This window comes from Ostrea edulis, chromosome 1, assembly GCF_947568905.1.
Source record: "Ostrea edulis chromosome 1, xbOstEdul1.1, whole genome shotgun sequence".
Taxonomy (NCBI): Eukaryota; Metazoa; Mollusca; class Bivalvia; order Ostreida; family Ostreidae; genus Ostrea; species Ostrea edulis.
The window spans coordinates 75,493,859-75,638,037 of NC_079164.1; the positions used below are offsets into that span (position 1 = coordinate 75,493,859).

General features: G+C 35.1%; 9 protein-coding genes across 16 annotated transcripts in view; 5 read left to right on the plus strand and 4 right to left on the minus strand.

The window, feature by feature from the left end:
* Positions 1 to 10,237, minus strand: part of LOC125681866 (von Willebrand factor D and EGF domain-containing protein-like) — a 45,242-nt gene extending 35,005 nt beyond the window's left edge. The window contains exons 1-9 of the mRNA XM_056144438.1: positions 10,077 to 10,237; positions 9,651 to 9,903; positions 2,094 to 2,253; positions 1,572 to 1,838; positions 1,381 to 1,428; positions 1,010 to 1,263; positions 748 to 843; positions 493 to 631; positions 183 to 373 (exon numbers count right to left, since the gene is read on the minus strand). Of these exons, the coding sequence (XP_056000413.1) occupies positions 183 to 373; positions 493 to 631; positions 748 to 843; positions 1,010 to 1,263; positions 1,381 to 1,428; positions 1,572 to 1,838; positions 2,094 to 2,253; positions 9,651 to 9,903; positions 10,077 to 10,237 (1,569 nt within the window). The remainder of the gene's footprint in view (positions 1 to 182; positions 374 to 492; positions 632 to 747; positions 844 to 1,009; positions 1,264 to 1,380; positions 1,429 to 1,571; positions 1,839 to 2,093; positions 2,254 to 9,650; positions 9,904 to 10,076) is intronic.
* Positions 10,238 to 14,284: 4,047 nt separating this feature from the next.
* On the plus strand, positions 14,285 to 17,009 carry LOC125681845 (uncharacterized). Its single transcript, XM_048922101.2, has 7 exons — positions 14,285 to 14,421; positions 14,637 to 14,945; positions 15,049 to 15,213; positions 15,777 to 15,956; positions 16,052 to 16,238; positions 16,377 to 16,591; positions 16,712 to 17,009. The coding sequence occupies exons 1-7, from the start codon at positions 14,376 to 14,378 to the stop codon at positions 16,861 to 16,863; spliced, it is 1,254 nt and encodes a 417-aa protein (XP_048778058.2). The 5' UTR covers positions 14,285 to 14,375; the 3' UTR covers positions 16,864 to 17,009.
* A 9,435-nt stretch (positions 17,010 to 26,444) lies between these two features.
* Positions 26,445 to 29,189, minus strand: LOC125681837 (uncharacterized). The gene is made up of 7 exons (XM_048922090.2): positions 28,994 to 29,189; positions 28,491 to 28,793; positions 28,228 to 28,392; positions 27,465 to 27,644; positions 27,199 to 27,385; positions 26,856 to 27,070; positions 26,445 to 26,749 (listed from the first exon to the last, which is right to left on the minus strand). The coding sequence occupies exons 1-7, from the start codon at positions 29,037 to 29,039 to the stop codon at positions 26,595 to 26,597; spliced, it is 1,251 nt and encodes a 416-aa protein (XP_048778047.2). The 5' UTR covers positions 29,040 to 29,189; the 3' UTR covers positions 26,445 to 26,594.
* A 4,374-nt stretch (positions 29,190 to 33,563) lies between these two features.
* On the plus strand, positions 33,564 to 60,985 carry LOC125681203 (calsyntenin-1-like). The gene is made up of 17 exons (XM_048921188.2): positions 33,564 to 33,775; positions 38,374 to 38,523; positions 41,614 to 41,806; positions 47,994 to 48,202; positions 49,317 to 49,463; positions 49,998 to 50,189; positions 50,544 to 50,810; positions 51,040 to 51,224; positions 52,867 to 52,996; positions 53,843 to 53,997; positions 55,775 to 55,926; positions 56,211 to 56,512; positions 56,955 to 57,131; positions 57,320 to 57,465; positions 57,867 to 57,990; positions 58,456 to 58,643; positions 59,144 to 60,985. Exons 1-17 carry the CDS (start codon positions 33,712 to 33,714, stop codon positions 59,294 to 59,296), a joined length of 2,934 nt encoding a protein of 977 aa, XP_048777145.2. The 5' UTR covers positions 33,564 to 33,711; the 3' UTR covers positions 59,297 to 60,985.
* A 1,468-nt stretch (positions 60,986 to 62,453) lies between these two features.
* On the plus strand, positions 62,454 to 67,997 carry LOC125681824 (uncharacterized). Its single transcript, XM_048922065.2, has 2 exons — positions 62,454 to 62,599; positions 63,999 to 67,997. Exon 2 carries the CDS (start codon positions 64,012 to 64,014, stop codon positions 65,665 to 65,667), a length of 1,656 nt encoding a protein of 551 aa, XP_048778022.2. The 5' UTR covers positions 62,454 to 62,599; positions 63,999 to 64,011; the 3' UTR covers positions 65,668 to 67,997.
* Positions 67,615 to 89,567, minus strand: LOC125681820 (mitofusin-2-like). 4 transcript variants are annotated; one of them, XM_056160707.1, is made up of 19 exons: positions 89,394 to 89,561; positions 87,913 to 87,974; positions 87,504 to 87,725; positions 86,306 to 86,423; positions 84,998 to 85,160; positions 84,393 to 84,514; positions 83,821 to 83,929; positions 82,636 to 82,749; positions 82,022 to 82,175; positions 81,820 to 81,887; positions 81,573 to 81,694; positions 79,969 to 80,095; positions 79,715 to 79,819; positions 77,842 to 77,944; positions 76,353 to 76,573; positions 74,445 to 74,564; positions 72,947 to 73,143; positions 71,433 to 71,567; positions 67,615 to 71,141 (listed from the first exon to the last, which is right to left on the minus strand). In XM_056160707.1, exons 3-19 carry the CDS (start codon positions 87,706 to 87,708, stop codon positions 71,075 to 71,077), a joined length of 2,250 nt encoding a protein of 749 aa, XP_056016682.1. In that variant the 5' UTR covers positions 87,709 to 87,725; positions 87,913 to 87,974; positions 89,394 to 89,561; the 3' UTR covers positions 67,615 to 71,074. The 4 variants fall into 4 exon arrangements, with proteins under 4 accessions (XP_056016682.1, XP_056016684.1, XP_048778007.2 ...); XM_056160709.1 differs by lacking the exon at positions 77,842 to 77,944 and adding an exon at positions 78,965 to 79,067; XM_048922050.2 differs by lacking the exon at positions 87,913 to 87,974 and having other exon boundaries at positions 89,394 to 89,567.
* A 236-nt stretch (positions 89,568 to 89,803) lies between these two features.
* LOC125681808 (tuftelin-interacting protein 11-like) lies at positions 89,804 to 105,540 on the plus strand. Of its 2 annotated transcripts, none has more exons than XM_048922040.2 (16): positions 89,804 to 89,924; positions 91,372 to 91,495; positions 93,899 to 94,056; positions 94,306 to 94,418; positions 95,221 to 95,278; positions 95,509 to 95,721; positions 96,406 to 96,550; positions 96,815 to 96,977; positions 97,458 to 97,580; positions 98,307 to 98,454; positions 98,711 to 98,895; positions 101,317 to 101,732; positions 102,690 to 102,896; positions 103,525 to 103,703; positions 104,866 to 104,931; positions 105,299 to 105,540. In XM_048922040.2, the coding sequence occupies exons 2-16, from the start codon at positions 91,390 to 91,392 to the stop codon at positions 105,473 to 105,475; spliced, it is 2,457 nt and encodes an 818-aa protein (XP_048777997.2). In that variant the 5' UTR covers positions 89,804 to 89,924; positions 91,372 to 91,389; the 3' UTR covers positions 105,476 to 105,540. The 2 variants fall into 2 exon arrangements, with proteins under 2 accessions (XP_048777997.2, XP_056016658.1); XM_056160683.1 differs by having other exon boundaries at positions 89,804 to 89,873.
* A 2,071-nt stretch (positions 105,541 to 107,611) lies between these two features.
* LOC125681021 (2-(3-amino-3-carboxypropyl)histidine synthase subunit 1-like) lies at positions 107,612 to 117,912 on the minus strand. The gene is made up of 12 exons (XM_048920907.2): positions 117,716 to 117,912; positions 116,072 to 116,145; positions 115,288 to 115,357; positions 113,946 to 114,009; positions 113,640 to 113,761; positions 112,239 to 112,393; positions 111,751 to 111,872; positions 110,400 to 110,468; positions 110,026 to 110,182; positions 109,304 to 109,404; positions 108,922 to 109,000; positions 107,612 to 107,848 (listed from the first exon to the last, which is right to left on the minus strand). The coding sequence occupies exons 1-12, from the start codon at positions 117,804 to 117,806 to the stop codon at positions 107,612 to 107,614; spliced, it is 1,341 nt and encodes a 446-aa protein (XP_048776864.1). The 5' UTR covers positions 117,807 to 117,912.
* Positions 117,913 to 117,940: 28 nt separating this feature from the next.
* LOC125681151 (eukaryotic translation initiation factor 3 subunit C-like) overlaps positions 117,941 to 144,179 on the plus strand; it is a 43,336-nt gene continuing 17,097 nt past the window's right edge. The window contains exons 1-23 of one of the 4 annotated variants that reach the window (XM_056160732.1): positions 117,941 to 118,024; positions 119,661 to 119,773; positions 120,610 to 120,675; positions 120,919 to 120,995; positions 127,666 to 127,781; positions 128,848 to 128,973; positions 129,166 to 129,199; positions 129,331 to 129,416; positions 129,901 to 130,031; positions 130,388 to 130,508; positions 131,390 to 131,652; positions 132,096 to 132,192; positions 132,676 to 132,788; positions 132,932 to 133,055; positions 133,231 to 133,260; positions 133,451 to 133,651; positions 133,949 to 134,074; positions 134,590 to 134,743; positions 134,907 to 135,100; positions 135,274 to 135,477; positions 136,259 to 136,427; positions 136,818 to 136,871; positions 139,130 to 139,202. In XM_056160732.1, coding sequence (XP_056016707.1) covers positions 119,676 to 119,773; positions 120,610 to 120,675; positions 120,919 to 120,995; positions 127,666 to 127,781; positions 128,848 to 128,973; positions 129,166 to 129,199; positions 129,331 to 129,416; positions 129,901 to 130,031; positions 130,388 to 130,508; positions 131,390 to 131,652; positions 132,096 to 132,192; positions 132,676 to 132,788; positions 132,932 to 133,055; positions 133,231 to 133,260; positions 133,451 to 133,651; positions 133,949 to 134,074; positions 134,590 to 134,743; positions 134,907 to 135,100; positions 135,274 to 135,477; positions 136,259 to 136,427; positions 136,818 to 136,837 — 2,550 coding nt within the window. In that variant the 5' untranslated portion in view covers positions 117,941 to 118,024; positions 119,661 to 119,675 and the 3' untranslated portion in view covers positions 136,838 to 136,871; positions 139,130 to 139,202. Of the gene's footprint in view, positions 118,069 to 119,660; positions 119,774 to 120,609; positions 120,676 to 120,918; positions 120,996 to 127,665; positions 127,782 to 128,847; positions 128,974 to 129,165; positions 129,200 to 129,330; positions 129,417 to 129,900; positions 130,032 to 130,387; positions 130,509 to 131,389; positions 131,653 to 132,095; positions 132,193 to 132,675; positions 132,789 to 132,931; positions 133,056 to 133,230; positions 133,261 to 133,450; positions 133,652 to 133,948; positions 134,075 to 134,589; positions 134,744 to 134,906; positions 135,101 to 135,273; positions 135,478 to 136,258; positions 136,428 to 136,817; positions 136,872 to 139,129; positions 139,393 to 144,179 lie in introns of those variants that run through there. The other 3 variants (XM_056160734.1, XM_056160722.1, XM_056160728.1) reach the window with 3 other exon arrangements.

A 144,179-nucleotide genomic window follows, 5' to 3' on the forward strand; every position in this document is an offset into this window, starting at 1 on the left:
TAATTATTTTACTAAAGTTTAGAGTAATTTATCGGTGAGCTGTTTCAGTTAAGAATAACAGGATAAGACATGAATTACATTATTTCTCTAAAGTTATCATTTAAACTCTACCATAAATGAAATTTAAACATACATGTATTTAAATCACAACACAGTCAGAGTAAAAGTACGTATGTGCTTACATGAACAGGCGGTACATTGTACCCTGTCCATACGAGGTGATTGAAATCGGTAATCGGCTTGAATGAAATTTCGTGTGTCCTGGTTCCATCGCTGACGAAGTCTTTAGTTGCTATCACCTTGAATGATCCCAAATATTTACCGGTCACAGGGTCCAGTTTGATGTCATAGTTACAGGTTGAAAACATGGTATCTAGATCAGATATTCAAAAGTCAAATATACAGAAAACTGTAAAAATGATGGCCGTCTCATTCCCGAATTTCTTTTTACAATTCTTTTGGGCCTGAATTCCTAGGGAAAATTGAAATAACCTTTGGTATGAGTATCCAGACTGAAGGTTATCTTGCACTCTTCAATATGTGCCGTATTACACGGAATTGGAAGTGTGGATTCTACAGTGACCATCTTCTCTGGACCCTTCTCATCCACAACAATTCTCTCTGTAAGGACCTACATATACATATGGCAGCGTCTTTAATCCAATTTAAAAGAAGTATTCAAACTGGTTTAAACCAGTTAAACTATAATACAGAATCGCATTTCTCATGATTTCCTTTACAATATACCTTTATTCCACAAAAGTACCCATCACTTGTGATACTATCACTACATGTCTGTATATGGGATGTGTTTGTGTAGTAACTACGGACCCTGCACTTCAACTGAAATTCAAAAGCAAAAAAAAAAAAAAAAAAAAATGCAAAGCCCAAACAATTTAATTAAAAGAAGGGCTGAAATATATAGTTTACTTCGAAATTTCTACCATAACTATTTTCATTATCATTTTCAATGAATGTTCTCGTCACAGCACTGAAAGAGCTGGCTCACCGTTTTACCGAGGTTGCCCTTCAGCGTATTGTAGTCCAGGTACGCTGTTCGAGAATCACCAGTTAAATGTTCAACAATCTGAGCACCAGTGTTGGGATTTACCAATTTTTGGCCATCAACAGTCCATATGACTTCGAATCCGACATCTGGTTGGCCGATAGGGTATTGCACCTCACACGGAAATCTGACCGTTGAATTCGATACTACTTCCGGTTTACCAAGGACAGGAAAGTTTGTCATCTTTGGGTAAGGATCTGTACAGAATAGTTATCATTGTTTTGAATTGTTCATTATTGATCATTATCACCAAACAAATTTCGTAGTAATTTAACAGGATAGAATCCTGTATATGGAGTAAAGTACCACTATACCTTTGTATTGTCCCCCAACGTTGCCCGTGTTACACGAGTAAGTCTCCCCTATATAAAATGCAAAACGTAGAATCCACCAGTCTTGGAATCATATTACAGACATAATGATACTTAAATAATAGTTTGTTGGTCACGAATTAATGTCTTCTTTTGAAGTACCGATGTAATTTCCTAAGTCTTCGTATAATTACCTGCGCAGTACCCAGATGGGCAAAATGGCGTCGGTTTTAGGTAATACACATAAAAGGTACCGCTGTTTTTTACCCTTATATCCATTGTGATATCGCAGCAAGAAGACTTATTGAGGGCGAGTGTAATGCAGCTCTCTCTGTGTACAATCCCATCCCCAACAGAAGGCAGACTTCCTTTCATCCAAACAGGAAACTGCGTGCCACAGTGGTACGCCGTGACACAGTGTGTGGGGATCGTGTCATTCCCGCCATTGAATACATACCAACCTGTTACATGGATACGGTGTGATGGAGATTAAATAAAACACATGCACTCCACATCAACGAAGACTAATGAAATAATGTCCAATTTGACGTTAGAAGTTTTTGATTACTCTAGTCTACTTTTAAACGAATAATGACTTAGCCGAAGAAAACTGTAAGACTCGGGTGAAATCCTCCTGAATTATATATTTCTTGAACTTATTTTGCGGAAGCTTCAAAGACGTGAAAGATCGACGAATCTATTTCAGAGCATATTACCTTCTGTTAAGTTGCGGTCGCATATTTTGCCATCAGTTGATTCCGGCTGAAATAGTGCGCTTCTGTGAGGTTCGTCAATTGGCTTATTGTTGCCATGGAGACATGGGTCAAGGGCTGGATAAGCAAAATGAAAGTCAGGAGTTTTTAACAATCTTTGTGGCTGAATATTATTATTATTATGCATTAAATTGGGTACGTTTTTATGGAGGAGCTAAAACTTACCAACGACCAAAGGTAGAAATAGTAGTTGAAAACCAACCATTTTGATCAATGCCTGTTCTAGGTCATATGATCGATAAGAAACGTTTGGAGTCAATGTCAGAAGACAATCATTTCACTGAGTGCATTACGACATGCAATGAAACATTGGAGATAAGCGAGTGACCTTAATGCATTCCGGTAGATATCGAGACTCACCGGTGTATCCCGAAAGCGGTGGTCGGTAGGTTGTAAATTGTTTAATTAAAGTCCCGCTCGAGATTTTTGTTTACTAATATGGAAACGTCACCATTGCCGGTGAAGGGCTGCAAAATTTAGGCCTATGCTCGGCGCTTGCGGCCTTTGAGCAGGGAGGGATCTTTATCGAACTACACCTGCTGAGACTCAGGACCTCGGTTTCTGCGGGTCTCATCCGAAGAATCGCTCAGTGTTATTCTATCTATCAAGCAATCTAAGTGAAAGATGTTTTCTCTTGGTGTGAAGTATTTTTGTTATTGGTCGATATAGATATGATAAAGAAACATTATAGTATTTGCTAAATTATTGGTCAGGTTAACGTGTCACGTCGCATAAACGAGCAATTTGCTAGCTATTGAATAGGAGGTACATGTAGACAGTTTTGATATGTATTTTTTGATTAAGCTGTTTGTGTTCCTTATCATATAACATCCTATACAACCAACACACCAAACCTCCACATGTACACATATACGATATTCAAAAAATAGGTCTCTACCTTTGTTTATCTCTTTTTTTATTTTTTAGAACTTTTTGACAATGCTTTCGAGTTTTGTTCATGTAATACTGTATCAGTTCCTTTGAGAATTTGTTTTATTCCAAATTTTACTAAGAATTTGTTTTAAATCAAGAAAGAATACAAAAGCAAGTGGTTCATTCTTAATAAATGGTAAAAGGGGATAGGTGTGAACACCAGTAATGCGTTTCAGTATACTCGTCAATGTAGATTTTTATTACGTTTGCGACTGTAAAATTTGAAGTTAAGATAACTTTCTATAAACAAATTTTTTTTTTTTTAAAAAGAAATGACGATTATATAAGTAAAATAAATAAATTTAACCACATGGAATGTTAATTTTTGACCACGATTTTTCAACAATGTTTGATACAATGGGAAAATTTGGTATAGAGTTATAATGGAAGGGGCTATATATCACAATTTTTTAACACCTTAGAAATATATAAGTACCCAATATTTCCGGAATTTAATAATCGTACTAATTACAATCAGAATAAGTAAAAAAAATATATATATCAACCCATGTTTGTAGCAAGTGTCCTTAATTGTTATCGCCTAATCGTTGATGGTCACAGCGAGAAAAAAGGAGATGTGTTTAGCAGTACAGTACTGGTATTTATAGTACTAGTCTAGTAATCATTTAGCCGTATAATTCTGACTGCGATTTAAACGTACTAAAAACTGGTTGCATAAATCGTTGCTATACAAAACTAATTATTATTCAGTGAATAATCAATTGATTATGTATGACATCACAAACACAGGCTTTTCCGCCATTTTTCTTTGACATACATGTAATCAGTATAAACGGAATTGCTATTTTCAGTACCTGCTTGACTTCAGAAAGTAAGGGTCACGTAAGTCGATCACGAATAAGATTGACAAATACGTAATCTTTATATGTGAATATTACACGTGTCCCATGATTTCAATACTTGATGACTGAAATGTTGGCATTTTTTTTTTTTTTAAGATAACGCACAATATCATCAACTTTGTGACGTCATATTCCAGAGGAGGAATCGGTTTTGAGACGATGCTATTTTAATTTCAGTTTCTTTAACGTTGTACATATTCAATTTCAAAGAAATCAAAGAATAGAACAATTATATTTTGGAACGCAATTCGCAGTTCACTATTCGCAATTCAATAGTGAACTGCATTCTAGAACGCAGTTCGCAATTCAAATGTATATATCCATAAAACAACACCGCACTGGAATTATAAGAATGGGGCGCCAGTTACCAAGCCCAAACACTGTGAAGAAATGGTGACGGTAATCTCTCTAGTTACATGTACGGAGATCCACCCCCTCCAATTTTTATGCATAACGCATTACACTTAGTGAATAAACATTGGGTTCGGAATCATCAAAGACCCTTACCCCGGGGACTGAAATTTTGGGGATAAGGTATTAGTCGTCCACTGCCACCACCAAGAAGAAAGGGTGATGGTACTCTCTCTACTTACTGAGATCCGCCCCTCCATTTTTTATGCATAACGCATTACACTAAGTGAATATACATCGGGCTCGGAATCATTGGAAACCCCTACCCCGGGGACTGAAATATTGGGAGTAAAGTTTTAGTGGTCCACTCCCACCAATGTGACGAAATGGTGATGGTATTCTCTCTAGTTACGGAGATCCGCTCCTTCAACTTTTTAAAATAACGCATTACACTTAGTGAATAAACATCGGGTTCGAAATCATCGAAGACCCCTACCCCGGGGAATGAAACTTTGGAGGTAGGGTATTAGTGGTCCTTTGCCACCACTATGAAGATATAGTGATGTTACTCTCTCTAGTGTCCCGTGGGGATTCGGGTTAGAATAGGTCCTCAGTATCCCTTGCTTGTCGTAAAAGGCGACTAAATGGGGCGGTCCTTCGGATGAGACCGCAAAAACCGAGGTCCCGTGTCACAGCAGGTGTGGCACGATAAAGATCCCTCCCTGCACAACGGCCGTAAGCGCCGAGCATAGGCCGAAATTTTGCAGCCCTGCACCGGCAATGGTGACGTCTCCATATGAGTAAAATATTCTCGAGTGGGACGTTAAACAATATTCAATCAATCAATGCTCTCTCTAGTTACGAAAATCCGCCCCTCCAATTTTTATGCATAACACATAACACTTAGTGAATAAACATCGGGTTCGGAATCATTGAAGACCCCTACCTCTGGGACTGAAATTTTGGGGGAAGGGTATTAGTGGTCCTCTCCCACCACTGTGAAGAAATGGTGATGATACTCTCACTAGCTATAGTCTAGTCAATCTAGCTAAAAAATGAGCAAAACCTCAAACTAATTGCAACAGAAATGAAATTTTGATTATTCATGCAAGAAAACACATGCAAACAACATATTAAAAATCGGCTTTTGTATTTCAATGGGAAAATTGGAATTTTGGGGTAAAAGGATGTGTTTTTTCATGAAAATCGCTAAAAACTGGAAATTGAAGAAAATGTCCATTTTATGTAACATACAGTAAAAACAAGTTTCATATCTCAAATTTCAACCTGGAAATGTTCGATTAATTTTTTTTTACAGCAGAATATATTCTTTCCTTGACTGTAATTTTTGGGTAAAATCTTGTTTTTTTTAATATAATTGTTAAAGATTGAAATTTTAAGAAGAAAACCCACATTTTGTCATACATTTGAGTCTACCAATAAAAAATTGAAGTTAGGATTTATTTTAAAAACTGCTCAACAGGTAACTTGTTGAGCAGTTTTTAAAATAAATCCTAGATTATTGGCAATATATATGAAAAATACCATTTTAGGTAGGAAAACCTACCTTTTTCTAAAACAAAAATAGTGAAAAACTGGAAATGATAGGAAATGACTGTTTTATAGAAGAGATGACATTGATCTTATAAATTTAAGAATAAAACGTCCAAATGCACAACTAAACTTTTCTGCACCAAAATTTATTATCCCTTGCCGAATTTTGGGCTGAAATCTTCATTTTCCAACAAAAATCGTTAAAAACTGGATTTTGGAAGAAAATACTTTTTCCTGTCCATTAGGCATATATGAGTTACCACACGAAGATTTATACAGTAAAATAAACTGTTAACACAAAACAAGTGCCCCTTCAAAAATGGTCAGTAAAAGATGACCTACATTTTTGCAGTTACTCCCCTTACATCGGAAGTTGGAGGCGCGCTTACCATTCCGGTCCTATGTTTCACATAAATACATGTAGCATTTTAAAACAAACAGTGTATAGTAAAGCTTACGTTACCAAATTCTTTATTCAGCTGAGTTTTAACAGTTTGTACTACATTTATGACGAAACAAGGTTCAGTTTCTTCGATTTTATAAAGAAATCTTTAATACGTGCACTTCGTCAAGTTCTAGAGTTTGGGAAAGAAGAGGGGGGGGGAGGGGGGGGGAGTTATAGCCGTATTTGATTTTTAGTTCTATCCAAATTATTGTGCAATTAATACCGAGAATTTCAGAAGTAATCTGTTTTAAAAACAATGGACACATAGAATTAAAAGCAAAATGAATCAGGCACGCAGCATCGTAAAAAAAAAGGGGGGGGGGTGAAGATAATTTCACAATATTGCCTGAAAATTGACAAGTAAATTTTAATCCAAAGTTATAAAAATCCTTGATGGTGTGTGTGGTGGTGGTGCGGGGGGGGGGGGATAAGGTTGTTCTCTCATTTCAATTTTACGCTTCCACTGTGTACAGTTCACGACAATGCTATTTTTAAAAAAAAAAAAAAAAAAAAAAGAGGAGGGAGGGCAACCAATCTGTCTAAAAATCGACCTCTGTACGTAAGAAATTATCAACTTTGCATGTAATGATAAAAGGTGTAGAGCCATTATTGCTACGTACCTGATAATTATATAAGTGATCATTTGAGTAATTGCAGTACAGTTCAGTCCATGTTTTTACAAGTACAACGGCTAGTGTCACAATTTGCCTTGCATTTACAGCGAAAAACGTTCAAAAGTTTATCTGGCGCGACTTGTAATTTAGTTTTAACGGATACAAGAATTGCTGAAAGCAGTGATAAGCCCCAATTCGAAGGATCCAAATTAATCATTTCTTTAGTCCACTCTATGACTTAAAAAATTCTTGCAGTGCTCCTTTTCTGCAGCTGTAGTTAGTAGTTAGTGGCAATGACTGAACTTATAAAAATGATATTGTGTTAGACAATTCTTCACATAGCAAATCTCCTATAAATGTCTCTATGGTATTCCATCGTACAAAGTCGATATGACATCGACACCAGAATATATCTTTTTCTCTATGAAATCCTCATATAGGAAGGTGAAGATAACGAACAGTGATCCATCTCGTAACTCCTACAAGCAATACAAAATAGAGAGGTGGACAAACACGGACCCCTGGATATACGAGAAGTGGGATCAGATGCCTATGGGCTATAAGGAGTAAGCACCCCCTGTTGACCGGTTACACCCGCCGTGAGCTCTATATCTTAATAAGGCAAACGGAGTTACCCTTATTCAATATCATTGTGCCAAAAACGGCCTAACAATCGATATGAAACAAGTCAGACAGATTTGACCCAATGATAGGTTGTATTGGCAAAGTAGATTGTTATAACGACCATATAATTCGCGAAATGCTGACTTTAAACGAAACAGTTGAAACCCCTTCACTATCAACTTGTTTGTCAGTAGCCTGCCTCCATTTAAAAACTAATCATTTACAGAATTTTTTTGCGATTTGTCTACATTTTGACTATACAGGACCTGTTCCGATGCCGAACATTCTTGACGTGTCGCATCCTGTGAATGCATGTAGAAAGGGAAAGGATTGACAAACTTCGTTTCCTAAAAAGACGTCTGGTTTTAACGATATTCTTCACTTATATTAGGGGCAAGATCAAAAATTCAATGTCTCACAAAAAAGTAAGTTCACATAGTTTTCACCAAGAACCCCCCCCCCCCCCCCCCCCCCCCTTAAAACTTAATATGACAAATGTTGAAACTAATCGAATAACAAGAAAAGAAACGTACGATTATAAATAACACTCTGTATACCTTTTCTACTGTTTATTCACAAATGAAAGTGTACATTAAATCTATCAAATGTTCATTAATATGTTTTAAATATGATGTGGTATTCAACAGTCGCTTGTCTTTTTCCTTTTTCCACTAAAGTATAATCGATGTCGGATGACAGAAACTTGCGGGAGTTTTTATTCCCTTCCCCCTAACTAATTGAATTTAAATTTTCATCCGACATTGATTTCGTCCCTTAAGGCAGTTATGTTTATTTCAGAGTTCGTTGCTATTTCTGTGCTTTATATATAGACATTTCAAACACAATGTGCATTTTGTATGATCCTCTAAAATGTACGATAAATAACTGTATCCCATTTCCATTCTCAATGATCGTGTGCCAGCGTGGCGAGAATTCCATCGTCATCGAAAACAAGTTTTGTCTTGAATAGATGGTCGGGCGGTCTAGCGCGCTGTTCGCATGCTGCTAGGAGATATGGTTCCGCAGGTCGTGAGCCCAAGACTAATTAGAAAGAGTAACTACTCGATTTTACATCAAATCATGATACTATGCGCAAGTGTTTACTTACATTGATTTTTATTATTTATAATATCAATGTTTTATTATCATTATTATTACCCATGAATGACTCCCCAAACCTGAATTTGAAAGAGAAAAGCAAAAATACTTTACTTACTTAGTTTTATAAAAGTTTTTAATACAAAACGCTTGCTCAAATGATGAAGATACAAAATAACTGAAACTTTTAACCCGAATGGCTTTCCATGCTTTCTTTTTTAACAACCGTAATTCCCTCTTGTAAATTGACACTAATTCTTTAAGATTTCATTTATAATTGATTATTCATAACTTCTAGAGTAAATATTGTGTTTTATGATTAAAATTAATTCAGTAAAGGGTCAAACAAAATATTTTGAAGCTTTATTCGCGAAAGTTCCCCAGGAATGGAAGTCGGCAAAGAATATGAGATACTGAGCAATATTGTATGTATATAGAAGGTCTTAAAATCACCTATTTAATACAACTGTTAAGCTGTTTAATCGTGTTTTTTATTACATGCACTTTAGATCGTCGTGTATAACTTTATTACGATGACTGTCACAGTTAAGTTACTCCCCTTTACGTGTACGGCGTGCCGTAAACACCACAAAATATCGATGGTTTACTAAAACATTTAAGTCTAAATTTTAAATATTTCCCATTGTCCGATTTTGTCTGATTTTTTGTATGTTGTTAATCACGCTTTTGTTTATTAAATTCCGTCGAGTTTGTTTCTGTTGCAATTACTTTGAGGTGATTTGCTAGATTGACTAGACTACTATGGATATCCGCTCCTCCAACTTTTTTTGATAACGCATTACACTTAGTGAATAAACATTGGGTTCGGAATCATCGAAGACCCTACACCGGGGACTGAAATTTTGGTGGGAGAGGACCACTAATACCCTACCCACATATTTTCAGTCCCTGGGGTAGGGGTTCTCGATGATTCCGAACCTGATGTTTAATCATTTACTTACCTAGCCCTTTGCTCCTCTAGGGAGCATAGGCCATTGACGAACTCCCTCCATCTGACTCTGTCTGGCGCTAATCTTTCTGCTGAGTTCCAGGTGTAGCCTTGCTCTTTTAATTCTGCCTCCATATCTCTGCGCCAGCTGCCCCTTGGTCTTCCTCTGTTTCTTTTTCCTTGAGGGTTCCATTTGAGGGCTTGTTTTGTGATGCTGCTTGGTGGTTTTCGCAGTGTGTGTCCAATCCATGACCATTTGCTTTTTTTGATTTGGATATCTATGGGGCTTGATTTGCTCTTTTCCAAAGATCCTCGTTTCTTACTTTATCAAACCATCTGATGTTCATTATTCTGCGCAGGCAGTAATTGATGAATTTTTGAAATCGTGGCATTTGTTGTTCTCCATGTTTCTGCCCCATACAGAAGCACAGACTTTACATTTGAATTAAAAATCTTGATTTTAGTGTTTCTCGAGATGTTCTTTGCATTCCATACTTTCCCCAGAATGTTGAAGATGACCTAGCCTTGTTTATTCTGGTCTTAACATCAGCATCGGTACCTCCATCCACACTCACAATGCTTCCTAGGTAAGTAAACTCCTCAACTTCTTCCAGGATGGTATCCCTTATTTTGATAGGCTGTTTACTCTTTGCCATTAATTTTCATAATTTTTGTCTTGCTTTCATTAGGTTTCAATCCTAGTTTAACTGATGTTGCTGCTAGGAGATATGTTTTGTCTTGCTTGTTGGGTACTGGAGATGAGGGCAATGTCATGCGTTATTTAAAAAAGATGGAGGAATGGATCTCCATAACTAGTGAAAGAATTATCACCATTAGGGGTTCTCGATTTACGACTAAGATGAAAAAAATTATTCTGTCTGATAATCAAATACCAATCCCAAGGTCACAAGTATGTATTCAACTTTTATAAACCATGGATGTACTTTACATATTAATTAAGAAAGTCTACAAGAAATGAAAAATAAGGAAATTACCGTGTTTGTAAATTTTGATCTTAGTCGTAAGATATTTTGTGAATAGGTGCCTGATGTTTATTCATTTAGTGTAATGTATTATGCATAAAAATTGGAGGGGTGAATCTCCGTACCTAGAGAGAGTATCATCACCATTTTTTCATAGTGGTGGGAGAGGACCACTAATACCCGGACCCCAAAATTTCATTCCCTGGGGTAGGGGTCTTCGATAATACCGAACCCGATGTTTCTTCACTAAGTGTAATCCGTTATGTTTAAAAATTAGTAGCCGATCTCCGTAACTAGTGAGAGTACCATCACCATTTCTTCACAGTGGTGGGAGAGAACCACTAATACCTAACACCCAAAATTTCAGTCCCCGGGATAGGAGTCTTCGATGATTCCGAACCCGATGTTTATTCACTAAATGTAATGTGTTGTTTAAAAAAGTTTGAGGAGCGGATCTCCAGAACTAGTGATAGTATCATCTCCATTTCTTTACAGTGGTGGGAGTGGATCACTAATAACCCTTCCCCCAAATTTTCAGTCCCAAAGGTAGGGGTCTTCGATTTCGAACCCCATGTTTATTCATAAAGTGTAATAGGTTATTAAAAAAAAAAGACGGACGAACGGATCTCCATAACTAGGGAGAGTACCATCACCATTTCTTCACAGTGGTGGGAGAGGACCACTAATACTCTACCCCCAAAATTTCAGTACCCAGGGTAGGGGTCTTCGATTATTCCCAATCCGGTGTTTATTCACTTAGTGTAATGCATTATGCATAAAAATTGGAGGGTCAGATCTCCGTAACTAGAGAGAGTACCATCACCATTTCTTCCTAGTAGTGGGAGAGGACTACTAATACCCTACCCCCAGAGTTTCTTTGTCCGGAGTGGGGTCTTCTATGATTCCGAACCCGATGTTTATTCACATAGTGTAATGCGTTATCCATAAAAAAAATGGAGGGGCGGATCTCAGTAACTAGAGAGAGTACCATCACATTTTTTTTCACAGTGGTGGCAGTGGACAACTAATACCTTACCCCCAAATTTCAGTTTCCGGGGTAGGGATCTTCGATGATTTCGAACCCGATGTTTATTCACTAAGTGTAATGTGTTATTTAAAAAAGTGGGAGGAGCGAATCTCTGTAACTAGAGAGAGTACCATCACCATTTCTTCACAGTGGCGGGAGTGGATCACTAATACCTTACTCCCAAGATTTCAGTCCCGGGGTAGGAGTCTTCAATGATTCTGAGACCAATGTCTATTCACTTAGTGTAATGAGTTATGCATAAAAAATGGAGGGGCGGATCTCGGTAACTAGAGAGAGTATCATCACCCTTTCTTCATAGTGGTGGCAGTCGACTAATACCTTACTCTCAAAATTTCAGTTCCCGGGGTAGGTGTCTTCGATCATACCGAACCCGATGTTTATTCACTAAGCGTAATCCGTTATGTTTAAAAATTAGGGTTCGATCTCCATAACTTGTGAGAGTACCATCACCATTTCTTCACAGCGGTGGGAGTGGATCACTAATACCTTACCCCAATATTTCAGTCCCGGGGTAGGGGTCTTCCATGATTCCGAGCCCGATGTTTATTCACTAAGTGTAAAGAATTATGCATAAAAATTGAGGGACGGTTCCGTAAGAAGTGAGAGTACCATCACCATTTCTTTGCAGTGGTGGAAGTGAACGACTTGTACCTTACCCCCAAAATTTCTGTCCCCGGGGTAGGGGTCTTATATGATACCGAATCCGATGTTTATTCACTAAGTGTAATCCGTTATGTTTAAAAATTAGGGCCCAATCTCCGTAACTAGTGAGAGTACCATCATTATTTCTACACAGTGGTGGGATTGGATCACTAATAACCCTTCCCCCAAATTTTCAGTCCCAAAGGTAGGGGTCTTCGATTTCGAACCCCATGTTTATTCACTAAGTGTAATGAGTTATTAAAAAAAAGACGGACGAGCGGATCTCCATAACTAGGGAGAGTACCATCACCATTTCTTCACAGTGGTGGGAGAGGACCACTAATACTCTACCCCCAAAATTTCAGTACCCAGGGTAGGGGTCTTCGATTATTCCCAATCCGGTGTTTATTCACTTAGTGTAATGCATTATGCATAAAAATTGGAGGGTCAGATCTCCGTAACTAGAGAGAGTACCATCACCATATCTTCCTAGTAGTGGGAGAGGACTACTAATACCCTACCCCCAGAGTTTCTTTGTCCGGAGTGGGGTCTTCTATGATTCCGAACCCGATGTTTATTCACATAGTGTAATGCGTTATCCATAAAAAAAAATGGAGGGGCGGATCTCAGTAACTAGAGAGAGTACCATCACATTTTTTTTCACAGTGGTGGCAGTGGACAACTAATACCTTACCCCCAAATTTCAGTTTCCGGGGTAGGGATCTTCGATGATTTCGAACCCGATGTTTATTCACTAAGTGTAATGTGTTATTTAAAAAAGTGGGAGGAGCGAATCTCTGTAACTAGAGAGAGTACCATCACCATTTCTTCACAGTGGCGGGAGTGGATCACTAATACCTTACTCCCAAGATTTCAGTCCCGGGGTAGGAGTCTTCAATGATTCTGAGACCAATGTCTATTCACTTAGTGTAATGAGTTATGCATAAAAAATGGAGGGGCGGATCTCGGTAACTAGAGAGAGTATCATCACCCTTTCTTCATAGTGGTGGCAGTCGACTAATACCTTACTCTCAAAATTTCAGTTCCCGGGGTATGTGTCTTCGATCATACCGAACCCGATGTTTATTCACTAAGCGTAATCCGTTATGTTTAAAAATTAGGGTTCGATCTCCGTAACTAGTGAGAGTACCATCACCATTTCTTCACAGTGGTGGGAGAGAACCACTAATACCTAACACCCAAAATTTCAGGCCCCGGGTTAGGGGTCTTCCATGATTCCGAACCAGATGTTTATTTACTAAGTGTAATGCGTTGTTAAAAAAGTTTGAGGAGCGGATCTCAATAACTAGTGAGATTACCATCTCCATTTCTTAACAGTGGTGGGAGAGGACCACTAATACACTACCCCTAAAATTTCAATCCCTGGGGTAGGGGTCTTCGATAATTATGAACCCGATGTTTATTCACTAAGTGTAATGTGTTATTTAAAAAAGTTGGAGGAGTGGATCTCCGTAACTAGAGAGATGTAATGCGTTATGCATAAAAATTGAAGGGTGTTCCCTATATTATCAATTTCAAAACTTTGAATATTTTTCTCGCACTATGTTATTTGTTTTCAAGCGTGTATGTATACATAGCGTTTTTTTTTTTTTGGATTTATTGATGTGTGTAAATTCTCGTTTAGATTTGTTTTTGTCCAATCAAAACAATTGTAATAAATAACATTGGAATTATAGGCCTATCTACAAAAGATATATTCACTTTCATCTATCTTACATGTATTTATAATGTAAATGTTATAAAAAAAATTTCCGTTGTAAGTTGATGAGCAGCTCAGAGCTGTACCAGGGGCGGATCCATAATTTTTTGAAACGAGGGGTTCTCTCATTAATTTTGGTTTTCAAAGGGGGTGTCCACCCTCAGAATGCGCTATTTTACCTTCATTTCGCAAGTTTTTCAGACGAAAATGTGTACGAATTAAGACAATATAAAGGAACGTGGACTTGAAAAAAATCTTTCAGCCAAAATGCAGGTGTCATCAAATTTTAACAGCCAATTGTTACACAGCACGACGTCGGGTAGGTATAAAAGGACTGAGCGGGTGAGTGCGTGTACTTCTAGGCGACAGGTATCATCGACATCACATCACAGGAAGAAAGCATGGAGTTTTTGAAAGCCCTCGTGATTTTGCTTGTAGTTTTGCACGGTAAGACTTTTTCAAGGAAAGACTTTTTGTATTAACATTTCCATTGTGAATAATAATGATATTTGAAATGTATTTCCGAGCTCTAGTGGAATAGATTATACTATTCGAACACGCACAAAATCTTAAAAATGGAGTGAACGTATGCTAGTGAATTTTAATAACATACAGATTATTTCTGTGTTCACATGAATTATTTTATGTTAATTTTCACACAGGTTCGCTATCAAGGCCAGCGAGTTCTGGGGATGAACTACGTGTCATCGTCGGAAAACTAGAGAGGCTCGCAGCAAGCTTAAGACAGTATGTAGTTGACGGTAATAGGCCCGAGTATTCCATGAGGGGTATCGGACCACTGAGCGGGTCTACGTCAGAATTCCTTGCCCCCGGTACCAGACCACTCGGACCTTGGGTGCTCGATAACGATGAACTTGACCCCTCCTCTCCAACATACAAATGGTTCCACAAAATGTTCGGAAAGTTTCTGAGACCATACTTCCGAAGTTTCCCAAGTGGACCATATAAATGTAAGTATATTGTTTGAGATACCAGGTTGGCATGAAATGCTTTAGAATGAAAGTGAAGATTCATAACATTTCAACATGTCACTGACGTCCCTTGAATTTTCAGCGGAGATGCCGTTAACGCCACGTAATGTTGTTACAATGCTGAATGCGTGGTATAACGACGCTGACCAAATGATGCTCAAAGAACATACTTTTGTTAACGTTGCCAGAGAGCTCTTGGACGCCCATTTCCAGTGTGCAACGACGAGAGTCAACCAAATAGTTTTCTGTGAGTATCTATAGAGAATTGATATTTGACTTAAACCGAAATATATTCTCTAAAAAATTTGGTAGCTGTAATTTGTAAAGTGCATGATACTCGAACGAAATAAAGGATCAATGTACCTCTAAATGGCTTTCATACGATGAGAGAGGAAAATATATTGCAACATTTTCAACATTTCATCGGGAAAAAAAATTAAGTTTATGAATTATGAATATTGGATGCAAATGTGCAAGAATTTCGTACTTTACAAATTTCTCAATCAGACACCAATCTTTTGACAACCAAGTCCACAATACAATGACAAAACCTTGGCATTTCAAAACGATGCACATCAATGGAATACAAAATTTGAAAGTTTTATTTTTCAACCCCGATTAAAAAATCTTAGTTTTGAATATAAACATTTTATTACATCTTTTTTTTAATTCCTTAATTATATCGGCGTTTAAATAAAATCATACGTAGTGGTAAATTTGTTTTTGGAATGTTGCAATGATTTTGTCATCGTTATGTAATGTCAAAAATTGTTCTGTAAGAACTTTCATATACATTGAAATTTTATCCAGATGTGTTCAAGGACCAAGTACGTACCATGGCAGAGGATGACTGGAAAATGAACACTCGCATGAGAAACGTTTTGGAGAACTGGATAACGGACAAGGCCGTTGTGGACGACGTCACCCAGAAAATCGCTATGGCAGCGCACGGGGACATTATGGAGCACATTGAATATTTCCAACTCGATGGTATTTGTAATACTTTGCTAATTACATGTAGATACTGTATACAGGTATTGCTAGGTAAGCGTGGTTTTAATATTCATATTGTTACAATGTTTCAGATATCATGGAATTCCTTGCAAAAATGAAAATGCTCATGTGGAAAGCTGAGCAGGATAACTGGACACCAGTCATGTTCGATGAGAAACTGAATCTACTTTTGACGGACAATGTCTTCGCCTTTCAATGTCCGAGTGTGCATGATCTATGGGAATTCCACCAAAAAGTTGTTAGCCGTTTGCAAGAGAGGTAACACTGAAAGCTAAAATTGTGCAATTAACGTTTTTCGTCCTTTTACAAATTTCTGTTGCTAGATATGATTCACTAGTAACAGCTTCCGGTTGGAGTTTTTCAAACTTAACTGAAAATGGCTTACATTTGAAACAGGTTATCCAAAATCAAACCCTTCGCCGAGACGGAGGCTTGGCTGAAGAAAATCCTACCCACATACACGACTTCAGACGCCACTCCCGCCATTACTGCCATCCTCCAAGTGTACACTGACTTCATCAAGTCAGCCATGTTGCTCCTCGAACAAGTAGAGAACCACGTAACCAGCGAAAATACGGCCGACATCACAAATTTCATGTCACAATTCCTCGGTAAGGATTTGCATAGTACTGAATATACATAATTGTATTGATTTTACAATCGGTTATAAACTTTAGCAGTCTTATCAAATAACAAACGTGTAACTTGATGATTATACATGACAATTGCAGCACCACGTCAGCTCCAGTATTTGCAGTCCATCTTTGAATTCCTCAATTCAGGGGATAACCGCGACATGATGGGAATGGAACAGATGAACGAAAATACCGGTAACGGACGTTCAAAGTATAGATGCAGCGAATTCAACGGGGAATGTAAATGAAAATGACGCCTGGACCGGATGGTGCATGGGATATCCACATGGGATGTCCAAACCGTGTGAAAGGGACTATTCCTAACAGAAATCAGACCCTTTGTAGTGCTTTCAAAAACTTCTTTGCTTTGAACAATAAAATATACAGAAAGATACTGTTTCTTGGAATTTGCAACTTGATATTTTGCCATGTAGTCTAGTAATCTCATAACAGATGGCCCAGATGTTCTCATATGCATGTATTGATCTTTTCCACTTATACAAGAATTTCTACTTTTGTTTGGGCAAAATGATACGTGTTTTGGTGCCAACAATCCTTTTAAAGTTGTAGACAATTTGTCCAGAACCTGGCCTGGAGTTTATAACTTTTGAGCACGTTTTCATACTAAAACTCGTCTTCTAAATTGTTCTCGTACTCAAACTTTTATAAAAGATGATTGAGCTTGGCGAACAATAAGCCTATTCATGATTGGGCACCGCATTGATGCTACCCGTAGTTACAATAGATACAGTCTTTAAACGTATTTTGAATTAAAAACAAATACATGGATATTTAATCAAAATCATCAGAATTTGTTTCACGGGCAGCATCATGTATATCGGACATTAAGCGGTTTTAACACGCATAATTACATGATGCCTGGTACCAAATGACACTGCATATATGCTCACAACATCCAACAGTTCGTGCTCCGCATTTCCTATGACATTAACTGAAGATTTGTGTTCCCGCCTCTTGGTCCCGTTTTAGAGTTACATAACGCACATACAAAGGGCACAGAAACAGACACTTGATTTGTATTAAACTGTAGTTCACTGTGCCTTTGAGACAGTTTGCACTGGTTGCATATTTGACCAGGGGCTCGATTGTCAGATATTGAAGTTTTGCATGATTTGTGTCGGATTATTAAATTATATAAATAAAATCCACCACCAAAATCCGCTTTTTTCGAGGTTTTAAAAAAGGTGTATCATGTGTAAATTTAAAAAAAGCCGGGAAAAGAGATGGTGCCAACAGGCGCTTGCTTAATATTTTTATCAAAACTTACTATGCAAAATATTAAGCAAGCGCCTGTTGGTACATTCATTCACAAAGCACACCGTGTAAAAATACATAATTATAATGCATTAGTATGAGGTACATGTATCAATATGAAATGGTGGATTCTGAGGATGGCTTCCTGTTCTCTCTGTAATTTCTGCATTCCTTGTTCAAAATAAGCTTTTTGATTTTGCAAAATATTGACTTCCTCATAACATTATTGCATAATATATTTTCCGTTCCGTTCCGTCTTCCGTTCCATTTTCCGTTCCGCGTTTTAGCAACAGCCCAGCCATCATGATAAGATTTGCTTTGGCGGGCTTCCGTTTTAGGGAGAATTACTCAAGTATTCAAACTAATAAAAATATTGGAAGAGATATAATTTATCTCTTTCTTTTTGAGAGATATCTCTTTTTCAACGATTAAAGAGATATCTCGTATACTTTGAGAGATATCTCTCTAGGAATTCTTAGAGAGATATCTCTTTAAGTGAAGGAGATATCTCTAAGAGTAAAAGAGATATCTCTTTAAAGTGAAAAAGATATCTCTCTAAGTGAAAGAGATATTTCTTAAAGTTTAAGATATATATCTCTAAGTGAAAGAAATATCTCTTAAAGTGAAAGAGATATCTCTTTAAGTGTAAGACATATCTCTAAAAGTAAAAGAGATATCTCTTTCTTTAAGTGAAAGAGATATCTCTTATTTAGAGAGATATCTCTTAAGATTTTAAAGATATCTCTTTGAAATAAGAGATATCTCTTTAATTTAAAGAGATATCTTATTTTTCGAATAAATAGTAAAATGGCTTGCCATACTTCTGCGTGTTCTCGGCTCGATAAAGTCACCCATCTTCTCGTACTCAAACGAAGTACATGCTCAAAGATTTTCGAGTATGCTTGGAGCTTGCTCCGAGTTTAACTCAAAACAAACATGGCTGGGTTTGAGTGAGTACGATCAAAGTTTTAAAACCTCCAGACCTGAACGTCACTTAAAATCCACCTATGACGTCATTCTTTTGTTCGAACACTCCATTATTTTTCAGGAATGGAGTGTTCGGAAAGTAGGTCAACCTTTATACAAGTAGATATAAATGCATGCAACAAAAGAATGAAAAACGTAAGACATGATTAAAATGCACAAAGTTTAGTTTAGCAAAGGTGGATTTTAAGTGGGTCAATGTATTCGTATCACTCCATTCCTTAAAAGCAATGGACCTCGGTCCCTTCGGGGCCTTGGACCATTACTTTTAAGGAATGGTGCGATACTCGTACATTAACCCTTACATAAACCCTTAACCATTTATATGAAGCATGATTTCGCCATCGAACCGAAAGTAATGCTAGCCGTCAACAAGATTGCTACGGATAGTCATTCGTCCGCCACAAAAACGTTGAAGCAAAATTCCCATAATTCCTGTAAAATTTGTCGAATCAAAATGGCGGCGCAGTATGATTAAGATATGGTGATCAACACTCCTACAAACTTTGAACACAGTCAAGTGAGACGGACGGACACACGGACACCAATGTTTCTATGTCCCCTTCCGCGTTGCAGCGGGGGACGATTATTTTATAAATAAAGGGATTTTAAGGTATTGTCGACAAGTACATACCTACATCTGCGGTCCTTCACAGATTTTACGAGTAGACCCAGGTAGATAGTCGATTCTCTGTGTTTATTGTATAATTTTGACATGTTTACTGCAACTGTACTTACATGCATGTAAAGAAAAGCCATTCTAATTTTATTCATCCAAAAGTTTTAGAATGCTTTAGTAACTGATGTGAAGTGAAGCGTAGAAAACCCGTCCCCTTTATATGCCATGCAAACCTAGCTGCAGAACTATAGTTCTCAAAATATTGGGACACACCAGAAAGCTACAGATCCATCCCTTATAAAAATTATCAAACTGTCGATTTACGGCGCCCCCCCCCCCACACACACACACACTAAACAAATAAATATGTTGAGCCTACCACCTTGTCCATGAGGTCTAAACACCTTAGCTTACCACTGACTACAAATCACCGCTTGAATTGGTCGTCACACAGTAAACTCAACACAGGCCTAGGTTTATTAAGATCCTATCAACATATACATTGCACCTATAAAAAACAAACTAACCACATCCAACCTACACTCGTACATCTTTCTCAAATCTTCCCTACAAGCACAATTTACCTAGCATATTTCAACATTCACCACCCAGCTCTGGGAGCCAATAATGCGGACAAAGCGGGAGACGTGGAACCCTACTAGGGTCGATCCAAATACGGGTAGCACCGATGCATGGGATGTTACCATCGTACCAAACACCATATCGGTCATCTCCGATTGGTTAGATGTACAAGACCCATGTGGGTCAGATACAATTTCTCCTTTGCCCCATATATGGAAACTAAAACATTACCAAAGTCTTGGGTCTACACTATAGCCAACTGGTCCAAATTGGTTCATATACATAGCACAATCCGGGTTGACCAACTTGCACATTAGAATATCAACCTAGGCCTATACAACATCAACCACAATTCATCAGGCGACTGAACAATATATACCCAGGTAAACAGTCACTAGGCCGATCAACCCTGCGTGGACTGACAACTGCAGAAGAACCTTCAAGGAATTCCAGCGGGGCCAAATTTCCAAACAAGAATACAACAGAGCATGTAAACACACAAAACACGTTATCCTGCAGCAACAACAAACACATTGGCAAAACTTCCTTTCAACACTTAACTCGCGTACAAACATATCAACATTCTGTAAAAGGCCAAGTCACTTTTATAGGCAAAAACACTAGGACAACTCTTCCAACAATACAAAATGCGTACAGCTCACACAAGACAAGGCAAATTTAATTGCTAAAACATTCCAACAAGCTAGTTCAAACACAAACCTTAACCCAGCACACACACACACTAGTCAGGCAAACTGTATGTCAGAGACACAGGTCCCAAAACTGGAACACTACAATCTGCTATTTACATTACACGAACTCCAACAACATCTCATACACAACAAAACATTGCACTCGGAGGTGACAAAATTAGACACCTCCTGTTTACCCCCCCCCCCCCTCCAAATTTCATAAAAATTATACTCCACTTCTACAATCAACCCACTAAACGTCATGGAGTTATGCTATAGTTATCCTAATATCCAACCTGGACAAGGATCGTCACTTACCAGACTACTACAAACCAATATCACTTACATGCACCGGACTACTACAAGACTTTTGCGAGAAGGGCTGACTTGTACAGTCAACGGCTGACTTTGACACAAGCATTATATACGGAAATCATTTCGTGACATATCTGTAGATACATGAATAAGTGATGAACCGATGCATTATACAGAAATGTTAGTTGTCCAAAGAGTATTGAGTTGCCCCGGTTCATTTCCATACTCGAACTGTTTCTGGAACAGTAAAGTCTATGACCTAATATCGCCATATATTCCTGTACTCCCGCTCCCGTGGGGATCCGGGTTTGAATAGGTCCTCATTACCCAATGCCTGTCGTAAGAGGCGACTAAATGGGGCGGTCCTTCGGATGAGACCGCAAAAAACCGAGGTCCCGTGTCACAGCAGGTGTGGCACGATAAAGATCCCTCCTGCTGAAAGGCCATTAGGGCCGAGCATAGGCCTAAATTTTGCAGTCCTTCACCGACAGTGGTGACGTCTCCATATGAGTGGAACATTCTCGAGAGGGACGTTAAACAATATTCAATCAATCCTGCACCCCCGGAGCCTTATGAATGGAGCAAAAATTGATCAAAGTTAAAGCGTCTTCCCTATAACCTCACAGGACTCACGGCGGGTGTGACCGGTCGACAGGGGATGCTTACTCCTCCTAGGCACCTGATCCCACCTCTGGTATGTCCAGGGGTCCGTGTTTTCCCAACTCTCTATTTTGTATTGCTTATAGGAGTTATGGGATTGATCACTGTTCGTTATCTTCACCTTTCATCTGTAAGAAAAAACTAAATGCATAGATCTAGGCCTCTACCGAAATTGTAAATTTTATGATCTCCGGGGTAGACGTACTGACTAAACCATTTTTGAATGTTATTGATAGAATATATCTTCTTTAATGCTTTGCCGTGGGTCTCTTGTTAGTTAGATATTTTAGAAGAAATAATTCCAGTTCCATCCCCGCAAAGTTCTGTTTTTATATGTCAGTATTGAAAAGATTAATCGGGGACGTGGACCAGAGTGATGACTTTCATAACGTACTAGGATTACTTTTCAATATCTACGTCCAATATTCGTGTTTATTATAAAGGAAGACCGAATACGTACTTTATATTGGATAGAATAAATATATACAAAAATCAACGGGGTTCGAATTGACTGCTACGTAACATGGCTGTCCTTAAAAAACAAAATCATTTGAAGTTGCTAGTTTTCTTTTCACATGGGGATTTGATAAATGTTTGAACAAAAATGTACTGGGGAAATATGCTAGGAATTTTTTGATATTATGATGCAAGAATACAGCGACCTGCGCCGTAAATCGAAGATTCTTATAAGGGGTGGATCGGAAGCTCTCTGGTATGACGAAATATTTTCCAAGAGAGCTACAGATCTGCATTAGTGCAGATGTACATGTAATTCCGAATTGTCGGTACGCTTAACATGCACTGTGTTGTATCTGTGTGTGTTTAATAAAATAAACCTGTATAACGACTTCATACATTTTTATGATAAAAGAAAACGCAAAGCTCTTGCATAATAAATTACATGTACATTCGATTTATCATGTTTCGATGACTTTTTGTAAAGTTTGAACATGAATCAATTTATCTGTGCGGGTTAGGATTTTACACCTGCAATGTATGTATGCATGCAAAAATGAAATGAATTGTTTTTATTTTTTGATAATTGTCAGATAAATGAAAGAAGTTCATGTGGTTTAAAACCTAACAGTCGTACTATAATAATATTGTAACGTAGTAGAAATTCCTTACAAACTGTTAGCTACACTTCCTACGCTCAGGAAAGCTTCGTTCCGAAGCTTAGCATGGATCTTCTCTGATTGTTTGGCACCTCTTCGGCAAGGCATCCGCCCTTCCCGACGACAACCACCGTCGTCCCCGGACGAAACCCCGTCCATACATGGACACAAAGTCCCAAAGATGCTCTCTCTGAAGCAAATCTCCCACCAAACATCAGTCACTACCCTGCCACGATTTTGTAACGTGCAGTGGTTTGAACACGCTCGCTTTTGCTTTTGCGTGATCAAGAGAAATCACACACACACACACACACACACACACACACACACACACACACACACAAAGCTAGCTCAAGAGCGAGACAGTAAAAGTTCCCTGTATAAATGCTAACAAGTCGATATTACATATATTTAACGATATTGTGCTTCCATACCGTACGCAGGTTTGAATGTCCAAGTCAGCCGTTGATTGTGAAAGTCAGCCCTTCTCGCAAATGTCCACAACCCAATATCACTTACAACACACTTGTGCAAAACCTTTGAAAAAAAACTACTCAGCTCCAGATTGAGATGTTTTCTGGGAAAACAAGGCAAACTAAATCCTGCGCAGGGTGGATTCCGTCCCGGACGCAGTATAATAGACAATCATGTCGAGCTAGAAATAATGTAACAGAAATGGCAAACAGTCAATACACAGGAGCAGACTTCATTGACATCTCCAAAGTATTTCATCTTGTCTGGCATAATGGACTGGTGTACTAGCTTCGCCATTAGTTCTACATCACTGGGAATGCACTCTGCTTTATCAGGTCTTTCCTTATCAGGCAGGAAAATTCAGGTCACTGTAAATCAGCAATTCATATTTGGCTTTAATGAATATTTGAAGGTATATTTGGACACAAGTATAGTGCGAAAATATGTTAGGAATTTTTATATCAAATTTAGAAGACGACAATACAAGAATACAACGATATCAGGCCTCAACCGTGCGCAGCTTTTTGTGCGCGGTAAATCGAAGGTTTTTTTTTTTTTTTATAAGAGGTAGATCTATAGCTCTCTGATCTGTCCCAATATTTTTTTTAGAGAGCTACAGTTCTGCAGCTAATGCAAACCCCGATACATATAACAATAGAACATTCATCTAATATGGCGGATAAGCAACGAAATAAATGAATTATATTATATGAATTCATGTCAGCTTTAATAAACTTTGACAAATGCGTTCACTAAATTCTAAATGTAAACACCATTTAATTAAGGTATACATTCTTCATCTTGCGCAGACCAAGCATCCACGCGGGGCTGCTGAGCACCTCCGAATCCTATGTTCTAAATTTCGATAATTATGGTTGAAGATCCTAAAAGTCGTGAGTGCCTAGTGGTTGTGCGCCATTTTGTTTGTTGTCATTGTCGGGGACTGTGTCTAAATGTTACGTCACGAGCGGCTGATTTTCGAAGATAATTAAAGAGAGCATCCATATTTTAACAATGAGTGAAATATAGGAAGCAAAGAGGAATGAATGATAATAATACAATTATACACCCAAAATACCCGCCATTTTGTTAATCCCCCCCCCCCCGACTGTGAAGGCACGTGTTAATCGTGCTGAACCGCATGCAACCGGTGGACGTACCAAGCACATGGCTAATTAGCATAACCCAATATGAGGGTTACCATGTATTTCGATTGGTTTATAAGGCCAAACATATTAATTGTTCGTTTATTGAAAAGTTGTTAGTCCTTATGCATTTGGAATGTTGCTCAAAATGTCGGGATTAGTGTATAGCCATACAAGCTATCTCTTTTAATGTTTTTAGACTTCAAAGAAAACAAATCAAATGTTAAGTTGAGACAACACAGTCCTAGTCGACTTATCAATGTCTATCTGGCTGTCAAGGATATGTGCATTAGTGTCCGGAAGGCTACGAAGAAATATACGCCTAGTGTCACCATCCATACTCTTCATGTGAAAAGGAACGTTGACATGGAGAAGGTCACTATGGGATTTATTTAGTTTAATGTATTATTTTATTTCCATTCACTGTATAGAAGTGTAAATGCATAAAACGAATGTGATAAAGTTACCAAACAATAAAATTTGTTTTCCTTGGCCTCATTTTACTGCTACATCCGGGTGCACGACTACTGGTCCTAAACAAATATGGCCGACGTTGAACTTCACTTGTTTTGTGCCTCAATAATAAATTTGATAATATAAGAATTTCAAAGTTTTCATTGTTTCATGCAAGCCTTCAAACGTGCTTATTTTGATATTATCGATCTACTACAATAATTGCCTTGTGAACAATGCGATGAACAACAAAAGCAAGTGTACACCGAATGTACTAACATTTTTACCGAAAATTTATCTGACAGACTTTAAGGTGGCTCGTTACATCAAGATTTGTACATCTTATGATACTGCGATTCAAAAGTTTTTGTGAAATTACTTGTATTGATAGTTTTGTATATCTACGTAGCTCAATGGTTAAAGTATCGGATTACTTCACCTTGAAAGAGTTTATCAAATCGGCATGAAATGATTATATCAAGATATGATAATGAAAGATGAAGATAACGAACAGTGATCAATATCGTAACTCCAATAAGCAATGTATATATGTCAAATGCAATTTTGAAGAGAGAGAAACCCACCGATTTTCAAAAGACTGGTAGATTTGAACTTGGGATCTGCGTGTCCGTATTTACCTGTGCAGATAGTTAACAGTTAACAAGTACAGAACCCATGCTATGGTGTAGGATATCAAAAATGATATAACGTTTTTAGAAAATTACAATAAAAATACCGTACAATACTAAATTATTCTAAGAACTTTGGATAAATGAATTTAGAATGATTTTCCTTTACATTCATGTATGTACAGTTGCAGCAAACATGTTAAAACTATATAAAAACACTGAAAAATATTTTATCTATTATCCATTGATAGAATGGAATATTAAGCAAATGTATAATTCTTCTAAAGGCATGCAATTGCAAGTATGCAAACAGCCTTTTTCGTTGTTTTATTTCTTTCTTCTAAGTTATCTAAACTTTCATAACGTTTTTCTAATATACAATATATATTTTGTAATTTTTAGCAACCAATATTTTTAGAACTGGTCGAGTCCACCTAGAAAATCATTCAGGTGTGACAATCATATTTGGGGTATATACGGGTAGGGAAATAAGTAGGAATTCATGTCAGCTTGCCTTTAAGCGACGTTACTCAAAATTAAATGTTTGTCCAGCTGTCTATTTTGTATTGCTTGTAGGAGTTATGAGATTGATCACTGTTCGTCATCTTCACCTTACATGCAAGGGGTCCGAAACATCCAAATTTCCCATTAAAGAAAGCAGCACAAGGGACATAACCATAAACGAATGCATCTTTTGCCCGATGCCCTTAATTGTAAAAGTGGAAAAGGTCACTATAATCGAAAATGTACACCTAATTTCCAGACTAGAATCCATGGCAAATATCAAGGTTTATAGTAAATAATCAATCTTTGCAAATTCCAAGAAACCAAGTACTACTTCATCGAGGCTTTGTTCACCTAGAAATTCTGGCTCAATACATACAAATTTTGATATTTGATGTTTTTATTTTTCAAAGCAAAGAAGTTTTTGAAAGCACTACAAAAGGGTCAATGATTTCTGCAAGGAATAGCCCTTTCACATGGTTTGGACATCCCATGTCGATATCCCATGCACCATACGGTCCAGGCGTCGGTTTCATCTACATTCCCCGTTGAATTCAGTGCATCTGCCCTTGGAACGTCCGTTAGCGACATTTTCGTTCCTCATCTGTCCCATTTCCACGATGTCGCTGGTATTCCCAGAATGAAGGAATTCAATGATGGACTGCAAATACTCGAGTTGATGTGGTGCTGCAATTGTGTGCAAAATCATTAAGTTCCTTAAAATCAAACTGCTAAAGTTATGACTATAAACTCCAGTACAATTATGTATATTCATTGCTACCCAAATACTTACTAAGAAATTGGGACATGAAATTAGTGATGTCGACGGTATTTCCGCTGGTCACGTGGTTCTCTACCTGTTCGAGGAGAAACATGGCCGACTTGATGTAGTCCGTGTATACTTGAAGGATGGCAGTAATGGCGGGGGTGGCGTCTGTAGTCGTGTATGTGGGTAGGATTTTCTTCAGCCAAGCCTCCGTCTCGGCGAAGGGTTTGATTTCGGATAACCTGTTTCAAATTTTAAGTTATTTCCAGTTAAGTTTGAAAAACTCCAACCGGAAGCTGGTTTTACTAGTGAATCATATCTAGCATCAGAAATAAAACGTTAATTGCACAATTTTAGCTTTCAGTGTTACCTCTCTTGAAAACGGCTAACAATGTTTTGGTGGAATTCCCATAGATCATGCACATTCGGACATTGGAAGACGAAGCCATTGTCCGTCAGAAGTTGATTCAGTTTCTCATGGAACATGACTGGTGTCCAGTTATCCTGCTCAGCTTTCCACATGAGCATTTTCATTTTTGCAAGGAATTCCATAATATCTGAAACATTGTTATAATATTAGTAAAACCACGCTTACCTAAATACACCTGTATACAGTATCTAATTAGCAAAGAATACCGTTAAGTTGGAAATATTCAATGTTCTTCATAATGTCCCCATCCGCTGCCACAACAATTGCTTGGGCGACTTTGTCCAGAACGGCCTCATCTGTTATCCAATTCTCCAAAACTTTCCTCACGCGGGTGTCAATTTTCCAGTCATCCTCTGCCATTGTACGCACTTGGTTCTTGAAAACATCTGGGATAAAAAGTTCTATGTATATGAAAGTCCGTATAGAACCGTTTGTGCGACAATATATAGAATGTAAAGCCACATTGGAACATTGAAATTTTCTCCACTACGTTTAATATCTCATTAAACGCAGATTTAATTTTGAGGAATTAAAATGAAGAAAATGTTTATATTAATGTAAAAACTTTTCAATCAGGTGACTGAAAATTAAAATTTTGTATTCCTTATAGTAGAGGTTAAGGGATTGATCACGGTTATCTTCACCATTTCGTGTGTATAGTGTTAAAACGCAATCATGGTTGTCATTTTATTTTGTTTTTGTTTGTAAACCATTTGGTGCCTGGCCGAGAAATTTCCAAAGCATGAAATGCTTATATGTTTGCATCTAGTAAATGGACCAAATTAAAGTTGTTAATGTGGTTTTCCCCCATTGAAATATTGAAAATCAAAATGTTGCCAATGTTTTTTGTATCTCGTTGTATGATAGACAGATGTTCAGAATCATGCACTTATCAAATTAGGGCCGCCAAAATTTTAGAGAATATACTTCGGTTTAAGTCAAATATCAATTGAATATAGCTATACTCACAGAAAACTATTTGGTTGACTCTCGTCGTTGCACACTGGAAATGGGCGTCCAAGAGCTCTCCGGCAACGTTAACAAAAGTCTGTTCTTTGAGCATCATTTGGTCGGCGTCGTTATACCACGCATTCAGCATTGTAACAACAATACGTGGCGTTAACGGCATCTCCGCTGAAAATTAAAGGGACAATGAAATGTTGAAATGTATTGAATCCTCACCATTTGAAAGCATTCCATGCCAACCTGGTTATTTCAAACAATATAGTTACATTTATATGGTCCACTTGGGAAACTGCGGAAGTATGGTTTCAGAAACTTTCCGAACATTTTGTGAAGTAATTTGTATGGAGAGGGGTCAAGTTCGTCGTTATCGAGCCCCCAAGGTCCGAGTGGTCTGGTACCGGGGGTAGGGAGTTCTGGCGTAGACCCGCTCAGTGGTCCGATACCCCTCATGGAATACTCAGGCCTATTATCGTCAACTACATACTGCCTTAAGCTTGCTGCGAGCCTCTCTAGTTTTCCGACGATGACACGTAGTTCATCCTCAGAACTCGCTGGCCTTGATTGCGAACCTGTGTGAAAATAAGATTAAAACAGAACATGTGAACACGGAAATCATGTTATTAGAATTCACTAGCATACGTTCATTCCAAGATTTCGTGAGTGTTCGAATGGTATCTCTTCCACTAGAGCTCGGAAATACATTTCAAATCTCAATATCATTCACAGTGGAGAAGTTAAGACAAAAGTTCTGTCCATCTAAAAGTCTTACCGTGCAAAACAACCAGCAGAATCACGAGGGCTTTCAAAAACTCCATGCTTTCCTCCTATGATGTGATGTCGATGATACCTGTCGCCTAGAAGTACACGCACTCACCCGCTCAGTCCTTTTATACCTACCCGACGTCGTGCTGTGTAACAATTGGCTGTTAAAATTTGATGACATCTGCATTTTGGCTGAAAGTACGAAAGCCTGCTGGGCTCATTTTTGAAAAAAAAAATCGAACTTAATAGTTATAACGATATCTCAAGATACTAAACTCGTTATTATCTTGTTTTAACGAGTTATAAATTAATTATCTCGTTATAACGAGTAAGTATCTCGTTTATCTCGTTATAACGAAATAGATTATAAGCTCATTATAACAAATTAAAATCCACCTATGACGTTATTCTTTTGTTCGAACACTCCATTATTTTTCAGGAATGGAGTGTTCGGAAAGTAGGTCAACCTTTATACAAGTAGATATAAATGCATGCAACAAAAGAATGAAAAACGTAAGACATGATTAAAATGCACAAAGTTTAGTTTTTATTAAGGTGGATTTTAAGTGGGTCAATATACTCGTATCACCCTTCGGGGCCTCGGTCCATTACTTTTAAGGAATGGAGCGATACTCGTACATTAACCCTTACGTAACTGACAGAAACGTTTTCGGGGCCTTCTCTTGTTCCCGAAATTTGAGATAAGTTCTAAAACAAGTTATAGCTATTATATGATTACATGTACATAAACAAATATAAAAATCATTAATAAACAAAGAAATTGAACATTTCTTCTTAATCAACTTGCAATTCTTAACTCGGACATCTTCATATTGATTTTAATTGTTGGTGAAAACACATAAATTTGTATTTATTGTAAAAATCACCAACGTAGATTAATTTGAAGAAAATCTGATGTGTGACTGAAGTCGTACATACGATAGTATTTGAATAAATGTTGAGTTTTCCGCGGAAGGTTTCTGTGATTTTTCAACAGTAGAGATAAAACCAAGTTGAAGCTGTAGGCTACTTGTTGGCCGACATTTTCATCTGAAGAAAATTCAAAGTCAGGCACGTAGAATTAGGAGGGAAGGGGGATGCTCCCCACTTTTAAATGATAATGAACATTATCTGTTATTTTCATATGCTAATAAAGATATTTTGGGTGATTGCACACCCCTACTATTTTCATAGCAGTATAATGAATGAAAAGACTGTAAGCCTGAAAGTTATCAATTGAAGCCCTGCAGCGAAGGATAAGCGCCCCCTCCCCGATTTAAGAAATCAAATCAAAGTGTGAGGAAATTTTGAGGCAGTTTTAGCTGATGAAGATAATGAATACCCCTTCCACGAATTAGGATTATGAAAATGGGGTAAGTTTTATCTCGGTGAAAATAAACAACAAATTAACTCAGCCTTTCACACCTGAACTAGGAGTAAGACAAGGAGAACTCTTAAGTCCTGATAATACTAATGTCTTCAAAATAATCTAATTTACCAAATAAGGACTTGTCGCTTACACATCCGCACTAACAGATGTCCCGTGTAACAGGAGGTGTGGCACGATAAAGATCCCTCCCTGTTCAAAGGCGGTACATGCACTGAATATATGCCTAAATTTTGCAGCCCTTGATTCATCGGCAATGTTGACGTCTCGATATGAGGGAAATTTCTCGAACGGGACGTTAAACGATAGATACATGTAACCAACCAACCAACTAACCAATAGGTCAGAACTATGAGGTACGCTATTAACATCAATGTAAAGTAAAACTAATTCTAGAAACATTTACAGACTGGGAGACTGAAAAATCTGCATATGATTTTAAAAAAGAATTATCATTGAAACGGGGAGGAAAAGTTGCAATATTGCAGTTTTATCAGGAATGGGTAGACTATTTATTTTTTATTCCATCATTATTGCAATTTTCTCTTACTGTCATAGACCTGAAAACATGACAAAAGCTTTCATAATTTCATCTTTTCTGGTCCCGTGGTTCTTGAGAAGAAGATTTTTAAATGATCCCACCCAATTTTTGCATTTTCGTGATTGTCTCCCCTCTGGAGGAAGTATGGTCCATCATCTGAACAAACAAATTTGAATCCCTTTTACCCAGGGATGCTTTTTGCAAAGCTTGTTTGAAATTAGACCGCTGGTTCTGGAGAAGAATTTTATTTCAAATGAAATAAAAATGAATTTTATTCAGTAGATACATACATACAAACATAGAAATCAAGGATATTAACCCATGAAAGCTTATTTCCAATGGAGTCCTTTGATGTATGGATATTTGCGCTAGGGGGTCATGTGTGTGGGAGGAAACCGGAGTACCCGGAGGAAACCCACGTGTCAGAGCGGGCGACCGCCACACTCTCTCACATACAATCTCTACCGATCACGTGGATAGAACTTGGGCGAGAGTGCTACCTCTGCGCTACCCGGACAAAATGAGTATTTTTCTCCATTTCACTATTATCTCCCCTTGTAGAAGGGCGTTGTCCATCATTTGAATAAACTTAAATCCCTCTCATCCAAGGATGCTTGTTGTTAAGTTTGGTTGAAATTAACCTAATGGTTCTTGAGAAGAAGTCGAAAATTTGAACAGTTTGCAGACGGACAAACAGACGGACAACGGGTAATTTGAGCTTTCAGCTCAGGTGAGCTTAGAAAAAAGGGAGTATTGTTTTATTATTTAGTCACTGTTGGTCCACTGACTCTAAGGTATTTCCACGCTCCTGTGACTGTATGGTATAAACCAAAATGAAGTCATATTCAAAAGGCAATCGCCCATTCTCAGTTAATGTGTGCAATTCACAGATCTATTTCTTGGGGGGAAAAAATAAAGAATCCCAAACTGTCCTTCTGTACTTTTTCATATAGCTGAATAATTGCAGAAAAGAGAAATGTATACATCTACATACAATTGTCATGCGTTTTATTTTTACACAATGTCAAACATAAGCACCCTATAGCAAGTAAATTAACACTTGAAATGTACGTTACATATGATTACACATTTCTGAAAGGTGAAATTGCGTTAGTTTCTCTATCAATACGTATTTCTGAGACGAAATAATGCTGCCATAATATTAAAAGCATCAACAGAATCAAAGTATCGGAGTATATATTTCATGTGGCTAGAAAACTACTCTTTAAATGGAGACACTATTTTCTGTCATGGTCTTCTATAAATATATTGTACTGTATTCGTTTTTTTATGCAGCTTTCTCTGTGTATGAAAATCTTGATATCCTTTCAAGAAATTAAACTTCAAGATTTCTTCCAACTACAGAGCATGCGATAATTTTGTATTCCCTCCTACCAAAGCAATTCGGAAACCTTTTTTTTCTTCAAAACCCCCATATTGTACCGTACATTTCATAGAGAGCTTTATGACGTTTTCATCTTAAATTTTAAGTCTAGCAATTCACATAATTTAGATGCAACATACAAAACACATTCAATAAATGACAAAATTTTAATAAACAGTATTAAGTTTTGTGTTGTTCAATATTCTATCGCATTTCGATGAAAGTAACGTAAATATTTTTGTCAAAGGGGCATGGACACGATTTGAGCTGAAAGTTTTCAAATTTTATTTTTCCATTTTCAATGTTTAGAATGCTAAACTAAGATGTTTCTAATGGTCAACAAAATTTTAAATATCAGTTGTCGAGGTATATGGGAGATACAGAGGTCACAAGTTAGTTATGTAAACAAGACTCGTGCCACGTATTTGTTTACATATGTTAAATATACTAGTAAACGTTTCGTTTAAAACATATTTTTTCAATATACAAGTTAATTCTTAACATGATTAAATAGTTTCCAGTGTTTAGCACATCTCATTTTGCTTTAAACATGGTATTTTCTAATAAGCAATCTATTTGTGAACAAAAACATGGCATCGGGCCTTGATTACATAACAAATAATTGTGAGCTCTGTATCTCACCTGTAACTCAACAACTGATATTAAAATTTTGGTTGATAATTAGAAATACCTAACTAAGCATTGTAAACAATAAAAATGGAAAAATAAAACTTGAAAATGTTCAGCTCAAATCGTGTCCATTTCGCGTTATAGAACGCCTTTCTATTTATTTTTTTCACATTTGCTTGGGTCACAATATATGAATACACATCTAACCTTGTACATTTGTGAATAATCACATATAATGTATAAGGTTAGATGTGAATATATTATGACCCAAGCACCTGTGATCACTGGTACCTGCTCTGGCGACAGTAACGTACGCACAACGGAAGTCCTTACTACACCTATACTATGCTTACATATCAACTGGGTTTATATAGATCTATAGGCGTATAGGCCTATGTATAATTTATGTGGAAAAAGGTTCTTAGACTTTGAAAAAATAATAATATTGCATCAAACATTAATCATCAATTTAAACGTAGGCGACAGTAATGCGCACATTAACTGAGAATCGGCGAATAGGCCTATTCAAAATAGGGGAAATTATACAATTAGATATCTAAGCCCCTATTCATCAATATTTATTTTTATTGTAAATATAGCGTTTTGGATTTTCCCGGTATTCCCAGGTTATTTATGGAATTGAAACCGGAAGCACCTCATTACCCTGACGTCACCATTAGCATAATGGAATCAATTGTCAGCCATTTTACATAGAAAGCCACAACAAAAGTTAACTGAAGACAACAACGAGATAGTTTCTCGTTTTTACGAGAATTTATAATAATGAAGACGATATGGATTCTAGGGGCAACCCTAATTTTGATGGATTTTATATCGGGAATGTCAGGTAAGTTATATATTTAATAAAGACGTAGGGTCTAAAAAGATGAGCCAGGTGTGCTGACCCTCCGGTAGATTACATGTCTGTCGCATGTGTAAGTCATCAACGTGTTTGACAGAATATTAAAGTTTAGCCGTAAATGTGAAATACAAGAGTATGTGATCGTATATTTTAAAAAGTGTTTTAAAGATACCCAAATCATTTATTGAACAGTTGAATACACAGTAAGTGAGTAGACTACTGACAGTGACAGTAGGCCTACACTTTGGCAGTCCTGCAGCACAATTTGCACAATTGTCTGTGTTAGAAAATCTAATTTGCTCAAATATGTCAAAAGGCAATAGTAATGTTAATACGGTAGACTTTACTGAGAAACCTTTACAGCTGCGTTGATATAATAAACTAGAAACTTATTTTTGAAAAGAGGTAAATAGGTAAAGCTTCAGAATATAAGTTAGAAAAGAAATATATCAATTACTGTTATATGACCTCATTTCTCGTTAATAGTCACTAGGCTTCTAATTATTGTTATTGTATATTAGTGCTATGTTATATTGTGTTTAACATTGATATAATGAAATATTGGGTGAACTTCTAACAGTCATGAGAAGATTGACTGCAACATTTGTGATATTTATATTTACATTTCCAATATTTGTGCCTTCAATATCTCTACAAATTGTAAGGATAGCCATTTCCTCATTAATGTGACCAATGCGAGTGTTAATACAGATAAATATGCATATAAATTGTATATTTTATCAGCTGGGAATTCCGACAGAAATGAAGGCAGAATGTAAACTTATATAAGATATAAATTTCAACTGCGTTGATGAAAATACATGAGGATATGAACTGTTAATGCTTTATGCAGAAATACTTTTCATTAAACTTAAATTAGTGTTACTAAATCTAAAGCAAACTAGCATGGCACCGCGCCATGTCCATTTTAATTGCGCCATGTCCTTTTTTCTCTACGAGAAAATTTAAACTATTTGTTAATATAAACAATTGTTCTTTAATTATTTCACAAGGTTGATTGAAAAGTTTAAAATCAAGGCAGCAGGTATTAACTTTTAAAGAGGTTAAATGATTATTCTATTACTATCATAGTGCAATGAAAGTGCCCCGAAATTGTCTTGCCACGACTAAAAGTGCCCATTTGAACATATGATATGTGTGCCCTCTCTAGATCCTAGATTTAACACTATAAATATATAGTAACACTCATATTAAATGATATTAATGGATACTAGATAAGTGATGTGACAGTGTTTAGGGGATATTTTGATTCTAAGGAAATTATAAAGATTTTATTTTGAAATCGTTGAAATGATTGTTTTAATATTGATTATTGAAATATTTCTTTGATCTGCAGATATTTTAAAAAATGTGAAAAATGGGACGAGTAATGCATTATCATGATTGATTAAACCTGTTGTGTATTGAAAAGTTTCAAACTGATACTTATGAAATGCAAAATATGAAATTACCCAGAGAGTTTGTTTACACAGATATTTGCATTGATAAAAAGATTGTAGAATGTCAAAGTAGAAATGGGAAATTTGTCACTTCTTAGAAACAAGCTATATCAGAGTATGAATTTAATTCTTATTTACTAGTGTTATTATGAATGAAGGATTCGGTTTATGTATTAATCCTCTACAAAAATAACTTTATATTTATTGTCTGGGTAGAGGTCAGTCAGTCTTTATTTCGGGAACATTTTGCTGAATATTACTGCTTAGATGTTAGTCATTAACCTTTTCACATATGTACAGGAATCAGGGGTCTGGTTAGTGTTTAGGGAAATGAAAGCTGACAGAGGCTGATGTATACCTCCAGCTACATCCATGTCAGACTTCAAAGAAAAAGAAATAACCTTAATTATTAACACGATTATTTCCAGTCATAAGTATTGGGTATTTACAGATTCCATGTGTTTTATGGTGATTGGTTTAATATCTTGGGAAATTTAGTATTCATTTCAGGTGCAACAAGATGTTTCATTGTTTGAATATATATTTTCTTATTCTCTGTCAATGATTTAAAGAATTCTGAATGCACCTGCAATCTTTTTTTATTGTTCTAAGACACAGACCTTACTATACAATGAAATAAAAAAAATCAATATTTCAATACTAGCATTAATCATATATTGCCCCTGTTTTGTATAAAATTACTAGGCATCTAGTGATTGGATTTTATACATAACGGAGCTGTCTTGATTTTCCGATGATTTATAGATAAGGATGAATTACTAGTATTGACCCTTTTTGTCATTTAGCCTTTTAAAATATGTAATAATACACATTGTATCTCTTTACATAATGCTGACCTAGTACGTTTCGTTTTGATAATAAGACATACATGTACAACTCTTGCCTTTAACTGATAACATCAAGTTTAGTATTAAAAAACAATTTTAAACAAACACCTGTAGTGAAAAAGAAATGTAAACTTCATGAAGTAAATCAGTACTATATAAAATTTTGTTTTGAATGATGGACAATTCTCAAAATCTGATCTCATCGCAAATTTCGTATCAAATATATGTAGATTTTATTCCATTCAACTTTCCTTTCACATATATTCATTCTTAGTCATATATGCCTTAGATATGTTGTTGACAACTGTAGGTGTTGTTAAACTTTATCATCACCTGGTTTGTGTCTTTGTCCCCAGGTAAAGGTCCCCCGGGGGTAGTGACAGACTTGTTTTATGAATGAAATGGACTTTTGTGTGTCAGAACTGACAGACTTATCAGAGAGGCACATGCCCCGAAACTTTCTCTATTTTTCATTTACATGTGAAATATGTTTGTAAATACAGGAGTGTCTTGAATTTTCTTACCACACAGTTTGTGGTCTTGATTCTGTGTCAACTTTAATCATGAATTAATCTGTTAGGGAGCTCTGTTGTTTCTAAGGTTTCTAAGTGTATATATATACTTTCACCATTTTAGCAGCAATCAATAAAGAATTCTTAAAAGTTTAGCTGTAGGTTTTTTGTCATTTATGAAAGCATACATGTATTTTATTTATTTATTTTTTTTTTTGTTAGCAGAATTTCATCATTTGTACAAATGGAAATTTAAATGCTTTTATTTTTGGAGAATTTTCCTCATCTGTCTAAAAATCAACTATCATAATGGTATCAAGTACATTAATGGAAAACACTGGTTAATTCCCACCCATGAGGTCAAAAATTCAATGCTCTTTAAACAGTACCATTGGATTCTGATAAAGCATAAAGGGTGTGTGTGTGTTATTCATTATTATCAAAATTCTCATTTAAACTTATATGCAAAAACTAATTAGACAGTGAGAAAGAGCATATCTGAAGATGGTTAACACCTAATGTGTAAACTAAAAAACAAACAAACCCAAGGCTGTCCCTCAGAAAGCTATATCAAATTGAAATTTGAAGAATACTTTTTAAACAGAATATTTTACTTCACCCTGTAATATTAATCATAGAAATTTATACATGACCTCATAATTCAATGTAGCAGTGTTATAGACAGAAAAACCTCTCTCTCACATGGGTGATGATGTGAGAAAACCTTTCTATTAAAATAGGTGTGCTATATTTATCAAGATTCATATGCACACTGCTCACAACTGCAACGCATTCAGGAGAAAATGACTATCATCGAAGAGAAAAACATTGGAAATGTAAATATTCAAATAATCACAAGTGTATGAAAGACAGCGTTTTCTGGTGCAAGACAACCATGTCAGATTTCTCTATTTTACACTGCAACGTAATATTGATTATGACATCATATGATTTTCTATGATTTACCAGGTACATGATCAAGCAAAATATTTGTTGTGTTCATATTTTGATATGATGTAGCTCTTTGGGAACAGTCTTGAGTTTTTAAAATTTTTCTCAAAGCTACTAAATGAATGCACTAAACTGTTGGTAACTTGCAACATTGTCAATATAAACTTTCATTACTTATATATAACTTTTGAAGTATGAGTAAGTGGGCTTCCATATTAATTAGGTCTGGTGTACAGGAGGGGGGGCATTCATGTCTCACAATCAGTCTACTGGTTTTGAAAGTAAATCTTGGAACATAATGGTCTAAAGAATGGTATGAATGGGAAGAACAGGCTTACTGCCATCAAGAAATTGTTTTATTCCAGTTTATCATTTATGGTTGGCGGCATAAGATTTTAATTGAAATTTTTCTTTTAAAAGATACTGTGAGTCAAGGGCATAGAATTCTGCATTTATGTTAATGATTTCTACTAAGCCCTTTAAAGTATTCTAGACTTTATAAGGGAGTCTTTGTTAAAGATCCAACTATCATTTCCTCTTACAATCACAGTATGGGATCTCTGAAATTGAATCAGATTTCTTGTTTATCAGCTATCTTGGGCAACAAAGATATATCTAAAAAGGAGTTAGTGTGTGGTTTAATGGAAAATCAAAATGAAGAAAATCCAAATGTAATTTTGTCCCATACAATAGTATATTGACCATTAAAAAATAGGGAATTTCCTTCTGGTGTTAATCAAGGCATAGAGTTCTCTATCATATAATTGTTGTATATAAGAATTTTTTCCCATATTTTTTTCTTTTCTTTTCAGAATCTAATTTGCATGACCCAGTAATAAAGTCGAAATTAAAAAATGGCAGGGGATTCCCCGTCTTCCATGGGAACATTACACAAGGAAGCCGGGTAGTTCAGCTTGATCAGCCACTCAGAGCTACAGATGAAGACACTGTGGGTGGTGCAAGTAAGTGATTGGTGTAGCTATTGAGAGTAGTACTGGTGTCATGTGTATTGAAAGATTTTGTGTAAATTAATGGGTGGATATAGGGTCAAGAATAACCATTTCTAACTCTAAAATTTGAAAACTATTAGAATTCATGTTTTGGGGTATGTCGTGATGTTACAGTTTGGTGACTTTTTTGTATACAATTTCTGTGAAATCACTTTCTGAGTCAATTTCATGCTTACTACTCATGGATGAAGTCCTTAAACCAAAACTATTTTCACATATTTGCAACATTAATGTACATATTATTATGGAAATGTTATTATGTAGGAAGTTTAACAAATCTCAATGATTCATGTTTTGCACCCACACTTTCTGAAATCAAAAAGTTTAGATAGGTAATGATTTCAGAATATAGCTGGAATTCTCCATTTTTTGACATAAAACAAAGTAAATGAAGGATTTTTTTGGTAAAAATGTTAGTAGTTTTATGTACCTAACTTATTTCACATTTATTTACAAGCCAAAGTGATCATGTACTTTTAAGAATGCTACTACATGTATCTCGTTGTCATTAGCTATTATCACACTGATATAATGTGAAAATTACTTAGGAACATGATAAGTAAAATTATTCATTTTTCATTATAAATAAAATGGTATGTGCTTTTGGGCTTACGAACAATGCACTTGTTGCAGTCAGCTTAAAGTTCAGACGGATACTTTGACTGTGATTGGTAAATGTCATTTGGGGCTTTTATGCAGTGTAAACTAATGATCCAGATTTACTTGGAAAGCAAATTTGGTCCTATGTGAAAATGTCAGGAGAATAGCCAAAAATGAGGCAGTATCGATTAACTTGTTTTCATTGAAACAAAAATGTACTCATCCAGACAAACCATCGGATATGGGCGGCCTTTCTTGGTGTTGTTGTTCAATCAGATTTTTCATTAACATGCTATTCAGATGACATCCAAAATACCAATATTTACTACTGTACCATTTTAGAGCGCTTGTAACCCAAATTTCAAGAAAATGTGAATTGTTTACCGTTATTTATTGAACTTTTACATTAAAAACGATAACAGAATTGTGATGTTGTCTGTTTGATGTCACATCTCATTAGCAAATTTACTTATTCACTACATGCACTATTAAAAATTTATACCGGTATGGAGAGTTATTGAAATATATACTTTGTTGCTGCAAAGCAATGCACACTGTAATCAATAGAATATTAATTATGAAAGGCATACGTAAAACTAGATCTTCACGTCATGTTTTTACAGCACATTTATTGTCTCCTTCTGCAGCCTCACAACAAATTTGATTTTTGATAAGATCAAGCAAGACACATCGCAAAGCCATTCAAAATGGTCAAAAAATGTATTCAAAATACGATTTAGATAGACCTGGATGTTTCAGGCAGGCTGTTTTTAAATTAGTGTTCCAGATGCATGTACATTCTTATTCATCCAAATTTTAGATTTTTAAAAACGTTTAATTGGTATATTAAATTACATACATGTACATATGATATTTTTAAATGCTTAATGCATGTCTCACACTTTTCGAGCTCATTTCACATTCTCACGCGCAGGTAACTATTTCTCACGCTCTCCCAAATTTTCATTTTAAAAAAAGAAGAAAAAAAGATAGAAAAAGCGACTGTCATTGTGTTTCTTTAAAATTGTCACGTCTCAAATGAATTGAACCGAAAAGTAAGAAGCCATAAACACATGTCTGTCACTCTAGGTAATCTGCTTATATGGATATCTGTGATGTTTTAGAATTTGTGGAGAACTTTATATAATTTTCTTTTATATATCTTAGAATTGGTCTTTGAACTTTACTTGATTTTCTTAAGTATCTCAAGAATTGTGATTTTTTAAAAATTATCTTAAAAATTGGTCTAGAACTTTTCATGATTATCCAATTCTTTACAATACACTGATAAACACAACAAAGACATGCTCTGAAAGTTGAATGAGTTCATTGTAATTTCTATGCATGCCAGTCACTGCCTGATCTGACAGCATTCTCCAGATTGTTCTAAATCAAATCTCTGTGCCAGTTTGTATGTAAATTAGGTTAATGTCTGTGATGTCATAATATTCTTTAAAAGTTAATGAGAGCAATGAAACAAAATACCATTTTGTTTTTCTTATCTAAATGCAACCATTTAAGACTGATTCTATGTAACTATCAAAATTCAGTGGCCACCGTATCTCTATAGAAAATCAGGTCCTACCTGTAATACACATATGTATGGAATATGGATAATACACTACATGTCATCAGCATCATGCAACATTAAGCTCACCTGAACTGAAAGCTCAATTGAGCTTTTCTGATCAAAGTTTGTATGGTACAATGTATCTGCAAACTTTCACAGTTTTTATTTCTTTTCAAGAACCACATGACCAATTTCAACTGAACTTGGCACAAAGCATTTTTTGGTGAAGGGGGTTCATGTTTGTTTAAATGGAGGGCCATGTTCAAGGCCTTAATTAAGGGGAGATGATTAAGAATTAATAAAAACAGGGTGGGTTTGTAAAAAAAAATTCTTTACTTCTCATGAATCAATAGACCAGAAAAGCGAAGCTTCGTAATACCCTATAAGTGGTATTTTTAGCGAGACACAGATTTAGCGATTTGTCCTTGCATTATGGGTATATGTATTTAGCGCGAGCTAATTTTAGCAACTTCATGATTAAAAAAAGATGGTTATTACATCTGCAGATATGGAATAAATATTAGCGATATTTTGATTTTAGCTATCTCAACACTGTTGCTAATATACGGTATAATGAGAATCCAAATCAAACCAGGAACCCCAGTGTCAAGGTGGGGCTACATCCTCTTGTAGTTTTACTCATGTTTTAATTCACACCATGGCCCCATAGTTCAGGACAGGGCTACATTAAGGATTCTAATTATATGCATTGAAATAAAGAGGAAAAATCTGTAAAGAAGGGCAAGCTGGTACGATATGTCAAATTAATATATATGCAAACATCTTAATTTTTTTCGTGAAGACTGTTTATTGTATCCTTGTGAATAAATTATTTTTATCATGTTATTAATAGTGTAATTTTTTAATTGCAGGGTTTATTTGTGGATACAGAGTTATTTCCCCTCGAAAAAGCATTCCGTTCACTGTGGAACTTTTGGACAGAACCACAGGAGAAGCCCAAGTGAAAGTGGTTGAGGGTCAAAAAGTTTCATTTGAAAAGCGGAAACGATATAAGTTCTCCGTGATCGCATATGATTGCGGACAACCTGCACATGAATCAAACAGGTAACTTGAGAGTGTACAAGTATTAGGGCATGACATATGTCCATTAAATCTTTAATGATAAATGCCAGTTGTGTATTCTGTTTTGATACCATGTTGTACCTGACAAATTTAATGAAATATCAGAACAGCAGGCATTTTAAAAAATGTATTGCACAAAGGAAAAAGCATGGAATGTTCTCAGAAAAAACCTCAGCTGCAATTTAGAATGAATGAGGGAACTGATCCCTGTGTACAATGCTAAATGTTTCATATGCTTAGGTACATTTAATGGTTCATGTCTGACCATTTACTTCATTTACATGACCAGTGGCAGGTGTTTTGAAAATGAGGCAGGAATATCATCTCTGTTAGGTACATAAATATTTAAACAAGGTCAGACTACAGTAGAGACACATAGAGTGACCAGCCAGACAATGGTACTGTATAGATCACTATTGATCAGAGTAGTTGGACTTTCTCCCTCTCTGTTTAATTAAGTGAACAATTATCTAATTCTACATTTAATAGACAGATTCCCTGTCATTGAACAAATGAACCATCGACCCCCAAATCTAGCTGTAGAGAGTTATGAAACTGATTTTTTCCCCTTCAAGATGTGATGTTTGACATTGTGATTGCATGTACATATAATGGGATATTGTATATAATCTAATGTATATTTGCAATTTAAAGAGTAATAAGTCACTCATTTTCTTGCACTGATATTTTCTGCATGATAGATACTTTTTGTACGCAATTGATGAGAGGAAACTCAAAGTCCATGGGACCACAAAAAAGTCATTCGAGAGATAGACTTTGATGTGATATATATTTAATCTGGAAACTTTATTTCATCTGAAATATGAATTCTTATTTGTTGCAACAAAAAGGGAAAAAAATAGTGTAATATTGTCTTTCAAAATTTGATGAGTGCAACAGATCATTTATCGGACCAATTAATCTCCAAGCTGGGATAGCCCACAGTGGTTCTATGCTAATGCCCTACTTTTTTTTTTTAACCATGGCCTTCTCTGGGTATGGTCCCCCTGGAAATACAATAAGCACTTCAAGGTCTAAAAGGATTATGAGTAACAGGACTTTGTTTTTTACTTTAAGCGTTTTGTAAAATCAAGAGTTGGCAAGAGTAAGTCTGTAGGGAAAAATTAGGACTGGAAATCAAGACCTCTCTGAGAGATTGTAGTGTGGGTCATCAGAGGTCAGCTGTCATACTGGGCTATTGGTTTAAGAAAAAAAAGTTTTCAGTTGAAATCTTACTAACAATGTAATGACTTTATTTCAATTTTTGTTTTATCGTATCATATTCACCAAATTGATAATAGGTAAATGAATTATCAAGATATTTACATAAAAATTGTAACAGGTTGTTTTGAAACTAGTACATGTATAATTAAAATCTGAAGAGCCACAAGCCTTTTATGGGTGGTGTGGTATGTCTTAAAAAGGTTTTTTAATCAGATGCCACATTTTACATCACCATGCATATAGATTTACATGTTAATACTTATACATAACTAACATGCATTTTCAATGTCATTGAGGAAAAAAATGTTGCTTTGACTACTGGCACCAAAACTATATCTCACTGTTCATACATCGGGCAAAGTGAAGTCTACTAAACTGTTATACTTGGTATCGTTTTTGTTGAGTGTTTTGCTCTTTTATTATCATCTTTGTTAGGTATTACACCACTTAGATATAAAATTGCCCCCTCCCCTTTCCTCAAAGGTTTAAGAGCATTGACGTGTTGTGAAACTTTGAATTTGAGAAGGCCTTGAAAGGTGTGATGAGGGTTTGTGTGCATGTCTAAGATTTCTTGCACAAAAAGTGAAAGCATTAGTTCTTTCATGTATTAATTAGCATTGATACGGAATAAAATAGACTAATGAAAATAATAACATGCGGATGAATTGATCTCTCATACATGCGAGTTTCTTCTGTCTCATTTAATGAAGTCAATGAACCAATGTGTGTGATACTGCTTAGTGTCAGTTCAGAGAAGCATAGAAAAGAAATATGTTTTATTCACAAGAAATTGGAATCAATCTAGTTAGTTGGATTGAAAGACTTATAATCCATAGAGAGATGCCATTGATTTTTAATAAGAAAAAGAAGTTCTTTCCACATCTTTAGTCTAGCCAAAGTTTACCACTGGAAATAAATCTGTCTCAAGCTAAATAGGAAAAATGCCAATATTCATTCACCTCAATAATTTAATTATAGTTGTCTAAAATCTTGTGATTTTTATTATTTCATTGGAAAGGTAAATTGAATTCTGGCTTAATTAGTTCATGTAAAACTAATCTTTGTCACGTAAACTTCTTGTGCAATCTAAACACAAGATTTTAATTTGATTGTGATTTCATTAGTGGATACACTGACATAATGATGCAGCAAGAACATAGACCAAAAGCCATAATTTACATTCATAAAGGAACCTAATAGGTTTTTAGCTGCTAGAGCACTTTCTGGTGTTAAGTCATTGATTTTCCAACATTGATAAGAACTTTGATTGCCTTATAAAATTATTTCCCCTGTAGCAGATACTTTGTAATGGGTTTCCACATCATATTCCAAGTACAGTCAACATGTATGTTAATTACATTACTGATATTAATATGTACTGTATATGCAACAGTGTATTGGAGCAAGTAACTTTTATACTTCAGAGATTAAACAATGGCATATTGTTTTGGCCTATCTATCTTTACGCCTTGGTCAGGGCTTTTGAGCAAGATATGGACTTTGTTATCATGTGAAAAGATGAGGCGTACTTTACAGTAGGAATTGGTCCCATTGGAGACTTTACAGTAGGAATTGGTCCCATTGGAGACTTTACAGTAGGAATTGGTCCCATTGGAGACTTTACAGTAGGAATTGGTCCCATTGGAGACTTTACAGTAGGAATTGGTCCCATTGGAGACTTTGCAGTAGGAATTGGTCCCATTGGAGACTTTACAGTAGGAATTGGTCCCATTGGAGACATACAAGACTTACACGTTAATGTGATTAAAAATACTGGTAATTGCAGCTAGCAAAAAGTAGCAGTGTAAAATTTAATATACATATTTCTTGATCCATTTAGTGTGTACCATTTTTATTTACACATTCAGGTAGTTTTAAACCCCCCCCCCCCCCACCACCACCAATGTAGACATGACGTGTATTAAGTTGTCACATTTTTGGAACATATTCACTCACTGAGGCAAAGGCTCAAGTGAGCTTTTCTGATTAAAATTTCTCCATTGTCTGTCGTTGTAGTTTTTGTAAACTTTCACATTTTCATCTTCTTCTCCAGAACCACTGGACCAATTTCAAACAAACTTGTTACAAATCATCCTTGAGTGAAGGGGATTCCTGAATTTGTTCAAATGAAGGTCCATGCCCCCTTGAAAGGGGAGATAATAAAAAAGGGCAAAATAGAGTGGGGTCATATAAGGTCTTATTCTTAACAATCACTAGACCAGAAAAGTAGAAATTTACTTGAAAGCCACCTGACATAGAGACAGAGTAGATCCAAGTTTGTTCAGCTCATGGCCCCTGGGGATAGGTTGGGGCCACAATAAGGTATCAAAGTTTTACATGAGAATATATACAAAACATAGAAAAAATCTTAATCTCATCAACAACAGGATTAGTCATATTGTGAGTGTAATCTTCAGGTAGTTCAAATTCAAGTTTGTTCAGAGGCCCTGGGGTTAGGGTGGGCCACAATAGGAGATCAAAGTTTTATATGGGAGTATATAAGAAATTAATTAAAATACATTCTTTTTAAAAAGTAACAAGACCACACAAAATCATCTCCAAATGCAGATGTTCCTCAGTTGTGTGGATTTAAGTTGGGGGGATTTTTTTTTTATTAGAATGTGTTTTATTTAATTTCCATATCATATACATTGTACCACAGACTAACACAGATTAACATCTAAGTACAATATATGTTATTTTACAGCAGAAATAGGATATTTATGTCTGTATAACATATTAATGTCAGTATTATTACAAGTGTATATTGACAGGGAGAAAGAGAATAGGAAGGGAGAGAAGGAAATAATTTGCTATCATACAACCAGTAATAATAATATTCATGACTGCATATCTTGTATTATTATCTATCACTTGTAATTGGATCTTGACTAGAGGGGAGATCATATGTATAAATATAATTATCTAGGGGTGATACTAACCAGAACCAGTTATGGAGAAGATGTATGGCCTAAAAAAGTTATTTATGGTGTTGATTTTTCACATTAAAAATAGAATTCTGTTCATTGGGATATTTTAACATATAACCAAAAATAAATGAAAAATCATCTATTGTGAAATTTCACAGTGATTTTTGAAGGACAATCGGTCCTGTACCCTAGGACATGTCCACAAGATATATACAATATAGTCAAGGGAATATCGTTATGTCCTGTCTGTCTGAAACTTTAACCGTGCTTAAAACTTATGAAAGTTTTTAACCTTGTGGCCTTGACCTTAGAGTTTGACCTACTTTTAAGAAAACTGAACTTATTCAATATCTCATAAGCTATTCAAGGTAGGGTTTTTATAATTTGCATATAGGCTTCTTACTTTTCATACATGATCTTTGACCTTGTGAACTTGACCTTGGAGTTTTACCCAAATTTCAAAACTTTAACCTTGCTCATAATTTTTGAATGATGAGTGATAAGGCCTTCATATTTCATTTTTAAGAAAACCTAACCTATTCAATATCTCATAAACTAATTTCATATTTTGCTTATAGATTTATAGTGATAAGACCTTTGATTTCATACCATGATTTATGACCTTGATCTTCCAGAATAGTAGGGCCAAGGTGACTCAGATGAGCGATATTGCACTTGGACCTCTTGATTATTTTTGTAGACATTCTTCTGTTAGTTGAATTAACATGAAAACTGTAAAAAAAAAATCAAAAAATTCTGTGTAGAATTAATTAAAACTCTCACTTTTAAAAACAGGTACCACTGTGTCTGTCTTTAGTCTAGACATTTTACATATTTGCTTGTGGCATGGAGAATTATGATGACCTTAGAATACTCCCTGGCAATATTCATAAGCTAGTCTGGAAACAAATATGTATCAGATACAGAGTTTGGCTTTAGAATTGCAATTGAAATCTGAGGCATGAAGTTGTGAACTTGCACTTTTGTTCAAATTTTTTTTAATATAGGAATTTTCACGTACTGTTGTATTTCTATTTCAACTGACTTGATTGAAAAGTCTCAAAGTGAATTTGTATATGTCTTTCAATATTTTAAGTGTATTGGCATATGGTGATAAAAATAAAAAATCGGAATAATGGCCAGCATGTATTTAAAAATATCATTATTTAAAAGAATTTAAAAAATTGATGTGCTTTATAAGTATGCTTGCTATTACACATATACTTAAGTCTTGATGAATTTATTAGTCTGATAAGTTGACAAGGAGACAAGTTAAGTTCGTACTTGATGGGGAAAAGAAACGGAACATTTCATTAAGAGTGCAGTCAATTTTCTCACAAATAAGAATTTATTATTGTGTATTCTTGGTGTGAAGTAATGTACTATTGATTTTCTGGGCAGAAGATGGAGGGCCAATAAAATTTGTCGGAGAGAGACAGTACGGAGAAAGACGATACGACAGGGGAAGTCAATAACACTATAGATAGGGAGAAAATGAGAAAGGGGGTTTTAAGGCAGACAATATTAAAGGGTGACTGAGGGGTTAAATTGGGTGAAAATGAATTGACTGCATCATGTTCCTTGTCAACAGATAGATTGTGTGGTATGCCAAAAATTCTTTTGGTGTGTTTAGGAAAATATAGAGAATTTATGGTGAAATAAAGTAATTATTTTTTTTTTAATAGATATGCTTTTATGTAGTGTTTTCATATATTTATATGTGTGGAAAAATTGGAAGAATAAAAACTTTTATGTCCGATGGAACATGTGTGTAGTTTGCAGCAATGCTAAATGTAACAGGCAGATGGACATACAATTAACGAAATATCCCCAAAGTATTGCCTTGCTGGCAGCACAAAAATTGCAAAGAAAGCATCATGGTTACTCCCATGTTGAAAAAGTGCAATATCTAGGAAAGAAATAGCTTGTCTTCTTGGGGTTTCAGATTTGTCATTAACCTAAGACATTTACTTGTACAATGAATTTAATAAGGTACATCTGGATTCTGTTTTCAGAGCCATCATTTTCATCCGAGTAGAAGATGTGGACCGATATTCCCCTACCTTTGACAAGCCTGATTATGTTGTGGATTTGGAGGAGGACAGACTGTATGACCCCTTGATGACATTACATGCCCATGACCAGGACAGGTCCAAGGTGTTCAAAGAGATTTGTGAATATGAAATCGAGAATCCGAATGTTCCATTCACCATTGATAAAAATGGTAGGTATGGTTATAAAGCATGTGCAGTTTTTGTGAGGTAACAGTTTTACACATAAAATGGTGGAATTACTTATGCAGAGATTTTTTTAATCTTTGATTTTAAGGGCCATTATTTCTGCTTTGAATGCATATATTCAACTGAAATTTGATATATTGATACATCATGAAAATATCAAGGTCATGTTCTTACTCAGTTCTTGTTTGAATAAATTTTGACAGTGTTGTGAAAATTTCAAAGAATTCATAGTTTCTGCTCATTATGTCAGTCTATGTCGTAATTATATTGGGTCAGATAAGGTTCTATTTAGCAGATTACATTATGTCATATATTGGGTCAGATAAGGTTCTATTTAGCAGATTACATTATGTCATATATTGGGTCAGGTAAGATTTTTTTTTTAGCAGGTCGATGCCCCTTGAACTTAGAATCTTTTAAATAATTCATTTGCTGCTCATTATCTCAGTCATTCATGGACATTTGGAATTGAAATTTGGGATATCGATATATCATGAGAATACACAGTTCAAGTACTTAAGGAGGTACTCTACATCGTCATCATGGCCGACTTCCTTTTAAAACATGGATGAAAATATAAATATCAGCAATATTTGTCTATTCATTTCAATAATCATTGCCTAGCTGAGTAGCTCAGGAGATTAGAACGTTGAACTGTAGATACTGTAGATCACGGTTTCGTGTCCAGCAGGGGTTTGAAATATTTTCAGATTGCTGTCTACTAAAACTGCATTTTTTGACTAAATAAAGTAAACTTGAAAGTTTTCAATTTCCAAAAAAATATTGTTCTACATATATCCACTTTTCATCCATATCAAATTTCTCTGGTGTAGCTCCCCCCCCCCCCCCCCCCCCCAACCAAATCAGAATTTCAAGCCCTATGTGTATTTTGTATTTAGTTGTCTAGTTCCCCCAGCATGTTGATAGTCCTTGTTCCTTGTCACAATGTACTGAAAATGTGCAAGGAAGACAATGATTATAAGCATGAAATGTGAATGAATTATTGAAAGGCTATTAAGATAAAAGTATATTGACATTTTATGATTGATTTTGATGATTTAGGAGGAAAAAGGCTTCAGATTTATATGTTTGTTTCAGGAAACATCCGCAACACACAGAAGGTTTATTTCAAAGACAGACATAACTTTATTTTGAAAATCATTGCTCGGGATTGCGGAGGAAGAAAATCAAAGGCTGTGTTTATCAATGTCCTGGTCAAAGAAAAATGCAAGCCCCAGTGGACAGGTAAGCAGAATTCAGAGATAACATGATAATAGAGGAAGTTTTTCCAAAAATCTGTCACAGGGCAAACAAGCTGTGTTTACCCAGTTGTGATTTGCCTGATCAATGCTAATATGATGATCAAGAACTTCATTGGATTCGCATTTTTCAAGTAAAAAAATAAATCTCAAGAATTTAAAGACAAAAGTCTGCATTAGAAATTTGTTGTCCTTGAAAAAGGAGTCCAGGGAATTTTTATTTTATTTTTAATCGCTCAAAAGATTTTTTCTTTTGTCTTGTCCTTAGAATCTCCAGTATATAATTATGATTTTTGTTCCCAGAGTTCCCAGTATATAATTATGATTTGTGTTCTCAGAGTTCTCAGTATATAATTATGATTTGTGTTCTCAGAGTTCTCAGTATATAATTATGATTTATGTTCTTAAGAGTTCCCAGTATATAATTATGATTTGTGTCCTCAGAGTTCTCAGTATATAATTATGATTTGTGTTCTTAGAGTTCCCAGTATATAATTATGATTTGTGTTTGAATCACCAGATTTCCCGCACCACATCCAGTACCTAGCTAACAGTGGGAAACAGAAGGTGGCCGCTACAGCCTCCCTTCAGTGGTGTGACGACACCTGTATTCCTGACCAGGTGACCCTTCAAATGCAGTTGTCCACCAAACACATAGGCAAAGGCTGTGATAGAGACACCTACTCCATCACCTCCCAGAGGAAGCTGTGTGGTGAGTCTATCCCCACAGGCAGTGTGAAGCCTAGTATTCAAATTCACTATACCAGATGGCCTTCTTTTAAGTAAAGCAAATAGACATAAGGGTTTTCAAGTACGTTTTTTTTAAAATCATATACAGATACTCATCTGTTGAAGAAAACAGAATTATATTTTAGAAAAGATCAAAACATTTAAGAAAATGTGTATGTCATATACACTATATAGAGTAGTTACATTCCTTGTAGTCTTTTAGTTTTAATACACAAAAGATTATACATCCAAGATTGAAGGGTATTTGTAAAATTTTCACCCCGTTTATACAATGAAGATTTGCTATTTTAGCTGATGACTTGTGAATTTTTATCAGGTGCTAATGACCGCAATATTGAATTGCTCCCCTCACCAAGTTTGACCACCTCCTGGACACGCTATCTGCCCACTGATGATGGCAAGGAGAGTGACCAGGTATTCTATTTTGACGGTGAGAGCAATGCTGTCGAGGTGCCGCAGAATCGCTTCAACCATACAATACACAAGCACTTCACCATCATGACATGGATGAAGCATGAACACGCTGAAATAAAGGACAAGAAGTATCCAAAGGAACACATCATGTGCATGTCTGATGGAGACAGTGAGTTCCAACTAAATTTATCAGTTCTGCACTTCATGTACAGGAATTACTCTCAGAAATAATACCATTGAATTATATCTATATTGAATGTGACGGGGAAAAAATGCATGATGATGAATGTGACTATACTAAAAGTAATCCCCATTTTTTATTGATTTTTCCTTTTATTTCAATTTTAACATTTTGTCACAAAAAGAGTCAAATTGTTATTTGTGCTTGTGTATTTCAGATATGAACCGTCATCATTACTCTTTGTTCGTACATGGAGATAAACTGGTTCTCCTGCTCCGTAGAGAGGCAGCAGATGCCTCGGATATGGAGGTCTTTAAGCCCGCTGAATGGAGATGGAAAATTTCGGAGATCAATCAGAGAGATGAGTGGCATCATTACGCCATTAGTGTGAACTTTCCTCGTGTAAGTACATGTATTGCATACGGCATGGACTTTGATCCTTGGGGCATTACTAATGTAATCAATGATAATGAAATTTAATTTGTCTACATAAGTATGTTTATTTTCCTGTTTATTAGATACAATCCCTGAAACTGTCTACGTTCTCATCTTCCTGTTTGTTCCCAGTTTTGTACTCACCGTTCACCAACCTCTGACACTCACCAATCACAAAGCATTCAGCGAGTGTTTACCATTCATTTAGCATTCTGTCCTTGTTTCTTCATTGTCATTTTGAACTCCGAAGTGAAAGGATCAATCTGTCTAATGATGACAAAATGAAAAAGGTGCATAAGGGTGAATTCAGAGCACCTGTTCTTGAGCAAGCCGTTGAAATGAAGGTCTTTCTAAAAAAAAAATATATGATAGAAACAAAACCATACTCACAGTTAAGAAGATTTGATAAAAATTATGTAAATGTGTGAAGGTATTTCTAAGGGATTAAAAGAGGTTTTAAGATCATATTAACTGATACAGTTCATCTGTATGTATGGGTGTTATTACATATCAACAGGGAATGACCAGTGCCACACCTCACCATTTGATGCAATCATTCTGAATAATCATTGTTAAGCATGCTAAACAACTTCTTAAATTATCCATTGAAAACAGATTATTTTTCTTCTCATTTGTTGCTGTTTGATTAATTGTATCTTAAATGTTTTTCCTTCATACAGGAAATATTCAATAGTGTTTGAATAAATGTATATCATGTAAGAAACACAAATCCATATATATACAGCATGCATGTACCAGTACGTGTACAGATGCATCTTTCTCACATTTCATGAGTCATTATTTTTTTTTCAGGAAATGTTCACAACAAAAAGCAATTTAGCTTTTTAATCAAATCTTAGAATGTTTGCACTACAAAATTTATTCATTGATTAAATTTGCTTTTTTTTCTTTTTCTTACCTGATTATCATGAAATAAGGACAATGAGAGAAAAACACCCAAATAAATTTGATATTGTATTCACCAATCGCTCATCGTTCACTTTGCTCTTGATTTTGCGGTCCATTCATTAACTGTTTAAGAAGTTGCCTTTAGTGTTCATACACCATTCACTCTGCATGTTCCATGTTTGCTCACCATTCACTAATGTTCAAAAGGAGAAACAGAATGTTTCAGGGAATGTATATATACAGCTAGATTTTGAGAATGTTTTGTGATATGTTTCTAATTTGATCATTGGAGTAAATGTACTTACATGTAGTATATACATGTCGCCTGACCTTGTTTATGCATTTTAACACACCATTCTTCTGCCTTCTGAAAGATCCTGTTTTTAAATTAAAGATTCAGTATCTGTTTTATTTTCTTCCAACCAAGGTGTGTTGTTTTGAACTTTCAGATGATTCTGTTGACCATTACCACTAGTTAGTAATAAATCTTCAGTGTTAATGCAAAAGTACTTATTTTACTCAATTATGAAACAAAGTATGGAGATGTGTATCTTGAATTTAAAGTTTTTGGTCGTACTGATAAATAGAAATACTTGTATTGTACTATGTATTTTCTGATTTTAGGTGCAGCTGTTTGTAGGTGGTAACATGGTATTTCCAAATGAAGATAACTCTGAATTCTTGTGTTTTCTGATTTTAGGTGCAGCTGTTTGTGGATGGGAACATGGTGATTCCTGATGAAGATAACTCGGAAGTGGTTGATGACTGGCCTCTTCACAAGACCAACAAAGTCCATAACACCAAACTCATTGTTGGAGCATGCTGGGAAGGTTCGTACATATACCTGTACTTGTTTTGTTTTTTTTAATTTTAAAGACTACTTTGTTCTAGATGCACTTCAGTACCACAAATTGAATGCTCTACTTTTACATACTACAATTTTAACTTTGTCTAACTCCATGATTCTTTAAAGAAAAAAGGTGATGTGTTAAAGGTACATATGCGCCAACTTTTATATTAGAATTTGATAAAGATACTATGGTACTCCATCATTAAATGAAATAAAAAAAAAAACTCTATTAAATATGCATAGAGATATAAATGAAAATAATTTCAAATCACAGTTTGTCTTTTTACATGCTTTCCAAAACAAGCTAAGTTCTGACCACATGACTATCTTATTAGCATACAATATGCTATTTTCCCAGCAATTCTTGGACCTGTACATTATACCATATCTAACTACCCTTTTAGTGTTTTATACATGATCTAGGTTAATGAATTTAGTGTGATGTGTCCTTACTCCTCTATCTACAGTCGATAAACTTGACATCAAAACTTACTGACGCCATTGGTTTCTTTCTGTGTGAAGAAGGTGCACACAATGCATACATTATATAAATAAGGCCAACCGAAGATGTTTGAGAGTTAAATTAGTCAAGAATGAACTAAAGATGTCTACATATTCCTTTCATCAAGGATGAAGTCAAATGTTTATACTACCTATTTTATATTGCTATTATATATACATTAATCATGGTAGTTGGGGGGGGGGGGGGGGGGGGGGTAATTATTAAGATGCACAAACCTTTAAACATTTAAAGTAAGTTTTTGTCATGATGAAAGTCCGATAGAAATAAAACAAAAAGATTCAATTTTGAAATTTTTTTATTTAGGTGGTCATCATAAATTCAACCACTATTTCCGAGGTTACCTGGCCGGCCTGTCTGTACTGAAGGGCAAAACGGAGAGTGAGAGAGTCATTCGTTGTCTGAACAACTGTCAGGAAAACCTGGACTTCAGTGCTCTCAGTGCCATGCACAGCGGAACAGTAAGTGATCCTCCTGTAGTGTTTTGTGTTTAGTTGACAGAATCTGGTATGGTTTTGAATGGTTTTTGATCAAAGACATAAAGGTTAAGGAATATTATTACCTGGTATACCCCCACAAACAAGGGTGGGGGTGGGGTATATTGGTTTCCCTTCAACCATTCATAATCACATTCTGTCTAAAGGTTTTCTCTGAGGCTGTTTATTTTACCAGATATCAGATTTTATGAAAATGTTGTATATTATGTAAATCTGTACCTGATTTTATATTACTTTGTTCAATTTTTAGGCCAATTTGGCCATTTGTGGTTATTTTTTCATGATAATTCTGTACATTATCCTAATATTCTCCTCTCAGACAACTTTTGTGGTATGTTGGTTTTATCATGCTGTTTACCTGGCTTTTACGCCCATGTCATGAAGTGATCAGAGAATATGGTGTTACCCTTTTTATCCGTTATTCTGTCATAGTTTTCTGGACTTTTATAGTTGTGCTTGTAAATACTGAGCTATAAATATTTGATATATATATCTTGACATTGTTTGACTTTCATGTCTATTGACTTATTTTCACTTTATAAGGTTTTGCCCTTAGACTGAAGATTTCTAATTATTCACCATTTTCTGGAATTTTTTTCTAATGTTCTTTTAGATTTTAGTGTGTACCTTTATGGTGCAATTTTCTGTTTCCTTAGTTAAGTAAGTAATTCATTATAAGGTCCATCATGCATTTCCATGTCCTTAAAACTAATGTAATTTTCTTCACAACTGATGAACAAGAAAGCACTTTAAAAACACTATTATGATATTCAATTTTTGTTTCATTTTGGACCCTGTGTTATTGTCACACTAGGAGCCTGTTTATGGTGCTGCTAAAATCTGTCATTTTGTCCAGTCCCCAATAGTGTAATATCCAATGTACTTCTGTAGAGTGCTGCTTTCAAAAAATTTACATTCTTACTTAATAAAAACAAATTCTAGAGAATTCTGTTTCTAGAAAATATACAGTGTAAGTAAACAGATACATGTATGTCATTACCTATCTATTGAACTTTCCCAAACACTGTTCTAAAAATAGAATATCTTTTCCAGATTCTTAAAACCTAGGTTACATGTGTCAATCTGTATTACACATATACTACACAACACAACCTTGGACTTTCAAATATTTCAAACTTGAATGTCAGCAGGGGTTTCCGTGTCATACTGTCCCATCTAGTCATCCATTCATATGTTTTTAGGACAATTAATTGGATTCATATGGTCTGTTATGTGTATGTCTGTGTGATTTTTATCCATCTATACATTCATGTTCTAAAATATTTAATAAACTAGCCATATTCAAAGCTCTAAAGAGCAATGAAAGTCATAAAGCCCAAAAACCTATTGTATTTAGTTTTGAGCTGTACTTTGTATTTTGAACCTCATCTGACTTTTTTGTTTTCTCAACATAATGTTTATAATATACCCCAATAGGGATAAGCCATGTGGAGGTATTGTTCCCATTAGGACAGGTCTAGTGTTTGGTCTTTTTTCCCCTGGTCACTTTGTCTTACCACAACTTTAACTTTCATAACTTTGAACTATTCAAAGATGGTCTTCATACTCTCTAAATTAGAATGTCAAGATCAAAGCTTTGGGGCATAGTATTTCATGAACACATCTTGAAATATGCATAGGTATTCATTCAATTTAAATGATTTCTTTAGAGTTTCATCCTTTCTGGCATCACCTATGGCAAAGCATGAGGATACAATGAGAGAATTTTTTTTTTTTACAGACTGTGAGCTTCAATAGGGAGATGACTGACTTCAGAATTCAGAGTAAGAATATTTCTGAAGTGCAGGCTCTGTTGAGAGAGGTTCATTATATCAACAGCAGAAAATTTCCCACCCCAGGCCGAAGAAACCTGACCGTGACCACAACCATTCAGTAAGTACAAGTAATAACCACATTAAACAGCTGTGTATTTCACTCCGCTGTGTATGGGTAATTTCAGAACATATGGACATTATTGCATGCATTCAGGAATTTTGAACTTCTTTATAAAACTTGTGAACTTATGAGGATATAGAAACAAGAGAATAGAGGTATAGGAAGGTTGTTAGTGTACTTCGGTATGCATATGAATATTCCTCCAGTTTTATGATCTGAAATATCAGTACAAGTCTTTTATAATAATCTGCATTTCTTTACACCTACCTGATAATTTTCAGTTGTGGGTCAGCCGAGACCTTGCTTCCTGTTGTGGACAGCTACATCTTGGTCAAACCAGCAATCAAACCCTCCATCACCCTACGAGGGCAATCCTCCATCAGCGCCACGGAGGATAAACTGAAGGCCGGGATCCGGGTCTTTGAGGACATTAATATATCTGTGGATTTTGCCGTAGAGAAGAGTACTGATGGAAAAGTTAATCACATTCTTGGAGAAGACAAAACTGAAGATGGTGATTCAAATGTTGAGCTGGGGAAGGAAGAGAAATTACAGCTGAAATTGGAGAGAAAGAAGGCAAAACGTTAGTATATATTTTCATAATACAGCATTAATAAAAATATAGGTCATAGTATCACCAAAAGACTTTAATGGTGTGGATGTTGAAAGATCAAAGATATGTCTATCAGATGTAGATAGTGCCTAGTGTAATAATGGCAGAAATGGGAATTTTCATGTAAAAATATTAGATATTCTAAATGGAAGATTGAGAGATTTTGGCTGTTAAAATCACTGGCAAACTTTGTTAAAAGATTTTTTAGTGCTGCCTGCTCTTCCTGAACTAATTTACTTACACCTAACTATGTTTATTTATATTTTTCAATATCTACTGTTTTTTGTTTGTTTTGGTGACCCTTGCCTATAATCATAGTTTATATATGTATATATTTGTTTGTACCTCTAGTACCAGAGATCTGGTTTTGAGTGAATAAATGAATTGAAAACAAGAAATGTTTGTGTTACAGAGGACACCACCAGCAAGGCCTCGGATGCCCAGTTGATCTTGTTAGATATGTGCACAGTTAAGGCTGACCCACCACTGGATTTGTATCACGAGAGACTAGAATTGCCTACCACCATCATGAATGAGTTCAACATGAAAATTGAGGGCACACAAACCAGCAAAGGCCTGGTTATTTCCAGTAAGTAGGATTCTGCACTGTACTTTTCACAAGATGTAAACATACAAATTTGTATTTTCTGTTTTGTTTTTTCACTTATTGTGTTGATGATATCGGCAAAGCTTCGGGTTTGATGCTGAAGCCAACATGTCTTTCAGCATCTAAATCATGTTTAGAATTGTGTAACATGAGAGTGGACAACATTTCAGATGCTGATAATATCGAGAACTATGTTTTGGTGCTGAGGGGAATTTTGTATGTTCATGAAAAGGATAAACCCTTCACTGGACGGAACTTCCATTTGTCATGCTCCTCCCAAAATGGCCGCTTCAACAGCAATGTTATGGACATCAAGGTATACTTTGTGTTGATAAGACTGCTCAAGATTTGATGTAAAAGATTAGTTTATGTCAAAATAATTCCAAAGTTGTTTCTTACAATTATTTTGATTAGACAAAATAAAGCTGAACAAGAATTTACACATCAATAAATCGAAAAATGTGATGTATTCATACGAGCCTGAAAACAAGCAACAATTGGGAAACTATTCAGATTGTTAATACAGTGAAGGAATTCGAACATAAAGTGCTCACATTTAGTAAAATGTCCAGAGTTTACACATTTATAAATTCTTCAAAAATAATTATCCTATAATTGTTTTAATAGAAATTTAGAAGTATTCAGGTTTCAGTCTGTTTCAACATCAGTTTGTTTACATCTGGTTTTGACATGCATGTATATAAATGTTGTTTACAGATAATGAAGATTCAGGAAGAAAACAATGTAATTTTGCCACTGAGAGCCCAGCAGTCTGTTCAGCACATTCAGCTTCCCTCTGTTAGTGGCACAGGCAATATGGCAATAGGAACTGCCTCTCCAAGTAAGTGTTCACGTTTAAATGGAGACCACTCATTGTTGGTGGCTCTGGTAGATATGGTTGTTGATTAAACATCTGTCTGTAAACTTTGTTTAAATGTATGTTTTAAGTTTAATGATTCTGTTAGCTATGGTAGATATGGTTGTTCATTAAACTTCTGTCTGGAAACGTTGTATAAATTGATGTTACTGTGGAATCATTGAAATTTGTGGGGTTCAGTTTCCATGGATTGTCACTATCTTACACTTTCTTTGGGATGTAATTTCGTAGATATGGTTTCTGCACATTGAAACATTATATAAACTGTGTATGTTGTTTTCATAGGACAGGACCCTTGGAATCTATGAAAATTGAGCTCCCATGAATGATTCTACAGTATACATATGTCCATGTATTTTGATTTTGGTGATTCCACACATAAGCACCTGTATTTTTGTGATGAAGACTAATCTCTATTTCTGTGGATAGATGTTGGTATGGTGGCCATTATTGTGGTGTGTGTGGGCTTCCTCCTCTTCATGATTATTCTGGGAGTCATCAGGATCCGAGCAGCCCACAGGAGAACCCAGGTGGTGCAGGTGGAGCCTGAAATGGAGTGGGACAACGAAATGAACATCACTGTCAATCCCATGGAACAGGAGACTCACCCACTCCATGTAAGTATACACTCACCCGCTCCATGTAAGTATACACTCGCCGGCTCCATGTAAGTATACACTCACCCGCTCCATGTAAGTATACACTCGCCGGCTCCATGTAAGTATACACTCGCCCGCTCCATGTAAGTATACATTCACCCGCTCCATGTAAGTATACACTCACCTGCTCCATGTAAATATACACTCGCCCGCTCCACCTCCGTGGGAGTACTTTTAGATCAGTATAGCACATTTTGGTGTTCGCAGAAATGAGGAGACTTGCAAAGTTACAGACTTCTCTCTTTGTTGTTTCTGAATCTTTTATGCAATATTGCTAGATAAGACTTTTGCATATTGCTTTAGGAAATTCCTGGCATTTAAGATTTGGATATCATTTTAAGAATCGCTGAACTTCAGACAAGATGATTCAGAATGCTACTGAAGTTGCTGACCGTCTTATTAGAATTTTATGAAGATGTATGCTGTGAGTATTTAAAAATGTTTCCATGGTATTTCAGGTGTTTGATTATGATGATGGCGTTGGAAAGTCGATGAGAGACGATAGTGATTCAGAGGATGATTTTAGCAGTTACCACGAGGAGGAGGACGATGACTCCTCAGATGAGGAAACGGTGCCCAAAAAAGAACTTGAATGGGACAATTCTATCTGAGGAAACACAACAAAATCAAAGAGTTCTGTTAGAGAATTTTAAATTTATTTTCCGATTTGAAAAACTTTTCACTGGAATAATCCCCACCTTGTGAAGACTTTGGTCTTACTTACTTACATAATATTGTGTAACGAGGCAGTTACTCAAACTTACAAGATTAAATGCATGTGGTTTTTAACATAACTTTTTTTTATTCTTCTAAATTTCACAGTATAGATGTTCATTTTATTTTTCCTCTTTTCATTTAACAAGCAGTGACACTTGTTGATCTAACTGTTGTTTGTTAAGACTTGCTGATACCTAAGAAAATCATATCAATGACTTTCATATTGGGAGGGTTTAGTTGCTATGGTGATGCCATAATGCTTTAATGTCCACATTCTGTCATTTATGTTGTCTTTGTTTTACTGTGTATGGTGCTGTTATACAGATTGAAGAGTATTAGTTTTGGAAAATGAAGTATGTGAAGCTACTTCAATCAACATTCAGGCATGTACTGGATATTTTTCATTCCTTTAAGAATATGTCATTGGGTTATAATCCTAGGAGTTTTTATTCAATTTTACGTATTTTAAAATTTTTATCGTATATGATTCACGAGTTGTGAAAATATTTGTAAATAGAATTGATCAGTCAGTGTTTGTGAAATTAGATGTAAATACTTTTTAGCATTGTAAGCAAAGGTTGTAAGATATTTCTTGATTGATTATTTTGATTTTGATTTTAACAACACTTTTTATACATTCCATCTATTTGTTGGTCAGTTGATACGATTTATGTATACACTTTTCATCTCTGTTTATTTTTTAAGGTCATACTCTGTAGATTACAGAACATATTAACTTTAGGACTTGTTACATTTCAGGGCTTATGTGTACATTTGTGTTGTCATTAGTAACGCATGTGATTATCTTGTTTATAGCTAAGCAATCTCAACAAAGTATTTTATACAACGTTTTTCCTCATATCATTGCATACATTATGCTGATCTTTTGAATGAAACTTTTTAGTTTCTCTCCTCATATACAAAACGTTACATAAAGGAAGTACTTTTTGTATTGAAAAAAAAAATACATTGTTGAATAATGTATTCGTATTTATAGTGTGTCATTAACAGAAAAATAATACAGATTTTTATACTGAAATTTAAAGGCATTATTTCTGGATGTTTCTGAAAAAAACTAAAAGTTCTACAGATTGCTTGTAACAGTTTAAAAAAGAACTGTCCATTCCATGATAATAATTACTCTGATATATTCTCTTAACTCATTCCATATTGACACTCATACAAGTCATAAACAAGTTTGCCAGATGTATATACACTGTATGTGTGACAACATACTTCATTCCATGGGTAGATTACACACACATATATGTGTAGCTTAATTGAAAGTTTGAGCAATATCTTGTGTAATGCATAATGGATTTTGAAATATAGGTGTAATAATAGTGGGCATTTTCCATTCATATAAATCTCAAATATGGCTGCTTTTTATTGTATAAATATGCCAGCTTTTTTTATCACGAAACTATTAGCTGTTTCAACAGCATTAATGCAAAATAAATGCGACACAAACTAAGTTAATGAGGATTTAAACATGGTACAATTTGTTAATTTAGCCACACAATGAATATGGCATGTTGTGTAAATCATTTTTTATAAATAAAACAGGCTATCATATTAAAGATGTCTTTTATTCATGGTTTCAAATGCTTCATGGTCACCATTCTATCATCCCTACCTTCCTTAAAGATGGGAGATGCTGAGACAACTGTCTTGCTGATTGTGAGAGTAGAAATTTATGAATGCCCACAAGAAGTGTAATCGGAATTCTTCTTTGATGTTATTTCATACAAGGGATTTTCATAAGAAATATGTTCTGACAAACTATCTTGTCATTATACTCCCCATAATTCGGGGGCAGCATAGAATTGCTGTCTTGTCCGTCCATCCATTCGAGCTCATATCTATAAAACCTTTCATCAGGAATTGATATGTTCCATGAGACAAGGTCGTATGGACCAAGGTCTCTCGAGGTCATTTTGGAAAAGTCAAGGTCACTCAGAACATGTACCTTATATAGGGAAAAAGTTCCTTTATTTCAAGTTTTTTGAACAGGTATTGATCATATATGCACAAATAAGTAATAGGCAAATGACTTTCAGACAAAGGTCACTCAAGGTCATTTTGTAAAGGTCAAGATCACACGATATATATTTTATATTTTTAAAAGGAACAACCTTCATTTCAAGCTATTGATCATTGTATAAGTCATTTGTCATATGAAGTAGTTCATTGGTTAGATGCAGTTTGGGGAGCACCCATCAGTTTCACGGATATTCTTGTTTTGTTGTCGGTGAATACGTGTGGGGCACAAATTGTTTGTCCCCAGCTTCTGATAAAGCCAGGAATGTTGGTCTGTTCATCCTTTGATGTGTTCGCAATACATTGGTTTCATGATATCTGAAATAGCATTTGAGTTTAGCAGCAGAAAACTGTTTATAAAAAGACTCCAGTTCTTACAGGACACATCGCATGTTTCTAGACTTTTTAATTGAAGAGTATGAAGTTTTGGCAAGAGAAATTTCCAGGTTTCTTTTCTGCTTGTAAACAATTATAGAAGACTATTTCTCGTACAGCTGTCCCTACACTTTGAAAAACAATGCTAGGTGTTTGCATACTATTCTAAATCTTTCAAAAATAATCACTCGGCACCATGAATTCAAATTGTTTTTGAAATTGGCAGCCGCCATACATGTATGAATTAAGTGGCGGCCGCCAGATAAAATAAAAGGCAGCCAATTAATTCATATGGTGGCCGCTAGTTAAATGAATATTAATCTTATACCATGGGACTTATCGGCTTTCGTAGTTACATGACATACCATTACATTATCAGGTGAGCATTATGTCTCATGGATTTCTTTATTCATAAGTGACAATTTGTTTCATCCAGGGATGTGACTGAATTCCTCAGAAATCAGAGGAAAACTGGTCAAAAAGGGAGGAAAACACCTCACCCTACCTAGAAAAATATCATTTTCTGCCACTTTACATCAAATCCAGAGTGTTTCATTTTTTCGAAAAAGGAAAAACCACATCCCTGTACATCATGACATACACAAAGAGCAATAACTCTGGGTGATAGAAAGCCCTAGTTACCTGTGTGTTTATACAGGTACATTACCCACCAGGAAATATAAATACCAAACAGAAAGTATGCTTTCCAGCCTGGTGAATATCGGGATGGTGGCCATGGATTTCTTGATCCCACACTGCTGGAGATTATAGAAATATAAAAGGTAAATCATTGTACACCAAAGGTCAAAAGTATTTCCGCACTGCTAATTAATTTTCACGTATACATGTATAATAATTCATTGAATAATACAATTTTTAAAGCACTGATAAAACTATTTCTACTGCAGCTATCACTATAAAAAATTCACAAATCATGCATATCAAATCATCTAGATTTAAATATGTTGACATGCTGTTATGTTTTCTATATATATGTGTTAACAGTTTTTAACACTTGCTAGGATAATCATGTTGTAAGAACTTCATTTGAACTGAATCTTGCACATTTCATATTAGCATTTTAAAAAGTATATAAATAATAACACCACTCTTAAAAAGTCACATTTGTCAAGAATCTTGAGTAAATTCTACATACATGTATATGCTAAAAATTTTATAATGATAACATTAATTAACAAATTTTTGTGAAGTTCTGAAGATTTGAAAGTTGTGGTGAAAATTAGCAATGCGGAAATACTTTTCATAACAATTTACTAGAGCTTAGTGAATGATGCACATTGATTTTCTTCTAACATGATAATGTGACCAGATACATGGTATTACACCTCGTAAACAAATTGTTTTACTGTGTATGAAAGTTCTCTGAAGGGAAATTAACTCAACTGCATCCCAAACTTGCATATGATTACAATGGATTTTCAGGGGACAACGGAGGTGAGCCGGACACCGCAAGAGCTGCGGTGCTTTACGGAACAGGGGTCCCTATCTACCTGTCTTAGGATGAGAACAGGGTCCCTATATACCTGTCTTAGGATGAGAACAGTCCCTATCTACCTGTCTTAGGATGAGAACAGGGTCCCTATCTACCTGTCTTAGGATGAGAACAGGGGTCCCTATCTACCTGTCTTAGGATGAGAACAGGGGTACCTATCTACCTGTCTTAGGATAAGAACAGTCCCTATCTACCTGTCTTAGGATGAGAACAGGGTCCCTATCTACCTGTCTTAGGATGAGAACAGGGTCCCTATCTACCTGTCTTAGGATGAGAACAGGGTCCCTATCTACCTGTCTTAGGATGAGAACAGGGTCCCTATATACCTGTCTTAGGATGAGAACAGGGTCCCTATATACCTGCTTTAGGATGACCTTGTTTTAACTCCTTTTAATTAGATTTCCCCCACAGATTTTATCTGAAAGGTTTACTGAATATAATAACTTTGTTAAAAGTTGTAATACGAAATATTTAATATAAAAGGATTTGTTAATTGTTTACAGACAGTACACTGGTGAGTCCTATAGTAAAGCAACCACACCATTCTGAAGAGTGACAAAAATTCCCATGTACACTTTCTACAATTACAAATAGATCAGCCAGTCTTGTGGTCAATAATTAATTCACAATCATGCCTTTATGGATGAAAATTATCTATTTAATTCCAGCTTCTATTGGACAATGACGACGCCCACCTCCCATGCACAGGAGGTCATCACCTGTGACCTTTGTGTCAAGCCTGCCCAGCAGTTCTGTAACAACTGTCATCTCAGTTTGTGTGTGGACTGTGTTAGTAAACATGTGGACAAGCTCAAGTACCAACCACATGACATCGTTCATTTCAAAAACAGAAAGGTGGCTTTTCCTGAGAGTGAATTATACTCCAACCAGAGATGTGAGGCCCACTGCCAGCAATGTGATGTTCCAGTTTGCCTGAAATGCATATTTGGTCCTCATAATGGACACAAAGTTAAGGATATGCCAGAAATTTTCAACGACAAGAAAAAGAAACTTGAAAAGGAAACCAAAGAAATTGAATCCACTGTTATTCCACAGTACAAGAAGAAAAATGAAGAAACAGAAAGCAAAATATCAATTATAATGGACAAATTTGATGAACTGGACAAAGAAAAAGAAGAGAACAGAAAATCCTGGCACCAAGAAGTAGACACCATTTTCAATCAGCTCGGTTCTTTGATCAAGTCCATAAAAGAGAATCTCCTCGCTGCTCTAAACTCTCAACAATCCAAAATAAAAAGTCAAATTCCAGACATGACCCAAACAGTTCAACAAAACAAAGAAATTATGAAGTCAAACAATGTGTCTGCAGTCACTAATTACAAATCCAAACTCGATGAATACAGAAACATGCCTATTGATATTGATGTCAAACTGCCATCACTCAAAACCAACACAGTCCAAGGGAGAGAACTCAGCCTGGAATTAGAAGAATACAAGGCTAGTCTGACACAGACAAAACTGTCCAGTCTGACAGAGGAAATCTCCTATTTATCTTTACAAAAGCTGTTGGACCAAGGCAAATCAATTTCAACGATTCCTTCTGGAGTTACTCCTCTAGGTGCTGTTGCTTGTGTGGGAGTGGATGAAGCTTGGGTTAGTGGTGCAGATAAAATTGTAAGACGTGTTGACATACATGGGTCTGTACGGGACACTGTCACCACCACATGTAAACCCTGGCCTAGTGACATCAAAGTGACAAGGCAGGGAGAACTGGTATACTGTGATGTTAACAATAGAACTTTGAACATTGTCAGACATGGGAGAACAGAGGCACTGATAACCACACCACAGTGCTGGAAACCAGGCAAACTCTGCTGTACTGAGTCAGGGGATATCCTGGTCTGTATGTACACTACTGATTATAGACAACATAAAATTGTCCGTTATCAGGGACACACAGTGGAACAGGAAATAGATAGAGATGAAGATGGAGAACCAATCTATAAAGGAGGAAGATACCCACTGTATGTGATGGAGAACAACAATGGAGACATCTGTGCCTCTAATAGTAATGCTGACATTGTGGTCGTGGTGGACAAGTCGGGAAGAGTCAGATTCCGATATGACAGTACACCAGCCAGGAGGAAGATATCATTTAATCCTAGACATATAGTGACAGACTCCATGAGTCGGATCATTGTGACAGATTGGAACAATGCCTGTCTACATATCCTGGATCAGAACGGACAGTTCCTGAGATGTGTGGACAATTGTGGACTACATAATGCTAATGGACTGAGTGTGGACAATGAGGGGAGGTTGTGGGTAGGGTTAGCTATATCAGGAGAAGTCAAAGTGATTCAGTACATGAAATAAACACACAATATCACATAATAGTGCTCTTGATACATACATGTTTTAGTGATATTTACACAACATTGTTTTCTATATATTTATTATTAGATATTTACTCCAATACCTAGTGTAGTTATGACCCCCCCCCTCCCTTCAAAGAAGAGGGGCATAGTGCTTTGCACCTGTCGGTTGGTCTGCATGTCGGTTGGTCGATCAATTGGTAAACCACATGTTGTCTACTCAATATCTTGAGAACCATTCACTTGATTGTGATGATATTTCATATGTGGGTTGGTTATGAGTAGAAGAGGACCCCTATCAATTTTCAGGTCAAGGGTCAATCCACTCTGGACATAGGAAGACACTGTCCACTCAATATCTTGAGAACTCTTTGCTTTACAGACATCAAACTTGGTACACTGGTACATCCTAAGGAGTAGATGACCCTGATTGATTATGAGAAGTACATGTAATACCAACCACTTTTTTAAGACAAGAAAATAATGTAAAATCAAATGATAATCCCTGTCCAGCACGACAGACATTAGCCACCCAAGTAACAATATTCCCATTCTGTGGCATATTTCACTGAGGCCCCATTCGATCATAACAAAAGAATCTGGACTAAACCAAGCCAATGATCCAAATCAGAAACGAGAGACGTTTCTCAGAATAACCCAGTGAATATGCAGAAACGCTCAATTTTAACGCACAGCCATAGAATGTGATACTACTCGTGATGGCATTATTAACTATATGTGAGACAGTAATGTCTGTCCTTATTCCAGTCAAATATAACCAGGACTATTTCACTGCAAAAATCCATGTTGCCAACTTACCAAAGAAAACTGTAAAACATGTGCGAACATTCTGGCCAAATGGGATCAAATGCTGTCCATGGATAAATGCGGATGAGAGACATCGAAATCGCAAAAAACAATTATAGACATACCCTTGACAATGAACAAGTTTAAACATATTGTTGTGTATCACTATAGTACATGTTTATATGTTACTTACAATTTTGAATTAGAATGTCGGAGGAAATATATCCTCTTGTGTACGTTTGTTTCACGTCTGTCCGACTGCAATATTGCCGAGTGACAACTCAGGAGTTACCAGAATCATGTTCACAATTCTTTGGTTGTAATTATACCAGTACAGTACAGGTATATTATCTAGCACCCCAGACCACTTACCTGTAATAGTTAAGGTTGAAGTTTTGGAAAAAAACCCAAACCTTATTACCAATGAAATCTAAATGGCCTGCGTGGCACGGAATATGCAAAATCTTCATTATGCAATGGATTGCCAAGTTAGTGATATCATTAATCCCTCGTTACAGAACCATCGTTTTGTTAACATCAGCATTACAAACGTCAGAGCAAACAACTATGCTTCAATAATGTTTTGCAAATTCTTTAATATACATTTTGAAATATTACGGACACATTTTTTACCCCTCCTGGCCTGATATTGTTTGTTAAACATCATTACAAGCAATCTTGTACGCTTTTGTTCTAAAACATTTGACAAAATGGTTTTCAGTTTCAAGATAATTTGGATATTTAATTTTACAGGGCCAGCCTGTAATACTTTAAAAGGATTCACAGCGTGACTTGATTAAAGTTAAAAAAATACCTATCAGGTTTAAGTGAATATAAAACTTCCCATATCTACCATTTCACAAAAATCGGTCAACCAATTTCTGAGAAATTGCTGTCACAAGGAAAAAACTTAAGAATAATAATAAAGTCTTTTGTTGGAAACAGAAGTCTAAGAACTTAATAAGTATATATTTGTACCTACTGCCCTTATTAAAGTACACAAATTGCAGAAAATATAACATTTCAGGAGAAAATTGTGTGATGCTTCTAAATCTGAGTCAATTCTACACAGGAACATATTGACAAAGTACATCTGCATCCTCTGTATCTTCACGTTAAATTAATAAAACTAAATCCTGGAAAATCTTCCACAACTTTATTCTTGGAAAAGTCTAGACAATCATACCTGTGTTGAATAATAAAGACAATTGAATGTCGGCTGATAAACAGTTTTGAAGATTGTCAGAATGAACATTAGCTGTGTAACGCACGAAAACCAAGATTTCAAGGCCACACAAACACATGACTAAATGAAATTAATTTGGTATCAAACACAATACAATGTCAAGTATATACAGAAAGCATATTTTAAAGACAACACAGATTTTATTATGCAGTACATGTATATCATCAAAATCAGCAGCTGTTTCAGGACAAACATAACTGTACACAATCAGATCCAAACTCCAGAAAATGTTGAACTTGCACCTATTCCTGAATTTGTCAGAGCAATTTCAACCCCCAAGACCATTTACATTGTATTCTTATAATCAAAGTTGTTGAGGTTTCTGGTGAAAGTTTCAGTTACTGGTCTGGTGATGTGAATACAAGTATCACATGGGTGTTAACGAAGGCAGACCCCTTAGTATATCCTAATACATCTAGAACATTTGTCCAATTTTAGAAAAAGGTGCAAAAACAAACGTACATTTTAAGGAGTTTTCAACAAAACCAACTATGTGTGTGTGTGTGATGGGTGGCTTGGGGTGGGAGGGGTGGGGATGTAATGGGTGGCTGGGGGTGGGAGGGGTTCTACCTCTCCCATTTTCTTTCCCTCTCTTCTTCCTTACCTTTTCCCCTCCTTCCCTTCTGTCCTTCCCCTTTTCCCCCTTCTGTCCTCCCCCTTTTCCCCTTCTGTTCTCCTCTTTTTCTTCCCCTTCTCCCCCCTTTTCTCTTTCATTCCCTTTTCCTCCCCTTTCCCCCTTCTGTCCCCCCTTCTCTCTCGTAAGTCTTTCCTTCCCTTTTCACCCCTCCCTTTATCTTGTCCTCCCCTCAGTATACAATACTAATCATTCATAGTGGTAGATTGCTCAAAACTGTATCACATTCGTAACGCAGATAAACACAGTACAATTTCATAGCAATAATCACTTAGTAAGACATACTTCAATAGGCATGTTTTTATCATTTAAAATATACGAGATCAACTTCAAATAATTAAATCAAATGATAAGATGTCATTTCATTAACAAAACTTACCTACAAAATTTAATCAGATATAATACTAAACCTAAAAGCATATTAGAAATGACCTTCAAACTGCAAAGATTAAAAAAAATCTACCATAAACTAATAAAATGTGTTTAAATAATCTAACAACTTCATAAATAAAAGTAAAACATACATATTACACGTAGTAAAATAAGCACACTTAGAAAAAAATTCATTTGATGAATGCAAAAACAGTTACTGTCATATAATATTCATATAATCCATAATTGATGGACCTGAAACATGATGGTGTTTTTTAAAAACTATAGATCAATATAACAAAATTAAGTAATTTAAAATAACATGTTCAAAATCACTTCCAAAAGAAATATTCTTTCTTTCACAATTACTTTATCAACTTAATTTCTTCATACTTTTATTTAAAATCTTTCAAATCATAACAAGTACATTGTTGTTCTTAAAGCAATATGAGCTGTAATCAGCAGCAATTTATTTGTAAATGTAATCTGAAATCTACACCCTTTTAGTCAATGAGAAATTTACCATGAAAATGAAATGATACAGTTTTAGTTCCCCCCAAAAATTGTTTTTTTTGGGGGGAAATAAAACATGAGCTCCACAAGATGGGGCATATTCTATCTAGGATCGCAATGAGAATATATATTGCAATGAGTGTCTACAAGCTTTTTCTAAGAAGTCCCATAGTGTTCTTAACCTTTGACCCCAAAATCTATAGGGTTCTTCCTCTCTTGATAACAAAGCTACATGTGAAGCATGAAATCAACCGAGCAGAAAAAATGACTTGTAGACTGTCTACAAGCTCAGCGTTACACTCACACATGAGCAATAAAGGGACCCTTTACTATAAACAGATGTATCCTCTCTTTCTGTGAATTGTGAGGGGATGATAATTATAGTCCAGCACGACATTATTTCTATGATGTACGTGTGGTATACGAGTAACCTTAGCTTGGATAAGAAGTTCTGTGCTCACACAAACATTTGTTAATGCTGAAGCAATGTCTGGAAAATGTGGTCCAAAGTATACATTGATCATTAAATCAGTATAAGATTTATATTCGAAATCAGTATCATATTTGGTTTGCAATATTCAATTAATCAAAATCGAAAACAAAGGTCGATGTGGCCAGGACTCTGCTTATCAGGTAAACTTAATATACATTTTCGTTTTCCTAGCCAACATGGAACTTCTTCATGAATGCAACATTCAGTGTTATTGTGAAAAACATTGTGCCCTACAAATAAGGTTGCCTATAGATATGATTTAAAATTATTTCTTGCATGAAAAAAATATAAAATGGACATTTACCTCCAATTCTTTGTTTACCGCTTCCTTGATGATCAGTCAGATTTGTAATAATTGCCGGAAGATAATTAGTGACGTTCAGGGAGATGGCATTGCATTTGACAAATTTTTTCTAACTACACGTGGATTTAAATAGTAACCCTCAGATAACCTTTTTCCAATAAACATAGGTCAGATAATAAACTGTCTAAAAATCTGCATAAAAAATTACCGCCGATTACAGCTCTATCGCTTTAACTACAAACAAGAAAAGATACACATATCTATGCATGTAAATTACCAAACAATATAAATAGAATACGCTCGGCTGATACAGCTACAAGTACTGATGGAAATCTGATCATGTTGTAGAATTTCTTTTTGTCCTATAATATTCAAACAATGCCTGGGTCTGCTGCTGCTGTATTTCAGAATAACTCTGCATGAAAAATCAATGCATACACCTAGTATCACTCTGCAAATGGATCAATCTATCTTTTCAACATTTGCATAAAAAAAATCTGTAACTACAATCTTTAGCTCACTCCCATACATTCATTAGTCTTCAAATGATGTACATGTAATTTACACAGATTGTACTTCTAGTATCTGCATCAGGAACTTCCGGAAAATTGACTCAGCCTTTCTCAACACAGAACTATGACTATTCAAAAATTGGTTACTTAAAGTTACTGAAAAAAGAACAATACACAGTGTATTCAATGAATTCTACATATAATTATGATAGTTTGGATATTATTACAAATAAATAAGATATGTAACTGGTCTGGTCCATTAATCACAACTTAAACCAAAAAAAAAGTTACTTGTACGTTCCCATAACACATAGAACTAAATTACATGTGGATCCTGATTAAGACTTCTCGTCACATTAAGCTCACGACATGAAATTATGACACATCTTTTTCCCGTCTTTTGGTTTGCTGCTACATTTATAAACTGAAATTGACATGGTAGCATTCGCTGTCTGTTGCTGTAAATTTTGCTGCATATTTCTCCAAACAATAGCAAGCTGTTCACAAACTTTGTTTCTTTGATTTCATTAAAAGGCTCCCAGAAATTTCTGAATAAAGCTGTCCAAATTTTTATCTAAGTAATCTGCCTTGTTCCTGAAAACAAAAGTAGATTACAAATATATAGACAATTATTAAGTTACACAGAATCTCCATGTACATGTATAACATGTTGAAAAATGAGCTGCTTATTCAAACAAGAGAAATCTTTCTTTTACAACTTCATTTTCACCCTATATAAAAGAACAGCAATAAAAGATCAACATTTTGACTGTTAAATTAAACAAGAAATGTTTTAGAAACATATTTGCCCCTCCCCCTTCCTTCATTTTTAAAACACATGTGCTAGGTATTATATTTGTTTCAGGATTATCTCCCCTGCTTTACCTCAGTGTTTTTCCTTTAGAACTGATGTCCCGTAGTTGTGACACAGCCCTGTCCAGTTCATTGATTTCCTCCTCCAAGCTTTGTTTGGAAATATCTACCTGATTACACAGTCTAGCAAACGTGCTGGTTAGTTCTCTGTAATAGAGGTCACAATAAAGGTCATGATAAAGTGCTGGTTAGTTCTCTGTAATAGAGGTCATGATAAAGTGCTAGTTAGTTCTCTGTAATAGAGGTCATGATAAAGGTCATGATAAAGTGCTAGTTAGTTCTCTGTAATAGAGGTCATGATAAAGGTCATGATAAAGTGCTAGTTAGTTCTCTGTAATAGAGGTCATGATAAAGTGCTGGTTAGTTCTCTGTAATAGAGGTCACGATAAAAGTCATGATAAAGTGCTGGTTAGTTCTCTGTAATAAAGGTCATGATAAAGTGCTGGTTAGTCCTCGTAATAGGTCACAATAAAGTGCTGGTTAGTTCTCTGTAATAGAGGTCACAATAAAATTCATGATAAAGTGCTGGTTAGTTCTCTGTAATAGAGGTCACGATAAAGGTCATGATAAAGTGCTGGTTAGTTCTCTGTAATAGAGGTCATGATAAAGTGCTGGTTAGTTCTCTGTAATAGAGGTCACGATAAAGGTCATGATAAAGTGCTGGTTAGTTCTCTGTAATAGAGGTCATGATAAAGTGCTGGTTAGTTCTCTGTAATAGAGGTCACGATAGAGGGCTGAGCTGCGTTCAAGATCGTAGCGGCTAGACTAGCTGCTAGGCTAGATATCTACTAGGTATATTAAATGCACTATAGGAATTAACGTTTGTTATCCCTGTGTAGGGCTAGCCTAGCACATCATTCAAGATTGTAGAGCTACTGAGCCCTACGTAGCCCCTACGATCTTGAATGCAGCCCTGGTTAGTTTTCATAATAGAGGTCACGATAAAGTGATGGTTAGTTCTCGTAATAGAGGTTACGATTCCCATCACGTCCAAGTTTACATCCATTAACTTTTTCAACATTTGATGACCTCATGGAATGAACATCACTTCACTATGAGCAGAAATTTATTACAGACATGTTCATGCTAACTGTATGGTACCAGGGGATTTACAAGTTTGTACATGTATTTACTGTATATTTTCTTGCACAGGTATTTTCCTACCTTAATGCACAATGTACTTTTGTAAATTCAAGATTTATTTTGAATAGGAAAACAAGTCTGTAGACATAAAATCAATTCACAATACAAAGCAAAGCATTCCCTACAGGACTCCTCTCACAAAGGGTTCCACTCCTCTTACAATGTATTAAAATTACATAGACACTAACTTAACAATTCAAACCTCTTCATGTAAGTATACTTTAAACAGTCTCTTTTTGAAATATGAGACTTACTGTTGTACTTGATGGCTTTTTGAAATACGAAACTTACTGTTGTAATTGGTGGCTACAGCCTCATTATGAAATAAAAAACTTACTGTTGCACTTGGTGGCTACAGCCTCATTTTGAAATATGAAACTTACTGTTGTACTTGGTGGCTACAGTTGGCACTAGTTAGATCCACTATCAACTTCAGTTTACTGGCCACATAGTCCACATACTGTTTTTTAAAGGCCCTTTCTTTAGCCTTGTTAGTCCAGGTCATTCTCTCATAGAGATATAACAGGCCATACAGTGCTCCAACCACAGCAATGATACGCCATCCTGTCACCTTGGCAACCTACAGAAATTTGAATTAAACACTCAGACAAAAAAGGTCAGTTACTACATATTCTGATACCAGGAGAGCAGATACTGTGAATTCATGAAAAACCCTTTTATTTTTCAGCACACTGTAGATGTGGTACTTATTTTAGCATATTCAAAATTCAACTAAATTGAAGCTCCTGCCACTGTTCAGGATAATAATGAAATTCAGATTTAGTGCAACCATAAATAAGCATTCTTGCTTCATTACCAAAGGAATTGGAATATGAATTTCACAACATAAAGCAAACATACAGTATATGTGAAAAATTATATAATTTATCCTGCTTAAGATGAATTTGTGGATATATGATTGGACAAAAACAAATCAAATAGTGCCCTGCAACTTTCAATACACCTTCTCTGTGTAAAGGGTGTATTAGTTTGTCACTTACGAATCACATGATGCCTTGGAATTTCAATATACCCGTCTCCATGCTGGGTTATATTGGTCGAACAGCTACTGTAACTTAGGTATTCAGTGTATGTCTGCATTCAGTTTCAACATACATGATTTGTTTATTTGATTTTAGTGTTCATATTGCATGTTCTGATGTTTCAATAATGTGATTACATGATGTTCAATGTGATACATGTATATGGTGTTCAATTTCATAATTGAATGATACACGTTCTTATCAAAGATGTTACTGAAATCTGATAAAATTTTTAAAGGCATTCAGTGGAATAAATTCAGTTTGGGACATAATGCGGAGTCATCCAGGGTATGAAACAGGCTCATGTCCCTCGCCTCGCCCTGTGCAGATTCCATTTCACACCCTGGATGACTCGGTATTGCTGTGGAATCATTTTAATTCATGGGGGCCAATGTTCGTGGGCAAGCAAAATTTTGCTGGTTTGTGGGGACGTAATTTCGGGGGTAAGCAATACAATGTCATTAGGAGAGATGACTCTACTTGGTTTAAAAAAAAAATGTTCAAGGACACGTATATTTGTGGGTAAGAGTGACCCACGAAGTCAACAACATCAATCCCCCACGAACAATGATGATTCCACAGTATGTCCCGAACAGACTGTGTAACTAATAATACAGCAACACACACTGATAACGAAGTCCTTTTTGATTCGTTATAAACGTAATTCGTTATATCCTTTGAGTTCATAATATGTTTTACGTCTGCAGGGAATGAAAATCACTTTGCTTTATGCGTGAATTCATTACAAGTGTATTCACTGTAACCGTGTTTTATTGTATACATGTAAATGAAAACTGTATTGAGTAAATGCATGACACAGAAATAAATGTTTCCTCACCATTCCTCCGATTATGAGTGCCCCCATTGTTGTCCTGGACGACACCGAGGCAAAAGTCGTGATTACTCCCACTAGAATCTGGTTGTTATCCTGAAGCTGAGCTGGGATAGGTCGGGGAATCTATAAAAGCACAAAAAGTTTATCAAGGAGGAATGATGCATTGTCATAATGGCTGACATTGTTTTGAAACATGAATGAAAATATAAATATCAGCAATAGTTGTATATTCCTTTCAAATCTAACTGCCTAGTTGGGTGCCTCAGTAGGTTAACATGTTGACTGCTGAACTGTAGATATCTAATTCAAGTCTAGCAGGGGTTTTAATTTTTTAAAAATATTTTTTACTAAAACTGTATTTTTTCACTAAATGAGGCAAATTTGAAAGTTTTCAATTTCAAAATATCATGATGTATATCCTCCACTTTCCATACACTTCTCTCGTGTGATGCATCTTCTTCATTTACACGAGTTTCACATGCATTTTCTAAACATACTGGTGTTTCATCAATAATAAAATTTACATTCAAGGATATTCCAAAACTGTATACATTAAACAGGCATTTCATACTTGTAACTCTGTGTGATAGCTATGGAAATATTTTACTTTTGAAGCAAATAATGAAAAAGAAAAATATATCTATAAGTGCAGGTACACATTTATCCAAGTAATATATTCGACAAAATCAACAAGAGGTATTGTGAGCAATGCTCACTAAGATTACCCTCGTTTACCCCAATCTCCCAAAGGGTGTTGTTAATAGGTATAAATTACCTCTTTCATGAGTGTAAAAATATGGTATGCCTTTGTAGAAGAAAATGGAAGATATAGTCCGAACACAAATCCATGGCATAAACCTATAATTTTGACCTTGAGATCAAAGATCAAGGTCATAAAAAGGTCATTAATGTACATGACACATAGTCTCATGGTGATACACCCATGTCTTATGACTATGTCAAAACCCTATAATCAAGTTTGACCTTAAGGTCAAAGTTCAAGGTCATACAAAAGTCATGAAGGTACCTGACACATCATCTCATGTGTGAAATATGGTATGCCTATGTCAAAGAACAAAGAAGTCATGGCCCTGACACGAATCCATAGTAAAAACCTTTAATTTTGACCTTGAGGTCAAGGTCATATGGAGGTCATGAAGGTACATGACACATCATCTCATGGTGATACACTCATGTGTCAAATATGATATACCTATGTCAAAGAACAAAGAAGTTATGGCCAGGACACAAATCCATTGTAAAAACCTTTAATTTTGACCTTGAGGTCAAGGGTCAAGGTCATATAGAGGTCATGAAGGTACTAAACACATCGTTTCATGGTGATCCACCTGTGTGTCAAATATGGTATGCCTATGTCAAAGAACAGAAAAGTTCTGGCCTGGACACGAATCTGCACAGACAGACAGATGGACAGACAGACAGACAGACAGAAAGACTGATTCCTATATAACCCCCCTGAACTTCGTTTGGGGGGTATAATAAATTTTCTTTGATTCTAGAGCCATTAATCCAAAATAAACTTAACTTTGATGTCAGTGTACATTCATCATGATGACTAACAGAAAGTAAGATTAAGATCAAGGTTGAGTTCATCTCAAATTTTAAAGCCATGGAGACTCCAAACAATCTTGACTTACTATATTACCCTGTCCAGTGAGTGAGCAGAATCTGGACTGTTCAAACACTAACTCACAGTATTGCCCTGCCCAGTAGGGAGAATCTGGACTGTTTAAATAGTAACACAATATTGTCCTGACCAGTATTAAAGGAGTATCTGATCTGTTCAAACACTAACTTACAGTATTGCTCTGTCCAGTAAGGAGAAGCTGGACTGTTCAAACACTAACTTACAGTATTGCCCTGTCCAGTAAGGAGAATATGTTAACTTACGGTATTGCCCTGTCCAGTAAGGACTGTCCTCATTCCTTTAGGACCGAGGAACCTCCCCATAAGAGCAGAGATTCCAAACGAGAACCGAAACTGGATATCCTCCTGGAACTCCGCACAGAGGTTTCGACAGTCCAGGCGGTACGCTATCTCAAACTGGCTCTTTGGTAAAACGTTGTCCAAGTTTTGTTTGGTTTCATCAGGTAACAAGGCAGAAAGGCGATCTGCACACGACAATATCCAAATTATTACCTCCTATTGTCGATAAATTCAACTTTTGAATAAAATTCAATATTGAATATTTTGATTTTAAGACATGAGTAGTTACATTTTACAGTACTAAATGAATGAAAATGAAGATTAAAATGTAAACAAAATTAATTAAAAAAAACATCAAAAGCATTAAAGCATGACAAAAAGTTCTACAATTTTAAAACCTTTAGGAAACTTTGGTAGAGTTCACAAGTCTCAATTTGTCATTTAATCAATTGGCATTATTGTAAAAAGAGTTGACTGAGAATTCCATTTTAGCAAGTTGTCATTAATGCTAATCCTCAACATATTAATAATTACAGAATTCAGAGTAAAAAGATTCATGTAATATACAATCTCATGTCAGATAAAACGAGTACCTAGTAAAGTATGTATGTATATGTCTACATATATATTGAAAGCTATACTTTAGTTAAGTGTACTAATGATAGTTTATACAGAACAATCATACCAATGCATGCATTTATTGATATGACCCATTACTTAAAATTTTCGCTTCAGAATTTGGTCAAAATGACAGATAAAATTTACTGATCTGTTGTGTATCTTCAGTTGATAACTTTGGCCGAGTATTTATTTATTTGTTTTGTATTATTTATCTTTATCACACAACAGTACTTTTCCCAGGTTCATAACACAGGTTGGAAAAAATGATATGAACTCGTAGCACAGGTTTATAAGTATGCAAATTAGGTAGGTCAATCATTCATGCGCCACATAAACAAAACAGCATGTCATCCTTTGAAATTGTCAACATTGATGGTAAAAGATCTTGTTTTGTCACCAAGGTTGTTCCAAGAGGATTTTTTTGTCTTTTATGAAGTGGAAATAATTTTAAGTTTCTTTAAATCGTAATGTAGCGACGACGTGACAATCAAATTGAAAGCAAAAAATTTCTGTGACATTCGGGTTGTAAAATAGACAGTAAATTAATATGTGCATTTAATGATAGTTGTGTGATAAATAGAATCTTATGTTCGTTCTTAAAACATATGAAATTTATGAAATTCGTTACCGAATTTGAATATTTCCCTCGCCAAGGCTTGGGAAATATTAAATCCGGTAGCTAATCTGATAAATTTCATAGGCCATAAGCACTTGTTCAAGATCCTCTATATATTTGTTGCCTATCTTTGGTTGAACAGAATGTCCAGCTTGAGAAGTATTTATTTATTGTGTATCTTCGGTTGAACAAGTTTTGACAGACAAACTTTGTTACCTGCCATCTGACGCTGAGTTTTCTCTACAGTGGACTGCAGCACATACGAACATCGACTCTGTAAATTTTTACCTATAGTCTCCTCTACAAAGGCATGTAATTCCTACCAAGGGGAGATAAGGAGTCAAAATGAGCAGAACAGTATGAATTGAAAGTGATAAACTGAACCTGTATATGTACAACCCAAGGCAAAACTTTTTCTTGTATGAATCTCTCTAAATAACTTGTGAAATGTGAACAAGAAGATCTGATAAATGTTATTTCTATAGAAAGAGAAAGATTAATCCTATTTAAACTTTAAAAAAATTAAAGAATTATGAAAAGATAGATTATCACATATTAAGAAAGATTCATACCATTAAAATAGAAAGCAGGTTGAGGCAGAGAATAAAATACACGGTGATGCACAGAAGCAGTTCACTCCAAACCTGGTTTTCACTTTGGTGAGAAATACATGTCAGCTGTCATCACACACATACAGATTTACATTTCCTATATTGATGCCTTTGATATTTTTACAAATTGTAATGACTGGCATTTCCTAATGAAAGCGCTGCTGTTGTAACCAATGCACAATGAACTAAAATGTACTCTAACAGTTGGGAATTCCAGCAGAAATGAAAGTAGAATGTACCTATATAAGGAATAAATTTTATTTTTGAAAAGCACTTCATGAAAAGTATGGAGTTCATATGCTCATGTATTTTCAATTTTTAAATATAGTCTTCACTTAAGTGAAAAACAAGCGATCATTATATTGTCATGAACCGTTTGTGAAATATTACTCTGTGCCCCACACCACAAACTGTGATACTAATAAAGGGAAACATTATATCACACAAACCGTCAAAGAAACAAAAGTCGTAATACAGCACATGCTAGATCTCACATTTGTCAAGGAAGCATGGAACCTGATTTTCCCTCTCATTTCTGTATGTTACTCTCACTATCAATTTTCTGATAAAAATTTAAAACAATTTCACATATACTTTGTGACATTGCCTCATCCTGTAACATCAAGAATCTCACAATAATGGAAAGACGCCAATACATATGGTTACTCAAATTTCCTGAAAAATCAGATCCCACCTTCCTTGTACAAAATGGCAATGTTGACCCTTACCACACATGTGCAATTCTACAGTTTGCACAGCCTTAACAAGTTGTGCTGTGCATCTCCCTGTCAAATTTATCTTGATGCCCTCCTCCACATGGGCATGGAGTTCCTTAGCAACAAGTAAACAAGTACAATTGAAATTCACCCTTCTCTAGTGATATATACTGTCACTCAACACCCAACGAAACAAAATCTAAGGGCTCATGTGACCCTCTGTCACACAGATGTACAGTAGACAGTGGAATAGTTTAAACTTGTGGGGGTCAATTTTCATGAGTTATCCAGATTTTTCAGTTTTGTTGGATGTAATTCTGTGGACATGCTCTCTGGACATTGAAACATTATATAAACTGTGTATTTTGTTGTGGTTTCAAATTAATGGGATAGGGGGTATCCACAAACACAAGCCCCCCCCCCCCCCCCCCCCTCCAAAAAAATCTTAATGATTCTAAAGTACATACATCCATATGTGTGTGTGTGTGTGTATTTATTTTTGTTCTATTATTTCATTTCCATTCTGCTGCTTTTTAAAAAAAATAACAAAATGTACATGTTCTTTTAGACACACACACACAAAATAAAATTCATTACTACTGTATACTGTACATAAATTCATCCAATGTATGTACATTTAATTTAATAGCCTGGATTGGAAACATATCTGAGACTTCACCAGTACATTGTCATTAATAAACACTATGAAAAATTCTTTTACTGACTTTCTCGCATTTACCAAGCCTTGTCTGCTGAACTTACCTTTTTATACACTCTTAAAACCATTTCATCTGGATGGAAAGGCCTGTCAAACTCCTCCACTAACACAGACAGACGGTTAATCTCCATATTCATGGCATAAGACACCTGCCAGCAAAAAACAATTATCTGATTTAACATCAAAACAATTGCTTTTGTTCTTCTCTAAAACAACGGGTAAGGTAAACATATCCCCCTTCATCACGAAGCGTCATGTATGCTGGGGTACACGCGGTAACAGCTGACGATTTATTTACCTTCCTGTCCACTTCTTCTACCATTGCTTTGATTTTATCCTTCATTTCCGTAGTTAGTAGCAGGGTCTGCTTCTCCAGGAAATCCAGCTCACTTGACTTCTCTCCCCTTACGTCCTGCAGCTTATTCCTGCATATACATGTATAATTAAATGGAAGATCAACCTGTTAAATTGCTACAAGCTAGGCTTTTGTCAAATTCAATGTATGGGGAATGGTGAATGACATGTCTGTCTAATGAGATGCTAGAAATCAATGGCACTGCTAGTGAATTAAGCAAGTTGTAACAGTAACTCTGATTGAAGCAAATTGTTAAAACTGAAACTGACTGATTGATTGCGGTTTTATGCCATTTTGGCAATATTTCAGCACTGAAACTGAACTATTACTGACGGTTCACTTCATCAGTACACTGTATAACATATTCGAAAATTTCCACATACAAACACGTAATTCAACACCAGGCATTCCATTCTATTGTATTACTAATCTGTATTCTGGATGCTGCCTAATTAAAAGATTTTTTTCTAGTATACATCTAGGTTAGAAAAGTTTTTTTGTACATATCAATTTTGTATATAATTTCTTTTATCAAGACATGAAATATGCCATTAAATTTGAGTTTATAATACAAATACAATGTATACATGAATCAACATAAAATATTTACATCATCATTGACCATGACCTCAAGGTCAAAGATCAGGGGCATGTGTCTGTGCACTCTAACCCTGTCAATTAAAGAAATTTATTTGATAAACCAGGATTTGGCTAGTTGGAGGCATAACATTGCACTAACATATCCTATTACTCAAAAACTTTGTAGGAGACAAGAATTCAATAAAGAAAAGAAGCCAAATGTTATCCTACTATCAATACACCGTCATCCAACATCAGGTGTAGTTCCATTGTAAATAAAGTCTTTTTAAAGGGACATTAGAAAAATATGACTTTGACATACACATGTACATCTATCAAATACTTGAAAGACTGGATATAATTTACCCATTGTTTCTGATTCAGGTAAAAAAGACTGGAAATAATTTACCCATTGTTTCTGATTCAGGTAAAAAGGACTGGAAATAAGTTACCCTTGTTTCTAATTCAGGTAAAAACGACTGGAAATAAGTTACCCTTGTTTCTGATTCAGGTAAAAAAGACTGGAAATAAGTTACCCTTGTTTCTGATTCAGGTAAAAACGACTGGAAATAAGTTACCCTTGTTTCTGATTCAGGTAAAAACGACTGGAAATAAGTTACCCTTGTTTCTGATTCAGGTAAAAAAGACTGGAAATAAGTTACCCTTGTTTCTGATTCAGGTAAAAAAGACTGGAAATAAGTTACCCTTGTTTCTGATTCAGGTAAAAAAGACTGTAAATGAGTTACCCTTGTTTCTAATTCAGGTAAAAAAGACTGTAAATGAGTTACCCTTGTTTCTAATTCAGGTAAAAAAGACTGTAAATGAGTTACCCTTGTTTCTAATTCAGGTAAAAAAGACTGTAAATGAGTTACCCTTGTTTCTGATTCAGGTAAAACAGACTGAAAATAATTTACCCTTGTTTCTGACTAGAAATAATTTACCCTTGTTTCTGACTAGAAATAATTTACCCTTGTTTCTGACTCTTCTGGTAAGTTTCCTCCATTATACTCTTCAGACTGGATGTTATGTTTCTACCTCGTTGTGAGTGCTGTTCAAATTTTGTCCTCACAGCTGACTTCGATATACAGACCTGAATAACACAATGATAGAATACGTTCATTAAATTAAGTACGACTCCAGTGGTAAGAAATTGTCATGTAAAGTATACATGTCCCATTGTCACTATGTATGATTTGCTGGCAATAGCAGTCTTACCTCAAAGGCAGTCTCAAAATTTGCAAAGGCAAAAGCTCTTTCTTGGTAATTTTTTTGAAGTGATCCATCTAGAATTAAAATGCATATAATCAAATCATCTGTAATGGATTATCCTGAACCTAACACATCCTTGCCTCAGGTATTCTATATGTATTTCAGACATCAAAATCTATTTGCTGAAAATTTCATTGGTCAAACTCACGAGGAGTGGGTGTCTTGTTGTCTTCGTGCAAGCGAGAAATGAGCGTTTCTTTTGAAGAGACGAAGAAGATCCTGTTTTTGGCTTCCTGCCTATCGACGACCTTCAGTTGGTCTGCCAGGAATTCCACATTCCTCTGGTAGTGCTGCTCTTTCACCTGATCAATTATGGAGTATGCTTTATACACGTATAATGCACCATCACTAACTGTATAGTAAAAGTCTCTCTTTTTTCATTTCCAGTAAAGGTACGTTGAACACCTTTGTAATTGTATAAATATGATTTCATTAAAAAATTTGAGTTCTATATAACTTATTGGTGCAATTTTGATGGGATTAAGAGGGTTATATACCCCTTAATTGGACATTTTCACCAAAATGAGGTTGCTTTGTGCTTTAGGGGGGCAGAAAAAGTGCCATCTATGATTGCAACCCCCCTTCCCTTTTAAAAATATCTAAATCTACCCCTGCTGTTTTTTCATCAAGAGCCAATGACTTGGAATTCTATGATTAAAAGTAAATAAAATATTTAAATCTTACTATAAATAATTTCTATATATCTCACACAAAATTGTATGAAAATTTAAACATCAATTTACAATTATCATGATGCCATACTTGTTCAATTTCCTCCAAATCATCCTCGCCAACAGAAATGTCCCATCGGTTTTGTAAAATAAATATGTTGGGTTTGGACAACCGGGAACTCACTTTGTGGAAAAAATTCTTTTCCTGTCAATACAATAACATGGATCACAGATATACATATAATGGTATATTTTACATACATAAATTAACATCTAAATTTGCAAGATCACTTAACACTTATAGAATTACTATTAGTGGTGAATAATTGGGCATCATCAAAACCAACATAATTTGCATATGGTAAACATGCTGTTTGAGAAAGCTGCCAACATATGTCTATTTTTAAAAATTCAAAATTCAAAACCAAATCAGACTAATTGTGTTTGTGTTGAAGAATTTTCCAAACTCCATTGTACCTATATACTCTTAGATAAAATTATTATGGGTAGATTTTTACAATGCATGTTTTTGCTTACATCTAAAACTGAACATTCATATTTTTCCGATTTAAGTTTTTTTGTCTCTATTAAGAATACCTCACATGAAACTTTAAACATTTTTAATTTTACCTTTCAAAAAGGGCAATTTGGACATTCTGGCATAGAATATACATGTAAATATATTTATTGGTTATGTACATGAAAAAGAACTTGTCTGGATCAATCACCTATTGTATGTATCTGTATAGGGAACTTGTCCGGATCAATCGCCTATTGTATGTATCTGTATAGGGAACTTGTCTGGATCAGTCACCTATTGTATGTATCTGTATAGGGAACTTGTCCGGATCAATCGCCTATTGTATGTATCTGTATAGGGAACTTGTCTGGATCAGTCACCTATTGTATGTATCTGTATAGGGAACTTGTCTGGATCAATCACCTATTGTATGTATTTGTATAGGGAACTTGTCCGGATCAATCACCTATTGTATGTATCTGTATAGGGAACTTGTCTGGATCAGTCACCTATTGTATGTATCTGTATAGGGAACTTGTCCGGATCAATCACCTATTGTATGTATTTGTATAGGGAACTTGTCCGGATCAATCACCTATTGTATGTATCTGTATAGGGAACTTGTCTGGATCAATCACCTATTGTATGTATCTGTATAGGGAACTTGTCTGGATCAGTCACCTATTGTATGTATCTGTATACGGAACTTGTCCGGATCAATCACCTATTCCTTGATCGGACTGTACATGTACTCACTGTTTGCATGAGTGTGGACTCAGCATTGGCCACCAAGACAAAGACATCAGCATCCAGGCAATATTTGTCAATCCAGTCATCTAAATCTGGGGTCACATCAATGCCTGGACTGTAACAATTCATTAAAATATTTATCAATCCAGTCATCTAAATCTGGGGTCACATCAATGCCTGGACTGTAACAATTCACCAAAATGCTTGACCTTATTGCCTTACTTTGTTTTGGTAAATATTTAACAAATATTGAATGTTGTATAAAATATATTTCAATGGGTCACCTTCAGCATCTTTGTTTGCCCTCTCCTGACTATATAGCTACAGTTTGGGTTTGTATGCTGACAAATTTTTTCTCTTTTAAAATATTTACTGTTTATATTTAATTGTTTCTTCTAATAATTTACTTGAAAATGAGGGAAAAGACGTACATACTGTACCTAAACAATTCTTGAAAACATCGACAGAAATTTAAAACCTCCTGATTAAAATGGATAGACAAACTTTAAACTTTGGGACATATACATGTATTTCAGTTGGTCAGACTAAAGCAAACAATAAACTTTTGCCTAGCTTACCTGTCTAAAAATACGACATCTTCTCTCAGAAATTTACACTTCTGTTTTGGCCACAAGATTCTAATGAGGGAGTTTTCCTTTAATTTGACTTTGCTTAGAGCTGAGGCCAGTTGCTTTATATCCTGAAATACAAAATCATATTCCACTTCAAAAAATGTAAATTTCAAATTTCCCCATGGCCCATGTTGTGTCCATCTGACACTGGCTATGGGCCACGGTCCACCCTCTTTCTCATATCAAAACAACTTTTGTGTTGAATATCAGAGAGTTTCTACTGCTTTTCCATCATATTAATGATTTATGTAAACTGATTGGCTGTATAGCTTAAAGTTAATAAAGAAATGAAAATTGAAAAAGATCTATATAGGGCAATCGGACGAATGGACATGTTAATCTCAATAGATCTCCAAATTTAGGTTTGTGAGAGTGGGGTATAAAAACTTCTATGTACATTGAAAAAAAAGACGATAACAATTCCCGCAATGGCCTTCCAAGTAATTCGTTTTCAACAAACACAGGATAGTTACATTCATTCTATACATGTACAAATCATATCAGATCATTGTCAATACAAATGTCATTTCTACTAATCTCTGAATATTTACATGAATACTCTTTTGTTGATCCGAATCTTCCGTTAACAGGAATCCGTCTGAAGACTCACATCCTTCTACCTGGATAAAACAATTTGTAGTGTGGCCAATTCCGCTGGGCATTATTTTGTTTCTCAACATTGCGTTGATTGTTGTGCTCTTGCCATTGGAAGTCCTACAGATAAAAATAATTTGAATGTCCAAAAGATAAAAATAATTTGAATGTCCTACATATAAACATAATTTGAATGTCCAAAAGATAAGAATATACTTTGAATATGAAATACATTGTTGAATAAATACAATTCATATGTCCTACAGATAAATACAATTTGGATGACCTACATATAAATACAATTTGGATGTCCTACAGATAAATATAATTTGGATGTCCTACAGATAAATACAATTTGGATGTCCTACAGATAAATACAATTTGGATGCCCTACAGACAAATTAATTTGAATGAAATAAACTATGGACACTGTCAGCTATATCAGGCTCTGTATATACTGTGGAATCATCATTATTCATGGGTGTTAATATTTGTGATCATCCAAAATTTTACTGGTTCATAGGAACTTCATTTCATATGTAATGTCAACCCCCAAACCAATCCATGCTAATTGGTTAATAGACACTCAAAGGAAAATTGCACAAAATACTGATACAACTGACATACTGTATTACTAATCTGAAATCATGATAACAACATTGGATTTTTTCCCCCAATAATTGTTTTTACTAGATATCTATAGTTCTGAGAACCATCTTCAAAAATGAAGGTGGAATTGATTGATAATGCACATATTGATACACAAGCTGCATGTAAATTTATTGTGAATGTGACTTCAGTCTGAGAGCGAGGATAGTCAGTTGTCACATATTGTATTGTGTTACACTGTGGCATGAGTCTGTACTTTAACTTCACTTTAAAGACGCAAATAAAGTCCCAGCATGCACTAGTCTGGTCAGTATTCTTTGCAATGATTATTTGTTGCAAAAACATTGAATACTATGTCAGTAGCTGTTTAAGAAATTTCAATAAGAGGGAAGAAATATCATAGCACATGTACATGCATTGTTCATCATTAACTGATATTGTGAGGTCTCCCACTCTGTCTTATTACATTAACTGATATTGTGAGTTCTCCCACTCTGTCTTATTACATGCATTGTTCATCATTAACTGATATTGTGAGGTCTCCCACTCCGTCTTATTACATTAACTGATATTGTGAGGTCTCCCACTCTGTCTTATATTAATTGATATTGTGACGTCTCCCACTGTCTTATTACATTTTTCTAGACTGATTTTACCTTCCAAAAAACACCACTTTCATGTGATCCCTAGTGAGGACTTCAATGATTCCATTGATCATACTGCCAAACTCATCCACTGATTTAGCATCTGCACACTGACATGATTCAGGCAATTCTGTAACAATGCATTAATATAAGAACGATTCACAGACTATCAGAAAATGTAGGGGTCAAAAGATAAATTGTGATGCAGTTGAATTGCAATTCAGGGTCTTCGATTCATTCCTGATCAATTTCAATTCAAATCCGTTCAAAAAAATTAAAACATACAATCCTTTCAGTATGTGTTTACAAAATGGTTGCATGTTAGATCCGCTCACATACTCGATCTAACATCTAATTTTTATTAGATTGACAAATTCCCAATATGGGAACACTTTGGTTTACTTTAAAATGACAAATCTAATCACAAAGACACAAACTATTTTGTGTGTTAATATTTAGATTGCAAAAAGCAATAAATAAATTTAAAGCATAATACATGGAACTTAATGAACAGATATCTATATAATATATATTACAATTGAACTTCAGTATCTCGAACACCAATATCTAGAATACAATAGATACATGTATGTTGAAGTGATTCGGAAGTCCAAACCACTTATTCTTTAAGTATTTTACCCTCGATATCTTCACGTTTTTTCTTGATCCCATTGAGTTCGAGATAACAAAGTTTGATTGTAATTGTATGTTTATATGGAACTGAATAAAGAAAATTCAATGAAGACTATAATTGTATCGCCATTTATATCAAATTATTATGGTGCTATATCTGCATCATTTCACCCCAAATCAACAACTAATCAAATTACAGGGCAATGTGACAACTGAAAATTCATACATAAAAATTACCAAGGATACAATTCATAAACCTACAAATGCCAAATGGGAATAATTGGGTTTTTTATCACAAAATGGCAACCAAGGATGGCAAACTGTCAATATGTCTCAGGGAAAACAGCATTTTCCGATTTGCTGTACCTTAATGACTTGGTGCATGCAAAAATTATATTAGAAAATTTATTCATAAGTCTTAATTTCAAAAGTTACATCAAAGTATACAGGGAAGACTTCAACAGATTGAATAAAATTTTGTCAGTCAATTAATAGTCTGGTGTCTTTGATAAAGACTGCGGAAAATAAACTTTTAAGGAAAAGACTGTGACTTCCACTTATGTCAATGAAAACATACCTTTAAGAAATTTTTGTGATTCTATGACATAGTCTGCAATATCCTTAAACACATCATTGATACTTTTCTTTGCCTCCGCAAAAAACTTCAGCGGTGACTGTGATCGAACATGTTTTCCATTTCCTAGACTCCTCTGGTCCACCCTGTCTCCTTGGCCTCTCTGGGATTCGTCCATTGAATATGCTTTGTCTAATTTCCCTGACATGATACTTCAATGCATTTCTGAATTTAAAAATGCTGTGTAAAATTTTCTAACAAGCAAATTTATTTCTCCGTTACATTTGTGTTTCCTAAAAATGGAAACATTTCATGGAGTCTTAGACATCGTATTAAATTAATTTAAGTACTAAATCATAATACAACTGTATATAATAGTGATCATACACATGTAGAATTAGATATATGTTACCTTATTCAGGACTAGAAACCTCAATTTATCCACACATAATTTGTTGTGAATGCCCAATAAATCTAAATTGTAAAATTTGCTACTTTATTTGCAAATTTTAAATTATTGGAATCAAGCAATAGTGCATATATATTTAATCAGTAGTGATGGGGAGTCTGTATGTATGAACCAAATCATCTACAATATCATTAGGATTTGTTGATAAAATATCAATTTGTAAAATATAATTTTGCAAGTTTCCCAATTTTCAACTCATTTCAACTTTTGTATTTTGCATTTTACAAGTAACATACAAATACATCAAACCATGTTTGGTGGCTTTCCTCATTAATTTTTTTTAAACCTCAAAAGCAATAGATATTATCTTCATATAAAAATTCATTTGCTTAAGCTCAAATGTTATCACTCCCAGTTTCATGGGGAAACTCACTGTTTTGAGACAGGCTAAGAATTAAACCACAAATAGTGCAGTTTTTCATAGCTTTTATTTAAAACCTCCAAAACCATTATTTAAATCTCCGTGGTATGTTAATCTCTTTGAATTTTGCAGACAGTAGAATTAGAATTGAATGATTTATGGCTGATTTTTATATTTCAGATTGATTTCATATTGACCAAGTGGAATGCCATTTCAGGCAGTTTAAGTTAATTCATACTTGTGAAATAAGTGAGAAATTCAATTAACATTGTTACTCCTAATTTCTAAAATATTAAGAAATACTTATGACCGAATATGATAGGACAAATGTCCAATGAAGTTGCTATAAACAGCATGTGAAACATCTACACATTGATGAAAAACAGCCATTAATCATTGAATCAATTTTCTATCAATAACAATGAAACCTTGGGAATACATGTATAGGAATACACCAACACCTTATAGGCATTTTTTTAATTGATACATGGGTGTTTTCATTATTTCTTTGTGTCTACAGTAATTACTTTGTATTTTCAGTGTTTCAACAAATTCCATGGACACCCCACCCCCTCTTCCATCTTTATCTAATGTTATGATCTTACCCTTTAAAAGATGCCAGATCAGTACAGAAGATGTATATGAGTTACAAACTGTTGCATAACTATTACTTGGTTTGCAGTAAAACTCTTTAAAAGATGCTTTTTTTGGAGAAATTGGGTAATTCTGATGAAATTCAATCAAAATGAACTTCAATGGTTTGAATACATTTACTGGTACATATTGGATTATGATTTTTTTTGGAGGAAATTCGAATTGCATCTTTTTACTGCCAATATCATCCACAAAATTTTGCAAATATTCATAATTGAGAGTTCATTCTCCGTTTGTGCAATTTCCATCCACGCAAAATTAAGTATCTTGTAAGCGACTGTGTATAAAAATCGTCAGAACATGACTATCCTTGCATAACGGATAACCTGTTAACTGAACTTCAGTCTGAAGGACAAGAATACAGCTAGGTTCTGAAAGTGAAAGATTGTTTTTGTTTGACTTCACGTACCTTTAAGCTTATCAACGTCCCTGGAAGAGAAAGCTAGTTCTAATACACGTTTTTGAAATTTCAATTACTTTTTTCAGACAATCATTATTTATCACGCAATGCCATGCCTTTTCCGATGTATTTTTTCAGAAGTACCTAAATCGAAAGTAAAAAAAAAAAAGAAGATAACTCATACGTAGTTGGTTTAAGCCATTTCGATTTTTTTTTTTTTTAATCTATTAAATTTGATAATTATATCTCAACTCAAAAAACATTAGTTTCCTTTACTATAAAATCTTTAATTCAAATATGAAACAGAAATATATTGAATAACGTTTAAACCACACACATTTTTGCCTGCTTTTATTTTTCATTTCTTACATTAGTGTAAACCCAATCTAATCACGTTCTTAAAAACGTTTTATTTATACCTATTTATCACTTGCTAATCATGAAACTTATTCACATTGAATATACCATGAGAAAACGTTCGCTGTAGAGGTAAAACGATAAACTTTGTCTATTTAGCTGATGCAGGCGGTGATACAACAGGTTTAGTATTACATTAGATTGTATACTAGTCACTTTGGCTCGTAGTTGAATCAGCACTTAGTCATATGGGAACTTAAACACACAGAACCGTACTCCGTAGCTCAGTTCCTGGGAAAATTTCTAAATACACCACAATTTGTGCTACAAATCTTGATCTATATACCCACCTCTTAATATGTAATTTGAATATACAGTATGACCGTTAGAACGAACGAAGCAAGTGTGATGGTTGACGTATGATATGAGCAGGTGTGTATGAATGTTGAATATATATTGTATAATGCAGGTGTACAAGTACCTTATTTTGACATACAGAGCTATTTTTACTATGTGTATTCTTACCATGATGTTATTTTTGCACGTGCTTACGTCACAATAGGTCCTGGCTCAGGATAGCCCGGACTCCTGTTTTACGTAACGCTGTGTATGAGAGAGAGATTATTGTAGAGATTGAAGAGGTTGCGAGATTCACTGTGTCGAGATCGAGAGTGACAGACAGTCACATAGCGTAGACTATAGTCCATTTGTAATCACTTGATAAATGTATGATGAAAATAAAAGAATAAACCAGTTTATCATTGACCCGTTAGTATTTGGGCAAACATCGGGCAGACCTGCCTTCTACAATATGTTATTGGGGCTTGTTCCAGATAATCTCATCCTATGTTAAAAGTTGCAATATGGTAATCAATGTATCTGTGATTTACATATTACCTTGATAATTAGGTACATATCAATACAATCAAGTAAATATAATATCAGCTGTCATACATGAAATGGTCATTGTTGTTTCACAAGTAATAATCATAATTCGGTTATTATGGTAATATGTAATTCATTTAAAGATATATATTATTTATGAAATTCCTCTTGTGCTAATTACCCAGTAACATCTAAATATTACAGGGAGGGAATATATACTACAGGATCCACCTATTCATTTAACCCAACGAATATAACGCCAGCCTACATAAACCATGCATTGTGGTTTTGCAACCCCGGGTCCAAATTATTGATATTGTTTAATGTGAATACCTATATTATATTATGTTAAGCCTTTGATCAGTGTATGCACTTTTGAGGGCATTGAAGTTTTAAGAACACAACTTGTTTTGCTGAATACATGTATTAGAATTTAGCTTAGATGTAAAGAACAAGACATTTTTTTTTAAGATTTTGTATCCCTTGGGACTAGTGATACTTTTAACTGATACTCAGGTGACTGATAAGACCTGTGAGCCTCTTGTTTATAGTGAAGTTTAAAGATGACTCGGTGATTTTATCAGGAAATTAAGTTTACAATGACAAATGCAAATATTATTACCGTAGTATAATCAAAATACAAAAGGCTGTTTTGAAATGAGAAGAAGCTGGGCAGAAGAAGTTGATGTTTATAATTATGATCCATCACCAAATCTTTTGATTTATATCATATATTTTTATGCAGATATAAGAAAAAATCAGAATGTCATCCCCAGAAGTGGAGAAGTTCGAGGTGACAGAAGATGATCTTGCAAATGAATTTTATCCACGAGGAGGCAGGAGACAAACAAAAAATCAGGCCATCTATGGTAAGGGTACAGAATCATTGTTGTAATTAGTAAACCCCAGTTTTGATCAGCATTCTTTAAGGCTGTCAATCTTGTAAGCAATATGCAGGCTCAATTATCAGTTTCCGCCAATTTACTAGACTTGATTATCAAATGAGAATTACAAATAAAAATAAGATTGAAATGTTCAAATGAATGCAGGTAGTTTCACCCAGATTATGGGTTCGCCCCAAGCGGGTTTCATACTGGTCACTGAGTGTTCTCCTCAAGGTGTTTCACATTTATCCTTATAAAGAAATGTTTATTCACAATAAGATAGAATATATATATTCAAAGCAACTTCTTGCTGATATATGAATTAATAAAATAATTTTGTACTCTATCACTCACTCACTATCCAGTTTTGTTCTTTATATGGTTGCAGTAGCCCTAGTTGTTGGGGTAGGCAAATGATGGCTGGTTTCTATACCAACTTTCCAGGCATTTCTGTCGTTAGGACTGACGCGGGATAGGTTGCGGGGTTTAACATTCACACATAGATTAGATTGTACAGTCATATCAGCATATTGTTTAACGGTAGTCAAGTAAAATGAAAGGTATGATTTAGTATAGGCGACAGGGCTAATTAGACATAATCTTCTGAATGCTATTCTGTATATGCTGTCAAATTATGCAGTTAGCTAGTGTTTGTCCCATTACACCTGTATGCATGCTGAACTAATTAGGTAGTATCAATTATAAGTCTCAATAAAGCACCTGGAGCAAACATATTTGAGAAGAAACTACGCCTCTTATTTTTGAATTTCAAATATTTTTTGTACTAGATTTATTAGCTCACCTACTAGCTGAAAGCACAGTGATCTATTCACCTTTTTGTCTGGCAACATCTTCAATTTCTTCAGAACTCCAGGGCTAATTTCAACCCAACTTGCCACAAAGCATGCTTGGATAAAAGAGGAATAAGTTTGTTCAAATGAATTGCCCCACCTATTTTGAACTAGAGATAATGAAGAAATATCAAAAGTTTTCAAGCATCTTTTTAAAATCTTCTTCTCAAGAACCAATCAAACTTGGTACAAATCATCCTTGAGTGAAGGGGATTCAAGTTTGTTCAAATGAAGGGCCATATTCTCTCCAAAGGGAGTTAATCAAGAAAAAATGAAAAGAGGGTGGGGTCATTTGATAATCTTCTTGAGAACCACTGGGCCAGAAAAGTTGAAATTTACTTGAAAACTTCCTGACATGAAGTAGATTCAAGTTTGTTCAAATCTTGGCCCTGGCGTCGGATGGGGCCATGATAGGGGATAAAATTTTACATACAGATATGTATGAAAATTCTTCTCAAGAACAACAGGGCCATGATTAGTCATATTAATATTCAAGCATCTCCTGGTAGTATATGTTCAAGTTTTATTTTTAAAATTGTGGTCCCTGGAAGTAGGGCAAAGTCACAATAGGGGATCATGTATATAGGAAAAAATCTTTTTCTCAAGAACAACGGGGCCATGATTAATCATATCAATATGCAAGCATCCTTAAAGGGACCGATTCATGATTTTCCCCAAAATTTTCTTTTTCATTTTCATAGCAGAGCCGTGATTAGTCATATTAGTATGCAAACATCTGCAGGTAGTTCAAATTCAAGCTTATTCACATTAGGGCCACAGGCTAGGTGGAACCACAACAAGAGATCAAAGTTGTATATGGGAATATATAGGAAATTGATGAAAACAAAGTTCTTTTCAATAGTAACAGAGCCACACTAAAGCAGATTGAAATACAAATGTTTCTAAGTTGTGTGGATTCAATTTTTTTATGCTTCAGAGTGACTATAGTCAGAGCATATTGATTTTGTCATGTTTGAAACTTAACCTTGCTTGGTGAGTGATATGACTCTGATATTTCATGCGTGCATTCCTTGTGACAGGGCCTTTTTTTTTTTTTTTATGACACCAAAGCTTTTAACCTTGTAACCTTGACCTTGGAGTTTGACCTACTTTTAAGAAAACCTAACCTATTCATATCTCCTGAACTATTTTAGGTAGAGTTTTTATATTTTGTATAAAGATTTTTTATTGCAAGACGTTTTCTTTTAAATTATGATCTTGTGACCTTGACAGCAAGGTCATGTTAGTTATTGGTATTGTGACATTCCTGTGTTATGGGAATTCAAGATCAGCTTGGTTGGGGCCACAATATAGGATAAAAAAATTTCATGGGTATAAAGATTGAAAAAAAAAATCTTTTAAAAATCAAAATAGCAGGACTATGGTGACTTGGGTGAGTTATTATTTAAACTGGTGCTTCATATTGGATGTATCTATAAGACTCTGATTTTCAATGCAAAGTAATTAAACTTTTATTGACTCAGAAATGTATTAATTATTTCATGATTACATTTTGACTTGTGATTGAATATTTAAGGAATGTGGGCCAACAGTGACGATGAAGATAATACACCTGGTTTTGGGGGCGGAAGAAGAAAGAGGAAGGATTACACTGCACCAATTGGATTTGTCAGCGGGGGAATCAAACAAGGATCTAAAATCAAGAAAGAAGGGGAGGGGGAGGAGGACTCCTCAGTATGTGTTGAGGCTTGTGTATTATATTACAGTGCAATATGTATAAATGTGAAAGACGATGTAGAATCTTCCTTAGTTTGATACGGCAAATTTGACTAGACTATGCATCTACTGTCAAAATTTTTTTAATGTGGCAAAACTTTTACAATGCTTGTCAAATAGCTATGTGATTATAGTTTTTTTGCCATTTGAAATGAAATGTTAAAATTGCCAGTATGCCCAATATTTATCTATTCTTTTCTGTTAAAGGATTCGGAGAAAGATATACAGATACAGATGCCCAGCAAGCAGTTCTTATCAAGAACAAGTAGACCACAGGGAAGATCAGGAAAACAGTTTGCTGGGTTTGGAAAAACAGATGTGTGAGTATCTTACAAAGGACAGAAAAGCTGATTGACAGATCTATCAAAATCACTTTGTTGTGACTGTTACTAATGTACTCCTAACATCCAACAAGAATTTTACTGTCTTTTTTATCTCTCCACCATGGAAATTGGCAAGGCATATAATGTAACACTTTCCTGTTATTCCGTCAAAGTTGCTTTCCGAATCTTTTTTTTTTTTGAGGGGGGGGGGTAGGGGTTTATGGCTGATATGGAATGGAATATCCATGATTTTGATGCTGCAGCTGACCTAATTTTCCTGATTAGTGACCAGGTTGTAGTTTTTGCAGCGGGTTTATTCATCAGTAGCTATAAATTGTATGTGGTTCAGACTTGCATGGATGATTCTCATTATGATGTTATAAAATCCTTGTTTCTTTCATGACATAAAGTATACAAATCCAGTGTGATTGACATGAACTTCTGGGTGCCAACTTCTAGTGTTTATCGGACACATGCACAACTACTTCACATCAGCAAGCTCTGTCGTCTTTTGATAACTCTTTATTAGTGAGCATTAGTTGTTTATTGATGAGCCACAGATCAAGTTTAATTTTTGTCTTACCAGTAAATGATCAACAGTCATTGTGACTTTGAAACCTTATAAAATTCACAGTTTTGCGGAATTTTTTTGGTGTGGTTTGTAAACAGACATTAAGTTCATTCCTGTGTATTGATGAATTACAGGTGAAATTTGAGTATCATTCCAGCTGAGCAATTTTCAGCATAGTTATCATTTGTAGCCTAGTAACTTCATATTAGTACATTGTTTTCTTTACAGTGGATTTGGAGATTGGGAAAGACACACTAGAGGTGTTGGGAAAAAATTATTGGAAAAGGTAATGCTGTTGCCAGGTTTTATTTTATTATAGCAGTTTTTAAAGTAATACAAAGACGTTTACTAGAAAAAAATCTACATTTGGTGCATGAAAAATAGTATTTATTCATTTATATACATGTAATTTTGGGATATAAGAAATTAGCAGGACATTCATTTACATGAAAATAAACTTTAAAAAGTTTTTGCAACAAAATTTTCAAGAGAAATAAATGAATATTTCTGGTGTAGATGGGTTTCAAACCTGGGGAGGGATTGGGAAAGCACGGCCAGGGTATTACCACACCAGTGGAGGCAGTGAAGCGGAAAGGCAAAGCAGCAGTTGGTGCGTACGGGACGGAGAGGTCAGAAAGGTCACTGGTTGATTTTCCTGTCCATGACTCGGATGAAGAAGAAGAAAAGAAGTTCAAAGATGAACTTTCACAGTGGAAAAAGAAACCAGAGGTTGGTTGAGTTTTAAAAGGGATTTTTAAAATATCTATAGCCTGCATGAGTCATTAGAGATCACTTTATTTGAGATGTGTTGTTTTGTCTGTCTGTCTATCTATAGAACTCTTGGGATGGATGTGCACTTATCAGTAATTGCAATTTGTCACAGGAATTAGGTCTTTATCTTGTTTGAAGAATTCTGTCAAGTTTTAAAGTATACGTGTATCACGGAGCACTCTCATTATCATAAATGGATGAATTCTATTCCTTAACCCATTCTCTACCGGCACATTTTAGAGGTTTTTAAAAGACTAAATGACAATATTTTTAAATCGGTTTACATCTGCATGCATCACGATTTTGGGTAGGTATATGACATATAATTTTGTTAAGAATTGCACAGGGAACAATTTTTTTTAATAAAGTTTGTCATGTTATCCCATAACTATACATAATAGTTAATTTTCACATTGTGATGCAATACCTTATGGAGTGCTTTGTAATGGCAGGCAAAGTGTTCCTTGCACACTCTGGCTTTCAAACAGATATCTTTAAATAAGTCTCGAATGTTGAAAGTACAAAACAGCAGTAATCTTTGTGAAAGTTTGAGTTAAAACATAATAATTTTCCACAGAGTGGTGTGTTAGTGCCAGTGAAACATGACATTTTTTTCTCAGTGACCCAAATTTTATCTTACAGGTTGGCAAAAAGAAACCAAAGTATGTGTATAAAACAGCAGAAGAAATTATTCAATCGGGAGTTGGAAAAAAGAAAAGTATGCCCTCCAAAGCATCAAAGGTCAAGGTTATCGACATGACTGGAAAAGAAAAAAGAGTGTTATCAGGTAATGTTAAAGCAGATACCATATGATACATTTATGTAGAGAACAAGATTATGTTGCATTTTTTCATTATGATGTTTCAAAACATGGTTGGATAAGATAAGGGTCTATTTTGCTTTTAAAATAGGAACGGCTCATTTTATTCATGAAAACGATGTACATGTATGTTCACGTAACATAAAGCTTTCAACATTATCAACAACCTGCACGTTCTTATTCGTAGAATTCCTGCACTTTATTTCACTAAGCATGTTCTTGTATCTTCAGGGTATCATGCAATAGCCACACGACACAACCGACCGGACGAGGAGGAGGATTTGATGGAGCAGGAGCCAGGCCAGAAGAAAGCATTCGAAATGCCAGAGTTGATGCATAATCTTAATATTCTGGTGGATATGGCAGAAGAGGATATTATCACCAATGACAGGAAGTAAGTTTTTAAATGAAGAAAGTCTCATAGAAGATTTTGTGAAGTGATAAGTAAAAAAAATGTGTAAACAAGTTCAAACAAGATATAGTCCAGTAAAAATTCACAAGCTGCAGCGAAACATACACAAGCTGATAAAGTAATTCATAACTACTGGAAACTGGGACATTTTTTACACTGATAGTTTTGCACAGAATCATTGAAATAGGATTTCATCCAAACTGTTTATCACTACTTTTCAAGTCAGTTTGAATTTGCCCAGTTTTAAGGATAAGTTTGAAATGGATGTAAAGAATGAGTTTGGGGATGTTTGGGATTCCTCTATTTGCAGAAACTATTAATGTAGATTATGTTAGAATCTTATTGGAATCTCAGATGTGTCCTTGTACTTGACTAAAACTGAATGATAAAATGTGGTGGAGTCTCATATCATTGAATTGTGAATAGAATAAATGCTGTGTACTGTAAATGTATTGTTTTAAGATTGCGATACGAGAAAGATCACATTGTAAACATGAGGCATGAAAAGGAACGCTTGGATACCATTTGTGACCAAGAGGAGGCTCAGATACAGAAACTGAAAAGTGTACTGGATATTGTAAGGATGTAAGTATGCAGGGGTTTTACTGGATATTGTCAGGATGTAAGTATGCAGGGGTTCATACAGGATATTGTCAGGATGTAAGTATGTAGGGGTTCATACAGGATATTGTCAGGATGTAAGTATGCAGGGGTTTGTACTGGATATTGTCAGGATGTAAGTATGCAGGGGTTCATACAGGATATTGTCAGGATGTAATTATGCAGGGGTTTGTACTGGATATTGTCAGGATGTAAGTATGCAGGGGTTCAAAATTGCATTGAATTTTATACCAGCTAACTAGAATCTAAAGTCAGCAGGATAAAATTGCACACAAATCCACAGAGTTTTGTACTTATAGGAAAAGATAATCATAAGGTTTAAGTGCAGACTTTATGCCACTTGGATAAAAGGTAATATTGCTCACCTTTTATTCGCAAGAATTTTATTTTTATATAAATTCAGGAGGATATGTTCACACCAAAAAAAAAAAAAAGAAAAAAAGATTCTCGTAAAAAATTAAGAAGGGAAAGGGACATGATAAATGTAGGCAAATGATAAATTAAACAAAACAAGATCTCAAAAATTAAGTCTCATGAAATATAAGTGCTTTGCAATACTTTTACAGAAGCAAGAGCAGCACTACATAGAAGGTTCTCTTTGTATTTGTCAAGGACTTGTATGAATGCCATGTGTGTATGTAAAGGTTTTATTAGTTGAGGATATATGTGACCTTTTACGTGACCTTTTAGGTGTGAGGAGAGAACACAGCCAGGATGTGACGATCCTCTGCAGCTGGATGAGTGTGCAGCCATATTCAGCTCCCTCCAAAATGATTTCTATGAGGAATATAAAATGTATGACCTCTCATCGCTGGCAGTAGCTTTGGTCTTCCCAATGGTTTGTTTTTATATTCCTATTCAATTCTGTAATTTACTCAAAATGAGATGTGTTGATAATTTTTTTTTTCATCAAGAAAAAGTATTGGACAATAGGTTAATTATGCTTGTAAACATGCTCTCCTAGAGTTATGCAAAATGTGTATTTTATGACAATGCTAGTTAAAAATAGAATCCTAGCATTTTAAAATAGATGAATTTTGAATTTGATGAGAAAGAGCCATTAAAATGAAGTTGTAAAATGACATTTCTTGTAGATGAGAAAATATTTTTCCACATGGGACCCATTAAAGGAGCCTGAATATGGATTAGACACTATCAGACAATGGAAGATTCTGTTAGAAGATTACAATCAGCAGTATGCTGGAAATGCCAACGACATGGACGTCTTCCAGAGGCTTCTGTGGGATGTCTGGCTGCCATATCTGAGAACCACCATACTGTGAGTTGTACCTAAATAAAGAGAGAGAGAAATTAAAATGAATTTAACATCATCTACACATTGATGTGAAAAGTCAAATTAACTTGAAAGTGAGTTACAGTTATATTTTTTCAACATTAAGCACACAATACCTGCAGTGAAGTTAGAGGATATGAGAATCACCATATCTCTACAGTGGAACCCCGTTATTACGTTCCCCCTTTATTACGTTAGTCCGCATATTACGTTGGAATTTCAAAGCACAAAGCCATTTCTTAACAAACCTATATAAAATAGACCTCGTTATTACGTTGTCCTAAAATGCCGGGACTCGGTATTACGTTGTAAATATTCCGACAAAAACGTAATAAACCCCTAATTATTCAATAGTGATTCTCAAAATAATAAGCATTCACACCTTGACTGCCTGAGGCAGTCACCACGTAAATTTCCTGGTCTGTTTGGGGATTAGAGACGCTTGACTGATCACGCTTCGATAGATCTAGCGACATCAATACAGGTGAATACCCCGTATAGAAGCCAGTGATAAACAATTAAATAATGTTTATTTAGAAATTGTACTCTATGAAATTTACTTCATTTTTCATATTTTGATAATCAAAGAAATAATTTCTCAACCACCTGCGTGTTCAGCATAGTGTGATTACCTTTGCTATTAAAACTCTATTCACGGACAGCTTTGGTACCAAACAAGAAAGACAAAATTTATCGTAGCAATGTTACAACCGCTTGGGTAACTGCTTGGACATAGGTGACTAAAGGTGTTCAATTAATAAAATTGTTCGTTGTTTGGACATGCAGCTTGGGTGTTCGTAAATCTCGTCCATACATACACCAATCTATTGGCCGATTTGTGCACGGCATTTACCTCAGTGAATATTTTAAAATCCCTTGATGCGCATGTGATTTTAGTGCCATCATTTAGCATTATAAATGAAATCTTCGTGCATCATTATATTTTTTTTTGATGTGGATTGTGCTTAAATTGTTCTCCGTGCATGTTTATCGTTGGTGAGAAGTGTGCAAGTGTTGGGTATCGTGTGCGTTTTGTGTCTATAGTTTTGTTGTTTTTTGGGTGGGATTTTTTTTATTGTGTTGTGTATTGTGTAATTAGAGAACTTAATAAAAACGATGTTTTGTTATTTTTTAATACGAATGTTGAATACGAACCGGAACGAGTTATTGAGAGAAATTTACATGAACGCATTGTTTTAAAGTTGAACAAAATGGCGGTCCAAACGAATGCAGAAAAAGCAACGTTTATCAAAACATCCTTATGTATCCTACACCGAAATAAAGAAAAGGGATAAGAACATGAAGAATTACGGACATTAAAGATAAGATTTAAATAAAACAAAGTATCATAGTCTTTTAAACAAAGAAACAGTAAAGATATATTCACACACCCCTTCACGGAGTACCAACGGACGATATACAATTTCCAAATGATATTTTTAACTGGGAACGTTTAATACGTTGCCCCCAGTATTACGTTATTTTATCGTGACAAAATGGAAAACGTAATAACGGGGTTCCACTGTATATCTGTAGACGGAAGATTAATACTGGCATTAGGTCTGTTCTTACCCTATGGCAGGTAGAACACAATTCAGATTTGCTCCAGTGACACATCTTAGATCCTTCTTCCAACTCATTGTTTGGGTACAGCATCTGACCTACATTTTGTGCGTCAGTGACTTCAGTTAAGGACAGTGAATTATGTTCTGTGGATATTTAATCCAACTCACGATGCTGTATCTGACCTAGATTAAGTTCTATCATCAAAACCAAAGGTGCTGTTTTGACGCAGATGTCTAACAGTGATATTGAAAGATTAAAGTAAAAAGTGTCTTTTGATTAGAAGGTGGTTTAAATAATTTAGAACACTTGAAGGACATAAGGATTGACACTGTAAAATTTACTAAAACATGTAATAAAAGCAAGACTTTTTCATGATGTAAATTGTTGATTTACTAGGCTACATTAAAGGTTATTTAGAAAAGATCAAATATACAGTTTTTCAAATATACCTATTTTTGTGGGTGTTTCCAGGGGATGGATGGGGTTTAGGGGTGTTTCCAGGGGATGGATGGGGTTTAGGGGTGGTATAAGTTCCATTAGGACAGTTCTACCTGGTTTTTGTAAAGCATGTGACTTTGCATGGACAAGCTGTGATGGCTGAGCAATAGGAATATGAAGTTTTAGATAGGAATTTGTTGGACAATTTCTCTGGAGCTTTAGGAACGCAGGCTTGTTGAAACCATGACCCTCAGGGCAATAAAGGGGTCACAATTAGACTGCAAAGCTTTACATGGGCATTAGGGTGATGTCATGGCCCATGGGCTTCTCATTTTAAAGATACCAAGAGACAATGTCTTTATGCATGTGATAATTAAGATTTTTTTGTTTACATCTTTGTAGAAAGTGGAATGTAAGGGTTTGTAATCCTATCATAGAAGTTCTGGAAACCTGGCTTCCAGTTCTGCCTCCCTGGATTATGGAAAACATCTTTGATCAATTGGTGTTGCCACGGTTACTACAGGAAGTGGAAAATTGGAACCCACTGACAGACACCATGCCAATTCATGCATGGCTTCATCCATGGCTGCCGTTGATGAAAGACAAATTAGAACCACTGTATGCTCCCATACGACATAAAATTGCCAATGCTCTCATAAACTGGCACCCTTCAGATGCATCTGCGAAAGTTATACTCCAACCCTGGGTGAGGGTGTTTAAGCCTGGACATTTAGAAGCTTTTTTGGTGAAAAATATTCTACCAAAACTTGCTATGTGTATGCAAGAGTTTGTTATAAATCCACATCAACAGATTTTAGGTAAGTTTTTTAGGAGTAAAATAAAACTTGTTTAATCTATGTAAATGTACACGTACTGTATTTATGCTCTATACATATACATGTACATGTACCTAACCCTTTTATTGAAAACTTTTACACAGTTAATCAAGGTTGAGCTGTAAGAGATGGAGCTTTGATACATGCATTTAGATTGTGTGATTCTTTTGACATTCCGTGTTTCATAACTTTGTGACCTTGATGTTGACCCATGTAATGAAAACCATCACTTTGTCTATACAGGGATTTAATGTACATTTCCAATGAATGCTATCTATCTGGCAAGGCCTCACTTTTAGTGCCATGTTGAAAGACCTTGTGAATTTGACCTTTCACCTAACAAAAAGTTTAAACTGTAATGACAATTTGCTACCCTACAAGGTGTTCTTTTGTCAGTGACTTGTCTTTCACCAACAAATCTTATCATATGTATCAGTACACAATGATTTTTTCGTGTTTTGCATGTATGTTTTTCACATAATGTTGATTCAACCCTGTAAGCATTTAAGGTGAAAAAGCAAGTGCCTCATTATTTTCTATATCACACTATTTCTTTACTGGATCCGTGGCACTGGGTTCTATATTGCACTATTTCTTTACAGGATCTGTGGCACTGGGTTCTATATCACACTATTTCTTTACCAGACCTGGGGCACTGGGTTTTATATCACACTATTTCTTTACCAGACCTGGGACACTGGGTTCTATATCACACTATTTCTTTACCAGATCCGTGACACTGGGTTCTATATCACACTATTTCTTTACTGGATCCGTGGCACTGGGTTCTATATCACACTATTTCTTTACTGGATCCGTGGCACTGGGTTCTATATCACACTATTTCTTTACCGGATCCGTGGCACTGGGTTCTATATCACACTATTTCTTTACCAGATCCGTGGCACTGGGTTCTATATCACACTATTTCTTTACCAGATCCGTGGCACTGGGTGATGGCGTGGTCAGACATTATTCCTGCTAAATACATGGTGGACATGCTGGAGAAGACCTTCTTCCCCAAATGGAGAACCGTTTTATGTACCTGGCTCAGCAACATGCCAAACTATGACGAGATCACAAAGTGGTATCTGGGCTGGAAGTCGCTCTTCTCGGAGGAATATCTATCACAGCCCTCCATCAGAGGTACCAGCCAGTCCTTTGTGGCAAATTGTCAAATTTGATTTTTGAATTGTTTAAATTTTGATCACTTTCAAATTATTTTTGCCCTCAAAGATTGGGGGCACATTGTTTTGGGTCCTTGTTAGCTTTGTCTGCAGCATTAATTTTGAACAGCAAGAGATAAACTCTTTGTATTTGCACCACGAGTAGGTATAAGGAAAAGCCCTATGGGGTTACAGGATCAAAGGGCATGGCCTCCGTTACTGAAAAATAGATACAATCTACTCCACTGATATTAAGGTATCTGTTATATTGAAGTAAGACTAAATCCCCAGTAACATTATTCATGTAGTTTAACATCAGCTATATTGAACTTTGGTTATATAAATGAACAATTCAGGTTGGTCCCCAGAATTTCAATATATCCAGAGTGGACTGTATTTGGTTCCTCAGTACATGTTTATCTTATGAAAAGTTAAACTTCTGGGGTCAAAGGGCATAGCCTCTGTTAATTTAGTGTCATGACTCGAACCCTGGCATGAAAATAAAAAGTCCTCATTAGAATTTGGCCATGATCAGGTGCATTTATGTTTAACAAGTGTTTGTTGATTTTAGATAACTGTATTGTTACCTTTTGAAATTGTATTTGTAGACAACTTCAGCAAAGCTTTGGAAATAATGAACCGTGCTGTGTCAAGTCATATACAACCTGGTGTCAAAGAAAACATGGCCTATTTTTCCCAGATGGAGCGTAGGCAGATGGCAGATGCGTCTGTTTCTTCTTCATCACGGTCCCCTCCCAGGCAAACGGCGACTGGACCAGAGCCAACTGTGAGAAGATTTTACATCATATCTCGTCATATGGAGATCATTACAGTTTATCATTGATTGTTCATTGTCCTCTAGATGATCCTTATGTTTCAGTTTTATACACTTGCACATACATGTATTGAATTTAATATGTCCATCAAATACATAACATATTATGCTATAGCATCATACATCTGTCCGGACCTTGTATGCAAAATGAACCGTAAGCTCCAGGATCTTACAACTTGGTACAATGTACATTTGATCACCATGATGAGAGGAAGATGCCTTTTGCTTTTCGAAGTCGTAGTATCAGTTAATAGGAAAACCTTGTAGGCAGAATACAGACTGAACTATTGGGGCTAGGACCGCCAAACTTGGTACACATACTCCTCATGTCAAGTGGAGTATGCCTTTTCTTCTTCCAAGGTCAAGGTTGTAGTATCACTTAGTAGGAAAACCTTGTAGGATGGATACAGACCGAACCATTGGGGCAAGGACACCTTATGCCAAGCGGGGGATGCCTATTGTCTCTCAAGGTCAAGGTCGCAGCATCACTTTGTAGAAAAACCTTGTTTTCGCTACGGATTCAGATATTGCCCTGAAATTTAGTCACAGACTTCCTCACAGAGGAATATAAGTTCAGTTTGCATTTCAGCTGGATTGGTTCACCATGACCTATTTTCGGGATAAAAGTAGATCAATCAGTTATCCAGATTTTTTTTCATTATAAATTAGATATTGTCCTGAATTTTGTCACAAACTCCCTCTTAGAGAAATACATAATTAGTTCACATATCAACTTGATTAGTGCACCATGACTTACTTTAGAGCTAAAAGTAGGTTAAATAGTTTTTTGGACTTTTTCTCATCATGGATAGATATTGCACTGACATTTCTCACAACCTCCCTGCCAGAGAAATACATAATCAGTTCACATATCAGATAGATTGTTGCACCATGACCTACTTTAATCAAGGCTTTTCTACTCAGAATGTACGATATCAATTCAGAGTGCATAATGTGCTTATAGGTCAAACGGTCGTATGTTGTACCTGCGGTACTCTTGTTTTTCTATGTTGTGGTTTCAGTATATAAGAATCAGTTAGACATATGTATTGATTTATTTTCTATGTTGTGGTTAGACATATGTATTGATTTATTTTCTATGTTGTGGTTTCAGTATACAAGAAGTGTAACTGTGGGATCTAACTACCAACCGACCTTCAAAGACCTTGTTGAGAAAGCAGTAAGTATCCTTCATAAAATAATCTCCACCAATTAATGGCGACTATTGTCTAACGTGTTTCATACCGATTGTTAGACCGTTCTTGGCATAGTGATTTCGACTACGGATAACTCCGTTTACCTAATCGCGATATAGGGTTCACGGCGCGTGCGACTGGTCGATAGGGGATGCTTACTCCTCCTAGACACCTGATTCCACCTCTGGTATAACCATGGGTCCATGTTTGCCCTACTCTCTATTTTGTATTTGCTTATAGGAGTTATGAGATTGATCACTGTTCATTATCTTCACCTTTCCTTTAAATTCAGTAGCATAATTTGAGTAGAAGTATTTGGTTACTTAATCAACTTTTCTGTTCTCTACGCAGGCTGAAGAAAATGGACTACTGTTCATGCCAATTGCTGGAAAAACCCAAGAGGCCAAACAAGTGTATCGCTATGGAAAGGTTCAGATCTACTTGGACAGAAATGTGATATTTGTGTTTGAAAACCTGAACTGGATACCAGTTTCTTTACAAAATCTCGTAATGAAGGCAAAGCCTTAACACCGTGTTTATAAAATCACTGTTAATCAACTGAAATCATTAAATCATGTTCATATGAGGACACATTCAATGTCTTAGTTTTGTGATTCAAGAATTATTAATTACATACACTGTACATTGATTGTCAGTAACTTTATACGTTTCCAAGTCTAAATATGGACCAAAATAATTTTTTTGTTAGATACTCCCATATGATCATATTTTTTTAAAACAAATCGAAATAAAATATATGAGCTTAGTAATGGGCTCTTGGCCAAAAAAGGAGCGTATTTGTGAATATGGGCTATATGTAAAAGCAATTTGAACACCATTCATGTATGGTATGCCAGGTTTTGTACCGGAAAATGAGATGTCCGTGAATAGAAGAGGCTCATGGGCCACACAAGACAAATATACCATGCTTGGTGACAGCATGGCATTTTCTGGAGATGTGATTTTTGCATGTAGCCACTGTGGAGTTTGATAATTCATTCAAGCAGAAGCCCTTATGGAATATATTCCAAACACTCCAAAATATAATGGTATGTTTAAGGATTATTAGGAAGAGATTCTGTATGCACCTATCCATGGCAGTTGTGGAGTGCTAGAGCAGCAATTGTTACGGAATGTATCCATTCTGCATCAAAATGACCAAATCACTCAATATACTACTCCATGTACTTTTAGACTGCTAGATTAACAAGAGGCACAAGGGCCTAGAATCGCTCTTCTGATAAATTGTACAACATCACCATTTCTATTCTTAGCCTCTTAGTATTCTAAATCTTTAGTTAAATCCTAAGAATTCAAAAAAAGTAGGTCAATGTGACCTACTTTTTGGTTTACACATTTTGAGAACCCAAGAAATATCAACTGACAAAGTTTGATGATTTTAAGCCAATTAGTATCTGAATATTGAAATATAGCTGTCAAATTCCAATCGTAGGTCATGGTGACCTACTTTTTGGTCAGCGAACTCCGAACATGCAAGACCCATCAACTGACAAAGTTTGATGATCCTAGGTTTTACAGTGCCCAAAATATGCATCTAAAATTGAAAATGTGAAATTTGAGTATCTGCAAAATTCAAAAAGTAGGTCACTGTGACCTACTTTTTTATAAATGTTTCAAGGCCTCAAGATGCATCAACTTACAAGATTTGATGATTCTAAACCTCTCGGTATTTGAAATAACAACTTAAAATATATCTATAAATGATAAGCCATAAAATTCAGAAAGTAGGTCACGGTGACCTATTTTTCAGTTGACGCATTTCAAGGTCCCATGATCCACCAACTGACAAGTTTTGATGATCATAGGCTTCAAAGTGTCCAAGATATGCATCAAAATTAATTTTAAAATAAATACCTGCAAAATTCAAAAAGTAGGTCACCATGACCTACTTTTGAGACAACTTGACACAAGGTCCTAAGATGCATCAACTGTCAAAATTTGATGATCCTAGTCCTTATAATGACTAAAATATCAAAGATTTAAGGAAATATAAATTTAGGTCAACTTTGAAGTGACCTTGAGACCACGCCCTTTGCCCCAGGGTAATGCCTTGAACAATTTTTAATCTACAACATATCTTCATCCTTATGTGTAAGTTTGGTGATAATCTGCCCGGTGGTTCTTGAGAAGAAGATTTTTTAGCAACCACTACTTTTGTTTGTATTTTCCTGATTATCTCCCCTTGTTAAAGGGTCACATCCCTCTATTCAGTATGTATGAAAGCCCTTGGGCCAATGATACCCTGTAACAAATTTGAAAAAAAATGGCCAAGGGGTTCTTGAGTTATAGCCCTTTTTCTAAAAAGTTTACGCACACCGCACAAATGGCCATAGCATTAGCTCTTTGAGCCTTCGGCTCAGAAGAGCTAAAAAAGAACCATTTGTGTGAAGTTTGGTGACTTCGTCTGCAGCCATTCTGGAAATGTCAAATAAGCTTAATTAATGCTGATCACATAGAAAAACTTCCTTCAGGCTGTCTTAAACAATGTTCCAAGTTTGACGACGGACAATATTCTTGAAAAAAAAAGTTGAAATGTGAACAGTATGAACTTAGATATTAAGTCATGTTCACTATTAAGGGATTGACAAGAATTGCATGTATGGATGATTAAACCAGAAGGGACCTCATTAATAAACAACAAACTTAAGTATTTTCCTTTATTTCTAAACTCTTTGATGAACATGAACACGAAGCACAATCCTTTGAACAGGTTCCACTCCCTTGTGTTTCTGCTTTGATCGGAATGGTCTTTTTTAGCCTCTGCTTTCGAGGAGGCTGGTGTTTTGTGTTATTCACAGTCCACGGACCTAAACTTTCATTTGCATAAAAGTCCATAGGATACACATCTTGCCACTGGGCAATATTCAAGGCAACTGACATCTGTAGGAGAGAATAAAAAACCTGTTCATGCTTAACAAGTACAGTGTATATAATGAATAACTACAATATCTACTGTCAAAACAAAAGCTTCATCTCAATGTACTTGCATAAAGTTAAGGATAGACAAATGAAGGACTCAGAATTGCAAGCAAAATAAAATTCACAAATTTTAAAATGGGAATCTAATAAAATAAAATGCTTGATCTCTTCACTTGGTTTGCTTTTTGTGTTACTCTGAAGAAGTCTATGTGTCTGAATAGATGAAAGGATATAACTAAAATCATAGACATTAATAATTTGATGAATGACCTTGATCCAAGTTCTTCACCACAATTTGAAAAACATAGGCTGGATAGTGGTGTATGCCAGATGCCCTGTTTGACCTTTGATGACCTGGTGCAGCCTGCTGGGATAGGCTGACTTTGCCGTCTAAAGACTGATGACCTTGCCATTTCTAAAGTAGGGCAGAAAGCACATGTACTGTGCATAGGTAATTCTATAGGGTGTTAAGATGAAAATTACGTGTAATACCATGGCTGCTAACCTTTAACCATTGGAATGTGATTAGTTTGCTAAAAGTGGTTGATGTGGAATTTTGTAAAGGAAATCCCTTTTCTTTAGGGGGTTATTGTACAAAAATATTCAGAAATTGACCAAATTTTTGCAACTACTTATTTTTCAAAATAAATTAACACATTGTACTTGATACATATGTGTAATGTTAAAGATAGCAGCCTTGAATTCTTGGGGGTGGGGTGGGATTTTAGTTAAATACATCATGTAACATGTTTTATTTCATTTCCTGCTGCCCTGCATATCCATAGAAATTTTCAGCAGGTTTACAATTTTCTTCATTTGTGAGTTTAGCACATTTAATGCTGGTCACTTTTCCAGCACAATTGACATACACCCTGAAATCTAACCACTGATGATATAAAAATCTAACCACTGATGATATAAAAATCTAACCACTGATGGTATAAAATTCTAACCACTGATGGTATAAAATTCTAACCGCTAATGTTATAAAAACATATAAATGCAACATCTGCAACTGACACATATTTTCTTACCTCATACGGTGATAACAAAGGTTTTTCGAATGCCATACCCCAATCTATGGATAACCGAGGACAAGCTATCTGTACCCAGCTGAAAGTAGACAGTGAACACAAGCTCGTTACTGAGAAGAATATTCCAATGTCGTTAGCAATATTTACACCATAATATATACCCAAAAATTCAATCCTCAAAATTTGTGAAGACTTGGAGATAAAAGATATTAAAACCACAAGGAATTATGATTAAGTGCATATCAGTAGAGTGCTTATGTAGACTCTACCTGCTGCCTAATCCTATTACACATACATTATGCTATAAAAAATGTTTTCACAAAACAGAGTGAACAGGTCGTATCAAGTCATTTCATACGATAAACAGATTTCATTTGCTTACGCATCAATTTCTGGATATAACTTCAACTTGTCCGGAAAAATTTCTGACAGCAACACCAGTGTACCACTTTTACCACATTCCTTCATTTTTTCCAGCATTTCCTGTAAAACAGTTTTAGTGATCTCAGGCATTATAACCACATTTTATACTGAGATCTCAGAGCCACATTCTATACTGAGATATCAATGCCACATTTTATACCGAGATATCAATGCCACATTTTATACTGAGATCTCAGAGCCACATTTTATACTGAGATCTCAATGCCACATTTTATACCGAGATATCAATACCACATTTTATACCGAGATCATTTTATACTGAGATATCAATGCTACATTTTATACTGAGATCTCAGAGCCACATTTTATACTGAGATCTCAATGCCACATTTTATACCGAGATATCAATACCACATTTTATACTAAGATCTCGGAGCCACATTTTATACTGAGATATCAATACCACATTTTATACTGAGATATCAATGCCACATTTTATACTGAGATCTCAGTTCCACATTTTATACCAAGATATCAATGCCACATTTTATACTGAGATCTCAATGCCACATTTTATACTGAGATATCAATGCCACATTTTATACTGAGATATTGATGCCACATTTTATACTGAGATATCAATGCCACATACTGAGATATCAATGCCACATAATGAGATATCAATGCCATATTTTAGTTCAGTTGCTAAGAGCTGAATACCTGTAAAATCTTAGTTGATCCTTGCCTTCCCAAAGTTCCCAGCACCACTCCATATTTCTGCCCTTGGGCAGCTGTTGCTATAGCATTCCTTCTAATAGAATGCATCTTCTCTGTGTCATAGTATTCTTTTGAAAAGACCTTGCTGTATGGATCATATCTGTAAAATATGCAAAAATGAATAAAAATGAAATACATATATTCACATACATGTAGTAAAAGTAGTACGATATTTGTGTAGATAAGCAAATGGAATACTCATTATTATTATTGATCCTTTAGTCCAGAAGGAAGATAGATGAAGATGAACATTCTATCTTTAACCAGTGAATCTGATGCTAATTTATGGTTATGAGACAAGGGAGACAACTGTTTACCTATATGCTTGTACAGTGGGATTACTGATCATGATTGACTCAAGATGAAATCTTCCATCTCCTAGGTATCTGTAAAAACAAAATATGACACAACCTGAATACAACTTTAAAATTTATATATGTAACAGTATATAACAGTAACAAGAGTTCCAGAACATATTACGCCCATCACAAGCATTTAGGGTGCTTTTCTAAGGAGTTTGTTTTCTATGAGTGATTAGCACACATGATAAAACTGCCAGGAGTTGTAGAACTTTACTTAATGTAGTATCAGCCATCATCAATCTGTGACATGTCTTCTTTTGCAATATACAAATTTATAAAAGGGTCTTGTTTAAAAACTGTGACAGGAGGTAGATAGACAAACCAAGAACTGTGTGTAAAATATTTTTCAAAACATTTACTAAGTTCAATAACCTTTAATTTTCTAAAAAAAATTAAAGAAAATCAAAACCTTTACTATATGCACATCTTCAATAGCCATACAAACACTCTGTGAAATAAGAAGGTCCTCACTTAAAAACTGTGGGAGGAGTTAGATGGACAAACCATGTATCCCCATATAACATTAAATTTCAAATAAAGTGTTAAAACTCCTGCAAAAGAGGTTGAAATGAATCAAAATTGCAACATGATCTAGTGTGACTCACAAAGAAGCTGCTCTGTAAATTTTAGCTTGATACGTGACAGAAAAATAGAAACAGAAAACCCTGAATGGACGAACAGATGTTCAGAAATCGTACCATATGTTTTGTCTAAAGTTAGACGTATGAAATGAAAACCATTAATGAAGATTTAATTTTGAAGCACCTGAGGACAAAACTGATTAAAAAAATAAAATGTTTGTCAACATTCACAAAAGTTAGTTTATCCTTACTTTTGACAGAAACATTGTCATTCAACCTCAACAAAAAGGATACAAAAATCATACTTGGGTAATAGTGCCTTACCATAGTATAGGTCTTTCTAATTAGGCCAAAATAAGATACATGTGTGTTTCCGGTTTTCCGACCCTACCTACCTTTTAGTGCTGACCCTAAATATTTTATTGATGATATGCATGTATAAAGAAAAAATATAAAAATCCTGAATTTGGGATTTTTTTCTTTTTGCATTTGAGTTTCTCTGACTTACATTTTTAAAACTTCTATTGATCTTCAAAATGTGTGAAAAGTATTTGTAATGTATATAGACCTGTATTGAAAGGGGATCAAAAACCAAGATTTCAAAAAAAGTTTTACCTACCTACCCTACCTAATATTTTGGGGAATGAAATAGGAAATGCACATATATTTTATTTTGTTAAATAATAACAAAATAGGCCTTATTGTATTCAGACTTTAAGACTTACATGATGGCATCAGTGCCTGGTTTGAGCTTTGGTGATGTACAGCCTAGAATTTCCCCAGGAGACAATGGTTTAGACTGTGGTATGATCACTTCATATTTGTCCTTCAGTTCTCGACTGGCAGCCTTACAAAGCACATTAAAAATGCAGTAAACATGGTTTGATATTTACTAGATGAGTAGTGTTCCATTGTATTGTACAGTAACATTATCAAAAGGGCAATCACTGTTCCACAAATCGAGTATTGTTTGTGTCACTCTTCCCTTCCATATCAATAGGGATTGGGAGCCTCCCATCCAACCCAACTCATTAAAAATCTGCAAATTTGTCCACCATCCCCCTCCTTCTTTACAACAAACTCACAACATTTCCATTTACAATAATTTCGACCATTACACGATACAAAATCTTAATAATTCTGTTTCAGTTTATTATTTTCACCACAAGCTTACACCTTTAGTCCAGCTCTGTTAATCTAATCAAAGAGTTACCTGCAAAGCCGCCACAAACTGTATGGTACAGACTAATGCCAGGGAAGAACCTGCTGAAAAGTTGTGCCTGATTGTGTCCAGAAAATGCATGGTGTCAATCTTTATGTCCACAAAGACATACAACATCTGGATTCCTTCTGTCTGATCAATGGGCACTGTAAAATGTGATTAATGGGTATTATAATATGTGATTAATGGGCACTGTAAAATGTAATCAATGGGCACTGTAAAATGTAATCAATAGGCACTGTAAAATGTAATCAATAGGCACTGTAAAATATGATCAATGGGCACTGTAAAATGTGATCAATGGGCACTGTAAAATGTAATCAATGGGCACTGTAAAATGTAATCAATGGGCACTGTAAAATGTGATCAATGGGCACTGTAAAATGTGATCAATGGGCACTGTAAAATGTGAAATGTGCATGTATATATGCTAATAATTCCAAGTTTCACCATAACATTTTATAAATCCTTTGATTGTTTGTTTTAATGTTTTTCACCACATTCAACAATTTTTCAGTTATATAGTGGCGCCCAGTTTTTGTTGGTGGAAGAGAGAACCCAGATACAATGTACCTGGGAAGAGACCACCGACCTTCCAAAAGTAAACTGGGAAACTTTCTCACTTACCGGCGTGAGCGGGATTCGAACATTTGTGTTCATCAAAAGGGAACTAAATCTTATCATACATAATAATAATAATAATAAGACCTTTATTTAATAATAATAAGACCTTTATTTAACCAGGATTACATATTTAGCGATAACGCTAGTTTTCAATATGGTCCTGCATATAACATACATACAGACAGATATTAGTAAAATAAACACAGATTAAAAGAAGTAGAATACATATAAACTTAAGAAATAATTATGAATGTAAGATAAATAGAATACAAAATGAAGCTTAAAAAGTATGGTGATAATCTCTAAGATAATTTCTCTTAAAACACGCAACACTCGTTGAGTTTCTTATGTTTTGACTCAAGGCATTCCACACTGTGCTCCCTGAAATGCTGAAAGATCTTCTATAATATTCTGTTTTTGCCCTGGGTATATACAAAATATTTGAATAAGAATTTCTAGTTTGCCTCTGACTGACTTCTGATACATATTTAAAAACATTTAAATAATCTGGCATTAAACCATGTAAAACTTTATACACTAAAATGACTTTTCTATAGACAAAGTAATCTGATAGAGGCAACCAGTTAAGTTCTGTAAACATGACATTAGATGGTGTTTCAAAATTTCATTACAAGACTACATTACATGACTATATTATGGGGAAATAAAATGTATTGAACTTCTGATAAATACAACAAGTGAAGGAAGATGAATTGCTGTTTTGCTCTCAAAAAATGATGACTAACAGTCTTGATTTTAAAGCCATACCAAGACAGCTGTGTCCGTAATGAACCATGAGTTCAGCACCTAGAGCTCTCGCCGTGAAGTCGTCTACACAACAGGCTCCGTACGTCACATCTCCCATAATCACCGTGTCAGCTTCTGTGAATCTAAAATATCATGCACAAAGGAATCAACCTCTATAAAGTTTGAATAATATTTACGTTATAAAATTGTCATCCATCAATGAAGATAGATGAATTAAATTTCTTTCCTTATTATATGAAAGAAAATGTGTACTTCATTCACATATTATATCACATAAATAGTATGTACATGATTATATGAACTTACTCTTCTATGATATCTGCTATTGTGCATGCAAAAATTAATAATCCCTCTGGAAACTGTAGAGCAACTGTGAAAATATGGAAAATAAGTCAGATCAATTAGACCAAGTAAATTCACCATTTAAAAGTGTTACACAATCAGATTGTAATGAAAGGAGAGAAATGTGTAACTGGAATACCTCTCTTGTAATGAAAGGAGAGAAATGTGTAACTGTAATACCTCTCTTGTAATGAAAGGAGAGAAGTTTGTAACTGTAATACCTCTCTTGTAATGAGAGGAGAGAAATGTGTAACTGGAATACCTCTCTTGTAATGAAAGGAGAGAAATGTGTAACTGTAATACCTCTCTTGTAATGAAAGGAGAGAAGTTTGTAACTGTAATACCTCTCTTGTAATGAGAGGAGAGAAATGTGTAACTGTAATACCTCTCTTGTAATGAAAGGAGAGAAATGTGTAACTGTAATACCTCTCTTGTAATGAGAGAAATGTGTAACTGTAATACCTCTCTTGTAATGAGAGGAGAGAAATGTGTAACTGTAATACCTCTCTTGTAATGAGAGAAATGTGTAACTGTAATACCTCTCTTGTAATGAGAGAAATGTGTAACAGTAATACCTCTTTTGTAATGAAAGGAGAGAAATGTGTAACTGTAATACCTCTCTTGTAATGAAAGGAGAGAAATGTGTAACTGTAATACCTCTCTTGTAATGAAAGGAGAGAATGTGTAACTGTAATACCTCTCTTGTAATGAAAGGAGAGAAATGTGTAACTGTAATACCTCTCTTGTAATGAAAGAGAGAAATGTGTAACTGTAATACCTCTCTTGTAATGAGAGAAATGTGTAACTGTAATACCTCTCTTGTAATGAAAGGAGAGAAGTTTGTAACTGTAATACCTCTCTTGTAATGAAAGGAGAGAAATGTGTAACTGTAATACCTCTCTTGTAATGAGAGGAGAGAAATGTGTAACTGTAATATCTCTCTTGTAATGAAAGGAGAGAAATGTGTAACTGTAATACCTCTCTTGTAATGAAAGGAGAGAAATGTGTAACTGTAATGCCTCTCTTGTAATGAGAGGAGAGAAATGTGTAACTGTAATACCTCTCTTGTAATGAAAGGAGAGAAGTTTGTAACTGTAATACCTCTCTTGTAATGAAAGGAGAGAAGTTTGTAACTGTAATACCTCTCTTGTAATGAAAGGAGAGAAGTTTGTAACTGTAATACCTCTCTTGTAATGAAAGGAGAGAAGTTTGTAACTGTAATACCTCTCTTGTAATGAAAGGAGAGAAGTTTGTAACTGTAATACCTCTCTTGTAATGAAAGGAGAGAAGTTTGTAACTGTAATACCTCTCTTGGCGCCAGTGGATTGAATCTTCCATACTGTTTTATATATTTCAAAATTATAATTTTCAGGTAGCTACAAAAAATATAAAAAGATCAAAGAATGTTGCTATCATATGTTTAATTCATTGTGAGCCATTAATACAAGGGAAATCTATGCAAGTACAGTTAAAACTGTCTAATCCACACCTGTGTAGTCCATTTCACTGACTTTAATTTTGATTCACAGTGTCGCTGTAACAAACAGCAGACCACGTATGCGGAGCATTCGATAATTTATAATAATATCACCCATTGTCAAATAATGTTTCCTAGTGTTAAATCTAGGATCTAGAGAGGGCACACATATCATATGTTCAAAAGGGCACTTTTCATCGCAACAAGACATTTTTGGGCACTTTCATTGTATCATACTATGATAGTAATAGAATGATCATTTAGCCTCTTTAAAAGTTAATACCTGCTGCCTTGATTTTAAACTTTTCAATCAACCTTGTGAAATAAAGAATAATTGTTTATATTAACAAATATTTTTAAAAAATTTATAGAGAAAAAAGGCCATGGTGCAATTAAAAAGGGCATGGTGCGGCGCCATGCTAGTTTGCTTTAGATTTAACACTAGTTTCCCATTGCTAAATACTGGACACAACAGTGTGACTTATACTCCCACAGGGAAACATTAAATTTTTCAAACTTTTTTTTATAAATGTTTCTCGGCCAATAAGATTCAAGTATGAAAAATAAGATTCAAGTATGAAAGCATGATATTATTCGACCTAAGACATCACACCTGTTTGACTGCATGCTGGAGTTTAGGATTATTGAGGATTTCCTCTGGTATCTGATGTGCTGCTCGCTTTACTCCTGAAATATAAAAATTATGACAATGTACTGGTGATTAATTCAAGTTTTAATGAAACTAATTAATCCAGTACCGGACTACTACAAAGACACAGAATTAATTCATCATAAAATGTATAGTAAGTTTCTAACTTGAAATGTATCATTTACGTAAATTAAATAGAAAACTGATTTTGAAGAGAAATTTGGTATTGACCTGTCTGTGATATTTGAACTGACACCTTCAAATACATCTAAGTTGAGAGTTGGGTTTTTATTTGAGTTGAGAGTTAAAATTTCACCCCAATTAATTATTGTGCTTTTCATCCACTACTGACTATCCTTCATATGAAACAAATTTAGAGACCTCATTAACTTGATAGTAACAGGATCATAGAACGAAAATGCAATGAACTCTATAGCTACCTGCCCCCTACCCGACGTTCTACTGACTGAGCTATTTGGTCACGGTGACACCATGCAGTGTCCCAACAATCAGATCTCTCCCCAGCAGTTGGGTTGGGGAAACATAACATGAAGGGAGAAAATGCAACAGACTGAACAGAACTTGAGACATGGTTGAGCATCTGATTATTATACATATTCTAGGACCTAGGTTTGAATCCCAGTACATTTTCTCTCTTTCTTTTAAAATCTTTTTTGGTAAAGCTTATATTGGTACACATGCACACCTAGTAGTGAATTCTACACAGTTACAACACAAACGGGTTATCAATATAACTATGAAATGAAAACAAAATAACTAAAGTTAAACCAAAGAAATTGATTGATGAATAATATATCTTTATTTTACATTCGAGCCGATTCTGTGTCATTGGGCCGAAGTGTCAATGTACTGGTAGTAATGTTGAAACGTAATTATGGGTGATATAAGCAAATCAAACAATAAAATGATGAAATGAAAACCAAAATGCCTAAAAACCAAAGGAATTGATTGATAATTGAAAATCTTTATTTTACATTTGGGCCAAAGTGTTGTTGGGCCGAAGTGTGTCATTGGGCCGAAGTGTCAATGTACTATTATAATGTTATGGAATTGCAATAATATGGGTGATGTTGGCAAAATGAAAAATATGGGCTGAAGTGTCTCAGACAAAAAAAAATTAGGGCCGAAACGTCTTGGGCCGAAGTGTCTCAAAAATTTGGGCCGAAGTGTCTAAATTTTTGGGCAGAAACGTCTGCGCAGAATTGTCCAACATTTTGGCCAAAACATACGACTACCTTGGGGGAAACCAGTACATACAAATATGAATCGCAAATCAGGTATATACACAAGTAAATGGACAATATCAGTATCATAATGACATATGAATAATAAACTATTATAATGAATATTTATTTTTTATGAAATAGTTTAAGATGTTTATAACAACAGTGCTCACTCAACCAAGAATTTTCTCTTTTGCTTGAGTTGTTACAATCATATTCAGCCTCAAAGCATGATACTGTTTTTCTCACTACAATGAACTGTCTCATATATTGTTATATGAGAATGCCAAGTTCCTGGGTGTCTTTTGGTGTCATATGCTGTTTCAGAAGTTGTGAATATGATATATTTCTATATGTGACTTACCTGTAAATACTTTCTTATTCTTATTCGCAATAACAACTCTTGCATCCGATTGTTTCTCTTGATTTGCTTCAGACTTTAGTGAAGTCTCCATCTTCTAAATACATTTGGAACTCCTCTGAACACAGGCATCGATCGGAATATGCTCGGCCTTTTAAATTTTTTTTTTTATTAGTTATTGGTCGGTTACGGAAATGGCCGAGTTATTACGATTGCACAAGCATTATACCATCGGCACGCCTTTGGATTTTTCATTGGTTAGTGACGTCACGGAGTCCACATTGTCGCTTCTTCGTTCCTCATGTTGAAAAGGTAATTTTGATGTAAATAAGGCAAGAAAACCGTCTTGTACACATGTAAGTGTTATAGGTGAAATTGTTTAGTTTTTCTTAGCATTAAGATCGACATTTTAACGTGTATAGTCGAAAAAAATCAACATTTTATTGGACAGTATGGTGCGTGAATGGCCCGAATTTCCTACGTCGTTAATTATGTACAAGGAATCCAGTGATTGAATAAGATGTCGTCGAACAGTTATGGTTTGATGGCCTATATTTTGGTCGTTTATCTTTTCGACATTGAGTGTTGGGTGTCTTTGGAGAAAAATCGCATCGCTATGTATATCCTCAGACCTCGTATGCCCATATTTCGACAGGCTATCAACATGTGTTTATCGGGTTTAGCGGTCTCTATATATTTAGCTATATATAGCTTTATAAAGCTATTTGAAATAGCTTGATTAGCCTAACTTGGATTGAATTAGAACTTATTAAGTGCAATTGTATAGCCAAAAAGTGGCTCATCTTTATACTTGGGACTAATCACAATACTGTTCTGTTATTGGAGTACCATGTTGTTTTAAGATTTTTTATGAAAAGAGAATTTCTTTTGTGTTGTTAACTGTCCACTACCCTGTGTGCTTTGAAGCATATATCTAAGTATGATGACTTTACAATGCAGAATCTGATTGCCAGTCCATTATTCTTTTTATCCCTTTTGACTTTTACCCAATGCTGAAAATTGGATAGCTGTTTAACAATCCTAAGCATTGGACATATTTTAATCAAAATTCTTCCTGTAGGGGCATAGTTTAAGAAGTATTTTTTGTTTACAATGTGTTGTATGGAGTACAAGGATGAAACATTCAATTTTTATGCTTAAATAGAAACTGATTTGATTAAAGATTTGAAATACTTTATAAAGCTATATAGCTGAATAAAGAGATTGTGCTGGACCTGTTTATACGTCAATTGAGCAATCACAAAATTTAGGCGTACCATAAAAATTTCATTCCAAGCCTAGTGTTTTCAGGATAGGAATTCAAATAATGATAATTCATCTATTTGCATTAGCAATTGCATTGGAAAAGGTGATTTAAACAATGGGCAGCACCATTACGGGGTCCTGATTTTGATGGTTAAGTCTTCTTTCAATACGCAAAGAACCACAAAGGCCAAAGAAAATGAAATTCCCTTGGTCTATGAACCTTCAGTCTAAGCAGACAATATTTTGTCACATTATGTGGGACATGATTAAATCCTTTAAATGATTTAGAAAGTGAGTAAGCATTAAGTCATTTTTCCTGTGAAAACTTTATGAAATAAATCACTTACCTGTTTGAAGTTTATTTTCATTGAAATCAAGTGATGCGTTCTTCGACCACACTACCTACAGTAATTGATTTCAATGTATTCCAAGATTAGAATACTGATAAAATGGGTTTAAAACCACGGAAAGGGTTAATTTAGTCCAATTCACCAATGTCTGTGGTATAAATTGGAAATAATTTCGATGATTTATGAGTTATCAATACTTTTTTTTTTAAAATAGAATAGAATGTTTTAGTATATGAAGTAGAAAGGTAAGAAAACAATTATTTACAAAATCATTCTGATATGTAATTATTTACAATACCATTCTGACATGTAATTATGCTTTTATTTTTTAGTTAAATAGAAAAAAGATGTCACGATTCTTTAAAGGTTCTGACTCGGAGTCAGACAGTTCATCAGATTCAGAGGTCAATGTCCCTCGTGCCGGAGCACCTGCAGCAAGACCAGTGTATGTACTGCATGAATTTACATTTAAATCAGATACAGTACTTATATATAACTGCATCCAGTCAATAGCACTTTTTTTTGCATTCTTCTGTTTTAAGTATAAATGATATATTTATCAAAATTGTTATGAATGAAAACTATAGTATAAGTGTCAAGAATGAGAACAAATAGAGCATATGTAATAATGTTGTGGTGTTGAAAATTTATCATTTTGCTTCATGTAGCCAAAAAAAATGCAGTTTTTAGTGTCAAATGATTTGAGAAAAAAATTAAATTCTCAACCAGAAGGTCCACAGATTAACAGCCCAACCCCTAAATCAGACTATATAATTTGAATCTTTTAAGATTCTTTCATTAATCTATAGGCAACATGACCTACACAAATTTGACCTGAAGTGCATTTTAAACATGGCTACATCTATTTTTGTTCAGTATGATACAAGTTTTTGTCATCACAGTTCAAGCATTGAGCTGCAGGGCAGTGTTTATCACTCAATACATATTATATTTAAGATTCAGCAATTTAGATTATTCTTTAGACTGTTTGAAACTAGATTTTGGTAAAGAAATAAGCACAAAAATGTATTTATTAAATGGCACACTTTGGTTTTAGAGAGTTGTGAACTGATCATATGTTATTTTTTCCTGAAGACACACACAGCTGTAAGATAGACACAGTAGGTGGTTTATTTCTATAAGATAGGCCCTTTAGAACCATGCAGGCAACATAGAGTAATATAATTTTTAAAAAGATAAACCATTTAATTATTAAGTGAACTAGATGAGGGAAAAAGATACTAATATTTTCTGTGATTGTCATTAATGTTTCTCTTGCAGTGCATATGCCTTCAGTGATGATGAGGATGAACCAAAGCGCATTGTGCGGAGTGCAAAGGATAAAAGGTAAATCATTGTATAGGTATACAAAAAAGGTAAATCATTGTATAGGTATACAAAAAGGTAAATCATTGTATAGGTATACAAAAAGGTAAATCACTGTATAGGTATACAAAAAGGTAAATCATTGTATAGGTATACAAAAAGGTAAATCATTGTATAGGTATACCAAATATACTGAACACGTTAATAATAATTCACGTAGATGTTGTCTTCATGTCATAGATACTGTATTGTGTATTTTTACAGATTTGATGAGTTAAGAGAAATAATCAAGAAAATGGGAAATCACAAGAAAATCAAAGACATGGCCAGTGTATTAACAGGTGAGAATTCGGTGTATTAACAAGTGAGATTTGTTTGAAAATTTAACGATAGCTCCTGTAGCAATGCACCTGGCCAGAAGAAGAATATTATGGTTAAATATACCTGCATCTGTCTTCATATGATTATCACTACTTGGTATAATTATGAAAGGACAAGGTACGGTTTTAGCCAAAATCTGCCCTGTCAAGGAAATTCACCAAAATACTAAATCTGGTATTTGAGAGTGTGCCATTTATGAAAATGACCATTGTTATTCTTTATCTACCATAGTAGCTGTAATATATTCAACGGAAAACTTTATATTAACCTGACGACGTCACTAAATTTGACGTTAAATTTGACGTAATATACGAGAGTTCTCCCCAAGCGATGTTTTGAGTAGGAAAACACACATAGAAGTATTAATTCTTAATAAATGCGAAATTATTGGTTTTTGTACTGATTTGAATGGGTATTAAATGGAAATTGAAACCACATCAGATATGCCGCACAGGGGCAAAAACTGCAGGTATTCGCGGAAAGCTTTTCTGGTGCAGAAATATAATGGTTTGAACACCAAATTAATTAAAGAAACATTTATATACTGGTAACAGTGATTTCTTATTTCTGTCTCCAACTTGGCGAATTTTAAGATTTTTTTTTATATTTGTTAGAGTCTCGCCTGCATTCGGAAAAAAAAATTATGACATCAAAGGCAGCTCAAATTCAAATCACTGAATTTTATGCGAAGTTTGGGTTATCACCAATGTAATTCTTCACGAATCGGAACACAATAGAATTCATCGGTATTTGTTTTTAATTGGCATACGCAATATTCCATATATGTATATTCTCAATATTATATGCGTGGTATTAAGTTGGAGCAAAATGTCATTTCATGGGTATACTCAGGAAAAAACGCAGTGTTTCTGAGAAACTAGAAACACAACTTCAAAGGGAAGATAATTATGAAACGGTTACGGTTATCAGTGGTAGGGCATTCGCTTCGTATTGTATTGTTTATTGGCTTTAAGCCTTACGGCTCATCAGCATAATACATATTCAATTACAAAGTATAAACAAAAAAGATGTATACAGTATGAAAAGTGGAGTGAATATTAGAGGATGGACATACATGAAGAGAGTTATAAGACAAGTTTACATAAAAAAGAAACCAACAAAAACCAGCATATACATTAGACGATAGTTTGGCTAGATTGTAAGAGTAAAGCACCTTTTAAAAATTTACCCAGATTACAGATTTGTTTTCTATTATGAATTGACATCAATTGTACCAGTTTAAACATAGAAGCATGCGACCAATAATATTTTTTTATATATGCAGATCTGAGGTTTTTGTACAAAGGACATATTAAAATAAAATGATATTCGTCCTCAACTTCGTTCAAATTACAGAATTCACACAATCGATCTTGTCTTGCTGTGCCATTATATCTACCTTGTTCAATTCTAAGCTGGTGAGCAGACAATCTAAATTTTGCTAAAAGATTAATAAGATTTTCCGGAATAGATTTTGTCAAGTAAAATTGAATGGTAACATTATCAATAAGGTGTCTATACAGAATACATTTGGGTGAATTAACAAAAAATTCATCTCGTGACTGCATGAAGTTGTCAGTTAAACGCTGTTTGAGACATTCTAGAAATAAAACTTCATTATTAACATAGTGGTTAAACCATACATCACCAAATCCTTTCGATAATAATAAATGCTTAACTTGGCAGCGCCAATTACAGTTCTTGTGATTGCAAATCAACATGTCATCATATATAGATTGAAGGATACAATTGTCGGTTTTGATAACTTTCAACCAATATTTGATAATTTTTATCATACGTAAATTATACATTGGCACACGACCAAGTTCCCCGTAAACCATATAATTTGGAGTGCACTTCTTTACATGTAAAATTCGCTTACAAAAGTCCACATGTACCTTTTCAACATCGTTACCTGGGTTAAAACCCCAAATTTCACTACCATAATTCAAAACACTTGAAACATAAGTATCAAATACATGAAGTTTTGTTACAATATTCAGTGACAGATTATCACAAATTCGAAGAATATGGTACATACATTTTCTACCCTGCTCGGCGATAATACACTGAGACTTTAAAAATTTACCATTAAAATTTAAAGTAAGACCAAGATAATTAAAACTGTCAACAACTTCTAGTTCGCTACCATTGTAAAACCATTTGCTGGCGGCATTTATTTTCCCTCCGTTACGAAAGACAAGAACTTTTGTTTTTTGAATGTTAACTTTTAGGTCCCATTCGTTACAATAAACTGATAAAGTATTTAACATGTTTTGTAATCCTGTGGCTGATTCAGAAAAAAGTACAGTATCATCAGCGTACATTAGCAAAAACAGTGATATATCTTTAAAGTCAATTCCATCACATAAGCTATTAATAAATGCATTCTCAAAATCATTCACATAGAGAGAGAACAAAAAGGGGGACAACCCCTCACCTTGCATTAATCCGTTTGTACATGAGAAGAAGTTCGATAATTCGGATTGAAATCTAACACAGGATTTTAAGTTACTATATAGTGATTTGATGATTGTAAGTAATTTACCAGTGATGCCACAGCGTGATAATTTAAAAAATAACTTGTTTCGGTTGACATTATCGAAAGCCTTTTCATAATCAACAAAACAGCAAAATAACTTATTTTTGCGTGATAACGTTCTACTAATGACACTTTGTAATGCAAATATAGCGTCTGAAGTGCCAAAACCTGGTTTGAAACCAAACTGAGCATCTGACACAGAATTATTCCCGTAACACCATTTTAACAACCTATCATTTAAAACAGAAGTAAATATTTTTGCCAAACAACTCACCAGAGTTATGCCTCTATAGCTATTAGTGTCGTTAGCATTTCCTTTCTTAAAAGATGGGAAAATAATTCCCTCAGACCAACATGTTGGAAATGTGCCACGATTAAAGATAATATTGAATAGATGTGACAACAATGGAGTAAAAATAACTCGAAATTTACAAAAGTATTCATTTAACAAGTTATCAATGCCCGGTGATTTAGCAGCTTTCGTTTTCTTTAATACATTACAAACTTCATCACATGATATTGGAACATCTAGCTCCTCGAAAATGCAACTTTGAGCTCGGTCCACATCTGTGTTATTGTTATCTCCATCATTGTTACATCATTGTTACAGACAGACTTGAAATGCTCAAAAAAATTATTCAAAGACAACTCTGTAGGTGGAGACCGTGAATTCTTCTTAAACGCTTTGTAAAATTGCCTAGGATTATTCCTACGTAACAGACTAAGTCGGTTCCCCTCTGATCTTAAATACTTACGTCTGACCTGTCGTTCATAACGTTTATATTCACCTTTAGCTTCAACCAGATTACATCTGTTTTCCGGGCTACGCTCAGAATTAAAGATGTACATAAAATGACGATAAGTGTTGTACAAGTGCTTACATTTTTCGTCAAACCAAGGTTTATCCTTGTTGGTAGAACTTTTCTTATTTGGTGAATTTTTTTTACAACATTTTACATTTCTAGAACAAGGTTGAAAAACATCATTTAATATAGAATTAAACTGCTCAATACCACGATCCAGTGTTAGGGTAGATGATTGTATTAAGTCGATAATATTATACAGATCACTGACTTTGTCATTGAGGTCACGTTCCATTTGTTCCACGTGCTCGTCGTCCCATCTGAACTTCCGTGTCGTATTTGGACCACTCGTGATTACATCACTATTATTGGAAAAGCTAGCATTCATACATTTCAAAGTAAATTCTACTGGTGCGTGATCTGACCATTCGTTAAACTCACAGACGTTAAGCTTAGTGACATTGTTAAAGTACGCATCTTCTACTAAAATGTAATCTATAACACTTCGTAACCGGGAGGTATAGTGTGTTCGAACCCTGCTCATGACATGCCACGTCGAACCTGAGACGTTGACATACATGTGCTGTTCGACAAACGCTCAACAAAAGTGAGAATCACGGGTCTTTCAGATAGGCACCTGATGCCACCTCGACTGTGTCCAGGGGTCCGTGTTTGCCCTACTCTTTATTTTGTATTCTTTATAGAAATTACGCAAATTCGAATTCATCACTATTCGATATCTTCAACTTTTCGTGACCTTAAAAAAGGAGGCCCTGTGTCACAACAGGTATTGGCACGTTAAAAAAAATCAATGCTATAGCCTTAAATGCTAATCATAGGTTTTATATGTGGTACGTCACATACAGCTGATGATTTCTCAATTTGAGAGAAAAGTTCTCGAAAGGACGTAAAATAAACAAACAAAACATGAAAAACTTTTTAAGTCAAACTCTCTCTCTCTTCTCTCTCTCTCTCTCTCTCTCTCTCTCTCTCTCTCTCTCAAATATACCATGCCTCAAACAGACCGTCTCTTATGCACATATTCACACACACTCTCACTCACCACTATCAGGCTTCTCCACAAAAAATCGTCAATGTGTTCGGTACTGTACAACTGAGCGATACAAAGCTGGTACACCCCAACACTTGGTTTGCGCAATTTAGTGTCATTGTATCCACTTTTGCTCAAAGAAACCCTCTTAAAAGTTGTAAAATACAAAAATCATTCGATAGTTTATACAAGAGAAATAAAACTTAAGACTTGCTAACCAACCCCTGCCCCATGATAAAAGAAAACCATTCAAATCTAAACTGCATTTTCTCATTATGCAAGTATATACATACATCGTATATTTATCTCGAATGGAGAAAAACAAAATTTTGACGGAATGCTCAATACTGCAAGTCTCAATATTATATTTATATATAGATCTACCCATATGTTGTGTATTCGCTTTGTGTAACCCCCCTCCCCCGGACTGCATTTTATAGTAGTAGAGAACGATAGATGAAATGTAATTGTAAGTGCTACATTGGATACATGTAATCAACCCACTCCAATGCTACCAAAATCCCTATTTTTGTGTTTGTCAATGTTTTCGAGAAGTCACCCCCCCTTTAAAAAAAAAGAAGATATATGCGCCTATAATCTATTTCAATCATTGTAAATTAAAATACATATAGTAATACGAGTAACACATATGGAGCAAATTATCTTTCAGGCACCTCAATTTAAAAATAATTTTAATGAGTAACATATATTCCTTAGTTAAAAGTGCCTTGCAAGAAATGTATATTAATCCCTATCTTAGCTACACAAACTTTTTTGGTTTTGTATTGTGTTTTCAAAAATGAAAGTGAATTAGTGTTCCCCAAACAACGAAATAGTTTTGTAACTATTGCAGATATACTAGAACACTAAAGACCCCCAGTGCCATATTGTGACACCGATCATCCGGTGTTAAGGTCATCTCCAAGGACCCGTGACATTGACACTTGATGCCGAGTAATGTCACTACCTGATTTAACGACTTCGGTCGTTCGCGGGCGGGATTCGAACCCCTGGCCTTCCGCATGCGGGGTGAACGCTCTAACCGCTCGGCCACCGCGGTGGTGTATATTTATAGATAGTGTGCTTAAAATTTTATATTTGTGAATAACCATCGTAAACTTTCTGACAAATAAATTGTTGTCTTTGAAAAATATAAAATGTTACACTCGCGCTAAATACGTCACTGATGTACGTACGTACCTAGGTGGATATTGTCGTCTGCTGTTACATGCCGTTTCCCATTTAATCAAATGAATGGTAAAAAATAATGCTTGAATCTTCAAGGAATATATTATTTATTAAAAGAATCGTCCATCGTTATATAAACTATTTAAATGTAGCTTGCCTGGTACGTAACATGAATTCTCACGAATCGTCGGTTGGTGCTATTTATATACCGTTCTGTTTACACTATAGTCATAACAACAAAAATGGCATCCGGTCTGTAAGATAGGCTTAAATTTATCCGGATTTTCTATTATTATTATGATGATTTTATTAAATGTCAATGTGTTTAAATAAATAACTATATGAGCATATATTATTTGAAAATATATTTACTACTCAAATGATTCTCGTTTCCTCTTCAACCGCCACGATCAACGCAAATTGCGTCACGATGGCGAATTTGTTAGCATCTTTCAACTGATATTTTAACCCCTCTTCCATCGTCGCCCGGGATGAAACTAAGAGGAATTGTAAGTTATTTAGTAAATTTTTAATCCATATAAAAATTATTCCGGGCGACGAGGGAAGAGGTGTTCAATTTCACAAGTTTATCAATACAAAAACCATGAAAACACCACAAATAGCCTGAAAGCCCTTACTTTATTTGATTATGTACTACGCATGCGCGTAGATGAGTTGATTTCCATATGCTTTTGAGAGTTACTATAAGTTACTCTTTTAGGAATTTGACAGGAAAATATCTGCAACGCAAAATAATTTTCCTCCATAAACGCCGGGCAGAATTTGGCTAAAACCGTACCTTGTCCTTAGCATACCAGGCAAAACTTTCGATAATTAGAATATGAAGTTTTCTTCATTTTGGACCAGTAATATAAGATGGCTACTTGTACTATGTATCTTCCATTCTATTCCAATTAACTGTAACTAATTAGTGTGTCTCAGAATAACTGTGTCATCTATAGATTAGCCATTGACCCTTGAGTGTTGAATATATTTTTTCCATGACAATGTTGGAACAGATTTTTATGATCTTTCTTTTTGAACAGACTTTGAGGAGTTGGGGAAAGCATATGAGAAAGCGAAGAAAGTCATAGAGAAAGAGAACCAAATCCCTCGCTTCTTTTTGAGATGTCTGGTAGAACTAGAAGATTTTGTTGGAGAGGTATGTATATAACTTGCATCCCTTGGTATAGATCTGAACAATGCTGTAAAAAGGAAAATCGACCTACATGTATTTGCAATTGCAACCATTTTATGTAACTTAATGAAAGTGATGGGAGAGCTCCTCGCCCTGCTTCTCAACAAAGTGTGGTAATAGTTGAGTGGGGTGGCTGCCCAGGAAAGCTTCGACACTCGACAGGTAGATCATAAATACCTGTACTTCTGAATAAGTTTCCTCATTGAATTGTTGTTGAAATAACTAACAAAAACTGAGGAGGTAAAAAAAAAAATCAATTTATTTCTGATTTATCTTTACACTGCCAGTAAGTATACTTACCAATGTTTTCATGTTGTCCAAGTTGTTCATTCATGAATATTACAACCAATCGTTTTCCAGAAAGTACAAGCTACCGCTGATTCAATAATTTGGGAATACGTTATAATTAAATAACAATCAAGTAAACGAAGAACAATTGAATAAATCTTTTTTTTCCTTGCTGACTACTCACTGATCTTTCCATTTTCCATTTTACCACAGAACTTTTATATGGGTACTATCTATGTTCTTTGTTGTTTCATCAAGTGATGAAGGTAGCTAGCATTTCAGAAATTATGCGGGTTATGTAATGTTTTTCTGCAATGATTGTTACTTTCATCTGATGATGAAACAACAATGAAGGACATTTTGTTGTTTATATTTCTGTGTATTGTTTTAAAATATAATCTAGATATAAATACGAAAATATTACATGGTTGACCTATTCATTATGTTAAACGGAACAGCCAATGCACCCTTTGACCTTGATAATGCTCCATATTTGGTAATGCTTACACAGACAGGTAGTAGTAACACACACACACACACCCAATCGAACTAGTTTGCAACAAACTTGCATTCATTGTTGCAGATGAAAGCAATGTCAATTTCAAAAGAAATATAAGAGAAATGATTCAGTGAATGTTAATATTATCTGGTATGTTTCATTACAGTCTCGCATGTTTCATTACAGTGTCGTATGTTTCATTACAGTCTTGTATGTTTCATTATCTGCTGTGTTTCATTACAGTGTTGGGAGGACAGAGAAGGTAGGAAGGCGATGAGTAAGAACAATGCTAAAGGGCTGACAACTCTCCGACAGAAGCTGAAGAAATACAACAGAGACTTTGAGTCAGATGTAGCATCTTACAGAGAGGTAAGTGCCTTCCCCTCAGTTACTCACACAGAAAGTGTTGGTTTTATGTTTTTGACAAGGTTATTTTGTTTTTAATTCAGTGAGAAAGTTGACCTGTATGTGCAATGTTTGAAATGGCATGTACACTGTAATGATTTGTACTTTAGTATGTATTTACCTGTTATTCTATGTGTGTTTTATGTTTTAAAACAGAATCCAGATGAAGGTGAAGAAGAGGAAGCAGCGGGTAAGACTTCAGTTATTTGTGTGTGTGTATATGGGGGTGGGGGAAGTGGGGTGGATCTCAAGGGGGGGAAATGAAGAGAGCATTTTAGTTTTGAACAGTTTAATTTTCATTAGTGGCTTGTTCTTTTTCAGATTCTGCAGATGAGGAGTCTGAGGATGAGGCTCGAGTGGAATTAAGTAAAGCGAAGAGCAAGGAGGAGGCCAAAGCTTCTAAAAAGGTAACTAAGTCGTTGAAGGTAGTCCATTACCCACAGTAAATGTATAAATAGTAGTCCATTACTCATAGCAAGTGTATATAAAGGTCAAAGGTAGTCCATTACAAATAGTAAGTGTATATGAAGGTCAAAACAAGGTCATGGTGAAAGGCTGTAGATTAACTACAGTAATTGTGAAAGACATCATATCATGGTCAGAGGTGATTAAACGAAAGATTTTTCTCACAGACAGCAGTAAAGGTACATTTGTCTGTTTCTGAGAGTGCATCTCACAGACAGCAGTAAAGGTACATTTGTCAGTTTTTGAGAGTGCCACACTACACACCAATAGAGGATTTACATGTACATTTCAAATTTAGAGCTCAATTTTGCTCTTGAAATTTGTATGTGAAAGAATCAATATTTTATTTTGTCAATAGTCATCCAGGTGACTTACGATGATTACGATAAATACAGTAGTCTTGATATTTTGTCAATATTCATCCAGGTGACTTATGACGATGATGATGACGACGATGATAGTGATTGGGAGATGAGTTCAGACAGCTCAAGCTCAGAAAGTGATGGAGGAGAAGGACCAGGCACGACTGTCTACACAGCGGCCATGTTCTTAAAAAAGTAGGTCTGGCTAATGTTCTTAAAAAGTAGGTCTGGCTAATGTTCTTTAAAAAAGTAGGTCTGGATAATGTTCTTAAAAAAGTAGGTCTGGATAATTTCTTAAAACAGTAGGTCTGGATAATATTCTTAAAAAAGTAGGTCTGGATAATGTTCTTAAAAAGTAGGTCTTATCAGCTGAGGAACAATTTGTACACAACAAATATTTATCATCAAAGTTTAGTCAATTAGTTTTGAGAAAAAGGGTGAGGGGATGATAATATGTATTTGCTGTATATTTAATTGTTGCCTCCAGAAATTTATGACATAAATATTCGCTTTCAAAAGTTAACACATATTTATATTGTGTTTTCTCTCAGACAACCAGGTGAAGAAAAGAAAGATAAAAAAGAAAAGAAAGAGAAGAGAGCCAAGAAGCAACGGGAGGTAGATGAAGGAGGCGAGTGGGAGGAGGTCACCAAGGGAGCGCCGATGATCAAGGTCAGAAATTGTTATAGATGATCCTCCATTAAACAAAAATTCATATTACAGGTGGCGCTGATGATCAAAGTCAGAAATTGTTGTAGGTGATTCTTCATTAAAAGGAAATTGACATTACAGGTTAAATGCATTTTTAACAGCCAATATTATTGATTATAGAATCTATAGGCAAGTAAGAAAGAATTGAAAGTGCTTAATATACATGCACATGTTTTTTTAAATGTTGTTTCAATATGATGCATACAAATAGACCCACACTTTTATGAGTAGATGTCTTTTTGCTGCAGTTTAAGAACTTTTAAAATAGAATATAAGATGTTTCCTTGCAATTAGTTTAAAGAACAAATTAGTAGAAATTAAATGTTTGTTTTTACCCCTCTATATGCAGTATTGGCAATCAAATTACAAATTCTCTTTAATTTTGAAAAAAAAAATCATTACAACTAGCTATTACCATTGTCACATTTCTTGTCTTTCAATCATCACCTGTGGACAGCCTCGCAGAGAAATGTGATAGATGATTAGTATGCACGGATCACATTTGCAAAATCTTGATGGATTTGAATCAATTAGAATTCATGTTATATATCAGTATATGTCAATACCTGTTATCCAAAGTAAAGCACATAGGTGCCTTTTGGAATGTGTGTGACTTTATTATCCATGGTTGTTCTGTGACATCAGTGGTTTGTATTAAGTTGTCTTTTTATGTTTTCAAACATATACATGTACAACAAATTGTTATAGGACTCTGATAGGTCATTTCTAATTTACAAATTTGCATATTTATCAACAAAATTAACTGTTAAGATTTTAATGTCAGGAAGCAGTTATTGATTTATAAAATGGAGGAGTCTTATTTTGCATGTGTTGCATTACAGGAAGCACCTAAAATGTTCGCCAAGGATACTGAAGTGAATCACGAAGCAGTCGTAAAGAAACTGAATGAAATTATCTCAGCTAGAGGAAAGAAGGGCACAGACAGAAATGAGCAGATTGCACTTCTGACAGAACTGCAGAGCATTTCTAATGCTAATAATTTAGGCCCAGCCATTTCAATGAAAATTATGTTCCACATCATTGCAGCTATTTATGATTATAATCCTAACATTGCCACCTGCATGAGATCAGAAATGTGGGAAAAGTAAGTTCAATTGGAAGTCCTTTATCAGTGAATTTATTTTCAGATGGTTGTTAAAACTTTTCACTTGAAGTACAAATTTATGTGGATTCTCTTGTTTTCATGGGGATAAAATTATGAGATTTGAGAAAAATAAGGCAATTAGTGGGGGTCTTATTTCCTAGATGAACAGTTTTTTAATACACATGTACAGCTGTAGTTCAATTTATATTGTGTGAGGAGAACTTAAATTTGTATCTCCAAACCATGAATGGAAAAATATCAACATACAAATAAGATACCCACTAAAAAGTAATGCTTTTACTGTACTTTATATCGGATTAAAGTTATGTATAGATGTTGGAGCAAAAAGTCTTCAATTCAATGAATCTGTAAATATGTACAAGCAAATTTGAAGAACTAATCACTTTATACCTCATTCTGAAGCTGCGGGTTTTTCTTTTAAGGTGTGTGAAGGGAGTTGGTGAGTTACTAGACATGGTGGAAGGCAATGCAGAGATTACCATTGGGGAGCATATACTAGAGGAAAATGAAAATGTCACGGTAAGTCCTCCGTAGCAATTGTAAGGTAGTGTTTCATCAATTTTAAAGTGCAGTCCAATTTCCAAAATGCGGACATGCTAGATGCCCCCAAAATGTCCAACCAGTGAGACATGTCACTGTGAAGTGATTTTCATATTCGGTATTATTATAAACTTATTGGATTTATGAATTGCATTTATAACAGAGTAAACGAATTAGAATTGTTTGTCCCAACAACTATAAGCATGTTTTACAGTATTTAACAACAGGTTTATGGTTTACACAACATTTGGATTAGTTTTACTGTTTGCACATTATAGCATATAGGGTCCTTTCCATTTACATATTGTTAGCTATGGCTAGGCTGCTGGCAAACTTGGCAAGATTATTTGTATTGATCAATATCTTCAGGTGCATGTGTGTTCAGTGATCTAATAGAAAGTTCATACTGTAGATGAATACAAATTTGTTTAATTTATGAAAAGTTCAACCTTTCCTTTCCAGACTGAACCCTACAGAGTCAGAGGATGTGTTTTAACGGTGGTAGAGAGAATGGACGAGGAATTCACAAAAATGTTACAAGCTTGTGATGCTCACAGCACAGAATATGTAGATAGGTATGAAAAGACATCAGTCAGCATTTTGTTTATGAAATTGCGACTGGTATGCTATTTCAATTGTATATCTACTCATAATACCTCTTTAATCAGTTTGAAATCTTTTGTGAAGTAGTTTATAGAAATTTGGAAATGTTTTACAGATTAAAAGACGAAAAGGATGTGTGCATTTTATTAGATCGTCTGCAAGCTTACCTTGTTCCTAGAGGAACCACCGAAGAGATCTGTCGAGTTTACCTGAGAAGAATAGAACACTTATATTACAAGGTAACAAGGGAATTGTCATTGCATAACATACTATAAACATTGTATGGAAAAATTGAAGGTAATAACAAAGCATTTCAACAATGGATAGACGTGTATGGATTTCCATCCTCAGTGAATAGTTGATTGTGATATAATTGAAGACAACAATTTAAACATATGTACATATCATTTTCAGTTTGATCCAGAGGCCTATGATAATCCAGAGGTATGTATGTTACCTTAAATGTTAATTACAAATTAAGGAGAACATATTCCTAGCCCTAGGGCTGTTTGCAATCCTCTTTAAATAGATAAAGCATTAAATTAAATTACAAATATCATTATGAAGTTGTGAAACTTGTGCTGAGAGAAATTAACATGCCCCAAGATGATTTCATGTACATGTCAATTTTCAGATAGAAAACAAATACTTCAAAGAAATGGAGGAGATGTGTAAATTTATTTATGCCAAAGACCTGACAGACCGTCTTCGCACTCGCTCCATGCTGTGTCAGATTTACCACCAGGCCCTCCACGATCGATGGTATGAAGCGCGCGATCTGATGTTGATGTCACATCTACAGGACACCATTCAACACTCTGATGTCCCCACTCAGGTACAGTCAAAGCCATTAATCAACAGCTAATTTAAAAATACCATCAACATACTGTATTATAGTCAGATTCCACTTTGAAGTTTTTTTTGGTCTCCAGTCGCACAAGATCTAAACAAAAAAAAAAGATTAACTTTAATATAATGATCTTGTGGGTAATGCTGTGCAAATGTGAGAACCATTAGTATTTAAAGTAATTATCAGTTAACAATGGGTATGCAACAAAAAAGGATGAGGATATCAATTGATCAGGCTTAAAGATCCAATGTAGTCAAAATGTTTTGATGATTTGTTTTACAGATTCTTTACAATAGAACAATGGTGCAGCTAGGTCTGTGTGCATTCAGAAAAGGATCGATTAGAGATGCCCACAATGCTTTAGTGGACATTCAGAGTGGAGGCAGAGCCAAGGAGCTTTTAGCTCAGGTAATCCCATATAATGGGAAGTCATGAATATTGAAGAATGCAATAAATTGTAAGTTAACTTTTATTTGAGTGTGAGAAATATCCACGAGGTTAGCAAGCATAACTCTCAGGAATATTTGTTGCTTATAACCAGTCATTTTAATAATGCATGAGAACCATATGTTGTTTTGTGCATGAACATTACTTGTAATCCACATGTTTTTTCATAGCAATTAGGGAATAAAAGTAATCACAGTTAAAAGTTGTTCACAGTATGTAGAAAACCAGAAGTTTCATTTGATATAGGCCCCTTAATGATTAAGACTTGTGGAAGATTTTGTCTGTGGTGGTTTGTAGGGCAACACTGACAGTTTCCTATTTATGTAGGGCCACACTGACAGATTAATGTTTATGTTGGGTGACACTGACAGTTTCCTGTTTGTGTAGAGCAACACTGACAGATTAATGTTTATATAGGGTGACACTGACATGTTCCTGTTTATGTAGGGCCACACTGACAGTTTCTTGTTTTTTAGGGCCTTCTGCTCCAGCGTCAGCACGAAAGAACTCCTGAACAGGAGAAGATTGAAAAGCGGCGTCTGCTGCCTTACCACATGCACATCAACCTGGAATTGCTAGAATGTGTCTACCTTGTATCCGCCATGTTGATTGAAGTCCCATATATGGCAGGTCAGTTGATTAGATTTCCCTCCTTCTTAGCTAGAATCATACATAAAGTTTACAATTTCTTGTCAAAGATACATGTACATGTTTAGGAAAAGTAATACTTATATTTCATTTATTAAAGCGATAAAAGTTTTTTGATGAAGCTCCCGTAATTTTTGCTCCACAGCCCACGAGATGGATGCCAGACGACGAATGATCAGCAAGAACTTTCACCATGTGATGAGGATGAGCGAACGTCAAGCTCTGACTGGTCCCCCAGAGAGTATGAGGGAACATGTGGTAGCTGCTTCCAAAGCCATGAAGACGGGCAACTGGAAAGAGTGCAAGAATTTCATCATCAACGAGAAGATGAATGCAAAAGTAAAGATTTTGTGCTCTTTTGATTTATGAAATACAGGGGTTGATTATTATAACAATTTAAAAGCATTTAAATTTTTTTTATGTAAGTTCGGAGGAATAGCTTTCTTACATGGCACAGAGAATCATAACTTTTCACCTGATGCATGTACATGTAAATTGTAAAACTTTTATAGGTATGGGAACTTTTCTACAAGAGCGATACTGTACAGGAAATGGTGACGGGGAAGATTCAGGAGGAGAGTTTACGGACGTATCTGTTCACGTACAGCAGTGTGTATGACTCTCTGTGTTTACAAACACTAGCAGATATGTTCGAGATAGATACAGGAATTGTTCACTCTATAATCAGTAAAATGATCATCAATGAAGAACTCATGGTAAGTCATCCTCTGTAAAGTGCTTATATTTAACGCGAATTTATTTCCTCAATCTTGCCTTGTTGAATTTATTGGCAAGACTTTATTTTTTTGAATTTTCGATTTGGTTATCACAATATACGTGAACAATATTTAAATGAAATTATTCACAAGAATACTGTTTTATTGTCATGCAAAACTAAAGTCACAAATGTTTAAAACTTATTTATGATATTTTAAGTAAAATTGTCATTTTTTGCGGAATGGTTAAGAAGAGTGATACAATACGTAAAAATTCTTACATGTGGGCGGCATTCCAGATGACTGGTTATGTAGGGCTAGGTAGCTCCACAAAGTCAAACAAATGTCCATTGTAGTCCTTACATGTACATAGGGAAAGCAAGATGTAATCGTGTTAACTGATAGATACTATATCCAAGCAACCTTCATTTTATCCTTGATATTTACATGATTATATGACAGAAAAAGATGTTTATATATAATAATAAAATTAAAAAAAATAAAAAACGAGTTAGAAATTCTTCATCTGGACAAAGTTACACAAAAGTTATTTACGTTTAATTAACCATTGAAGTCTAATTAACATTATATGAATGTAAGATAACTGTAAATTAAAGTTTTATTAACTAACCTTTGTGCAACTGGCTCCAGTTGTGATTTATTGAATGGATTCATATGCACTGGACAAGTACATTTCTACTTGAATTCACATGAATTTGTCCCTATATGTGGTGAACATATGAAGGGTAGGTCATTAACTGTGAGTAAATTGACATTGTAGGCCTCTTTGGATGAGCCCACTCAGACTGTCATCATGCACAGAACCGAGCCCACCCGCCTTCAGTCTCTGGCCCTACAGCTGTCAGAGAAAGTCTCCTCACTGGTGGACAATAATGAGAGGATTATGGAACTCAAACAAGGCAACCTCTTCTTCCAGAAGTCAGGTGGAAGTAAGTGACACATTGTAATTGATTGCTGTAAACTGCAAGAGATATTTAAATGGCTTTTATTTGCCTTTCTTGATTGCAAAGCAAAATATTATGGAAGTTCATGATATTAACAATTGCTTGAAGGAGAAATGTGTGTCACATGCATTTTGTGGCAAATTTTGAATTTTATTTATTTATTTATTTTTTGCATATTTTTACAAATCATGTGTAGAATACTAACTACCTCTTACTTACACAAACACTTGCACATCAGCCGTCGGTTTTTTGTTTTAAAACAAATCCAAATTTGTAAGCTACATGAAATGATTAGTAGATTCCTTGTAGTCATTATGAAGCTTTTGATAGCCAGCATGTTGCACTGTAGTTGTGACTAATATGATGCCATTGTAGACTTACTCACTCTGATTTAAGCAGAAGTATTCTAACACCAAGGTATATAAAGGGGTGAGTGCACTATCAAAGCATTAACATCTGGTGAGAGGTGCATGATGGGATACCCATTTTCAGAAATTGCCGAGTTTTTGAATGGTTTACAGTTTTGTGGATGGCATTACTGATATTTCAAACTTTCGATATACCCTATCAGTGATATGGCTTGATGCTCTTTGTTTCTAGCTCACCTGAGCTGATCTAAATTTGTCTGTAGGTAAATTTTTCACATTTTTTACTTTTTCTCAAGAACCATTGGGCCAATTTCAACCTATTAACTTAAATCCTCTTTATGTAAAGAGGATTCAAGTGAGGAATTAATCTCTACCAAGGGAGATGATCAACAAATAGTTAAAATACAGTAGGGGTGTTTAAAAAAGAATGAAGAAAATGCATGAAAGCTTGCTTATATAGTTGAGATTTGAATTTGTTTAAACCATGACTTTGAGAGCCAAGAGAGGCATTTGATGAAGTTTTATGCTAGTATAATTTAATTTCACTTGTAACGCACAATTTGATTGGCTGAAACAGATTGAGGAACATACACTATTTTCTATAATATAACTTGCTATGGGGACACATCCCCTTGACAACCAGCAGCTGGAACCAATTTCTTTACTTACATGACATACACATGCTTCGCGGATTATAAAGTGTAAACTGAACCAAATTACATTATATCATATAACATAGGTTAAGAATTAGCTTCATTCCTTATATACATTCGAAAATTATGTAAAAAGTCTTCAAATGTGCCAACATCCTCGTCAGGTGTGTTCCCACTATAACCAGAGTAAAAGAATTGTAGTAATAACACTGCAGATGAATTTTATTATATATTAGAATGTAACGCACTATATAATATAAGGAAATGATATTTAGTCCAAATGTAATTAAAGTGCAGGATAGAATGTCATTTTCAATGTAGAAGAAAAAAGGCAGTATACACTTGAAAATCTTTGCATATGAAATTTGAAAAGATATGAATTATTCTGTCCTTAATTTGTACCTCTGACTGTTTTTGTAAAATTGTAAATTTTTATCTGTACCTTATATACCAATATATACTAAATACTAAAAGAAACATCACACTTAGCAAATGCTGAAAATGTAGATAAAAATTTGCTCATCTATAAATCAATTTTGTAGAATTACATTTGTGCATTTTCTCTTTTATTAAGATTACCTTACATTTTCAACTTACTTAATTTTGTAATTAAGCTTTCCAATCTACGAGTATGTGCAATGTTTATTTTGTAATTTATTTTATTCACAGTGTGAGTATAAACTGAACTTGGAGTGTGAGCATTTTTAAAGTAGAGTAGATTCAAATGTAGGAGTTGGAAGTTTTGAATTAGAAATTTAAAATCTTCTCAAGAACCACAATGATACAATTTATTGAATTGATATGTAAAGCAATCATTCAGATTTGCTGCCCCAGGATTGTGAAGGGGCTGTTATAAGGTTAAAGTTTTACATTGGACACTGTAACTTCTTGGGTGAGCAAAGTGGCTCATAGGCCTCTTTTTAGTTGTATTCTTTTTTTTTTTTAATATTTATTTGCACATCTTTGAATTCAATATAAAATAAATAAATAACATTATTACACAAAAATATTTGTACCTTTGTTTTGTAAGACGGTATGTCCTTTAACTTAAGGATGGAGTCTCTTCACAATTTTTATTCAGTGTTTAACGGGGTGGGGGTTACAGAAATCTCGACCTTCTCTCTTGCTTTGAAAGTCATGTCCCAGTTGTAACTAGTGTACTTTAAATTATTACCATGAATTTTTCCTTCTTCTTTTTTTAATTCGTTTTAGTATTAGAAGAAACTTCTTTAAAAATTATCAGTGACTGCATCTAAAGTTCTTCAAACTCACTCCATTGCTAATTAGAAGTGTCACTGAAATATTAAAGCTGAAAACAGAGGTGCTGTTTGTGTACTGACAGGACTCCATCCTTAATCAATTCTAAACAAAAAACAATTGTCTTTTATTTTTATCATTTTTTATCATAATATAACTAGTGGCACAAGGCCCTGTTCTTAGATATTGCATGTGTTTTCCCATTAACCAATCATACGACTTGCTGTCATTGCATGTTTATAGATACATAGTGTTGGTGACTAGTGTTAAGAACATTTCTGGTGACATAGTCTGGGATTATGTAAATGGTGATGGTCATTTAAGATAGGCTGGTATGTAGTAACACCATGTTCTTTTCTGTAACTAACAGTAGCAATTGCAGTGTCAGTGATTTTTTTTCTTTTTTCAGGGGAAGACAGACAAGATCGGTTCCAAGGTAACTACCAGCAGAACCGCAATCAGAATTGGCAAGAAAGAAGAAACCAACGTCAAAACTATTCACAGAGAGCGTATTAACAATGCTAGCGTTAGGTTCGGACTATTTAAACCATTCATGAATGAAATTTGTGTTTAAGACTTTTAATTAGTGGTAATGTACATGTATTTCATACAATATTGATTTAATATTGTCAGCTGACTATTCTTCATAGAATAAATATCTGTAATTTTAAATATTTGATGTGTTTGCCTGTTTTTACCTCTACACGCATACATGTACATCGGTGATAGTGCAGCAGTATTGTGGGTATGTGCTCCACCTGTTACATTTAGACGGCAGTATAGTGTATGTGCTCATAAATGTCTCTGCGAGCAGTAGATTCCCATCAATACTGTATTTATTTTTAATGGATGTGTATCATAACAAAAGCCCTTATCGGTCATCTGAGTACTAGTTAAAAGTATCACTACTCCCAAGGGCTAAAAATCTAGAAGAAACAAGATGTGTTTGTGAAACACAAATGCCCCCGATAATGGCCAATTCCGAAGATGGCCAAGGTCACAAGGGCAAATATCTTGGTACCAGTAGAAAGATCTTGTCAAAAGAAATGCTCATGTACAATATGAAAGCTCGAATATTTACCATTTAGAAGTCATGACCAATGTAAAAAAAAAAATTAAAAGTAGGTCAGATGTCAAGGTCAAAAGGTTCAATACCAACGGAAAGGTCTTGTAACAAGGAATACTCGTGTGAAATATCAAAGCTCTGTCACTTACTGTTCAAAAGTTATTAGCAAGGTTAAAGTTTTCAAAGAGTAGGTCAAACTCCAAGGTCAACCTCACAGGGTCAAAAATGTTGGTACCCACGGAAAGGTCTTGTCACAAGGAATACTCGTGTGAAATATCAAAGCTCTATCACTTATTGTTCAAAAGTTATTAGCAAGGTTAAAGTTTTCAAAAAGTAGGTCAAACTCCAAGGTCACAGGGTAAAAAATGTTGGTACCCACGGAAAAATCTTGTCACAAGGAATACTCGTGTGAAATATCAAAGCTCTATCGCTTATTGTTCAAAAGTTATTAGCAAGGTTAAAGTTTCAGACAGAATGACAGACAGGACAAAAACATTATGATTATGCCCTTTGATCTCGGGGGGGGGGGGGGGGGGGGGGGGGCATAAAAATTCCTCTTCTGAATATCTAAGTTAAATTCTAATATGTTCAGCAACAGTATAAAAAAACAAGATGTGTTTTTAAAACTCCAATGCCCTCAAAAGTGCAGACACTGATGAAAGGCATTACATGATATATGAGATATGACTAATTTGGACCCATCCTAGAGTCAAAACCCTGGGTTGTGAAATTCACCATTTTTTGTACATCCTTTTCTGCTATTCCTAAGTTTGCATTTAGATTTGATACAGTATCAGCAAACTTTAAACAAGTCCTTCAATTCGTTAATTTTGACACACACCCTCCTGAAACCAAATCCTTGCCCCCTAGGATCATGGAATTTACAATTTTGGTAAAGGACTACCTACTCCTTCTAAATATCCATTCAGTTTCAATTTAGTATCAATAGCACTAAAAGATGTTATTTAAATGATTTACACATTAACTCTATATACTAAGACCCTAGGGTCAGAACCCCTACTCCGGGGATCATGAAATTTACAATTTTGATAGAGGCCTTCCTGCTTTACATTGCTATGCATTAAATTTTTCTTGCACTTGTGTGGTTGTAGTGAAGATTTTTAAAAATTGATCAATTTTTGGCAGTTTTTGCCCTGCCCCGAAGGAGTCCTGAAATTTACAATATGTCCCCCTTGTTCCAAAGATGCTTCATACCAAATTTGAAAAGAATAGTAGTTATCAAGAAGTTGAAAATGTTCAATTATTAACGGACAACAACCATGCAATTGCAATAGGTCACTCGAGTTTACTCAGATGACATTAGAAACATATTATTTATATACCTGTCATATATGGAATGGCACAGTGCAACTTCCATCTGTCAGCACAGAGTAGGTCATATGAAGGATATGCTGAGGATCATCAAATTTGGTATACATGTACGTTCCAAATGATAGAGGAAGAAGCCAATTTATTTTCAAGTTCTGTGGGCACAAAACAAAGCAGATACAGTACTGGTAAGGCTAGGATAATCAAACTTGATACACAGTTAACTATCACAGATGGGTTGTAGGATGGTATGGTGCAGTATTTCTTGGTGTCTGTTTATACATCAGCACCTGCAGTGTAGTAGGAAGGATGAAGAGAGTTCCAACTCGGCTAGGATAATTAAATCCAGTACACGTGTTTCCCATGGTGAGAGGAAGATGCTCAAGGTCATACTTTCATGTATCATTGATAGAAAAATGGTACATGTACTTGCAAAGCTGGGATCATCACACTTTGTTGCATCTTCCCCAAGTTGTTGGTTGTAAATTTTGAAAAGTAAAATGATGCATTGAAGAGTAGCACTATGGATGGGCAAGCGTGTCAGTCTTCCCCCATCCTCTCCTTTAATTAATATATCTTTTAAAATCTAAGCCTTACTCATGTGTTTTCTAAACCAGCTGTAGAACACAGGTGACAGTTCGAATGCTTGGGCTGCTTGTTGGAAAAATGTTTTCCAGCTCCTAATTGGTACCCAGGATGAAAATGATAATCCCGAAACCTTTTTGTACATCTATAGGACACCACCAATCAAATTTTAAAATATGATTTGGCAGCTGCATGATGCAAAGGTTTTATATAGAGAAAAAATTCTTGGCCACCAGGTCTTGCACATCTACAGAACAATATCAATCATATTCCAAAAACTAAATTGGCTACTGCTTAAGATTTAGGAGGAGTTTGAGGAAGAAGATAGTGTGACGGAGGATCGTGATGACAACAATATAACCGCACACTTGTATGCACAATGAGAGGAGAATTGTCAAAAACCTTGACAAAGAGTTCAATTTTTGGAAAGTTATTTTGGATATTCAACTGGCAACACAGACTTGCTGGTGAAACAGATTTATTTTGGATATCTCTGACTGGTGACACAAAACTTGTTGATGAAATGGATTTATTTTGGATATCTCTGACTGGTGTCACAGATTTGGTGAAGCATTCATTTTTGATATCCGATTGGTGACAGACTTGCTGTGAAACATCTATTTTGATATCTGAATGGTGACACAGACTTGCTGGTGAAACAGATTCATTAGCTCACCTGAGCTGAAAGTTCAAGTGAGATTTTCTGATCAACCATTGTCCATAAACTTTTCACATTTTTTACCTTTTCTCCAGAACCACTGGACCAATTTCAACCAAACTGGCAAAAAGCACCCTTGGGTGAAGGGCTTTGAAGTTTGTTCCAATGATGGGCCATACCCCCTTCAAAGGGGAGATAATCACAAAAATAGGGTGGGATAATTTAAACACCTTCTCAAGAACCACTAACCAGAAGAGCTGAAATTTACATGAAAGCTTCCTGACATAGTGCAGATTCAATTTTGTTACACCCCTGAGGGTAGTTTGGGGCCACAATGGGAGATCAAAGTTTAACATGAAAATATGTAGGGAACATCTTTAAAAATCTTCTCAAGAACCACTGGGCCAGGAAAGTACAAATTTACATAAAAGCTTCCTGACATAGTGCAGATTCAAGGTTGTTAAAATCATGGCCTCGGGGACGGGGGTAGGATGGGGCCACAATAGGGGATCAAAGTTTTACATACAAATATATAGGGAAAATCTTTAACAATCTTCTTCTCAAGAACCACTGGGCCATAAAATTTTTCATTGACATGAAAGCTTCCTGATATAGTGCAGATTCAAGTTTGGTCCCAGAGGGGTAGGTTGGGGCCACAATAAGGATCAAAGTTTTGCATGCAAATATATATAGAGAAAATCTTTAAATCTGGGTCAAGGTGACTCAGGTGGGCAATGTGGCCCATGGGCCTCTTGTTTTTGATATCTGACTGGTGACCAACTTGCTAGTGAGACATTTATTTTGATATCTGACTGGTGGCAGACTTGCTAGTGAGACAGATTTTGATATCTGAATGGTGGCAGACTTGCTAGCGAGACAGATTAATTTTGATATCTGAATGGTGGCAGACTTGCTAGTGAGACAGATTTATTTTGATATCTGAATGGTAGCAGACTTGCTAGCGAGACAGATTTACTTTAAATAAATAAATGTTTATTCGGTATATACATACATACATAAATACCAAGGATAACCCATGAAAGCTCGAAAGCTTATTTACAATGGGGTCCTTTGATGCACGGATGTTTGCGCAAGGGGGTCATATATGTGGGAGGAAACCGGTGTACCCGGAGGAAACCCACGTGTCTGAGCGGGGGACCGCCATACCCTATCACATACAACCACTGCCAATCACGAGGATCGAACTCAGGTCGCAGCAGTGAGAAGTGAGAGCGCTACCTCTGCATTACCAAGACACCGACATACTTTGATATCTGAATGGTGACAGACTTGCTAGTGAGACAGATTTACTTTGATATCTGACTGGTGACCAACTTGCTAGTGAGACAGATTTACTTTGATATCCGACTGGTGACCGACTTGCTAGTGAGACAGATTTACTTTGATATCTGAATGGTGGCAGACTTGAGAGTAAGACGGATTTAGTTTTGAGACTTCACTAAAACTGATTAATTCATTTTCTTCGGACTACTTCATGTCTCACTATATCAATTCATGAATCATCCGACATTTTTTCAGAGTATGTTTTCAGTCAAAATTGTAAAGAGTGACTGGGTTTGAGTCTGCTAATTCAGTAAAAACTCAAAAAGGCAAGATTTTAAACAAGAGGCCCATGGGCCACATCGCTCACCTGAGTCACCTTGGTCCATATCAGAAGATTTTCCATATCTATTTGCATGTAAAACCGTAGTCCCTATTATGGCCCCAAACCTACCCCTGGAGGCCATGGTTTTTGCAAACTTGAATCTACACTATGTCAGCAAGCTTTCATGTAAATATGAACTTCTTTGGCCCAATGGT

What these genes read in the sequence shown, in the direction of transcription:
- LOC125681845 (XM_048922101.2), top strand. Translation starts at nt 14,376, where the DNA reads ATGGAGTTTTTGAAAGCCCTCGTGATTTTGCTTGTAGTTTTGCACG. An exon ending in CCCAAGTGGACCATATAAAT is followed by an intron (nt 14,946 to 15,048) that starts GTAAGTATATTG and finishes TTGAATTTTCAG; the next exon opens with CGGAGATGCCGTTAACGCCA. An exon ending in TGAATATTTCCAACTCGATG is followed by an intron (nt 15,957 to 16,051) that starts GTATTTGTAATA and finishes ACAATGTTTCAG; the next exon opens with ATATCATGGAATTCCTTGCA.
- LOC125681837 (XM_048922090.2), bottom strand. Translation starts at nt 29,039, where the DNA reads ATGGAGTTTTTGAAAGCCCTCGTGATTCTGCTGGTTGTTTTGCACG. An exon ending in TGAATATTTCCAACTTAACG is followed by an intron (nt 27,386 to 27,464) that starts GTATTCTTTGCT and finishes ACAATGTTTCAG; the next exon opens with ATATTATGGAATTCCTTGCA. An exon ending in TTTCATGTCCCAATTTCTTA is followed by an intron (nt 26,750 to 26,855) that starts GTAAGTATTTGG and finishes ACACAATTGCAG; the next exon opens with CACCACATCAACTCGAGTAT.
- LOC125681203 (XM_048921188.2), top strand. Translation starts at nt 33,712, where the DNA reads ATGAAGACGATATGGATTCTAGGGGCAACCCTAATTTTGATGGATTTT. An exon ending in CCTGCACATGAATCAAACAG is followed by an intron (nt 41,807 to 47,993) that starts GTAACTTGAGAG and finishes TTCTGTTTTCAG; the next exon opens with AGCCATCATTTTCATCCGAG. An exon ending in CAAAGGCCTGGTTATTTCCA is followed by an intron (nt 57,132 to 57,319) that starts GTAAGTAGGATT and finishes ACAACATTTCAG; the next exon opens with ATGCTGATAATATCGAGAAC.
- LOC125681824 (XM_048922065.2), top strand. Translation starts at nt 64,012, where the DNA reads ATGACGACGCCCACCTCCCATGCACAGGAGGTCATCACCTGTGACCTT.
- LOC125681820 (XM_048922050.2), bottom strand. Translation starts at nt 87,708, where the DNA reads ATGTCAGGGAAATTAGACAAAGCATATTCAATGGACGAATCCCAGAGA. An exon ending in TTACTGGACAGGGCAATACC is followed by an intron (nt 74,565 to 76,352) that starts GTAAGTTAACAT and finishes GTGCTTTTATAG; the next exon opens with ATTCCCCGACCTATCCCAGC. An exon ending in TGTAGCCACCAAGTACAACA is followed by an intron (nt 71,568 to 72,946) that starts GTAAGTTTCATA and finishes CCTCTATTACAG; the next exon opens with AGAACTAACCAGCACGTTTG.
- LOC125681808 (XM_048922040.2), top strand. Translation starts at nt 91,390, where the DNA reads ATGTCATCCCCAGAAGTGGAGAAGTTCGAGGTGACAGAAGATGATCTT. An exon ending in AGTGGAAAAAGAAACCAGAG is followed by an intron (nt 95,722 to 96,405) that starts GTTGGTTGAGTT and finishes TTTATCTTACAG; the next exon opens with GTTGGCAAAAAGAAACCAAA. An exon ending in TATCTGAGAACCACCATACT is followed by an intron (nt 98,896 to 101,316) that starts GTGAGTTGTACC and finishes ACATCTTTGTAG; the next exon opens with AAAGTGGAATGTAAGGGTTT.
- LOC125681021 (XM_048920907.2), bottom strand. Translation starts at nt 117,806, where the DNA reads ATGGAGACTTCACTAAAGTCTGAAGCAAATCAAGAGAAACAATCGGAT. An exon ending in TCCAGCATGCAGTCAAACAG is followed by an intron (nt 115,358 to 116,071) that starts GTGTGATGTCTT and finishes TATTTTTTGTAG; the next exon opens with CTACCTGAAAATTATAATTT. An exon ending in GATCAACTAAGATTTTACAG is followed by an intron (nt 109,405 to 110,025) that starts GTATTCAGCTCT and finishes ACTGTTTTACAG; the next exon opens with GAAATGCTGGAAAAAATGAA.